Source organism: Synchiropus splendidus, chromosome 3, assembly GCF_027744825.2.
Source record: "Synchiropus splendidus isolate RoL2022-P1 chromosome 3, RoL_Sspl_1.0, whole genome shotgun sequence".
Classification (NCBI taxonomy): domain Eukaryota; kingdom Metazoa; phylum Chordata; class Actinopteri; order Syngnathiformes; family Callionymidae; genus Synchiropus; species Synchiropus splendidus.
Window position 1 is genome coordinate 27,634,088 of NC_071336.1, and position 144,179 is coordinate 27,778,266.

General features: G+C 41.8%; 2 protein-coding genes across 8 annotated transcripts; one reads left to right on the plus strand and one right to left on the minus strand.

The window, feature by feature from the left end:
- Positions 1 to 21,804: 21,804 nt before the first annotated feature.
- col11a1a (collagen, type XI, alpha 1a) lies at positions 21,805 to 88,946 on the minus strand. 5 transcript variants are annotated; one of them, XM_053859978.1, is made up of 67 exons: positions 88,634 to 88,946; positions 83,027 to 83,188; positions 82,577 to 82,790; positions 79,187 to 79,349; positions 72,897 to 73,022; positions 71,603 to 71,695; positions 70,306 to 70,401; positions 67,502 to 67,771; positions 66,128 to 66,193; positions 65,997 to 66,038; positions 65,851 to 65,913; positions 65,079 to 65,153; positions 64,918 to 65,001; positions 64,375 to 64,431; positions 63,306 to 63,359; positions 63,145 to 63,198; positions 62,689 to 62,742; positions 62,564 to 62,617; positions 61,497 to 61,550; positions 61,082 to 61,126; positions 60,942 to 60,995; positions 60,819 to 60,863; positions 60,249 to 60,302; positions 59,471 to 59,515; positions 58,700 to 58,753; positions 57,908 to 57,952; positions 57,020 to 57,073; positions 56,884 to 56,928; positions 55,675 to 55,728; positions 55,494 to 55,601; positions 54,805 to 54,858; positions 53,678 to 53,731; positions 52,953 to 52,997; positions 52,803 to 52,856; positions 52,626 to 52,670; positions 50,403 to 50,456; positions 50,012 to 50,065; positions 47,827 to 47,880; positions 47,487 to 47,594; positions 44,973 to 45,062; positions 43,604 to 43,657; positions 42,385 to 42,492; positions 42,192 to 42,299; positions 41,721 to 41,774; positions 41,390 to 41,443; positions 41,168 to 41,275; positions 39,105 to 39,158; positions 38,969 to 39,022; positions 38,838 to 38,891; positions 38,119 to 38,172; positions 36,762 to 36,869; positions 36,440 to 36,493; positions 36,256 to 36,309; positions 35,482 to 35,535; positions 31,505 to 31,558; positions 29,680 to 29,787; positions 29,213 to 29,266; positions 29,062 to 29,115; positions 28,276 to 28,383; positions 27,103 to 27,156; positions 26,969 to 27,004; positions 26,832 to 26,885; positions 26,510 to 26,750; positions 24,927 to 25,039; positions 24,770 to 24,838; positions 24,015 to 24,248; positions 21,805 to 23,054 (listed from the first exon to the last, which is right to left on the minus strand). In XM_053859978.1, the coding sequence occupies exons 1-67, from the start codon at positions 88,746 to 88,748 to the stop codon at positions 22,908 to 22,910; spliced, it is 5,409 nt and encodes a 1,802-aa protein (XP_053715953.1). In that variant the 5' UTR covers positions 88,749 to 88,946; the 3' UTR covers positions 21,805 to 22,907. The 5 variants fall into 5 exon arrangements, with proteins under 5 accessions (XP_053715953.1, XP_053715952.1, XP_053715955.1 ...); XM_053859977.1 differs by having other exon boundaries at positions 83,027 to 83,191; XM_053859980.1 differs by lacking the exons at positions 67,502 to 67,771; positions 70,306 to 70,401 and adding an exon at positions 70,615 to 70,800.
- A 12,030-nt stretch (positions 88,947 to 100,976) lies between these two features.
- Positions 100,977 to 108,056, plus strand: rnpc3 (RNA-binding region (RNP1, RRM) containing 3). 3 transcript variants are annotated; one of them, XM_053859904.1, is made up of 16 exons: positions 100,977 to 101,060; positions 101,533 to 101,695; positions 101,763 to 101,810; positions 101,875 to 101,984; positions 102,091 to 102,180; positions 102,288 to 102,399; positions 102,719 to 102,787; positions 103,170 to 103,312; positions 103,485 to 103,610; positions 103,918 to 104,066; positions 106,132 to 106,305; positions 106,447 to 106,541; positions 106,622 to 106,680; positions 107,421 to 107,553; positions 107,650 to 107,714; positions 107,816 to 108,055. In XM_053859904.1, the coding sequence occupies exons 2-16, from the start codon at positions 101,537 to 101,539 to the stop codon at positions 107,844 to 107,846; spliced, it is 1,563 nt and encodes a 520-aa protein (XP_053715879.1). In that variant the 5' UTR covers positions 100,977 to 101,060; positions 101,533 to 101,536; the 3' UTR covers positions 107,847 to 108,055. The 3 variants fall into 3 exon arrangements, with proteins under 3 accessions (XP_053715879.1, XP_053715877.1, XP_053715878.1); XM_053859902.1 differs by having other exon boundaries at positions 100,986 to 101,050; positions 107,816 to 108,056; XM_053859903.1 differs by having other exon boundaries at positions 100,986 to 101,050; positions 107,981 to 108,052.
- The last annotated feature ends 36,123 nt before the right edge of the window (positions 108,057 to 144,179 follow it).

Sequence of the window (144,179 nt, forward strand, 5' to 3'; positions counted from 1 at the left end):
TCAGGCTGTGAGAGAAGTGTGTATTTGAGCGATTTAGTGGTGCGTGATGCAGATGAAAATAAACATGATGATGAGTGGGGAGAGCTACAGCAGTACCGTTACAAGCCCTTGATCAGCGAAAACCTTACCGACTCTAAAATGTGTGTCTACGAAATGGTGATTGTTTGGTAACTGGGAAATCCAAATGTTGCGATCTAACGCAATTTCAACCAATCCCTGCGAGGCGCTGCAATTTTATCCAGTCACTGCGACTTTCCCGCAAATTCCACCGATCACTTTAGTCTCGCCCATCGATCTACTTGGCATGTGCATCCTCATATTCACTGCCACCTGGTTGAGATGAAGGTGTGCGACGCCAACCGCTCCCATTTGCCCACATATATGCAAATATTGCTTTGTTACTGGGAGAGTTTGGGGCTTTATTCTGGAGTGCAGCTGCTTTCTCGCCCATATTTAAGCTTTATTTATTTCATTTACTTAGGCCAGGGTTGCGTTGCATGCCGAGCACAGATCTAGTAGCAAGTCACACTATATCTTTATTCATATTTTAGGCCTGGTTTTCTTATGACACTACGACCATTTAATTCTTGACGCAAGGGTCATTACGTAAAATACAAAAGCAAACTGAACATGAACCCTGGCAGTTTAAGTCTGCAGAGCTGGGGCGGCTGGTTCTTTAGTTTAAATGTCCCACTGGGTAAAGCCATCAAATGCCAGGCAATGAGAACATTCCAAGCAAGTGTGAGCTCTCAAACAGGATCCATTTACGTCCCGCAACTTAAAGAAAATTGTATTCCGTAATTGCAAAGAAGGTCGATTCATTTTACGATATCATTTATAGATGACTATTTCATGTAGAATTCAATTAGCCTCCAAAAACATGGTTTTCGACTGGATTTGAAAAGGGAATAATTCAAATTAAACTAGTGGAAACTAATGACCTCATTTCCAAATTCTTTCAGAAGGCTGTGTATATGAACACTTCTGTTTGCCTTGTGTATCGCAGTTATCTACACAGGGTCCTTCCATTATTTAGACCTCTATTACAGAGCATTAAATGGTCCTATTTGTGACTCTAATTAAAATTTTCTGCCTAATAACTGCGATCTGTTGTTGTGATGATCATGAGTGAAAGCAAAATTAGTCCTCCCAAACTCCAGCAGTGATATTTTTATTAAATATGTTTTTAATTTCCTCAGTGAGGTCAAATTGGGTAATGAAATATTTCCCATTTTCCCTATTGGTGTCACTTTTAGGATTGAGTGAGTTATTATCAGAGAGAGAGCCGTGGCAACATGTGGTCAACTGTGAGTCATTTTTTAGTCAAGTTTTTGTTTGTGTCCATCTTTCTGAATCATGGACGTTGATTTATTCATTTCATGTGGAGGAGGGGAGGTATGCTCTCGCTCAGTGCTTTCCTCATTTTCTTCAATGATGTTTCTTTTGTGAATTTTTAATGTCTTCAGGATCAAAAGTGAATTTAATTTGGCTTAAGCTTCCAAAGATTCCAAAGTATTTTCCTCGTTTGAAAAAGCGGAAAGTGAATTTGTCAGTGCTCACTTGTCCTGGTAAACAAGGGATGCTGAGATAGCAGTTGTTTATGGTTCATTCAAATAACTGAAATTTAACAACACGGGCTTCCAATGAAATAGAATTCTAGAGTCATCTAGAGTCAACAGTCAATTCTATTTATTCGAATAATTAATAATGATTTGAATAATGAGCTATTTAAGTATAAGAACCCAGTCCTGTGCATGTGGTCCACATCGAGATGGTTATGGTTTGTCATCAGTTCAGTTTTATTTTACATGCATTGCTCTAAAAAAAATGTTTACATTAATAAAAAAAATCCCAAATATTTATTTTCTTTTCCCACATTAGTATTATTATTATGATTATTAGTATTAGTAATATTAATAATAATAATATAATAGGTACAGGTCCTTTAATATTTCCCCCAATATATTAAATTTTATACTTAACCTAGTTATACAAAACTCTTCAGAATATTTTATTTTGAAACAACAATTTCTCTGTCACATTTCTTAATCTTCAATGTTAAATATTAAACACATAGAATGAAAAAAAAATGCATTGCTGAATTATATAATTTTATATTATTCTTTTTTTAATATTATTTATTTGTTTATTTTTCCACCATAAAACCTCAGGAATTGACTCACAGTCTCAGTGCAGGAGCTACAAGGAAGTGAAATGTCATTTGTTTTTTCACATTCCTCTTGGTGGAGTTGAGCTGACTCCAGTTGCCTTTAGTTCTCATGCTGTGGAGGCGCCGGACAGAACGTCAATGGCCGACAGGAATCAAGTGACATATACCCAGAAGGTGTGTTTTTGACAGTGGAATAGAATCAACTTCTAGACAGAGAAGACGAGGGCCGCCACAGGTTCACTCCGAATGGTTGTTGCCCCAAGCACAAGACAAAACAGGTGAATTTGAGATGCTTTATTTAAGATTGTACTTTATAATAATTCCTCCCAAATGATCCTTTTAATCTTTCCTGCTACTGTGATGATCTCATCTGCAGGATTAATTTGTTTGTTTGGTAGCACAGATGAGGAGGGATCGTCCGAGAAAAGAGGATTTAAATAAATGAAACTAACTGAAACAAAACACAATAACAAAGCATCTGGTTTGTTAACAAGCAACACATGTCACATCAACCCTGTGCTGCTGAGCCAAGTGCATTTGCCAGACACAGACAAAAGACAGATCAGTCTGTGGATTGTCAACAAATGCAGAAAGGAATTTATCCATCGAAGCTTCACAACTTCACGTTTTTGAGCGTCAGCTATTCCCCCCCAACAAACACTACTCATTTTTGTTGTGGATTATTTTGGTTTCAACTGCAGACTTTATATGATAAAGTGAGCGACAAAAATGAGCTGTCTTTTGGATGTATGAATTCTAATTTGAAATGGAAAATTCCCTTGTTTTAGACGGCACAGACCAGTGTAGCAGCTATTCCTCTGTCCTCCAGGCCTTTCCTATACAGCGGCTTTCACCTGATCTGTGTAGCTCCCACCTCCATTTGATCCACATTCATTTTGTGCCTGAATTTTCAGAGTCTCTGTTTTGATGGTACCCCGCGGCTAGCAGGATCTTCAAAGTTTTCTCAAATTATGTTTTTCTCCCGTTTGCTACAGATCAATGAAACTTGTATCCATCTTAACATTGCTGCATTGATGAAATGTTCTCTGTTTACACATTCACTGACCAGTTGCCAATTACCCTAGCCAGTGGTCCAGCGTGGGTCTCTCCAGTTGTTTCAAGGCATTGTTTATATATTTATATTTAGATATTTAGAACAATAATTTTGAAACATGAGTCTTCCTAATAAGGCAAAATACGTTTCATGAGTTTCATCATGTGGTATGTGGTTTATATTGGGGAAAAGCTTGGAGTTGGCTTGGTTGTTGCAACACATCCTCGCTCTCATGGTGATACGTATTGACGTTTTTTACTCGTCTATGCATCAACATGCAGCGGCGAAGGCTGCCCTTGCTGCCATGCCAGGATGCGTTGGTATTTGACACAGCATCCTGGCTTATTAATTTCTTTTTTTGTGTATAGTCTGTCCATGGTTTTCCCTCGTGAATATAGTCATAAGATCAGTAGATCAATGAATACGTTATTGATCTCCGAGGGACTGCATTAGTAACCCTCTCTGTTAATAAACAAATGTGTGCGTTACATTTCAACTCTTTCACATGTGATAAATAGCAAAACTATTTATTTTACTCTTTCCTTCAGGCATTTGGATGTAGAATTGCTTGCCGATCTGTTATTTGCTTCATCTGAAAAGCTGTGTGCCTCTGTAAAATCTTTCCTGTGCCTTGCTCACTGCTGTGTGAGATTTTCATGTTTTCTTGTTGCTCTTTTTCTGGTACTTGTTGCTCAGCAACATCAAGATGTACATGGGGCAACGGTGTGAAATAGATGGTAAGATCCAGCGAGATCGATGACAGAGGTCTTTTGTTATTCCAGCTGGCCCAAGGGTCAAAAAGCACATTTGTATCTTACAGTGGAAGCTGGTGATCAGATGAATAGTTACATTATTCATAATAATATTTGCAGAACAATGTGTCTTGCAGGCTTTTAGCTGGGACGTTCAAACCCCTGAACCCAGCCCATTCCCCTCCCGACATGCTAGGTCATCAACTGACAGGTTGCTTTGTAAAAAAAGAAACTGCAAATGTAATGATTCTTTCCCTTACAACAACAAGCTTAGTCTCTCTCTCTCTCTCTCTCTCTCTCTCTCTCTCTCTCTCTCTCTCTCTCTCTCTCTCTCTCTCTCTCTCTCTCTATATATATATATATATATATATATATACATATATATCAGACATCCCATCCATCACATCATGCTTCAATGCACGGTTTGCGGCGACTTGCGAGATGTGGATAACCGCGAGATTACGGCAGTAAACAAATATGCCAACCATTATAGCCAAACTACGGCAGCAAATTTCTCTCATATTTTGCGAAATTACCAGGTGGAAACACACTATGAGAAGGGCATAATACAGGCACTAATAATTGGACATTCCATTTTTTCACATTTGCAGACGCCCCCTAGCTTAAAGCCTGGTGTCTTGTCTTACTGTAGCTACTTTCCTTGTATCTCCCATTGACTAGACAGAAAGATTCTGAGCTCCTCTCACTGGGTGAAGCATGAGAATGAATACTGGAAGAACAGAATATCCAAAAACACATTGAGAGTTTAAACTGCTCCACACTTTTTTATTCTCTGTGTGCCAGTCACCTGCTATTTTAATTAAGTGCCATGAGGTTATTGGCCTTTTGAGCATGACTCCAGGCGATTATTATACATCATAATGAAATATGGCTCTGCTAAGTAGTTCCTGTTGGAAGTGATGTTGGTCTTGTGAAATGTCTCAAGGAAAAAGACGTGTCCTGCCTTTGTGTCTGGCACTTAGAAGATTATGCTAATAGAGACAAAGGAAACCATAGCAATTAAGTGAAAACCTAACCTTTTTTTCGTCTTCTGAGAGCAACATTTTAAATATATGTATAAGTTCACAAGGTCTCCTTTCACCTTGCGTTATTTAAAAAAATGGCAGATGGTTGTTTTAGCTAAAATAACACAAGTTAAATATGTATATACGATTTGATAGAATGATGTAGGTCTTGACCGTAAACACCAGATAGGATAAAAAAATAAATAAAAGTGTGATTAAACCTGAATGTCTTGGGATCCCTTTGTGACTTGAGGAATGTGATGTGTTCCCATTCAGATTGTAACTAAACGGGTGGAGTTTGCAGTGGCTCATTGGTGTTACAGCCTCTTTGAAGCATGCAGACCGCAGATTGCTGACAAAGGTCACCCACTGCGCTCTGTGCATAATGTAATGCAGCTTGAAGGCAAGATATCTGTTGAGTCAAAGCTATATTGTTCTGTGGAACACTTTGGAAAAGTGTGATGTTCAAGAGTTAAAGTTTGTTATTAGTTCGATTTTGTTTTCAGCTGTCTAAATTGGCTTCAATCCAGGTTTCCGCGACTTGTAAATGGGTGTTTTGTACCGCCACTGCTTAAATGAGAAAGTATCAAATGTATTAAAATGAAGTGGAAACAAGCGGATACCCATAACTTATTATGGAAATAGACGTGTTTACGGCGGCTTTTGGCCAGTTTTTAATCTCAAATGAAACCCTGTAATAATAAACCCGAAAGAACGTATCAGCCGAATAAAAGTCGCGCGGCTGGTCGGATGTATGAAGAGATGGACCGGGTGAGGACGGCTATTGACTGGAGAGAGATTTACTTCTCATGCTTAAAAACAAGGGTTTTTATTGTCAGCAATTCAGTAAACTGAATAGCTTCCTCTGGTTGGCAGGGTTAATGCTGGGGCCTGGTGGAAGCACTTTAGACACTACTTCACACATTATTAGTTATAGAGTTATTTTGGCTGTTAAGTTCCCAGATTTCCTCTGCTCACGATCAAGTTGATTTTGAACAATAACAATCTGAAGTATGCCCAGCCCCTCCCAACACCAGTGCTTGACTGGCACACTAATCTTCACTCCTCCCATGAGCCGATTCAGTGGGACGACTTGCTCTGATGCCACAGTGCCATTAGTTCTCACTGTTCAAAGGTTGACTGGTAATTTTGGCGGATGTTTTTGGAAAAGGCTTTTCACACGTACCATAGCAGAATCGACTTTCTTGCCTGACTGAGGTTACTCTGGGAAATGTCAGCTCGCCCATGCTGAACCGCTTTTCTTAATCGAGGGTACACGGTGTGTCTACAGTCGGTGTTTATAATCAAGCTTCTGTGAGCAGTCATTGTGTGAGGACACACTCAAAGGAAGCAGTTGAAACTATCGAGTCATTGAAGGGTCGCACACACGGTGTTAACCCATGCTTTCACCCTTCAGCCTGCATGTAAGCATGTGGGGTCCAAATGAAGACAATGAAAAGTGTTCTGTTAGTAAGACTACCTGGAAAAAGAAACAATCTATTTTGACCTTTGCAGCTGATGTTATCCTACCGTCTCATGGACAAATTGCTGTAAATAATAGAATCAGAATCAGAATCAGAATCAGAATCAAATTTATTGCCATGGTCAGTGGGGAGCCCACTGACTAGGAAAGTGCCTTGGAATAAAGTGCAACAAAAAACAAATAAAATAAAATAAATAAAATAACATTACAACAAGGCTGTTCATGAATTTAACAGTCTGACGGCCGAGGGAAAGAAGCTGTTCCTGTGACGGGAGGTTCTGGTCTGGATGGACCGTAGCCTCCTGCCAGAGGGAAGAGGAACAAACAGTCTATGTCCAGGGTGAGAAGGGTCGGCTCTGATCCGACCTGCACGTCTCTGGGTCCTAGAGGCATACAGGTCATGAAGAGGTGGCAGGCTGCAACCGATCACCTTCTCAGCAGAACGTACGATGCGCTGCAGTCGGCTCTTGTCCCTAGAGGTCAACCGATACAGACGTGTTTAGGGCCAATACAGGTTGATTAGAACTAACCATGGAGACCGATAACTGATATTCGGTGATGATACTTGTCTGCTTTATTCATGTAAATCTTGGAGGCAAAAGAAATCCGTTTTGTTTGCACTGTTCTTCTGCCTAAGTCTGCAAATGGACGTTGGACACTGGTATGTTTGCTGAACTGTGTGTGTGTGTCAGGAGCATCTCTTTCGTAGCACAGATTAGTGAGAGCAGACTGGAGCAGAGACCGACAGCTGCATCAAGGTCACAAGAACTTTGATCCATTATATCGGCATTTGGACTCTTTAGAATGCTGATTCTGATTATTATCAAATTACAAACTTCAGTAATGAGTAATGATCGGTTGGCCCCCGGTAATTCAGGACTTGTACCTCAAATATGTCTTGTTTTAAGAGTCGTTTCAGCCAAGCAAAGAAAAGAAATGTCAAAAATGATATCATATATATCATATAGCCGCACCTTTGTTTTTCAAAGTACACTCCAAGGTACCAAACAAGATTGTCCAAAACAGTCAGTGCTGCTGAAAGTGGTCTGTAAAATCAACACATTAACTAGATTCCATTTATTTAGTTTTGCCATTTTTGGTGGGAAAAGAAAGGTGAGTGAGACTGAAGATGGCAATATGCCCACAAAAAAAAAAAAAGTTCTCCTCCCCACAACTTGACTGAGGAGGATGCGCCAGGACAACAGGAAGAAACAGAATAACAGTCTCTGCGATGAGAGAGAAAACAGATTGCCGGAATCAAGCCAAGGCAAGAGCAGGTTATTGAAATGGCTGATATGACTATGTGAGGAAATGTCAGAGTAAAACACTCATTCAAAAGCAGCGAGGGAGGGGTCACCTACAGTACCTTTCCAATGATATTCACTGTGTCTGTGTGCGTCCATAAACGGGTTATTTCTTTGATCATCAAAAATTCATGACATTGTTTTCGGAGTAAGAACAAAATGTGGTGCTTTGCCTCGTGCTCAGAATATTAGTCAAGCAGCACTGAATAGTAAACTCCAGCGACTCCAACTATCCAGTGTAATGTCACTACAAACCCCTGAAACGACTTCACTTGTAATAGAGATGTGTTCCTTTGATCTAACACTCATGTACTGCTGAAGACCACATCATTTGCATGATGGCGGAGAAAACTTGAGCTCACTTATACAGCTGGTCATGGACTGCTTGGCTGTAAAAGCCATTGATTTAGTGATCTAACTTTTACAATATATTTAGTCAGATCTTGTACGTAACCTTATGTTTTTATTCTCTTCTCTTCTGCTGCTATCTTGGATTTCTGCGCCACTCTTCAATAACTCAATTATGTTTAAAATATCAATAAACTGTTATACTGAAATATACATTTAGCTGCCTTTACGAATACATGTTTTTACCAAGGCAAAGGTCAGTTCACTCAAAGTGTAAATTGAAATTGATCCTTCAGCATTCTTGGATCTTGTCACAAAAGGTGGGTGAAAATAAAGGCTATCCAACGGTTGTGCAGTTAAAAATATTCCACTGTGTTGGATTTGAAATATTGTCTTGGCAGTGCACCAATGACCATGTAAGGCCATATACTCCCATAAAAATAAAACAATTGGAGTTTATGAAAAGTCCTGATCATCATCATCAGTGTTCACAAGATACAAGGACACTGATCTCTCCTGTCCTTTGAAGCTTTAATTCTGATGACAATATCTGCTCTAACTCACTGTAGACTAAAGTGAGTTTCAGGTGGATGGGTGTGAGACAAGACGCGTTTACCTTCTCTTCTCTCCATCCCTTCAGATATTTGCTCAAAGGAAAACAAAAAAAGGCAAATTCTGTTTTGAAAAAAGAAAATCTCTCAACGATTCAAGTATGTTTTTTGTATTTTCATGAAAAAAAAAACCCATCAAGGTGAGTCAGAATTGCATTTGAATAGTGCTGCAAAAGAGAATTCAATAAAAGCCTCACAACTCAATTGTGCTTTGTTTGTGCGGTGAGGTTCCACCGGCTCCTTCTGCTGAGTGAAAATGGTGCCCTTCAACAAAGCTAAGGACAGGAGATCTGACTCATGCTTTTCTGCAAAACGGTCCCAAGTCTGCTTTGTTATCTCTATTTTTATCCTCAAATTTGGAGTGAGAAAGTGTGTGGATGCTCACCTTCTCTCCTCTGCAGTGGAGTCGACGGGCCGGGAGGAGCGAAGCTTGTTGACATAGAGGAGTGGGAGGAGTGCTTGGGGAGATGCAGAGACCAGGAGACAGGTTTGACAACTGGGTTGGCTTTGAAGGTTTTCACTTGTGCTGCAGCCAACAGACATGATGGTGGAGTGCAAGCGAGTGTAGAACTCTGGAGAGGCGACTAACATGGGATGCCAAACTCAGTCATGCAAGAGGAGCATATTTTAAATGCTACTCAAGTCACAATGGGTTTATAACAGACAATATTAGTCTCATGAGTCTCTCAGGCCTCACTGTGGTTACTAACTTCCTGTCAGTTTTTCCGATTCGTTGTTTAGTGATGCTGTCCTCTGACTAGAAAACAAAACATGTGGCAGTAATCTTCTACCTTCATCACTTGGTGCACTTTAAATTGGCATTGAATTTCATTTCGAGCTGTCTGTGTTTGAGCTCCTATAGGCAACATTTTTAGATTTAGTCTCCAGGACTTGACTTTGAACTGACTAGAACGTATCAACATGGTATGTAATATTTCTTCAGTGGGTCAAAGCTGGCTGTTTCGAATGTCAAAGTTGAGAGACTGCCAGATTTTTTTGTGCATGGACGTGGTGACTTGCGATTTCTGATCAACTGTTTCCTTACAAGGAACTGTATTTTCAACACTGAACAGTTTCCAGATTCCAATTAGGATATGCAGATGTACACCGATGAAAAAATAAAGAAAAAAAAACAAAACAGTCATCTAAGCTCCCACGGCTTTTGGAGGTGCAGAAAACTAAACGGTGGATAAAAGTCTATTAAATGCAAAAGACTTTTGGGATTGTAGAGGATTTAAGTGGATTTGCAATTTTGACAGCAAATCTGATCAGAAAGTTTAACTCCCTGGTTGGAAGAGACAGATGGAATTCTGAAAATAATGCACCAACTTTTGCTCTTTAAGCCCCAAAGTTTGAACCGCTAGACAACACCTGTGCATGATTAGCATTTTTTTGTTAATAGATCCAGTGCTTGATCTTTGTTAATGATTTATTGAGCCATAAATCACTGGCATGCTAGTACGTACATACATCTTGTATCCTGCTTTGTCGTGAGGGCGGGGGACACCCTGGACAAGTTGCCAGTACATCACACGGCAACACACATGATAAGCAACCATTCACTCACACCTGTGGGTGAGCATGTTTTTGGTCTGTGGGAGTAAACCGGAGACTCCATGTAGAAATGTGGCTGCAAGTGGTCAGCAATGACAGTTATATAATAGTACGGTTGGTTTGTAGTGTTCATCGACTACAGTGTGCTGTGCCTTTGTTACAGTACTGGACGCCTCCAACTTCATTCACATGATGCTCAAGAGTGTCATGTGGTGGCGCTCCTCAAGGTTTACGTTCATGTCTCTTGGTGTGTATTGCTCCTCAGAGGGTTATAATCTTCTTGAGCCCGATGCCACATAACTGCACTGCATTTAGAAAGTGACATCAAAAGTGAAGTCGACATGGGTAGGGTACAGGGTGAGAATCTGTCGCCTCAAAACTTCAAAGATAATCCTAAAATATCTTCCTGTAAATGATTCAGAACACAAAAATGTGCTGCTGCGTAACCTCTGAGCCTGCAGTGAGCACACACTTGCGTTTTGTGCTGGCTTTTTTTCCCCCATTCCTCAGGTGGACGCTCAGGACTATTTTAAAAGCAGAGATAGGGGAGCGGAGCAGGTGATCAGAGACACAAACCAAGTGATTGTGAACGAGCCCTCAGGCTCATGCCAAGGCTCCCCTTGTTAAAAAACCTGCAAGACTGTCAACAGCTGATCCCCCGAGACGGACAGCAGCGCTCAAACCATCCAGCACTTCAAAGAAACGCTCTCATGTAGATGAGCCTCGTTCGGCTCTCAACCATCCCGAGCGCGGCAATGAATTCCAAAGAGGACAACAAGCTCTGACCTTTCTGCCGATAAATTCTCCCGCATCTCCTGAGAGTTAGTGAGCCGCTGCGCTCTTAAATAGCAGGTAAGGGACAAGCATGGAGATTGTGTTTACCAGCCAAGGACAAGGAAGGCAAATCTCACAGGAAGAGGAAGACGTCGCAGAATAGATCTTGGCAACATCCTCTGAAACATTCAACAGCAATTCTTTTCTGAAGCCTCTCTGAAACGTGCTAGCCCTCCCGTTTTATGACCCGAGGCAGTGTGATGAAGGACAGTGCTGCTGTCATCGGTCATGTAAAAGTACAGAGAAAATGTACATCCATACATTCAACACAACATTGTCAAATAAGAACCTGCAGTATCCCTTGTTAAAGTCGCTGTTGTGCAAGACATATGATTACTGTTTTTGTTATGAGTGGCATGGCTCACAGTGGACAAGAAAGACGATTATTTTTCATACTTCAAATTATAGGTTATAGAAATAGGACAGCTAAGAAGAAGACAACTACACTCTGTGAAAAAGAGTTTGGGTTTTGAATCTCAACTCATGAAAGTTGTGTTTGCTATGATGTTTTGTTGAGGGAGCCTAATTTCAAACTATAAAATGTTGCAGTTCTATTATATTTTGTTCCAATAACTTAACTGATTTATTTATTGTTTGATGTCTTTATTGTCTTTACTGTCTTTGCTGTTGCTGCCTTTACACATGGAATTTCCCCACTGTAGGACAGACAATACAGGAATCTGATCTCATCTAAAACGTGCTGGATTTGAACCAGCAACCTGAGAGGTCTTTAGCTGACAGTCAGACTGAGGCAGATGACCCTCCTGATGCCAGTAATATAAACAAACCCCACATCCTTCCTCCGTGATGGTCAAAGAATCAGTGAGTCTAAATTGAAAATGTCCTTCATCTACAACATGCTACACAACACGTGTCAGAATAAACTCCCCGCATGGTTTTAATTCAACTAAATCCTAGTTAACACTCCATCTTGAGGCTTACACCAACTTAAAAGACTTCTTTGTTGTGCTAATTCACATTGTTGACTGAAATGTGTTTACCAACTTCAAAACAATGTTTGAGGCCAACAAAAACAAATTTCAGTCTGCAATTTGTCAGTAAAAACAACTTCAATTATTTATGTGGGACAGTCAATTTATTTTCTTTGGTAAATGTTGGGGATATTTTTCTGTGAAGTCAACACTGTTATGAAGGCCAGCAATTTCAAGATTTTAGCAGTGAGATGCTTCATAGTTTTCCCCTAGGTACGAAGTGTAGTGGCAGGGAGGACGACAGACAGAGCTGGATGTTCTCCTGCTATAGCATGCATGCCGTACTGTATTCAGCCCTCAGAGGTAGTCACAGTATATCGACGGTAAAAACGGATAAGCTGAAGTTCATGGTGCCCTGGTGGGACAGGTTCTTTCTGTGTCGGTTTCTCTGTGTTCCACACATAAAGTCCAAACTCAATGATGACTAAAGTGTGGAGTGAGGCCCCAAATAGTCCTCTGAACCCCAATAATAAATAGAGAGAGCAGCAGAAAGTAATGAATGATTTTCTCCGATGGACATCAGATGTCATTTCAAGTAGCAGAGTCGTGATCAACACCCTGCCAGAGTGACTCAGTTCCATCAAAGACATCAGCACTTGGATTCCTCTTTCATGCAGCGTCTCTCATTTTAGCTATGACCCTCAGACTGATGAGGGTTTTAAATGGAATATTCAATGTATAAAAGTGCAAATGATAAATATGTAAAAGGATCATGTTGCCAATGTTGTCGGTAATTCCTTACGTCGGACAAGACAATGACTTTTCCAAGATATTTTGACTAACCATTTAGGTAGTTGCTCATTGTCTTGGCTTCCATGTCCCTGTCTCTCAGATTTCTTCTCACTTCTGTTCAATATTACGGCTTCTTTATTCATTCTTTCTGTCACACTTCTCCCATTAATGACTTCTTTCCGTTTCTCCATTTGGCTTTGGCAGGTTTGAAGTGTTAACCCACGTTTTCTGTACGACACTAGTAACACACGGAGATTGACACTTCCATTTAAAAATTAATGACTCCCTACAAAAGTGCTGACGTCATTATAAGCGCACACATATAATGTGCAGTGAAAACTATTAGCATTTTGCACCCAGGGCTCTTCCTTACTCTCTCTCTCACTCTTTTCTAACATTCTCCTGTCAGCAAAAAAGGAGGTGATCTTCCATGAATCTGCATTTGAACGACAATTTTAACGTCTCATTTTACCATGTCATTTTGCTTCCAACATTTTGAAAAATTCTTGGTGGACAACATGCCATTTTTGTTCACATAAACAATTGGAAGTGTTATTTCTAATGTATCTCTAATGTATTACTTGGAATGACCAGTCAATTTGGCTGGTTTACCGCAGGAACTTCCTCTGTTCCTTGTCATTTTTGGTCCGCAGTCTTTGGTTTTGTGGCCCCGAGCTATTGGGATTTCATAGTTGCTGCTGAAATACACTCTGCAACAGATTTCCCAATCTGCCCACAATACTGCTGACTAAGCACTTACGTTTAACAATCGATGAGTCATACCAGGGGTAATAAAACGTGTGACCTGGCTTGAATTTGAGCTGCAGTTAACTACGTCTTCACTTATTTCTGTAATTTGGGGCTGTTCGTCTTGTTTGGAAAAGATAATACGTTTTTAGGCTTAGTATTTTCAGCCACAACCGTGCCATTTCTGTGGTTAAAGTTGGACAGTCAGTTGGAGATCGCCTTGTTTTTAAGCTATTTCAGAGGCACAAACAAAGGCTAAGATCAGAAACACTGTGGTTTTCAGATCCCCACCAAGGGCACTCACTCACCTGGCTTGATGGTTTTGGGTCATATGTCTTTGATTAGAACCTCCCACCCTTGGGTATGATAAGGCACTAGCTCAGATTCAAGATAGATACAAAAGCTCATTAATAACCTGTTTTTTTCAATGAAATATTCCAGTTTGATGTCACCATTTTGAAAGGCTGTAGCTTGAAAACAGTTTTGGCTTTGACTGATCTACTGGTGACACTCTTCCGCAACTCTCAAGCAACAATGTTGAGGACTGGGCATCATCACTTTACAGCGGCACTTTAAACACTACAGCCTCCACCGCTGTTCTTACAGTATTTTCTCATCCACCATTTCCATTTTTTGTATTTTTGTCAAAGTCTCACTACCTCCGTCAGAGTGTTTTGACTGTGGCTCCACCATGTCCCCGGACATCGGCTCCGGTTGTGGACTGTCACAGCGGAGGTTTAGCCTACTCTTCTATCACTTTGTCTCTCTGTATGATCCTCGAAAGAGTGTGAATATTCCTCTTCAAAGTCCGAGTCAGTAGAATTTGCTGTTTTACTGCTCAACTACAGTATAACCTCCCTTGTCTCCTTGACTGTCCTTGACAATCCATTCACAGCAAAACTTTGACAAAGTCAGAAGTTACTGTTGTCCACTGTCTGCTTGGATAAAGTAATAAAGCTTGGATAAAGTAATCGGGCTTCATATTTACACCTTGATTTGTTTAAATGCTGCCATGTTGCAGAGACGGTGGCACCTAAACGGTTAAGCATGTTGAGCGTATGACTGGTTTGTTCTGCAGTGCTGACTAAACATCACTAAACGCTGGTGTTTCTGACAGTTTTCAAGCTGATTCTCAAGAAAGCCCAAACCAACTGAATTGGAATGTCACTAATTGTTACTAGTTGGGGCAAAAAAACATTGACATCGTAGGTTAAAAACAATCTGTTGGAAAATGATGCAATATTTCACCTCTTGCACGCTAGGGGTCACTGCAGTGTGAGATTGTTTTTTTTTGCTTTTTGAAGTTGCTTGAAATACAGTATAACATTACATTTTGACTATTTACAACTTGTGGCCGTAAAAAACAAACAAAACAATCACGAATCAGAGAAAACAATTTGATAGCCAACGTTGTGAAATGAAATGTGAAAATTCATTCATGCAGAAACTGCACACACAAGTGCGGCAGTTGTAATACGTGCGTAGTCTGATGATGACTCGGTTGCAGATATTGCTCAGAACCAATTAAAACGCTCGCCAGACTCAAGCGGAGCAATTAAAAAGTCTTCCTGTTTGAAAATATATTGCTTTTATTTGTAAAACACCATTAATCCATTGCACAACAGCTTCAATTAATTTTCCCACGTACGCTTGCGTCGCGACGCAGCAAGCTTTCATGCCTCAACATTAAACACGACTGGCCTGCCGCTGATATGTTTCAGCGTTTTGTTCACAGCTTTATCTCCCTTTTTGCAAATGAGTGTGAAAAAATGAGTTAAATAAGTGACATTAGGGAAAGTAACATCACAGGGGTTGCTCCATAGGTGGCGAACGGCGGATGTAATGAAGTTTCATGAGGTTTTTCATTTGTGAGGTGGTTGCTTTTATGGAGAGACCGTTTCACTCGGACTTGGTAACACAATATCACAGTGGCGGAGAAGGCTATGATTTTGGAACAAAGTGAGCATTTGACGTTCGGTGCTGTTCAGATGTGTGTGTTACATCAAACAGACATGAAGGACAGGAGAGTCACACAACTCTGAACAACAACCATTACAACATAAAACACAACACTTAATGAAATCAACAAAACAACTTCCATGTCACCAATGTTCCCTCTAATTTCTCATGTGTCTGAGCAAACACACAAACTCTCTGAACGGTCACCTGGACCACTGTGAGCGACCAGTCGTTGTCGGCTGTGGTGACTGCTGTAGTAGTTTATAATAGTGTTTAAAAAATATTTTTTAAATTATTTACAATTTGTGTAATTCACATTAAGGAATAGAACTTGTGTGGAATTTCAAATAAAAAAATAAAACCTTTAAATTGTCTTTGAATTGTATGTTACATATTTGTTCAACTGAATCATAATGTAATAAATTCACAATATGCAAACATATCAAGAATCTTCCTGTACAATAAGTAATCTAACTCTAGTCATTGAAGTCACATTACACTAACTTTTACAAACATTTAACCTTTCTCAAATAGATTGATAAGGATCATGAATCCATGTGTTGTGAGACTGAATTTTGTCCACTTGAGGCTACCGTATTCTCTGACCGCTCCTCATGGAGCAGTGACCCTGTGTGGATCAGGCTAAAATGAAGAATGAATGTCTACACTATGAATTTCCTCACCTGACTAGCGTGTAGTCTCTGTGTATTGTAGTCTGAAACCTGTGCTGCAACGATTCTCTCTCCTGTGCGTAACTCAGCCTCCCCAATTGGCTCAATGCATGCGCACATTTTGACCAACCACGAGTGACTTTAAAAAAATCAGTTCTTAAACATCAGCCAGCTCCAATAGTTAACTTTGAATAGCAGCTCTTCTAGTTGCTGGTCGTTCCATTGTGTATGTAGCGGTGTCACACGGTCTTAAGCGCCACTGCACCGGTGGACCTGTGGAAAGTGCCGGTTAAGGAAACACACAGTTGAACTGCGCTGTGAGCGCTTCATTTTATTGGTCTAATGCCATAAGCTTTATGTCTTGAAGAAGTCCTGTAGTCCAGAAATTGCGGTCATTTATATAAAATTCAGGATTAATTTTTGTGGCGCACCATAGTATTGTGGCGGTGAGATCGTATCAGCTGTGTGCAATTGCGCACGCACGCAGCTTAGAGGGAACACATGTCACTCAACATAGGTCAATGAAGGCTTGTCAAGTTGGGAACTGTCATGATCCACCCTTTATGTCACGGATCACATGCTTCCAAGTGTTCTTTGTGTTGGACGGAGGAGCTCAGAGACAAACAATTATAACAACAGAAAACTCAATAACCAACATGGCGACTGTGGAAGAAGTATTGATCATGTACCTCTTGCACAAAAGACGTAAACGGACGCAGGATTGCAGGAGGCAGTGGTTGGTGAGGCCATTAAATGTATAGAGACTGGCGCACGCGGGAATTCCGCCATTGTTATGTCTTCTTTGTGTCTCATTAGAGCTAAGTATCGGGTAATAACAGCAACACTGCCCCCCATGGTTTCAGGTGGTAGTGCTCCTTTGCTCTGTATCTGTAAGATTTGTGGAAACATTCAGACATATGGACAAAATGAACGCAGAGCACGGACAGAAGGCTCAGTTTGTGTATGTATCTGTTCCGTATCCTGAGCATAAATAGGCCTTAGAATCTCAGTAGACACTAACAACAATGCACTTAAAATACAATACAATTACTCTTCAGGCTGTGTCCGTCAGTTTGCAATGTTGCTAACCAGCACAATGATTTAATCACTCTGTTGTGTGGATATTTTATGTTGGTTTATTTTGAAGCTCCTTTAGTTCTACTGTGGAAGCACTGTATATGAAACAATAAAGATAACATGGATGGGTTGATTTAGACAGAGAGTTGGAAGTTTGGAGATAAGTAGGTTGGGATGCAAACGTTTGAGCGCAGTCTGTCATCCCGCCACTAGTTGTCACTGCTGATTCCAGACTCCTTCAGAAAGTTATCCCGACCAAAGTGAGATTGCTCTCCGGCCTGTTTTCAACCATGGCATTTAGCAGCTCAAGGTGACACAAGGTAATTTGGATTGTGTCTTAACGGGTCCAAATACAGGATTGCTGCTCTCTTGTCTCAGATAAGTCTCTCGGCTTCACCATAAGCCCTCTGAAACGGCAAGATCCTTGATCCCCAAGATTTAGCAGGATTGAGGCTGAGTTTGGGCCGCGACAGATTGCTTTTCTCTTTGTATTGGCGTGAGTATTTCAGAAACTTTGGGCAGCGATGGCTATTACAGCCGTGCTGGGAATTCGGATCTCTGTCAGCATGATATGAGCGTCACATCAGGTGCTTATGAATCACATATAGTTGTGTGTTTGTGATGAATCCCCTCTGTAAACACAATTGCGTTGAATTAACTGAAAGCAACTCTGCTGTTGCAGTGCATTATGGGACTTGGTGTGTTAGTAGGGTTACTGCTATCAGGAGGCCACACATTGGGTTTGAAAGGCCTGTGATAAACCAACATTGACTCGATAGATGATCCGATCATACGACAACTTTGTAGATTTAGGAGGACTGTGGGAGGAAAGCAGAGTTCTGGGAGGGCACCCACACAACCCCGGGGAGGTCATGCAAACTCCACACAGAAAGGATCCAGGTTCAAACATACCCACAAATAACCAACACATGAGAAAGTTGGACACACACTCTGACGGCTTTGATTTAAGTCTTTGGTTAGTTTCTGTGACAAATGAAGAATAAGAGCCTGCTGAAGCAACACTTGACAGACAGTGGTTCGAACATGTCGTCTCTCTCTTGGATGTGCTGTTCCACATGAGTATTCCGTTTCGTCGCCTCTATCCTCCTCCCCTCCCCTCTTCTCTGAGAAAGAAAGATAAAAAGAAGTCAATTTCTTCTGCGCCTTCGATCACCCTTGTCACTTCTTATTATCTCTATTTGCTTTGCACACTTTGAGGAGAAAATAAAAACGGTTCAGAGGTGGTCAGGCCTTTGAAGTAACGGAGAACATCACCAGCACGTCTCAAGGAGGATGAAGAACACATTTAATTGGGCTTTCACAGTGCTGGATGATGGTTTTTTTTTAAGTTTAAGGTAGACAAAAATTGCTCTGGACACATATAAGGTGGACTACGGTCCGAAGTCGGTTCATCCTCAGTGAGAGCTGAGTCAGCCCGCTATCCTGCCAGAGGAAATCCCATCCATTACACACGTGCAGTACACAAATATTGAGTGAATCTGAGCCTCTATTTCCGAACTGTTCTTAGGCTGTACAATAGTTGAGGGGAGAGTTGGTGGCTATTCCAGACCCAGCGAAGGACAGTTTCAATTCTATTTGAAATTATAATGTGTTTTCTTTCGAGTCAAGTCGCAGAATTATGTTGTCAGGTAATCTGATATTTTGAGACAAGCAGTGGTCTTGGGAGACATATAAAGTTGTTGGTAGTGTTGTAGGCGTGACTACCTCACCCGAGATCCAGTCAAGACCAAGACAGAAGAGGGGCGAGACCCAGTCCGTGACCGAAACCAAGCTGAAACGGTGAACTGGTTTGCACTGCTGCTCTGAGAGCCTGTCATTCAGTTGGAATCTCTATCGATGAAAAGCAAAGTGGATCTGCGAAACAAGTAAAACATTATATACTGACTTTGAATGACATTTTACTCTGAAGCAGCAGCATGACGGTGGAGCTAGCACCAAGCCGTCAAGCGACAGACCAGCTGACTTGATACTTGACACTACAGACGATGAGGAAATGACCATGGCATGTACAAGCAAAGGGAATGCAGGGATGAGTGTATTTGTGTATTTGTTTTTATTGTCGCCACAGACTGGTCGGGGCTGGAAACAACAAACAAGTGAATCAGATTTGAACAGCACATATATTGTGTGTTCAATGACTGTGATTCATTGCGTCTCTTTCCATGCACAATAAGAAAACTTAACACTTCAAACAATCCTTTTTTTGTGAGACAAAAGCTTCCTCCAACTTTTGTTGTGGTCAGAGAGATAAAGCCTCTCTAACTGCAGACAAACTCCCTGGTTCACAAAGAGAAGCCAGCGCTCTCCACGCCAGCAGCTTCCATATGCAGCAAACACCTGGAGACTGCTCGCAGCTGCTTTATTACCTGTGCAGGTAATTCTTTTTACAATAAGCCTGGGAGCAATCTGGAGCCGGAGGGAGTTGAGGAAGAACAAAGAGTCACAGAGAAGCAGGCCATATGCTGTTAAACAATCGGTAAACACCATAAGTGCACCATTTAGAGAGCTGAACTTCAGTCCTGCCCTCAGCGTGATGCGTGTCTGACTGTTTCGTCAGAGGCGGACTGTCAAGGACTCTTCTTTGGAACAATAATGGACCAGTCTGGGTTTGTGTTTTTGTCTTTTGAAAGCAAATAAAAAGTCTTCTTCCCTGGTGAATGATATGGTTTTTACAAGCCATTTGCTTACTTTGGATTGCTAAATTATAGTTTTCAGCGTTCCACTTTCAGCAATAAATGGATTTACGCTCTATATAACTGCCTTTTATGGGTCCAGTCAGTGTATCTGGCTGTGGATTTGCTGTTGGTTTGATACCTGTTATCAACATTAGGGCTTAATCTTCATAACAGGTAAGTCTTTAAGGTGGTGGACGAGGCTATGACATGTATGGGATGTCGAACACTCCAACATGTGGGATTGTAGTGTTGTGCGTAGTAATTAAAAAGTATGTAAACTGTTGTGAAAAGTTGGGCTAAATGTTGAATTTAGTTGCCCTAAAGGTGGTTTGAAAGATTATGATGGCAAATCATTTAAGTCTCAGATGTGTCCATTGTGAAATGCTATTTCGACATTGGGTTTCGAATTGTGCGGAGACACATGTAGAACAGTGAGTGCTGACGTCACGACTTGTTGACGACTAATAATATAGTGGACTAGGTCGACTAGTCGTTTCAGCCCACATTTGCTGTGCATAATTGTGGCCTGCGCTGCAGCAACGTAGTGCACAGCATCACAAGCTCTAGTCCTGGTAGATAGGTTCGAGGGCAACTCTGGGTTTGCTTCCTCTCTTGACAACACCAAGTGGTTAATAGATGCCTCTGTTTGGTTTGCAAGTGTGTGAATGGTTGTGTTTCTGTATGTGCCACCCAATGGATGGTTACATGTTGAGGGTGTCCTCCAGCATCTGAACCTCAGCTGTGTTCTTGTCATGAAAAGATATAGGTTTACACCTTGTTTGGATTATGGTTTTGAAACTATGACTTTCACTGATCTAAACTGTTCGTACCGAGCCATGTTTATATGAAGGGATTTTTAGAACAAATTCAATATTTGTTGTCCAGTTCGAACAGGCAGCGTTCAGCGTAGCATGTTGGGCTTTCAGCTGAAGAACATGCTCCGTCTTCCACAGCACATCCTGATGCCGTGGGCAGCGCAACAGAGGTTGGGGTGGAGTAAGCCATGAGATGGCGCTCCTTTAGTTCTACATGAACACTTGAATAGGAATTGACTCAGAGTCAATTACTATCTGAAGCCCGTCAAACGGCTGTGTGTTTTAGTCATGGTGACTTTCCCGCTTGCACCATCAGTGCCTCCAAACATCTCCTCCACGCCTTCCTTAGTGCATGTTGCTTCTCGCACTCCCACGACCCACAGCTGTAACACCGGGACTCTACTCCATTGAAACAACGTCAATATATTACGCCACATGAGTGAAGAAGGGTTGCTGCATTGGGTTTGCTTTACAAGTCAGGTCGTAATGTGGGAAATTATTCTGTCTGTTAAAGTCTGGAGTGTATGGGACACTGGTACAGTAGCATTTTACAACATTAGTCTGTGGTTGTGAATCACAGTTTTCAACAGTATTTGAAGCTTGTGCTCTCCCCCCCACACTAAAATAATATTCCCCACTGGTTCAGTACCCCAGTTTTATCGGTGACCCCTCTTCTTGCTCTTCTAGTGACATCGCTCTGTGAAACGGATCCCATCCAAATGGTGCTTGGTTGATGAAGATGAGAATATCTGTAGTTGCCTTTGTAAAGTTCACTCATGAGTCTGACCATTGTGCACCAAATACTGCAGAAACCTTGAGCGGGACCACACTGTTTCTCTACTTGGAAAGTCTTCAGCATGTCATGGAATGACCCGTAGAGATGTAGTAAGTTCTCTTTATTGATTTGAATGGAGAATAAAATTGCACGAACCCAGATGAACATCCAGCCACCTTACATGAACCATCCAGACATTCACTTCTGTTTGGAATCCAGTTTTAATATTTAATTGAACTATAAAAAGCACATTAAAACATCTTAGTTACAAAAATGGGTCACCTACAGGGCTTCTCAATGCATTCACAGAGGGATCTGAACAGTGGATGTCTAGCAGTTTCTCTCTTTAAAAAATCCCCACCCAAAATATATAAACTGAATTGTTTAACCAAGGTATATACAGGGCATTACATCCTTGCATCTTTAAAGGTTACCAAGAAAATCTGAGGTATACAACCAAAATAAAAAGCCTGTCAACAACAACAACAAATAGAATTAAATTAAGAAATGAACGCCGTGATTGCTTCCTACGAGCACTGGATCACAACATTAGTGGGAGATGTTGCTGGTGCGACACTGCAGATGGTTCACCTACGTGCACGCGGGAAAACAGCAAAGCTTTGGAGTGTCGATATATATATACAAAAGCCGACGTCTGAATGTGGCAATGGAGGATCGTTTCAATGCTCACTTTATTTGCTTCATGACAGGAACACAGTCGTCGTGGGAAATTTATTGGTTTTGAAATCATTCCGTGAACTTACACTGTGAATCTTTGAACCAACGTTGAGATTAAAGAGCCAGGATCTAATTCGATACACATGCAAGTTTTGAAAGCGGATTCAGAAATAACAGTATTGTACAAAATAATTACAGTTTATTCTTTTAATATTATTAATATCAAAATACACCTTCTTGTCTTAGCACCTCTATATACTTGGAGTTCTGAACAAGCACCATTGAAGTTGTTTTTTTTTTTTTTTTTTTTCGTTCAGCACCAGGAGGCTCCGGAGAGGTCGCCTCTCCGGGTGTCCTCGGATTCACCCTCCTCTGCCACGCGTTCAAATGTCCTTCTCTGTTCGCTCCGAGATGTGGTTAGGTCATGTGGTTCGAGCCCTACAAGGGCAACAAATATTCTCCTGGGTTGACATACATGGAAAGACCATCTCTTATTCAAAACTTGCATGTGGCACAGAAAAGGGTGGTGGGGGGGCTTGAAATAGGGGGGTGGTGGTACCCAAAAACGTCTCAACTTGACTCTCTTTGCTGACCCCATCAAGTCCTTTCTCTTTCTTTGACATATTTAATTTAACCAAGGAAGCAGACGGGGCCAACTTCGAACCCAAACTTCTGGCTGGGATCCCCAAAGTCAGTCAACATGACGTCGATGATCGGAACCTGATCAATTTTGGGAGTGTTAAGCTCCATCACAGTCTTTCCGTTGCCCTTCCTCGTCTGTAAGAAGCGGGACAGAGCAGGTGATTAGACACTTTCAAACCGTCGAGAATGCTCTTAGTCCTATATGAACACACACTTCCCTCCATATTGTTTGACCCTCCCAACTCTCCCAAATAAGTTTCACGCCATCTATTGGTTTAATATTTTTTTTCCAAAAATGAAGATCATGAACAAGTAGTGAATGTATTTTTGTAGTAAATATGTTTTAGTCTTCCACTGTGGTTCATTGCATCTTCATTGATCAGGAGACAAAGCAAACTCAAGTTCCATTTAATCTTTTCATTCATTCGGCGAACATATGACTTGTTACTGGCTGAATGGTCTTTATAGTCTGCTTCTATTGAGGGTACATGAAGGGGACACATTACTCACTGATCCGACAACTGTCACCTATCAGCGCAGACCAATGGTCTTCAGTCATCAAAACCAATGTAGAATGTTAGTCTGCGAGCTCAACATGGATTCCAATATACAGTAATTTCCGACTATAAGGTGTGACTTTTTTCTTGCACTCTGAAACCTATACATGAATGCGGCTGATGTATGTATTTTTAAAGGCTTAAGAGCCAGAAGCAGCAGCTTATATCGGCTGCAGTATCGGAACTTTGGACATGCGGGCGAAAACAGCGTATTTTGAGCGCTTTGATGTCAATAAAAGATGTGATCAGTCCATGTTTCAAGTTCAGAACATTGCCCTGTTTGTTTCATGAGTCAGACTCCATGATGGACCAAAACCAGTTTAGAAGTGATCCTCATTCATTTTTAAGCCATGTGCACCACTGACCTTTCTTAGCTGTTCACCCTCTTAAGTTTAGTGTGTGCACCTAAAACCTTTCGTTGCACTCTATAGTCCGGCATTTACGGTATTCATTTTTGTTATACCACCTACTGCTTTTTCTTCTCAGCCTTCAGCAGCATGTTCAGTAATGACCCCAGAATGGTTAGCATGTCTCTTACCGCGCAGCCGTCGGAGAGGGCCTTGATGTACGGGTTGTTATCGTACGACATCTCCTCGTCATTGGCGCCCAGGAAGCGCAGCGCCTTGTCATAATTGTCGTTGGCGGCGTCGTGCCAGGCCACAGACTGGTGGCAGGTGTAGGTGAAGTTTTGCCGAGCCGAGGCGGTCAGTAGTCTGAGGAAGGTCATCTGCACCATGTTTATCGAGTTGCCATCTGAGTCCACGTAGGCGAGCTGAAGGACAGGAGCGTCGTCGTTACACAACACTGGATATTCAGGAATAGTTCAGGCCAAATCTGCAACTTTTGAGTTCAGAAGCAGTTCAAGTAGTTCATGTGGAACTTTTGCTTTGTTCGTTACATTCAAAGATGGACTTTGCCATCATTCGAAGTCACAGAAGTAGTCGTCTAAATTGATGAAATTGAAAGCTGAAACGAAATCCTCTTGTTAGACATAGAAAAAAAAGAGAATTCATATGTCAAACTTCTAAAAGTTGATTGACAGCGCATCGATTCACAATTTCCAAGAGGGAAATGACTGTCACTATCTTTTCATTTTCTTCCGCTTATGAATCCGAAACTAATGTTACATTATGAGCCTTATTGACATAGTGTTCGTCGAGCATTTGTTATATCTGTGAGCTCAACATTTCTGCGCTTGTCGGGCTGCAGCAGGAACTGAAACACATTCTTGTGTTGAAGTGAGTGTGCAGCGAGGCGGAGAGAGCAAAAGAAAGAAAGAGCCGGAAGACTTACCATTTTACCGCGCTTAAATTCACTAAACCACGACCCCGGGATCTCCTTTGGCCACGAGGACAGTTTGACCTGCAGATTACAGCATAAGAATGAATCCACGTCCGCATCTTTCCAAGGTGACTGCCACATGCAAGTAAAAAAGTCGCATGCCACTTACTCCGTTGGACTTCTTATCGGGGTAGATGCAGGTCTCCCCCCCAGCGGTGAAGTTACAGTAGACTTTGAAGGAATCCCCAGAGCAGCCTTGGTTTGGGTCGATCCAGTATTCGCCTGAGGAGAAGCAGATCCGGTTTTACACATCTGTGACTGTCAAAAGCCTGTTTTTACACTTCACTCATGGAACTGGGGCTCATCGTATGTTGCTTTGGGCAAAATCTCCTGTGAACAGTAAATTCACCAGTTCTTAGAATGGTAAATATCACTGCCAAAAGTTGCACCAGTCAACATTCACCATTATCCATCTTAATCTGGATTGTGTGGGATAGCATCTGTTGTTAGCATGTGATGCCCTGGAATTGTAGCCATGCTTGTTTGCATTGAGAAACTGTGATGACGGAAGTGGCTTCATGAAACAATGTCCTCATCCTCAGAGCTCAATATATGCCACTCTCTGCTTTAAAATATTTGGATTTAAACTATGGATGCTCCGATCAGGATTTTTGCCGCCGATCATCGATACCGATCAGCCAGAGTGCCGATCACCACTGATCACTGATACCGATCACATAGAATAACATTGAATTTGTAATCAGAATGATGCGACCTTCTGTGTACATGATGTGAAAAAAATGAACTTTAAATCATTTTAATTCAGACACGTTTTTATATACCTCTTCATGGAGGTAAAAAATAGAAACACCTTGCAGAATGCAGCAACTATTAATGTTTACATACTGGCCGCTTGTAGCGGGACTGAGAGCACTGCATTTATGAAAGTTTCCACGCCATACGTTTCAGATTCAGGTGGCTAACAACGCATCCGGTTGTTTCTGTCTACGCGTGAATGACACCTGAAAAAGGCGGTGAAATGAATGATTATTTCTAGGGCTATTTGTTTAATGTTCCGAATGTCACGCTCGGGCTGGCGGGTGTTGCTAAGTTTTATCTGCACGAACAGCTGCTGAGGAACCAGAGGTCTCACTTTCATGATCCCAGAAAACTCTCTGTGCTCTGTGAAGTGCTTACGCTTTCAAGGGCGTATTTCATTTTATTTATTATTTTCCCTGCGCAGCATTTTCCCGTGCATGTGCTGCATGATGCAAACTTTACATGACAGATTGAAAGAACGTCCACAGCAGACATGCCACTGCTTAGTGAGCAGCGAGTAAGGAGTCACAACCAGCGGGGCTTCATCAGAGCGCCGGGTGTCACACGTGATCCGTTGTTGTGATCGGCAGTGACAGGTAGTTATCGACATACACGCTGAAATCAGCCGATCACGACATCATATTATTTTATCACCCAAGAGCGCCACCTAGTGTGCCCTGACAATGAGGACACTGTTTCATGAAGGCTCATCACTACAGAGAGGCATGGCCTTCTTTCATCACCATCCATTGCTTTTATGAACTCATGTTACACAGTGAATATTTGATGCCAGAAAATATGTAGATCCAAGGGTGTAACTTGCTGAGTTTGTCTTGGATTTTAGCTACATAATCAGACAAAAAAGGACGTTTGAAAAGAGCACGTTTGACTCCCGTTATTAGGGAGATTTGCGACTTTAATAACAGGACTCACCGTCTGGGAACTCTGGATGGCAGAGCTGCAGATCTTTGCACGTTCTGGCCGGGTTGTTCTGTGTGCCCATGGGATATTTCATTCTCTCGATGTCCTGCTTGAGGTTGTTGAGCGAGCCAAAGATGTCCTCCATGCCTTCGCCATAATCCATCATGGTTCCGTCCGACTGCATGTCGACGGAGCGCTTAGTCTTCTTGGGAGAGCGGACAGGCAGAGGCTGGATCACCTCGCCTGGTGGACCCTAGACAGACAGCAGCAAAAACTCTCCCATTTGCTGCTGTTTTTATCTTAATGGCTCAGGTTAATGGTCTTCATTACTCACAGGTGGACCAGGGGGACCGACCACACCAGTGTCTCCCTTAGAACCTGCTGGACCCTAGAGAGCAAAAACATTTTTATTCAGCCGGCATCTAATAAGCCTTTATGGCAAAGGTGTATCTAAGAAGCACATTTACTTACAGCTGAGCCCTTGGCTCCCTTGGGACCTTGAGGACCCTGTAAGGAACGAGGCGAATAAGCAGAGCAATTTTGTAACGTCCTCCTATCTGCAGTGCAGAATCTAAATGAATGATTGAATCAGTAAAGAGACTTACGGGGAGACCAGGAGGCCCGGGGGGACCAAGAGGACCTGAAGCTCCACTGATACCCTGTGATGAGATGAGATAACCGCGCCAGTCAGACGTATTAAACAAACATTGAAAAAGTTTCTCAGGGAATATTGAGGGAGTGAAAAGTATGGCATGAATACCGACAGTCTGAGGTTTGGAAAAGATAAACACTGTAGACTGAGGAAGAAAGGTTTGGATTAAGGTTCTTAAAGCGTTAATAATGTCATGCCATTAAGGACATATAGTACGTAATACGTACAACTTCAACTCACAACACTACTTACAATCATAACTACAAGTATTAAAAGGTACATCCATTGCATATTTTACTTCATCTTGTGCAAGTACAATTCCTTCATCTAGTACTGCACAGACAGTACAGTTACGGTAACACTTTCTTAACAGGTCTCATCCATAATGCATTATTAGTACATTTTAGAACATGCTTTACAGAAGGTGTTATGAGTGTTCATAATCATGAATAGTAACCTATGACAATGTTTATGAAATGTTCTACAAGGCCCTTAACCATAACCCTAACCATAACTCCGTAACCACTGTAGTATTATTTGAAATAAGACAAACTAGCATTCATAAAGTCTTCAATAAATGCATTATGATTTCTTACGCAGTAGTAATATATATATAATATAGGTGAGACCTTTAAAGTGTAACCATACTATTGAGTGCATTACAGAAACTTTTACTCAAGCTTCCAGTGTTAATGCTAGTTTAGACCACACCGTAACTACTTCAATACCTGGTTGTGCCACCATTAGCTACTAACTATTGCGTCTAAAATACAGTAATAATATTGCCAACAGTAATACTACCACAGCTCCTCTATTTACTTAGTAGGTCATTACCTTAAATGCTCATCAATTTACGTTCATGCCTTTCATGTTTCCTTTTATGTTTTGACACGTATTAGTAATTTCTACTACTTATTTTCTGCACGACTGCTTATAATTTCGTAAAATTCAGTCAAAACATTTTTCCGTGAGACCTGTGTTTTATCTTATGATGATATGTTAAACCTTACATACTTTTTTTGTGTTTATTTCTCCACAAGAAAGTCTCTCTCGCTGGAGAAAATGGTTCAGTTGTGGGTGGCAGGACGAGCATGAAAGCGCTGGAATGGACTCATCCATCACTTACACTATCGCCCTTGCCGCCAGGTGAACCCTGAGGACCAGGCAACCCTCTGTCTCCTTTCTCTCCTTGTTCTCCGGGGGGCCCGATCAGACCAATCAAACCTGGGTGACCCTGCGGGATGAAATAAATGTGCAATCAGAGTGAAATACAAAAGGGTATAATCCCCCTCTTTAAAAGGATGGGGGCGACGGTGCACAGGTGTGACAGGGCCAGAGCAAAGACTGCTGTCTCCCGCAGGAAGCCCCAAAACACGACAGGCTGTGAAGGGTGACGTTTCATTACAAGTCAAATCTCCGCCGTTGTAATTGAAATGTCTCTATAAATGCAAACAGGAATCCAGGCCAATTCCCAGCGCGGGGATGACAACTTTGAAATAGGACAGCCTTAACCAGGCCCGATGATTTGACAACATTAAAAACACTCGGCGCCTCAATTGTGTGCTTTTAAACCGCTCGATCTCAGGATGTGGGAGGCAATTTAGAGGGAGCAATGTGTGCTGTCTGAATATCCCTGGCAGTTATGTTTCACCTACAATTTGACAGTTGCAAAGACGACAAGAGCAAGATTAGACAGATTAGACTGATCCATCACAGCCAGCTCCAGATGTTAAAAGGGTCTTTCTCACGAGAACTTTGGTGAAAACTCCTTGTGGAATAAAAAGATGCATTGACAAGGAAGTTTTCTAAATCTGTGTTTGAAAGTGTAGTCAAGAGTCAGAGGAGGTAACTATACTCTGTTCTGACTTGAGGTTAATAATCGATTCTAGGGAAATCAAAATGCCACGCTTACCTTTTCACCCTTAGAGCCAGGATCACCTTTCAGACCAGGGAGACCAGGAGGACCCTGAAAAAAAGAAAAAAAAAAACACTTAAGTTCTGAACAAAGGTAGTCTGTTATCAGGAAATGAATTTTCTGATATGGAAGAAATGAGATTATTTACCATGGGACCAGGTGGGCCGTCTTGTCCTGGAGCACCGGGCAGACCTTGTTCACCCTGCGAAGAGCCATTGAATCAGCATCAGTGCCTGCTGTACTTTCTCTGGATGCCATCGATTTTGTTTTGTGCACAGCACGATGATTAATAGCTCGAAGAAGTGTGTTGGAATAAACATCCAAACTTAAGAAACCATCGCCTGGGAGTATTGATGATCCCATCATTGTTCCTTATCAGTAGTTTTTCTAGTCTACAATGTGGGCGTGTGGCTTTTTTTTTTTAATCAATGAAAGAGTTTGAAGAGTAGTTCCATTCACAAGTGCCCACCACTCAACTGTCCTCAGCACATCTGACCAAAACAACCAGCGTGTTATGGATGACATGATGGGACTTGCTTCACCGCTTTACTGCGACCGGAATAAAAGCACCAGTGAAGCTACAACTACAACGTCCCTGTGAGGTTTTCCACTTACAACAGGGCCAGGGATTCCTCTAAGCCCCTCCGGTCCGGGTTTTCCAGAGGGTCCCTGAGGCCCAACTGGTCCTGTTTTGCCTGCTGGACCTTCAGAACCAGCTTCACCCTGCAAGACAACAGAAGAAATATTTAATACACATGTAGCTTCAATCTTCAATATACTGATCCCACTGATGCACAAGACACGTGGCAGCTAGGATGATAACAACAACAACAAACATGGAGGAATCCCTGAACAAAAGCAAACGAAAGTAATCTGTTTGCTTTTGTTCAGAGATGTTTTTCGCTACACAATGTCCTGGGTTTCCACTACTCTGATTGTATTTTAAATTCTTATAAAATTGAAATTCTTATACAAATATTTTCAAGACATGAAAAGAGCTTTAGTTTAAATAAGGTGATATAAAAACTTGAATATAGTGACCATCGTGATTTATTGTACTCTTGTCAAACTGTTCCGAACTTTCTAGCATGTTCTGTCGACTGTGACATCATGTATCCAAATGAGGTCTGTCTTTTTTTTTTTTTTTTTTAATAACCAGGCTCACATTTTCATGTAGACCCTCCGCCGTTACTCTCCGGTTATTATGTCAGTCATTCTTCTGGAGTGGCCGCCACAGTGGGAATTCCCGTATATCTTAGAAATAAATCTGCTGGCTCATATTGTGTCCACCGTAGAAATGTAGGGAACATGTTGAGTAGCAATTAAAATGCATGCCAGACAGCGTCTTGCTATTCACTCGTCTCCATCATGCAGCCTTCTCTTCTCCAGGGTGAACTGCCAGATCAGTGACTCAACCCAACTTTAGGAGAATTATTTCAACTCCCTACAGTTGTTGACATCTACCTTGTATTAACAGTAGACATTTTCCCCTGAAAATGAAACAGATTAAAAAAAAAAAAAACCTGGCATCAAGGTTCTCACTTTTTGAACGATATGGATTCCCGGAATAATAAACCTGCAGCACGTAAACAACACTAATCATGCTGTCAGGTGGTCTTCTGAGGATTCCTGCTATCTCAGAGTACTTTTTATCAGAATTTAGCTCTGGGCTGTGTTTACCTTAACAAGATGGCAGGTGGAATACAGAGTGAAGATTGGGTAAACAAGAGTTATCTGGTGAGCCAAAGTGCTCCTGCCAACTCTAGATTACCTGACAGATGCCACAAGCTGACACCAATTCCTCAGAGGCAGTGGCTGAATGAGATTAGAACCTGGGACCTTCACACTGTTACAAACACTTGCCGCTGCACCAGCGTATATCAAAGCATTTACAGGCGTGTTTCTTTGTTTCTTTATGGAATTTATGATACATTTTGAGTCAAATAAAAAATGAGCTTAAATTTTAACAGACAGTTTAACAGACAAAATGAGTGAATATTCAGGGAAATTCAGGCCATGAAACCAGCACTTTACCACATGAAAAGACCCCGATTACATTGTTGATGACTCAAAGAAAAGAAGGTAAAACAACTGTGGGAAGTCAGCGATTTCACCAGACACTGATTCAACATTAAAAAGGCAAACATAATAAGTGTGGACGCCTGAGGGGAAGACATGAAAAGCTTCGCCTCCTTTTGTCAGTCATGAAATTAAGTCATGGGACAATACAAGCAGCAAGTGATTCTTAGTTTTACTCAAATAGGCTGCGTACATAAATTTCCATCTAATCTTCTGTGGAATTAAATTACTTCTGCATCTCTGTGCTTTTAATTTGAGACGGGGAACAATGCAGACGCCGTGAGGAGGGGACGACAGCAGAGAGAGAGTTGCTGAGATTGCTCTACTGAGCAAAAAAAAAAAAGAAGCATTGATTGGTTACCTTTGCTCCCTTCTCTCCTTGCCTGCCTTCTGCACCAGCGGCACCCGGAGGTCCCTGAGGAGGAGGGATGGACAGTTCTTTAGCATTGTAAAAGAACAACAGCACACAATTTGAAACGCTCCGTTGGCGCTCAACTTATCACTGGTGAAACGTACAGTACATCACAAGTGGAGCTGTGCATCCAGGTTGTGTCTGCACTGTCATAGTGACAATTGAGATAATAACCAAGACATTTTCAACCCGACGCTAAACACAAGGCTTAGAAAACGGATTCATATGCGTGTTTTAACCGTTTGGCGAACACATACGTGGCAACTTTACTATCGATCCCCATGCATAGGTGTGAGCTACGTAGACTTTTGTGTGGCAGAAGCAAGGTTCAAATCAGTGTGTTTCCTGGTTTCCATCAGTTTGAGAGGCACAAACACATGAAGCCACATCACTGGACTGTGATCACAGTAATAATAAATTACAGAATTTGAAGCTTAAAATAGACACAAATAAAAGTGTTTGACTAAAGTCGCATATAACTCAACAGGGTGGGAGTTGGTGCCTTATTTGTTTATTTGGATCGAAAATTATATATGTACTTCATCAAAAAAAAAAGTTTAAAAAATGCCTGACTACGGTGCTAATCTATTAAAAAGTCCTTCAAAATAAATAATTTATGTTCTTTATAGTTTTCTTTTGGTGTATTAGGTTGAACTTACTAAAACTTTCACGCCAGCCAAATTGTTTTTGCTTGTTAATTTGTTTTATTCAACAGGCACCGAAGACGTTGTCTGAGGTTCACTCCTCCATGAAAAAAAAAGATCATTGGAGGATAAATTATTTCTGCCTCAAGATAAAAGACCACTCATGGCCACATCGTCTCTGTGGCCTCTTGACATTGCCGTTAGATTTGATATTGAAGGATTGTCTTCTCGGATGAACATTCAATGTTGGGCGCCTTTGAACACAAAGGATAATCCAATGCCCTTGAATCTGCTTCTTCAGTTGTGTCAAGATCTATTTGTGTAATGTGGACATGCCTTTGTCTCCATACAATCACGCAGTCACATACACTCAGACAAACACTTGTCAGTCATCTTGTCTTTTCTCCACGGTCGGGATCTCTCAGGACTTATTATTTCTTTCAACTCCACCTCTAGATGATGCTTCCTTAGAACAGCTCTCCATCCAAATTCCCCCCGGCTGTGACGGACTGTTGCCTGAGTGCTGTTGAGTGTGAGCCCGTAATGTGAGGTTTCGCCCGATCCGGGCGCTTTCATCTTTCGCTCCAGGGTGACTCTTACCGGCGGTGAAGAGGCCGACTCTTGGTCAGAGCTGTTTAAACTAGTGCAACATATTCCGAGCACGATTTGCAATGTATGATCCGGAGAATGGAAATTACAGGCGTATAAAGATAGCATAATGGTGGATCACCGAAATGACATTTAAAAATAGGCTTAAAGTACGATAGAAATCAAATAAAGAGAATAAAGTACATTGGACATAGAAAACCTTCAAGAACTTCTTGGTCATGGAGATGCGGGTTGACATGTCAGTCGTATTATTACAGTAACTTCATGACATGCAACAGAACTTGAGTGTGAAATACCCTAAAATTCCCAAAATTGAATTTGCCTTTTTAAATGGTACAACTACAGAAGTACAAAAGCCCTTTTTAAGGCTCTTAAGCCATGTAACACAGATGGTGCTTTTAATGGAATGTCAGGGTTTTCTACTATCTATTTCATTTATGTAAAGAACCAAAACTCCGGTCTGAAGTCCAGAAGTTCTACTGCTGAACGGGGAACATGAATACTAATTGATTGGGGTCTCTGTCAGATTTAAATTTTCAATTAATCTGCGCGAAATGTGTCTGAAATGTAAAAAAGAAAAATGCTGACACACGCAGCAATCCATATTTTTAGCTACTGTAGCTTTCGGTATTCAAAGCAGCAACCTGCCACAGAGCAGCAGGGATCATTCTAGCGCCGCCATCTCCTCCCCTTCTGAGCGATTAAGGACTCTGCGATAAAACAGTCCTCCTCCGAAACTCTAATCCCGGGGGCAGTTAGGTGTGGCGTATTCCGATCGGCCGTTAAATGCGAGGAATGTAAATTTTACCTGACGCATTAGAAAAAAAGCAATCACGCTCACTTAAAAATGCATGCCGTGTTTTTCGCCCTGATAGAAGTGGGACGTGGAGGCCATCTTAAAAAATGGCTCCGGTTATTTAAGATCTGGAGGGTTCAGGAGAACTGTGGCTTTCTTTCGCTGGACTTCACAGAAACTGAGAGGAGCATTATCATATTTCCAATGTGCACGGAATATGAAGAGCAGCTTTGTGGTTGTTTGCGATAGTATCTGGTCCGGATGCAGCCAATGAAGGGAATTTATTTGCCGGAATGTAAGTGAATGGACTTGTCTTTGCAAATCACTTTTGCCAAAAAGCAAATTCTGTCATATTCTGTCATGATGGACTCAACCAAATGTCGCCAGTGTACAGTGGCGTCTACCATCAGAAGTGAATATCGACTTCAGAGATTGACCTTGATGTGTATCTCGCAGGATCGTGGTGCCATGAATCCTCGTGGTTCTCATCCAAATACATCCTGGCTTTAAAGTTGTTTTGTTTTTGAACTCCTGTCCATCAGTCAGGCAGCGACAAATCAATAATGTGTCAGACTTGCTTTGTCTTTCTTGCTTTCTTCCTGCTGCCCGTAACAACCTAAATGAGTTTGGAACCCATCTGCTGCCGTCTGAGCTATTTTTCGAAGCCGTTTCAAGCTCTCTCTTAGAAAAAAAAAAGATGGATATCTGAGAGCTTCTCATTCTGGCTGAGGAGCGGCTCCTCAAAGAAGACTGTACAATAACATCACCCATCTCATACATCCCACTTTACTGTTATTGAAAATGAATCACTTGCTGTGAGAAGCAGAAGTGAAACCGACGTCCCAGTCAGCTTTTTAACAAAAGAGTGACTTGAAATTAATAAACGTAAAAGTTACTGTGATTTCCTGGACTATAGAGCGCACCGGAATATTAGCTGCAGCCAATAAATAAGGAAAATAGATGGTGCTGCCTGCGCTATAGAAAGGTCAGTGGTGCACCCCGCTTAAAAATGCATGAGGATCACTTCTAAACTAGTTTTGAAAACGGGTCCCAGCATGGAGAGTGACTCATGAGACAAACTGGGCAATGCTCTGAACTTGAATTATGAACTCCTCACATCTCTTATTGACATTAAAGCGCTCAGAATACACTGTTTTTGGCCATGTGTCCAAAGTTCCGACACCACAGCTGGTCTCTGCTGCTGCTTCTTGTCTCTAGTCCTCAAGGACATCAGCTATGTTGGCACGCGGGTGAAAATGCTGCATTTGGAGCGCTTTAAAGTGAATAAAATGCCTGTGATTTCGTCAGTATGATATGACAAGGCGCAATATTTCTGCCTGTAAAAATGCAAACATTAGCCGTGTCATTGTATATGATCACGAGAAAGAAGTGGCGGCTTATTGTCTAGAATGTATGGTAAATAACTGTTCTCTTTCTGGGTGAGTGGATGGAATATTATGCAATGATTTTGTCACCATACAGTATACAACATTTAAAATTCTACAGTATTTTTGTTGTGTGATTCTGCAGAATGGTGTGTCTCAGGGCCTGAACTCAAGCATCACACAGATGAGGCAGAGCTGAATGTGAATCCATCACTTTGCCAATGCTTAAAAAGGTCAGACAATACAGAAAAGTAATCCAACGGCATGCAGAAATACGTATGAGAATCTTGGCAAACTAAATATCACAAATGTCATGTTGATTGTGGAGCACTCCCTCATGTGACTCCTGAAACGCTAGCATTCGGATCATGTCTGAATATCACCTCTGCGGTGAGTGTCCAGTGAGACCATCGTCTGTCCCACTACGCTACGCTATTCAGTAGCTATAAAACGATTGTCTTCTTCAGTGGTGGTGTGTTTGTTTTTACTTACTCTCTTGCCTGGAGGTCCAGGTTGTCCAGCTTCTCCTGATGGACCTGGAGGACCCTGAAAAAAAAAAGGGATACATGGTAAATACGGGTGCTGCAGAGAGCGAAAACAAAACAGACTTGTCACCACAGTCAAAAGCCCAATAGTCAAACGAGTCGATTAACATTCCACGAGTATCGTTCAGCAAGCGCAGTTTAGCCAAACGCAGAGTGATACCTGCTGAGCTCTGTGTGAAGGCTACATCTCATTATCTCAGAAATAATTACAGCGAATCAAGTCATTTCATATCATTTGGGAAGACGCTCAGCACTTCATTATCACTCGACATCTAAAGTTTCATGCGTTAAAACTGTCAGGCACCGAGCGCCAACTTTCATGAGGACGACAACAACAACAACAACCAGGATCAGATTTACATTAGCCAATGCTAATTAGAGCTGCTTTGTTTTTCCCAGCACCGTTGGGCCTTTATTTATCGCCACAGCTCACCAATCTCTGAAGTCAATTTACTCCACACCAAAGAGCCTGAAGTCAATACCATGAATAAAGTATGTGGCATGTAAATAATTAACGCCAGATATAATTACATCTTTTACTAATGACAAACGTCATTAATATAAAGTCGACGCGGGAAATACATAACGTAGTGATGGAGCTATACATTATCACAAAGGGGGCGATGAAAAGATGACTAATGCGATGCTCCATCTGAGAGAGGCTTTTTTCTCGTGAGCTATAAACAGGGCGCAGTGTTAGGTAGACTCTCCAACAACTCACCGGCTGGCCAGCTTCTCCGTCATCTCCTTTCTCTCCTGCTTCTCCATCCGTGCCCTGTGGTGCGACAACATGTTAAATATGTATCCCCACACACTACATTACCTAGAGATGTTCGCCAACACCACATTGTCTGTTCCCTCCTCTCATCTGTTTAAGTCCACATTTATGGGAAATGTCTACTCACAGCAACACCTGGCTCTCCAGGAGGGCCTGCGTCTCCGGGGAATCCAACGGGACCCTGTGACAGACAGAGGAAATGCATTAGATTTGCAGAGTAGCCTGAGGCGGCGTGGCAGAATTATATCCAGGCATTCAAGACACGGTTCCTCATTTAGATTTACCACCGGTGCAAATCCTTATGGCCGATGAAAGCAGTTTGGTTAGCTTGATGATGATGCAAATCCATGCCCAGGCGTGAAATATAATCTTACGTGGCAAAAACTTTCTTGCCATCAAAAATGCAGTTGAGATTTTTTTCAAAATAGGTGAGATGTTTCTGAACTCACGGGGTTGCCCTTGGGACCGTCATCTCCAGGGGGTCCTTTAGCACCAGCAGGTCCAGCAGCTCCTGGGGGTCCCGCCTCTCCTTTCTCACCCCTCTCACCTTTAGGTCCCTGTGGTGGTTAAGTGACAGGCAGCAGTGGTTACATGAACATCTGCAGCAGCAGCGTAGTTCAACTGAATATAAGCAGATATCTTAAATGAATAGTGGGGGAACTATTGTTAAACCTGGCGAAGCAAAGGGGGATTTTCAAAATGGAATTTGAGCCTCTGTCTTTTATACCTTCATGAAATGTTTCAAGTTGAAAGATAGATTGTTTAAAATGTCTAAAAACTGCTAAACTTTTTCCATCATATCATTATGGCAAATAAAATAAGCATTGAGCAACAGTGACACATATTATGATGTCATTTCATAATGGAATGAAGATAGAGCAAAGGCTTTCAAACCTAGTCACCTAGCTGCCGAGTGATCTTGCTGATCTTCCCAATTTATTGCAACATATTTTCCCAAAAGTAACTTTAAAAACACTGCCATTTAATTTTGCTATTGACTTTAAACTTGACTTATTATACATTTCAACTGTAATAAGAGCACAACTGCACTTCATTTAGTGCTATTCATTAAAAAAAAGAAAAAAAAAATGTGATTTCAATTGCGTTTTTGGTGGATTTAATAATATTCCTTTTTGAAAAAAAAACCCCAAAAACAAAGGTCTGCTTATCCGTGATACCAGCCCTCCGCTATCCTGATCCAAAACTGTCAAAGCACACTGCATCTGAAATATTTATCCGGCTTCCATCCGACATGTTGTAGCGATGAATGTTTTTTTTGATCGAAGATTAAACCCGATAGTTTGAAGCCACTGATCTCCCCTCTCGTTGGTAGTGCGGGTAGGATTTCAGGAGCATGACTGCAAGGCACATGCCGGCTCTATTTGTGCTGCACACTGACTTTGCAAATGTCAATGATAGCAGCAGCGGTTTGATGAGGAACTAGCGGGAGACATTATGATAATCTGACACTCCCACTGGAGAGAAGGTTTTTTCAATCTGCTGCTGTACCTCAGCTATGATTAATGAGGGCACAGAGCTAACAGAGTCATCAGAGTTTGGTGAAACTTTGGAAAAAAAACAAAAAAAAAAACACTTGCCGACTCAATTGCCATGAACTCCTGTCAATCACTGAGCTAAAATATGCAAATGAATACATGATATCAACAGGAGCTGTCACTGCATGCTGATGTTAACTTCAAGAAAACCTGCGTTCCTCCTTTGTTGCAATATCTTACCAAATGTCCGACACACTTTTTTATGAACAGATGAAATGACACACTGCAAAACGGAAAGAAAAGAACTCACTCCGGTTCCAGATTCTCCTGGTGGTCCTGGGTTTCCGGCTTCACCTTGCTCGCCCTGTAATTGTTAAAACATACGTAGTCATGTTTTCTCTCCAGGTGTATCTTGGAGTCTTGTTCCAGAGTGAGGCCACAACGGAGTTCTGAGACTGGTTGCTTTGGTGAAGAAAGAGCTCAGTCAAAAGGCAGCGCTTGTTCCTGCTCTATCCTACAAGCTTTCATAGTGGTTGTAGATGGGTCTTCTCCATAAGGTGGCTTAACTTTTGTCCGAAAATGAGGTGAAAACTCACTCATCTGGGAGAGACTCCAAATGTGCTCCCTCCACATCACATAATTCGCTTACTTGAAACTTAAATTGGGCTATTAGAAAAGGACTTTATAGACTTTATTTCAGGTTGTTTTTAAATGCGTCTTAAACCCCGGGGTTGGTTATTTCAGCTGGACATCAAAAACTCAAAATGTCTCCAAAGGGACATGTTTTCTTTCATGTTTCATCCTTAAAGAGCCATTGAAACAGTTGAGCCCCAACATTAAGTATTTATACAGCAAAGCTTTTGCCAGCTGGCACTAAAGTACATGAGTTTCACTGTACTGGTGGTGAAGTAGACATTAACAGTGGAGCAGAATCAGGACGGATTACAGACCAGGCTGGTCAGCAGAACTACATCGTGAAAACGGAAGCAGAGTGACGTTTACATTTCACCGACAAAGTGTCTTACTTACCTTCTCCCCCACCGATCCCATTGGACCGACACCACCTGGAGGACCTTGTGGACCCTGCAGCAATAAACATAAACTAGTGAGGGGAAAAAAAATGCATAAAACTATAGTTTTAAAAAACAAACCACACTTACATCAGCACCACTAGGACCTTGAGGACCTCTGGGGCCCGGAGGACCAGGAGGACCCTGCAAGAGGGAGATTTTACTTCATTAAAATGTTATAGACTATTTAAAGATGAGGAAAACAGGAAGCTATTGTGTCCCTCACCATGGGGCCGACGTCGCCGTTCTCTCCCTTCTCACCAGGGGGTCCTGGAAGTCCCTGAGGAGAAGAAAAATGAGTAACATCAAACAGTTTTATTGAATAAATATGGAATAATTGGTTGGCGATGTGGAGGTTTAGTGTGGTACGACTGAAGAAATACACTGTGGTTTTATGTAGAAATAGAAAGTGGATTATTTTCAGTAAACAAAAAGTTAAGCTTGTTTTTTGCGTTTATGGTAGTTCAAGGAGATAGAAATCTATACATTTTAACATGGCTCATTACTACTGAATTATCATGCCATTATTTACCAATACTGCCACATTTTGTTGATGAAATTTGCATAGATTTCTTTGAATTTTATTGTAGCTGCCGCAGAACTCTTGTTGACTTTCCTGCTGCTTGTGTTCAAGCAGTTTCATGTCACTACAAAATGGCGCAGGTTGTGTCCCTAAATGTGCTTCATAGGTTAAGTAAAAAAAAAAAAAAGAAGTATCATAGTGCTGAAAGGCAAAAACTCAGTGTCCTTGACACAGCAGGTTAAAGGACAGGGAAAAAGAATATTCTCATTTACTCCACTTCACTGATGCAGCCAAATGCATGGTTCTACAGTGACAGGGGAAAAGTACTTATATTGCCCTTTATTTTCATTTAACTACAACATAACTCCACAATTATGATGAAAGGTAAAATCTCAAGTCGACAGCGTCGACGGATCATATGGGACATGATGACAACACAAACACACAATTGGCTGACGCTGATTTTTCTCACTTGCCTGATCTCTAATGCGACACGAGCAGCATCAATGAAACCTTGAATTTGCATTTGATCCCAGGTTTTTCCTCTCTGAGTACAGCACTGATGAAATTGCCCCAGCATGCGTTGCTTGGTGGTTTTGCACTCACGGGACCTTGTCATCACTGACTGCTTGATGCCGATGGACACGTGCTCTGGCGTGTGTTCACTCTGACACCGGGGCCAGAGCGACACCTTGACTGCTTCATGTTGGAGGCGGTTTATTGCTGCACATGTGTTGACGCTCCTGTGTGGTGTGGGTGTTACCAAGTGTGCGCTGCATACTGATTCCTCTCTGGGAGAAATCTCATCTGTTTAAAGGTCTCTCCTCGTCTGAGATCATTAGCAGAGCGACTAATTATCCAAAATGCTAAATATGCTCGATGAGGAACTGGCTAGTGGAGCGGGTCAGTCCATGCAATTCATCGAATCACGATAGGATGTGAATTACTCCCAATTAAAAGTTCATTGAATGCAATCCGGCAGAGATAGCATGAGAGCGGGGAGCGACGAGCGGCGGTCGATGGGATCCCATCAACAAACAAACTCTCTCTGCGGCAGCCTCAACATTATGTGGCATTAATGCAAGAAAATCTTTCCGGTGAAACAGATGACCGGCAGCAGCACATTACACTGCCTGAAAATATCCCTGACCGTTGCGTTGATCCCTTTATGTTCACATTAAGGAGGGTTTGGTTTGAATGAACTCCAGTGAGTTTGTAATTGTTCTGCCATCAAGCCTTATTTCAATATTTTCGTTCCTACCTCGGGGCCAGTAATGACTGTGGTGAAGAGCATTATGGACTTGAATCCAAGTGAGTTAGCCAGTGCTGTAGGCAAAGTGCTGAGCACCGTTTTTCAGTCAAGCTCAGCTGCATGACGTGTTATGGACTTCATTTAATCGTCTACTGAAGTCATAAACATGAGCAAACAGCAAGAGGACGGACAGACGGATGGGTGTGATTGAGACAACGAATATTGACTGGCAGGCTACAGAATCCTTTTGGATAGCCGTAACAACTCGCAACTTCCTGTTGCCATAGCAACCACGATCACAGCAATTTTTCTTATTGAAGTGCAAAATGACCAACAGCAGTTTGGTATTTTATGTTTTTTTGCTGCTCCTAAATAATTCAGAACACAGAAATATGTGGCACAACTTTTGCCAAAACCAATTCCAGTTTAGGTTCATTCAAGTGGAAATTAAACACTTTACTCCAACTAAATGACTCAGGACATGGTTTGAGAATGTCCCTGTCAAAATGCTAACCTGGAGACCAATAGGGCCGGGAGGTCCGGGGAAGCCTCTGGAACCTTCATCTCCTTTCTGTCCAAACATTCCCTGCTGACCCCTGGGACCAGGCTCTCCGTCGGCTCCCTGAGAATCAATACACAAAGTGCTTAGTTAGCGACATTCAAGTTGACCGTTTTGGTCCTTCTAAATAATACAAATTCCTGAATGAAATGTTGCAATTCAAGAAAGCTTTCTTACCGCTGGACCAGGGGCACCGATTGGACCTTGAAGACCAGCTGGTCCGGGAGGACCCTAAAATAGATTTTGGTTAATTCAGATGTAACACAGACAATGAAAGTAACTCATATAGTATGTGGAAAAAATGCCAAGGTATTTTTAACTGTAATACATATGTCATATTTCTATCTGACTATAATGTGATTGGAATTGATCTTTATTTCATTTTGTTCACTGACTGATGAAAAGTTATGAAATAGTCCTGTTTAAATGTTCCAGAACAAGGGCTCCCTCTGACCAAGCCACTGTTGAGTATCTGATATTGCCAAGTTCTGAATGACTGTCAACACACCTGCTCTCCTTTGTCAGCTTTGCTTCCCTTTTGGCCAGGCTCTCCCACCTCTCCCTGGAAGACAGACACAAACACATCCATAATCATCTGTTCCCTTCAATACGCGTCAGAGGCTTAAAGAATATATCCAAAGTGCGCAGGGCAACAAAAGCAATCAGTATTAGTTCAGTCTTGGCGCCGGGCGAAGTCATGAAAAACCAACAAAGAAGTCGGCTGCTCAATCAGCCTCCAGATTGCTACAGCAACAGTATTTCTCCTTTATATCACCTCTCTGCTTCAGTGTTTTGGGTTATGAAGATGGATGGGCAGCAGTGGGGAAGAAAGAGAGACATATTTTCTACGCAGATGGTTCCAGCATGAGCATGGAGATGAAGATTGATTGGCAATTTGGGTCAGTTCTACATCGTATCTCAATGGAGGACAGAGTTGTTACTGAACTGGAGAAATGCTTGCTGGAAGGGGTTGACTGACCTTATCACCGTCCTCTCCGGGTGGACCTTGTGGTCCGGCAGGCCCAGGCAGACCTACGGGACCTTGGACACCGTCACGACCAGCTGGGCCTTGTGGTCCTTTTTCTCCCTAAACATAGCAGACATTCACTTTAGTATTGACAAAATGTGTAAATAAAAAAACCAAAACATTTGTGTTAGTTTTGAAAACATACAGGTGCTCCCTTCTCCCCAGCGGGACCTGGAGGCCCCTGAGGGCCAGGTCTACCAGAAAGACCAATTGGACCCGCTGTACCTGCAGGCCCTCGCTCACCAGGGGAACCCTTTAAAAACAGAGATAAAAAGTTAGCAACGTTCCACGGAATTAAAGGCCAAAGAAAGTTGTTTATAATGATGTATGGATTTGTTGTGCTGCCTTCAGATAAAAGCCTTCTGAACAAAGCCCACCGCAAAGAAAAAAAAAAACCCTATAAAGTGTGCCGCCTAATGGATCACCACCTACATACACAAAGCTTCCGTCAAAGAAATCTCTGTAGCAGGGAGCTTTTAGTAGAGAACACTACTACACCTTCAAATCCGCAGGCATCGTCTGTTCTGTCACACTTGCTATTGTGGTCGTGCTTTTGAAAAGGCTGTTTGGTGTCTCTTCTTAAATGGTGTAGAGTGTTCATAGAAACACCAAGGAAGCGGTGATGGATTCGACTCGTCGGATTTCTCTTCACTGAGGCAATATCGAACAGTAAAACCGCGAAATTCATTTGTTTTGGTCGGGCCGCACAATTTCTTCCATGAATAAGCGTACCTGTTAAAACTAATACAACTCATATATAAGTTATCTTGCTGTTCCATAAAACATGCAGCGTCTCTCAGAGTCTGATGAGAACAGATGTAAAGAGCTTTGATTCAACCTCTGGGATGAGCCATGCAGTCGCTCGCCATATGGGATCTTTCCTGTCTGTGAAGTTTGGTCTTGTTTGTCTTGCTTATTGGTTTGTTTGCGGGTCTGCGTGCCAAAAAGCAACGGAGCTGATAGCACTTCAGCGCATCATCGCTTCAATGACAAAGGGAAAAGCGCTAATGCTTTTATTGGAAAACTACGTTACATTAGTATGCAGTACAGCCAATTACACAGGCATGTGCTTAGCGGAACAACTTCTATAATTTCATGGCTGTAAGCCATGGCTGTGAGATGAAATGAAAACGCTGTACTTGAGCAAAGCAATCTCTGCTGCAGCTTCACTGGAAGAGCAGCAGGATATCGGCTTCCAGACGTAAGCTCCTGATGAAAACAAATACAAGGGAGGGAACTATTTCTTTTAAGTTAGAAATGTAAACTGGTTGAATGGAGACATAAAAAAATCACCTAGATGTCATGTATTGTAGGTATTCTGTGCATCGATTTTTTTTGGGGGGGGGGGCAACTTGGTTACTTACGACAGGTCCAGGTGGACCTTGAGGTCCCTCTCCTCCCTTCAGACCTGCAGGGCCCTACATGAAAGAGATAAAAATGCAAAACAAGAATCAGAAAAAGACAAAATATATACGTGCAGGAATCCACTAAAAATAGATATTAAATGAAACACAAAATGACATGGAAGAATTTTTCATACAGCTCAAGCTGATGTACTATATTGTTAAATAAATTGTTATGAAATTGCACATTACATGGCTTATTCAGTGAAAACCATGAAGATTGCACAGTACAAATATATAATAAAAGCTCTGTACATTTTATTTTGGCGGTGTTCTTTAGTTAGGAATCATGAACCTTCTCAAATTTCCCAGCAGGTCATGTGACCGGCTCCTATTCAACATTAACAAAAGCGACAAGTCACTGTAACAAATAAACTTCCATGTGACTGAAGTCTGAAAACATGGATTTACCAAAGTTTCATTTCCCTTTTTTGTGTCTCCTGTGTGTGTGTTTGTAGGTTCTTTGTGACCCTGCTGCCACCTGCTGTCCATGTGAGTTCACTGAGAGGTTTGGCAGAGGTATGTGCTGTCCCAGTGCCTTTCTCAAGTAGTTTGAAATGTCATTCTTTGTCATAACATTGCAACTGCTATCTACTTTTGATTCTTCATATATGAACACTCATTGACACCTTTGCCCAAGTACTGACATCAGTGGAATTCAAAGCTTTTGACTGCCTCGCTGTGTTTGAAAAATCCGCTTTGTGTGGACTCCACAATGTGTTTGCGTGTGATTGTGAAGCTCCCTGGTGTGTCACAAAGGAGCGTGTGGCAGGATGGGTAATGAGTCCCTGCAGGTTCTGGCTGTGCACTGGAGTAAATTACAATGGTAGGAAACAATCAGAGGTGGTGTTGGACCGACCTTGGAAATCCAGCCAGCGCAGTACGTCCTCTCCCTATAGTACATCCAATCTCAGCCACTGCAATCTAATTGTCAAAGTTTCCAGTTTAATATTTTATCAGGTAAATAATAGAAGGGCAACACTTAGTTGCTTCTTTTAAAATGTCCCAAATATGTACGAAAATGTCAACGGAAATACGAGGATCAAAGCAGGTGCTTGTGTGGCTGTGGACCGTGATGCATTGCTGCAGTTAAAACAGTAGTCAGAGCGGCGGTGGAGCAGTGCACCGGCACGCGTCTTCATTTGTAAGACGTCTCTTTGGATTTCCCGTGCGTTAGATTGATTGCTGCGAGCGATTTCGGGGCTGTTGTCTCTAATGAAGTGAATAGCTCTGAAAGACGTCGGTTCATTTGTTATGGAGCCATGTTCTGTCAAGTTCTACAAGCAAACACGTGTAAAAGGAACAGTGATGAATTGGCGCTGGAGCTCACCGTAGCGCCCGGAAGACCTCTCTCTCCAGGAAAGCCACGCAGACCGGGGGGACCGTCTTTGCCGGGGGACCCCTGTGGTCCTGGGTCTCCCTGTGACACAAACCACAAACATGCTGAAGAGCATATACAAGCACACGGTAAAGTTAAGATGGCGACCCTTGAGACTGTTGAGTCGGCTCTCTATATTAACACTCCAGGCAAACATTCTGATCACGACTCTTCGGTATGAAAATAAATACCAACTGCTTGACAGGTTTCCTTTTGTTGCAGTCTGGCATCGACGACTGCCTCCCTTCTTCAAGAGTTCAAGTAAATACATTTGTGTAAAATGCTCGGTTCGCTGTGCAGTTTTGTGGCACACAGTTGTTGCCATGGCACCACCTGATTGCACACTGTACTTTACAATTCTGCCGCCATCGAGTGCATTGCTTTGCACCACCTCCATAATCAATGTGAAAAACGCATTTCCTTACGAAATAAGAAAAATAACAAACAAGCCAATGCATGGGAGATGCCACTTTTTTTCCTTAAATTACAATCAACTGACCGTAATACATTTTTATTTTGTTTTTTCGTTCTTCTTTTTCCCATTTGTTACAGCATTGAGACAAACACCGTATCGCATTTCTTTTCTTACCTTACTACCATCTCTACAGACCTGAGAGCTTCAAGCTGAGAGACATTACCTTCCTCACTTACTGGTGAAGAGAATTCTGCATCCAATCCTCAGATGCTGTTTCTTCCTTTCTATCCTTCCACAGTACAAAACATGACTTCACTAGACTTCAGGATTCATTTCACAACATGGGGGAGGAAAAATATATACATTGAGCTGAATGTATGTTGTTTTTATTTGTTTACATTGTCTTCAATTTCTCATCTGATAAACTGTTGAAGTGAATTATGACTTATAATAAATGTATAGGAATTTGAGGTGCAAGAATTCAGAATGTTTTATGAGAAAAAAAAAGCAAAAATGGCTGAACAGAACTTGAAAATGATATTGTCAGCTTTGGACTGAGGCCTGGTTATTTTGCTCTAGAAGAGCTGTGCTGTGCATTAAAGAAGAAGGCAGCATGTTGCTCTAAAGACATTTTTATATCTCTATATTCTGCACAATAAGTGTGATATTCTGTGATGGCTGAAATTCTTCCCCCAAATATTTGTTGTGTGAACAATTAGCTGTCCATATACAAGTTTGCATTATTGATCTTCGCAGTAGCGTTCACCACAGAGTTAACAAAGGGTCCTTTTGGCTGTAAACAAGACAGCTGTCGTCCCTCAGACAGTCTGTGTCTTTTGTGAAACACACTGACTGACTCACCAAAGCCATCTGCTGAATGTTTTTATTCTGGCGTCACTGAGCGCGCCTTAAAACAAGGAATAGCAGAGCTTATGACAAGCGGATATTGTGTGTACTAATGGCGTGATGCATCCCAGCAGGATCAGGCATATGCTCGTTTGGTTTCGGCGATCCGTCTTAATGGGCCATTAGCTGCAGTTAGTTTGGAGCTTGTGTGGTTTGTGGTAGATTCATTTTCACCGTCAACACATCATCCATACAGAGGCTCCTGTCACAGTCCCGGCTAGTCAAGTTTTAAACATAATTTGAGGGCTCCATAGTTGAGCGTCTGACTGGCACCATTGCATTGCCAATTGAAGATTCCTGATAAAGTGCAGCCACTCCTTTCCCTTTATTTTACGCTGTAGTCGACAGCCCATCTCCAAAAACAGACCCTTTCTGAACAAAAAAAAAAAATTGTGTCTCGCTTCTTTTTTTCTTTTCATACGGGTCTACTTTATCTGCAAGCAGGGTGGCACAGAAGAGTGGGCTCGAGTGGTATAAGAGGATTTCGCCTTGGCTGCCAAGACCTCCACAAAGTGTTTCTGGCATACAGATGCACAGGCCTGAGTGAAGTGGGGAAGAAAAGGGGACGTCAGTGGTGAGGGCTTGGAGGTAGCCAACTGACTTGATTAAACTGCCTGCTTAGGGGAGACGGGAGCAAAATGAAGGCAGAAGATGTGTGGAGGTTTGGGGGCGAGTGAAGCCCATTTTATTTTACAAACTGGCTGTTGTCTTCTTCAAATGGGTGCTCGATTGCTGGCTTGATAGCGGGCGATAAAGGGATTCACACCCACAATATATGTGTCCAGCAGCCCTTTTTTACTCAGGTACAAGGTTTCTAATCTAAGCTTTCTGTGAATCCAACACATGCCAGTAGATAAACTCAGCCAACTCCTTACGGCTATTTACATATGTATTCAAAACTTTAATGTATTGCGTACATGCATCACAATAATCTTTTATTTTCAATTTCAACTCTTTATACTAACGTAACTATGGCCAAAGGCCTGAACTTCTTTTCAGACATTTGTCATATGCGGGGACTAATATAAAACTCACATGTAAATGTGGATCAAATGTTTAATATTTCATTTGGATTATTTAATTTTAAAGAATTACACAGAATTACTTGGACTGATGTGACCATTAAAAATGCATGTATTACTCACCTTAGCGCCTTCTTTACCAGCAGCTCCTGGAAGACCTTGTTCTCCAGGTGGGCCAGGAGGTCCAGGGTGCCCTCTTTCACCAACGGGTCCGGTCTCACCGGTGGGTCCCTAAAATTCACCCATTGTGAATATTAGTATTGTTACTTTTCTCGCGATACAACCATTATAGTTTTCAGTCAGCAGTATGCACAGTTTTAGTAATTTACCTAATTCATATTTGTCATGTTTCTTTGAGAATATAAGGCCAATGAATTTAGATTTTTCTTTTTTTATTTAAAATATGAAACAATTTGGAAAAAATCTGATAAATTATTTTCAAATTTTGGAACATTTTTCTAACCTGAGGTCCGACGACGCCTCCTGGGCCTGGTGGTCCAGTTTTTCCTTGGAAACCCTGTAAAAATCAAACAGCATTATTGAAACAGCACCTACATTTTCCAAACAATGAATTATACTTTACATACATTCATTTTTAATAAAACGGCTCAGTCAAGGCTTAATCCGTCAGGTCTAAGCATAAATCACTGAGTCATTGGGGGAAAAGTGTACTGTATTATGAAGCTTGAACACAACTGGTTGAATCTGTAACTCGATTTCCAAGTGAGGGCTTGGCTTGAAACTAACCCCACAGTTCATTTCCATCTTGTTGTCAATGACTGCGCTTCAACTGATTACACATGTGACCCAGGAAAACATTACAATTTCCCAACAACATCACAACAATATTGCTAATAATCCTGAAGCACTCAGGCTCGAATGAAGAATTTAGAGAAATGCATTTAAATATATTTAACAGATCATAACCAAACATAATTTTGTGTACTAGAAAGTCAATGTGTTTACACAGAGGTCTATGAAGTTGAATGCTCCTCAAGTTAATATATTCTTCTCTGGGACTTGCTCCTTGAGGGGAGCCACTATAAACAGCATTTGCATATCTCTGGAGGTGAAGAATCATATATAACGTTATCAAAGACTGGTCTAGTTTCCAAAACAGAGGAACCGATTCTGAACTTTAACTGTGTCTAATGTCGAACCTCACTCAGTCGAACAGCACTCCGACGATCAAAAGCTTTTGAGAAAACATCTTCCAGAGGTTGTTTCCTAGCTCCCGCTGAAGTCCTCTCCTGACTAACTTATCCATCCTGCTGTATTGATCACTCAATTCTCTGGTTTACAGAGATACAGAGGAAACTCCAGGCAAAACCGTAACAGCAACAACTCTTTATCAAACATCGGAGGATGTGGAAAGTCCGGATTTTGCACATCTTCCAATGCAGACTCTGTTGCTCAAAACGGGAAGCCCGGAAGCACAGTCATGACCGTGATCAATTCCGGAATTGGAGCCTTGAACAGAATCTTCATCGGTGCATAAATCTCAGCCATAACCGCCTTAATGACGGAGGTATCTTTGTCGCTTGACTTGGAGCCGAGGACGGAGAGCAAAAGTGTACGGAGCATTACGTTATCTATAGGAGAAGGGCTAGAGGAGAGAGGGGCCTTAATGACAGCGGCGATGATGTGTCAAGCTTTTAGTGGAATTTATTACGCAGTGAGCCTGGTCACGCCAACACGCACTGATGCATACTAAGTACAGCAAAGTCCAAGTTGAGTTCAGGTCAACATTAAGGCTCCAATAACAGGCCTTTGTTGAAAGAACCATGTTGTTATAAATGCAGGTCAGTGTCCACAGTCTGACCCTGCAGTCATTTCCAGGCACCTATAGTCATAATAGAAAAGCAAAATATTATTTCCATTTTTCCACACTGCTGCAACATTGGAGCCCAGAAAACATTACGCAACAACTTGGCAGATAATAAAGTGAATTGTATGTATGCGATTAGGAATTGACATTGCCAAGCAGTGAATCAACAACAATCTTTGACCTTGTGGGGAAAAAAAACAAGGCCTCACCATGCTAAAATTCTAGTCGTTTTCCAGCATCTGCGATCATTGCCATCTTAGCCTTCTCTATCATAGAAATAATCTTGGTTATGACTCTTTAAATTTTAATTTGGAAGATTTCTAAATAGCTGCTACACTGTGTGGAGACTATCACAGGGTTTTACCTGGCTATTGGAATCTTGTATTATTAAAAAGCTCCCACATATTTATTGATCTAATTGAGCTTCAGTTTTGCATTTTTATGAGTCACTAAGCCGCGTAAATAATTTATAGCACATAGGGCACGATATTGTCGAACACAGCACATTATTTTTATAGATGCTGAACAATTAAATGATAAATATTTTTGACGCAATAGACAAGTGAATTGCATGGAAGTAAAAGATGAAGATTTAAATAGACTCAAACTAAAATGACATTGGCTACACACTGAAACTTCTTCTAAAGGATCTTGTGCAGTGTTTTATGAGGAAAAAGTCCACTTAAGTATTTCTTAAACAGTGCTGTAGGTCCCCGACTGGCATGTAACTGACACTGACAGCAAATAAGGGGTAAAGACGGCAGCATCACTGACTTATGAAGCAATTACAGACAAGAACGACTTGAATTTTCAGACTCACTGTCTCGCCACGCTGACCAGGGTGTCCAGGCAGTCCGTCCTTCCCTGGGGGGCCCTGATGGGAGAATAAATCAGCATTCCTCATATCTTTAATACAGGCCCCTAAGTGTATCGCCGAGGAAAATCAGATATTAACTGCTCCGAGTGCTTACAGCCACTGCAGCATTTATTTTACTGCTCAACACGCATAAAACTGTGAGCAAATAATCATTAAACTGGATAAATTCAAACTTTTTTTTTTTGCAGCTGCAAAACATCTTTACTACTGAGGGCTCAGGGCCAAATACGAATCTGACATAAATCAATAAGTGGAAATGAATAGTCGTACTAGTTCCAAAGGCTATGGGATTTATCCGCATGCTCCGGAGACGTGAAGTGAGGCAGGTACTTACAGGTGGTCCTTTGGGTCCTGGGAAACCAACTGCACCCTGGGGGCCTTGAGGTCCCTGGAGTGGAGAAACAAAGCATCAGCCTTTTCTGCTTGAACTCCAGTCCTTCGGTTGAACTTGTTTATGAGCTCCGAAATAACAATAATCCTAAATTTTGATCCCTTTCCCACACATAATTTTTTTTACTTTTTTTGGTGAATACAAGTATATTTTTACTTAAAAAAAACTTAAAGGCTCAAATACATTCATTCAAAACAGTCAAAAGTTCATACAGTATCCTCCAAGATTGTGCTACCTGATGTGAAACCTCAGTTGAGGGCAGAAAGATAGAAAGAACAACAATCAATCACTGAGACAAGCAAATGAAAAGCGAGTTCTCCCAAACTACAAAGAGAGGCAAGAATGGAATTAAAAATATATATAGATATTCCTATATCTATATATATATATATCTGTATATCTATCTATAGATGTTTTTTGTGTTACAGAGTGACGAGAGTTTCTGGACCATAATTTGGAATCAGGATATGTGTTCTGTCATGTACAAAAGTTTGGAGATGAAGTCAGGCAGTCAGACAGATCAGTTTGATAAGAGGCTTGGACACGTGGCGAGGGAGCGATGGGGAACATGTTGGTTGAACATCTACTGTATGTGAGCACGGAGGACGCACAAGGTTCGGGGGAGGAGCCTGACTTGGCAAGGGAACCCAAAAGGGAAATTAGAAGACTCTCTGAAATGCTGCTGTTGCATTTATTATCAAAAGACTATATTTCTAAAGCCTTTTTTTAAGCGATTGAAAAAAATCCTGAGGCACACCACCAAACGAACTTCAGCCAACACGCAATTGTGCTTGGTTGAAAGTCCTGTAGAAAATCCCTTTCGATTTGTTAAAAAATGTGGCTACTGACACTCTACTGACACACTATTTTGGCATGTATTTGAAGAAACAAATTGCATAAAATCAATTTGTTTAAAACGTCTCCAGAAAGGAGTGGGCAAGATGGCAAAAATGTCATGATTTATGTATTTATTTACTTTCAATAACTGTTTTGATCTTATCACAATGTTTTGCACATGATTTTTAATAAGTTTTATAGTTTCCAAACAAATCTTGAACATTATTTGTCTCAACTTGCTTCATAACAACAATAGTTCTTTCTCTCCTTCACATTTTGGAGCACATTCATTTTGTTCGGCATTTAGTTTTCACCCTACTTTTAAAGAACGAGACAAACTTTGGTGGTCTACCACGAGTGTTTTTGAAGTGAGAGGTCATGTTGCTATGTTCGCTCTGGTGTACAGACAATCTTTGCCGTCGCGGGAACAAGGAACAACCCTTCATTCTGTCTGGTTCTGAGGGTTCAGGCTCAAAAACAACGGGAAGATACACATTTGACCGGCTTCTTTGCTGTGAGTGCGCAGCAAGAGGAGCATAGCTTATCATTAGCAGCACTGCTGAGACTGACAGACGAATTACCGCGTCAGCATAGATCTGTAGAAAGAATGAGACTGAATCCATTTAATCTCAGTTTACTAGTTTGAGAGATGACTTCATGCTGCTGCGGAAGGAGTTATTTAACTCTTAGTCAATACTTAAATAATAAAAAAATATAATTAATAAAGTGATCCACGCTACAGTATTCAATGTGGTGGAGAAACTTGCATTACTATTCAAAACTTTGAAGAGAAAGCCTTTGTAAAAATAAAAATCTATTGCTTATTCCATCATATCCGCAATGCAAAACCTGCCTTTGTACACCATGAAAATCACAGATCTCTATATGCATGGGTGTTTGAATGTATCGTTGGGCACCACATTTGTGTTTACAATTTCAGTGTTCATTAAAACTCTCCTCCAAAAATAGCCCGGATAAATATTCATGACGTGAAATGATAAGCTGAGAGCGGCGGAAAGTGAGGCAGATGGAGAAGAGAGTTGTGCACCATCATCAGCAAACAATGAATTAGCAAAAACAGTGAAGTAAAACAGTGTGACAGGAAGTGACACACAAGGTCAACGCTTTTTTTCGCTACATAGGTTTCAAGTTTAATTAAATATTTTCAAGCAGATTTTTGTGAAAAGTTAAATCTAAGTTGCTGATCAATGTTTTTGCCGTCATAGCTAAGTGAGCAAAGACATAATCGTATCATTTTCAAAAACTAAGTGACTGCAGTTTAAATGACCAATAAAATCTCGCAGTTTTTACCATAAGAAAATGACTTACTCTCTCTCCTGGTGGGCCTGGTGGACCATCGTTTCCAGATGTTCCCTGCAAAATACAGCCATAGTTACTATTGGATAATGTCACTTCTAGTTCCGCTACATCACTTTATAACCGTGATCAGGTTTAAAGTTTGAAATAAAGGAGACTCTGGAGCTGTGAGGTACTGAGATTCCATACCTTTGGACCTGGTTTTCCTGTTGGACCCCTTGCTCCTCGAGCGCCGCGAGGACCCTAAAGACAAGAATTAGATCGGAGTTTAGGTAAAACACTGATCGCACACAATTGGCCTTTGTTTATTGTGGTCTGATGGAGAAGTCGAGGGCTCACCGTGGGACCTCTTTGACCTCTTGGTCCAGCTTTGCCTGCAACACCCTAGTGGAGGACACAGCTTATGATGACTTCAAAGATGTCATACACCAGAGCAGCACGACAGAAAACACACACAACTGTAATCGATCTGCTTGTATTTCTGCATCTCAACATCTCAATTTCAAAATCCTCAATATTCATCTAGGGAATTGTGACATTGTCCAATGAAGAGGATCGATCTGGCTAGGGAGGATGATCGAGACAGTTTAGGAGGAGGAGGCTGAAAAAATGAACAATAAAGGTCATTGAACTATAACCTTCATGTGGCACAGTAAAGCAGGTTAAAAGGAGCACAATGATGTGTCTAAAAACATTCCAATGGTGCAAGATTAGTCTTTTTTTGTTCAAATTTTCGGAGAGATATGAGCAATATTCAAATGACAGCAGGCGTTGACATATTTTTTTGGTTCATGTTATTTTTATTAATTTTAAAATAACATGAAACGTGATCTACTTACCTACATATTATTGTGACACTACTACTGTGCACAAGAATACCAACAAAAGTGAATAAAATTTTCAAGGCCTTTTTCATTCACTCACTTTTCATGTTTTGTTTGTCATATTAAATGCAAAAAAAACCGAATCAATTTGCTTTTTGTGCCGCCAAATAATGCTGTCATGATTACACAAAACCAAGAAAACAATTGCATGCATTTGTTGTTTGCTGTTTTCTTATTTACCCTGGCTCCTTTTTCTCCGTTGGCTCCTGGGAATCCAGGGAAACCACTCGAGCCCTGTCAGGAACAGAGGGAGAGATGATGCAGGGAAATGAGACAAACATGAGAGCGGCTGAGACTACAGAGCTTGCATGACAATGAAGACTCATTCTTTATTTATCCATCTTATTTTTGGGATGTCGTCTGTATCCCGTTTCACATAATAAACAGCAGGAGCCTCTGGAGACATTATTTGGAGACGTCACTGCCATGTTATAGCAGCACAGTGTCTCTTCCTCAGTCGAGATTTTTTCCCTCATATAATAAAAACTTGAGCTGTGTAGCTGAACTTTTGAGTGAGGCTAGAGTCCACCAGGATCCCACATGTCCTAGAGGTATGGAATTGATCAAAAGTATGTGAAAATTAAAACATGAAGGAAAAAAAGTAATAAAAATGAGAGATAAAAATATTTAAATCTCAAGACATTTTCATTCAGCTGCAAAACAACAGCACTAGAAAAGCACTCAGAAGACGCACACCTCCACCGATAGCTATGAGCTCAATCGGACAGCAGGTGGCAGTAGCGTGCCGACCTCATTCTCATAAACTGCTATCACTTTTTTGTCCGCCAACAAGCAGACAGCTGATAGGAGATGATCACATCAACTCCTGGTTGTAGAAAACAGACAAAGCGAACTTCAAACACAACATGAAGAGCGGTATCTTACCCTGAGTGTTGTGCGCCACCACAGTATGCATTTAAACAAAGAAGTATATGATCAGCAACAATGTTCCAACATGCAATTTACTTTATAGCCGCCTCGATCGGTGGGCACGTTTGAAATGCTCCATTAAGCGTAAGCACCTACATTCATGCTAAAGATAATGAAGATCTTGTCGATGCTGTAAACTCAGAGGAACAGTGGCTAAGCCTGCTTTCTATCTTGCCTTCCTTTCCCTTCTCATCTTCCCTCCTTTAAACGCCTTCGCTCAAACCCATTTTTTCCTCATAATTTTCATCCAAAACATCTCAACTCTGACACGGCTGTTTTTGTGATGAAGTTATTTCCTCCGAACAAAGACTGCTCCATGTTACACAACACATCCACCAAACACGCAACGTGACAGTCCATTTCAGGTATCAGCTTACCTTTGGTCCTTGTCTTCCTGGGTAGCCGGGCAATCCTGGGACTCCAAGTTTACCCTGAAGCACATTGTCAATTGGCACATGTCATGCAATCGTAAGTTTAATTTTTTTCATCATATTCAATAAAATATTTATATTAATATCCATTCAACTGCGAGTGTATTTTTAATATCACTGTATTAGGCCAGTGGCTGAATAAAAAAAAAATATCATGATCTTTTATCAAGTCCTTGAAGTTGTTTCATTCTCATTCTTTGGTTAATCTTCTGGATCTACTCCTTCATCCATCGGGGGTCGACACATGTCAACATTGTAGGCCCCCTGTCTAATGTAAAACATAATTTAATAATGACATAACCTTCATAAATAATAGGTTGTTTTCATGGAATTAATCCAGTGGCCATATCTGGATAAGTAATATCACCCGCCTTTTTATGAACAGAAACTGGAAGAATGTGATGAAACAAGATGAGACAGGTGAAGTAATAAATATTGACATTGTTGGGCTAAAAAGCTTTGGATGAAATAAGCACCAAATTGTCACTTTAGTCTTAGACTAAAATGTAGTACTTTGGAAGACTTAAATGAAGCACAATATTAAGCATATGACCATTCCTACTCAGGGATATCTATTTAAGATGTCATCTTGTTGACATGTGCACAAAAATCGAAGATGGGTATGGATTCATCACCTTCTCTCCAGCGGGACCAGCAGGACCTGACTCTCCATTGGGTCCTGCCCGACCTTTCGGACCCTCAGGACCGTCCTCTCCACGAGGGCCCAGCGTGCCGACCTCACCCTACAACAAAGGCAGGAACTTTTTAAGGAGAGACAATGGAAGACCTACTTAAAAAAAAACCTTGAATTCTTACCCGGTCTCCTTTAATTCCCATGTCCCCCTTGAAACCTGGGAAACCGTCCTCCCCCTGCAAACAAACATGAAGTCAATCAGAAACGACTTAGGATGTAGCAGTAGTAGACTCCTGATGAATATTTTTAATTCCTTTCTTTCTGACAGTTCTGCAGTCATTGCTCCGTGCGAACTACAGTGGAACACGGGCAGAGGTTGCTGCCATCTGCTGGTTGAACTATAAAATTGCATGTTTCACTGCTGCATCTAGAAAGCTTAATGGGTATATTCTCTCTTTGGCTGGGATTTTTTTTGGCCAAATGCACCAGAACAACTCTCTTTTTTTTCTTGAATTTCAAATCAACTAAACTTGGAGTTACTCTTCCGCGTCTATACTTAAACTGAAGGCTCCTTAATGCTGCGGTTCAGACGAAAGCTTTGAAGAGTGTAAAGAAAGTGACACTTCTTCTTCATAGTCTGTCACCTTTCAATGTTTTCTTCCTGTTTGATGCATAATTCAGCAGTGAGCCTGGCTGGTGCCTGCAACTCTCATCGCAAGGCCAGACACACACACACACACACACACACACTGGATGTAAGATACATCCTTTATTCATGTCCCTGTTCTCCTCAAGGTTTTATTTCTAAATATTCCGCGATAAATTATTTAGCAAAAACCAATATGGAGCTATTGATGGAAAAAAACAAAGCCCAGTGGTCAGAGTTCATTAGGCTGGGTAATTAGATATAATATAAACGCAATATACAGGACACGCACCGTATTGAACAGACAAGTTTAACTTAAATTCAAGATTTTTTGTGTTCATCATGCTCACAAAATATGTATATATCCCACTTGATAGTTGACAGTCGAGAGTCGATTTTGTTTTGAACTTAGTTCAGTGGGAGGCTCAAATTATCATTTAAAAAAACGATCATTTTCTGATGACATATACAAATGTAATCTGACATGTGATACAAGAAAATAAATTTAAAAATGTGTAAAAATATTGAGTTTATGATCATTTAGACAAAACTACTTTGCCAAATCGCACTAGTTCCACTGGATGCTTATGATGAGTAATGCTAGCATGGCTGCTTCAAAGTTCATCAATTTACAGCAATATTCTGTATCTAATATTATTAAACCAATCAATATTTAGTCAAAATAATAATAATAATAATAATCTTCAGTCAATAAACACAGACATAACAGAACTGAAGCTCGTACCTTCTCTCCCTTGGAGCCCTTCAGTCCACGAACTCCATCAGCACCCTAGAGGACAGGAAGTGCATGAGCAAGACAAATGGCATACGTTCAATCCGGATTTATTTATCAATATTTCTGATGTAAATGAAGCACATACCTTGACACCACGAGGGCCAGGATAACCGATGGGACCCTGCGGACCCACAGGACCCTGGAGAGAGAGAGAAAAAAAAGGAAAGAGTTGTAAGGGTTATTTGAAGATGCAAAATTATGATTGAACATAATAACAATTCAGAAGTGTTCAAGGTTTTAGGTCCCAATTCACTCATCAACAACCACAAAAACACATATGACATGTTCATTACATTAAAATAAAATACAGAATATTTTAAATACCTGATTATTTATTTCATAACATTTATTTATTTATTTATGTGATTAAAGATGATCCAATGACAACTGCAGCAAAAACAAAAAACAAAAACAAAGAGGGAGGATAACTCATTTCACCCTGGAACACCACTGTGATGTCCATTCCATTCCTGACATCTCTACAGGTGACTACGTAGTGCATGGATTTCATTTGACAGGAGTGACACTGACACATCACTCTTCAAGAGTAACAGCATTCTGTCATATTTATTGCGCCGTGTCATCCTCAGCGCACCAACAAATGATTAGGCATCATTTGACATGACAGTCACGAACAATTGCTGCGATCTGGAGCCTTTTTATTGGCTGTGTTAGTTCGTGAATGTGACATTCAGGTCATCGGGTTAGTTGTTTTTTTATCACATCTCATGAGAAGTTCATCTTCGTATCAAGGTGTCAGCTTCCTTTCTACACATTGATGGTGTCTTTTTCTGAATTACAACCAGTTTGTCTCTGTGAAACTGATATACTGGTGAAGTACGGATGACTGAGTGCAACAACAGCCTGACAAATTCGAAAGTTTTCTTCAAATAAACACAGTTTTCTGTGATCAGGATCAGTATATGAGTTGTTGAAAAGTATTAGAAAACTAAATCTCAGCAAATCCACGTACTTGAGATCCCTTCTCTCCAGGTGGCCCCTCTTTGCCAGGATGACCCTGCGAAGCAAACAAGAAAAACATCAACATGTCAAGCATTTCCAGTGAAAGTCAGTGCAGGCAGATGAAGGGAGGAAATTAGGGCTTGAAGAAACTATCGCCTCAGAGTTAACATTCCTGGCATGATGGACGCTAAACACTGACTAGAGGGTAATGTATTTTCAGTCCACACTTCATGGGACCTTGAAGATTGATGCGTGCTCTTCAGAGCACCACTTGTTAGGTGCAAATGGAGGGTTTGACGAATGAGACGCAACAGGTTATCATACATGTGGAAACACTGATTTGCAAAGACCTCGCAGGCTGAAGCTGAGGTGTGAGCTGGAGGCAGAGGCCTGCAAATCTGGCGTCTCACAAGCCCTGGGGCAGGGGGAGCTCAAAGAGCTCTGAGGGCGAGAGCTGAGAGGACGGATGACCTGAGTCACCAGTGGAATCACAACACTTCACTGATGATTTCATTCCGGCCAAATAAATCTTGATTTTTATGAATGAAGACTGTGTTGCACACAATGACAGCGCTATATTCTTATTCCAACATTTATACCAAATTTATTCATTTATCCGACAATTGTGTTGACTGGATTTACACATCTAAAACACATAATTTTTCTTTGTCAAAATAAATTAGAGACATATATTTATACATCTTTTTGTTGTAAGATACATTTTAAGCATTTTTTTTTTCAATCAGAAAGAGCCCAATGAAGGTCTGTGTGTGCTGTGACAGAGCGTGATCACTGAACGTACCGGGGGTCCATCAGCTCCAGGTAACCCAGGCAAGCCAGATCTGCCTTGAGGTCCCTGGAAAAAAAGGTGAAAACAAGCAAATGAACCTCTATCACAGAACTGGTACCCATGAGTCAATCACACCGTTGTTGGTGTTTCATCTTACATGACGAAAATGTACAAAAAAATCAAAAATACAACACAATGCATATCCATATATACAGTACATTTTATTTATTCATTTACTTTTAAGTCTATCTCTCATAAGGCTATTGAGTTTTATTTGGTGTATTATTGAATTCCACAGTTTTTTTTCCGCCCGTAATGACATTCTGGATACTTTTTTGTGATGTGTTGATTTATCTTTTACATGAAAATTCTTTCTTTGAATGTGACATTTTGGGGAACAAATAAATGTTCATAACCAAATAACTTGCTCATTTACAGTTAATACTATGTAGTTATTGTGTTGTTTACAGTGACCTTAATTTGACAATTCCAGGGTAAAATCTAGTCAGTCATAACAAAACTTTATCATTATGATATGATATATGCTATGCTACAAATAAGACACATAAATAAGTTGTTTATTTAGAGTAATAAATGAGTAAACAAAAACTTCTCATGATCACAACACAAGTGTTATTGGTCCATATTGTGTAGTATTGACATGCTCTGCGAAACAACGAGCTTTAAGAATGCTGTTAACTATGACTGCTATGACATCTCACTTTAGGTTGTGCTTATTTTATTTTATTATTGTTTTAAAATAGACAAATATGATTCACATACCTTTTCACCAGGTGGTCCTATCGGACCTTGGGGACCAGGAAGACCCTGAAGGGAGAAACGACATATTAAAAATGACAAGCAAACACGACCTATCCAAACACCGAAACTAACCATGAATAGTTTGTAATAATTTAATAAATAAATTCAAATTAATTGTAAAAATATGAACGTGAGAGCAAGACACTCATGTTTTAGCACTGAAATGTGACTGTTACTGTATAGTTACTGCAGCAAATGCATGAGGGTGTGTACATTTCTCTCCTTAATTCAGCGAGTGAGCGTGTTTATATGAATGTGGCTATAAGTGCGTGTGCGCTGTCGGGTAATTTGAGGCACTTGAAGCTTGTTCCAACAGGTGTGGCAGCTCCGCAGGAATTCCACCAACATGAATAAGGTGCTTTCAAATGGATCAACCTCGACCCCCTCCCCTCCTCCCAAAGATAAACCCGGCTAAAATATTTGGGGAAAAAAAGGGGAAGTGTGTGTTTAGGTTTTCCGTGCCCAGGAAGCGAGGTGGGGTGGGGGGGTGGGGGGGCACGTGCAGAGAGGGGAGGTATGTCGAGGCAAATTAGGACATCAGTCCTAATGATCTTCTGTATTGACAGTTGTTTTGGGCGATTTGCTTCCGCAGATGTTCAACTGTCTATGTGATGACTCTGAAGTCGTGGCTGAACTTTGAATCTGGTGCCAGAGAGCGAGGTGGAGTTGTCGAAACAGATTTCCGATCTAATGGCTTGTGCTCTACTGAAGGGAGGACAGAGAGAGAGGTTCCACTCACCTGTGTTCCAGGGATTCCCTGCTGACCAGGTGGGCCTGGTTCTCCTTGTGGTCCCTTAAATGGAAATAAAAATGGTCAAACATTTCGGAATCGTGCAAATATGTATACTCAGTTAAATACAAGTCTTTACTGCGATGATTTGCAAAGCAACTACGAAGGCTTTGTATTTGTCGACAGCGGAAACGTCGTGCAGTTGTATTGATCACGGCATTAATATTGAGGATGTGACAATTCGAATGCGCTGACTCAGCAGGCAGATATGATCACGCCGCTTGTAAAGATTTTATTGTTCTGACAAGCGTGTTGAGATTTGGGTGGATCAGCAAAACAGCGGACTGACTGACTGTTCCTGTCAGGGACTCTATATATATGTTTGTATATAAGGCTCTGACACCAGCTTTGACCTGTGAATTCTAGAAGAATTTTAAAAGCCCATACACAGCACCAGGAAGCTTTATCAACTGTCAAACACAATTCGGGAGGACTCCTCTCACACTCTGGTCTTTGAAAAATATTTTGCCTGAGGAGAAGAGAGCTCTCAATTTTGCACAAGAAAGAGCTTTTTCGTACCATGTTTCCTTTAGGACCGGGAGGACCATCCACTCCTGCCACACCCTGCGATGGACGAATGGATAAGAATCATGAGTTAAACATGTCTGTTATATGAAAGATTCTAGAGATCATTGAACATACTGGAGATCCTGGAGGTCCTGGGGGACCCCGAGGTCCGAGCAAACCTCTCGGCCCCTGTTAAGAATGAAGCAGAAATGAAGGTCTACCCCTATTAAACGCCTGAGTCTGTGTCAGGTGCTGAGGAACATTTGAGGCCTTACACTCTCGCCAGCCAGTCCTCGGGGCCCGATCTCTCCATCCTCCCCCTGCGGGAAGACAAAATCCCTGAATCAATATCAATTCAAACTCTAACAGCAGCAACAAACCAAACCTCATTACATAGAAAAACAATGTATGGAAATTGATATCGGCTGGCAAAACACAAAATGAATCTCTTTCATCTGGCTTTAAATCAACATTAATGGCTGCGGCGTTCTTCAAACTGGGAGAGTTGGGACTGGTTTATTTGACCAGGGTTAAAGGTTAAGTACAAACCCTCCTCCCCACTTCTTCATAGCTCCCACCTTGCTGCCACGGCCTTTGGGCAAGCTGGAGGGCTGCAGCTGAGCCGACTGAGCGCTGCTTCACCTAGTTGTCCCTGGTTGTTAGAAATACGTTTGAAAATGAATGACTCACTCTCTGACCGTCCTCTCCTGGAGCACCCACGGGTCCCATCGGACCTGGCTCCCCCTGGACAAGACATGAAGAATATATGAAGCATGAAGAGATGAGCTTGTCAATATGAATGAAGAAAAGAAAATCATTTTCGGATAAAAGTATGAAAAAATGCCGGAATAATTTGATGCAAGTGCTAAAACATGTAATGCATAAGAAGACACCACAGTGAATGCATTAAATTCCAGACACACAATATGACATTTACAAGACAAAAAGCAAGTACTGCAGTGAATCTCATTGAATGGGTTGGTACTTAGTAGCTTTCACTAAAAGATGCTAGAAAAAAGCATGTTATGGCGGAATTTACACAACAGTTTGTGCTTATTTGTGCTTAGCAGTTCTTCAAGTTCTTGATTGTGATCATCTTGTAGCTAGAAGCCTAGCAAATAACTGTCGAAGTGGCAGGAAGCATGTCACAAACCCAAACTAACAGAACCAGCAGCAGAATAAAATACAGACTTTACACTTGTAGTGAGATTATTCCAAACCACAACACAATTTTGGGATTATGGGCCACTTTCCCGGACTTCAGAAAAGAAAAATGTTTTTTCAAACACACTTATTATTATCTGGCTTTTGCAAATCTGCTGTTGTAGGCTGATTGTTGACATTGCAGCTAATTATAACTTGTCAGAAATCACTTTCCAACGATTTATTAAATCAAAAATGACAGCGCCTGCTTTGGGATTTACTGAGTGAGAGCAAGTGTTTGTTGAAAAACACATCAGGGTCAAGACTTGGAGTAACTGAAGTATTACACTGTTGCTCTGCAGATTTTTCATTGATTTATTATTATTATTATTATTATTTTTAAATCCAATCTCAATTTTAGTCAAAGAGTATTGTGAATTGATAACTGCTGTAAACATTTTGAAGTTGTATGTGAGACAGTGAACAGAAACTAAAATCTCAATTTTCACTTTAGTTTAAGAGAGTTGTTCTCATGCTCTGCTCAGACAGTTCATAAAAGTGAAGCGCAAAGACACTCCAGTTCATTCTTTTCTTTTCATCCTCTTCATACTCACCCTGTGTCCTTTTTCACCAGGCAGTCCAGGAAGTCCATCAAAGCCTCGGTCACCCTGATCAAAATCAGACCTCATGTTACTAAAGATAAAGACACTACTCTTCAGTGACTTGTGCGATGATGCACCTTGGTTCCGGGCTCGCCAGGCATCCCTCTGGCGCCATCGGCTCCAGCACGACCCTGAAAACCAACACATGAGAAAAGGACATTTACTTGTATGATGTGATCATTGATATGATTTATTTAGTGTGTATAAGGTGAAGGGAATTGACTGTGTTTCATCGGGGAATCCAACTGTGCTCCGCCGACACTCAGTGTGAAACCTTTTAGCAACTATCTCGGTCACCCTCCTGACTTCATCACATGAAGTGTGCCACATCGATCGTCATTTTTCCTCCCTTGGCATTTTCAGACAGATTAACCCGCCGTCCATTGAAAGCAGAGCAGGCTTTTAAGTACATATCAAGCAAATATTTGTGGGACTGAAAGTAAGCTGCTAAGCAATTCAAGCAGTGGGCACAAACACACAAAACAACAAGCAGCAAATCAGAGAGGATATCCCAGGTCAGTGAGTTCACTCACCCTCTTGCCAGCTTTTCCAGGCTGTCCTGCAGGTCCCTGAACGCCACGTGGACCCTGCGGAGAGACAAGAGGACCCTTTCAGCAGTGACCCCTGGACCCACGACTGAGGGATTTAGGTTTTGACAAGGGGGATAGTTCCTTTATCACTGAGTGGATCTCACCTGAGGACCGTGGTCGCCGCTGTCACCTTTCAGTCCGGAGGCACCAGGAAGACCCTGCAGAGAGAGAGAGAGCGTGAACGACAAGGGGCCCTTTCTCCACCTGAGGCAGATCGCAAAGGTAAGCAGCAGATGGCGATGTCGAGCCTTGGACACGCATGCTATTCACGCATACCTAAGTTTTCTGTAAGTTCCTCACATTCCTGATCGCTCAGCCACACCACATGTTTATGTCTCTTTTAAAACCAGCTAAAGCACTTTCATACGTCGCAATACTTTATTATGAAGGCTGCATACACTGCGATCCAAGCTTTGGATTTGGTAATAACACATGCATACGCCCAAAAGTGGCGAAACAATTGGGGCAGAAAATAAAATATTAAGTCCATGTCCTCTGTTCAAGCTAATTGTGTTTGGCCTTAAGCAGGAGAACTGAAGAGAGGCTAATTCTTAGTGACATTTTCCCCGGATAAATGGTGGATCGTGTATCAACAGGCCCAGAAGTAACAGAAGAGGAGGTGGGGTGTGGAGGGGCGGGGGTGTGGACCCACAGCAGACTGAAATCTGTTCTGGCAGCTGGCAGCACTGACGTCGCACAGACAACCTGTACATCCAACAGACAGCAGGTGCTGACACAGCATTTCAGAATTGACTTGAACGTGTCTAAAAGCAACATTATTCAATAAATCTCACGTTAAACGGCTTTTCCGATCTAATCCGCAAACACTTGGAACCCCAAACTTCTGGGTTACGGATTATGTGGATAAGTTCTTCAAACCACGTTCTATTTGAGACACTGCAATACTACTGACTTGATAAGAGTCAAACGGCAAAAATCTTCACTCACTTTAAACACTCATACTTTGAAATTATCACATACAGGGGCTGCACAAAATAATGGAAACACCTTAAAGATAAAAAAGCTTTAAGGTGTTTCCATTATTTTGTCCAACCCCTGTGTTACAACTTCAGGTACAGTATGATGCCATTATTTATTTTATTTTATTTTATTTGATATCATAATACTTAATGTCGGTCAACTGGAACTGAGAACAGGATCAAAAATACCCACCACAGGTCCTGATCTTCCGGTCAATCCCATTGGCCCCGGTGGCCCCCTCATGGCAAGCTGCAAGGATAAAGAAACGGTCACTACTCAAATTGAGTGTAAATCTATGGATTATTAAGTGAGTTAAGTACATGTTATCGCAACAAACATTCCTTTCCCCCTTGTTTGTTTGAGGATAAAACAACATTAAGCAACATATTTCCTTTTTTTAGTGATAAGTAAGAACATTAATATGCAGGGTGAAAAAGTTCCCTACACCTGTTCGCCACCCGCAAGTCATGAGTCCCAAGAGTATTTTTAAAACCCTCAGTCTCCGTCCATCTGTTCAAAGTGTCCTTTTTTATGTTGTTGCTCCTCAGCCTGCTCGGCATGTCTCCTTTTAGTCCTGCAAGGCCAACGGAACCTGGTGCAGCTCCCTCCCCTCCTCACCAAAATACTGTCTCCTCCATCCCCTGTGGCGTGAAGCTGGCAGGGTGGGGGTCGGGGTTTGTCTAGCAGCTTTATTTTCTTTTCTCCTGTCAGTGTCTAATGTTCTGGTCCACTCACTCTGGCCTGGGAGAGGATTGCCTGAGCTTGGGCTTCTTGGGCGGACACCACCGGACCCTTCTCACCATCACCCCCGAAGCGGAACTGTTGAACACAGGGAAAGAGTTGTTGAAGTTGGTAACACGTTGTGTCACTTGTGAGTCAAGTTGGCCTGTACTTACTGGCAGCATCAGCATGGTACCTGGTGGGCCTGGTACACCATCAGCACCAGGAAGTCCGGGACGACCTGGGGGACCCTTGAAGTGCACAGGTGATGCAGGTCAATTTCAGATTGAATTTTCACATTAAAAAGATAATAAAATTGCAAGCAAGTAGATCTAAAATAATCATCGACGCTAAACAAAACTACAATCTTTAATTATAACACCTTGACCCAATGCCAGCGCACACACGTTGCTATATATAGAATTTTAAAGGAGCAGTGAGAGCAGGAGGAGTGTTGCTAGTCAGTTTCATTAACATGTGCTCCTCCTCCACCAGCACACACAGACGGCCCCTGTCCATCTGTAAGCCATGCCACTGTCTTCAGTCCAAAACAAACATCCCTGTCCATGGACACAGACGTGCGTGTCAGTGTGTTTTCACTACTGAAGTTGAGGAAGGCACTGGAAATTAGTTATAAAACAAAACACCAATCATGAAGGATTTAAAAACATGTGTGTGAGAGATTGGCTGCATAGTAGCATCATACGTTGCGATGCAGTTGTAGTAAAATATTTATTTAATAAATTGAGAGCACAGCTGATCCTTGGCCCCACAAAATGTCTGAGCCTATCACACATACTCTTTTTTTTTTTTTTTAAACAAAGTGAAGTTTCAATATTGGTACGACTGAAAGCTGGTGGTGACAAACTCAGACTAAAATTACTATGTTTGTTTGGGAATGGATGATGAATGTGATGTACTTGTTTAGAGACAAGAAATTCAACTCACTCTTTCACCAGGATCTCCAGCAGTGCCTGGAGGCCCCTGAAGTCCAGAAGGTCCAGGAAGACCCTGCAGAGATGAAGCCCAGTTAGTGCAAATCCAGCCATAAATCATTCAAATCAGGGGCCAAACTTAGTTGACTTGACACTCACAGCGGGGCCAGGGGGTCCGGGTGGTCCTTCTATCAGCATTCCCTTGAACACAACATACATCAAATATCATGTCAAAGAAATGGTGCAGATCAACAGCATCGCTAATGTGGAAACGGTTTCGTCGCTCTTACAGGTTCGATCACGGCCGGTTCGCCCTTTTCACCCTTCTGACCGAGTGCTCCAGCAGCTCCAGCAACCTGTGTTCAAAAACCAGCACAAAAACACATCTAATGACTTGAGCACCGATGACGTCCGTGGCCATTTGTGTTGTGAGGATAAAGAGCTTACGTTCTAGAGAGGAAAATGTTAATCGCAAAGTCAATCATGCGACGAAAGAAACACTAATAACTGAAGAGGTGCGCTAATGAAGGAGATGCGTCCAGCGGAAAAGTGACATCAGTTGATGTGGATTAATTTATGGACTATTTTTCAACGCTGTGGATGTCAATACTGATCAGTTTCCCTGTTCGTCTGCTACCATGTAAGAAAAAATGTGCAATCTTCTTTCACTTTGTTACTTCTCTTAACTGTCCACGTACACTAGTCATCCATGGATAGACAGGCGACCACCTACGCCAGACCTGGGCAAAATGCGGCCCGAGGGCCAAATCCTCCCCTTTGACTGTATTTATGTGGCCCTCCAGGAGTCAGAGTAAAACTATAAAACTGACATTTTTTGTTCATTATGATGCATCTGAAACATAACTTTCACGTTTGGTTATTTTTCTCAGTTGTTCGTCTTTTCCGTTGACTATTTTAGGAGAATCCTTAAAATACATCAGAATTGAAAGTAGATTTTGAAATGTATGAGAAACATCGAGAATATTTCAACTTTAAACTAGCAATAATCTATAGATATCAATTACGCATCTATATATCTGGCCCATGGCTGGTTATTGGAGTTCCCAGAGGAAACATGCTGCATGGAAGGGCTCACAAACGCCACTTCAGAGCTTGCTGCAAAGTTAACAAGTACACATCCATGCTTTAAGGATTGATTTACCAGTTACGTTCAAACATAACTCCCCGTTAACATCAGCAAAAGCTATGCAACTCATTTTCCTCCACTTAGCTGCTCTTGTGCCATTACACACACTATATATTAAGTGGTATTGGACAGTAAAATATTTTTTTCTCCTAAGCTAAAGGCCATTGAGACGCAGTAATATTTAGTAGGAGATTTCCATCCGTGTAAATTGGTAAAATATTGTAACTGTCTTGACAATATTGAGTGAAGCTGAAGAAAGATAAATGAGAAAATGATGTGTAACTGATACAGAGAATACAGAGGCAGTGACTGGTTCTAGTTGAGGTGAAGAGAATCCACATCGAGTTTTTCATGCAGTAACCACCAACAACCCGGTACAAATACAATCTTCGAGATCATTAAACATGCTTGAGACTCATTTTTCTGACGACAAGTCACAGACTGAAGCGAAGAATGAGTCGACAGCCTACCCATGCACACACCCCCAGCAGGCGCCAGGTCTGGGTGTGATACTTACGGTGCTCTCGGATACGTCGGTCTCAGCTGCGACCCCAGGCCCCACCTCATCGTCAGTGGGTTTTTGGTCGGCTTTACCATACTCGTCATAAGTCCCATAATCATACAACCTGTTGTCAATCGCCCCCAAGTCATATTCCTTAAGATCATATTCCTTAAAGTCATATGAATCTGCACCAGTGCTGTCCACTGTTTCTGGGAAAACGGTGGGCTCCAGAGCAATGGGAGTGGCATCGGTGTAATAATCTCCGACAACATCCTCCTCCACAGCCTTTGGTTCATAGACAAGCAAAGAAGGAGAAAGCAATGCAAGCAAATAAGAAAACACATTAGCTTAACCAATTATAGCAAACAGTCTATGTTATTTCAGCTACCAAAAATCATAAAAAGCGAAATGGTGACACGTTATTTTGCTAATAAATTAAGCAAGGCAATAAAATATATGATCAATAAAGTGCCACCATTTTAGCAAAAAAAGAGGGCATGAAGTTTAGCATTCATTGGCAACGTTTGTTCATCAGACATGTTTTTCCTTTTCTGTTGCTTTTCTTTGGCAGAAAGAACAAGCAAGAGGAACAATATGAACAATGTCTGCTGAAACCCATAAAAGCATTTAAAGCATGAAAAGCACATTAATGAATGTGATTGCAAATATACAAAGTGAAACAGAATTTTTTTTAAGCGGTCAGAATGGTACACATCTGTATAGAGCAATCAAAAGCATGTGCTTGGCACTACTTTCTCATACCAACCTGGAGTCATCCCTTTGCTGACTCAGCCTCGCAGGAGATAATGATGTGACCAGCGTTGCCATACAGCCTGTCTGCTCACATCTATTATCTTCAGATAGGTTCGAACCTGACCAGCTATTACGATCATAGTTCTTCAGGAGGAAATGACTGAGAACTAGTAATCATAACGTAACAAAATAGATCCTGATAAGCAGATAGAGTTCCATCGAGTGGTGCAATGGCAGAGGAATGTTGTCATATTAAACAAGTTTTGACCTTGTTCAAGGCAGAAATCCGCTTCCTGAAGTGCTTCTAATAGTGGAACCAAGAGTAGTTTACTCACATCACAAGTCCTAAGACATTTTGAGGAAACCTCTGTGGTAGGCAACACTGCAGTTTCCCTTGATTCAGTCTTGGACTATTGGTATTCGATTAGCATTGTGCTAACTACGACTGAAATGTCTTTATTTGAGTGTCACTATTTGGACAGGATTAGCTTTACCAAAGGTGGTGGGGTCATATAATTTCACGCCGGGACGTCTGTGATATTAATGCATGACACTGGGAGAGGTTAATCGACTCGCCAATGTGTCACCGCGCACCATCGGGTGAGTACTATATAGTTTTCTATGTTACGCTACTTCCTGATTATGCTGCTTAGGGTGGGTTCCAGTTGTGCTTGGAACTGGGATACTCCCAGTCACTACCCCTCAAGGATCACCACCGCAAATACTCAACCCACGATGGCTACCCTGAAATGTTCAATGAAAACATTTATCTGGCCGGTTTTCTAGTTGTAAACAAAGCTCATATTTATCAAGAAGTTGCTTCTATCTGAACAAGACAAGTACACTTTTGTCGATGTCACTATCTTGTTTTGTGAGGTTGATAACTGGTCTGTACTAAACTCGGCATTTCAAGCTCCAACTTCCCACTTCTGAGGTAACTGGATCGCAGCATAATAAAGAGTAGAAGTTGGACTGGGGTGAAAGCTTGTTTTCAATGTCAGTTTGGAGGAACATCGGTTGCATCAACATTTGAATGCCAAGCCACAAAATTAAATGTACACTCTACACAATGGGTCTCAGACAGATGAGCTGCACTGGTTGCAGGTTTTTGTTCCGATGAATCGTAGGTCACCTTTTCACTAGCCAGATGCCCTAAGACTGTATTCAGTGTGGTGCAGCTTGTTTCAGCTGACACTGGATTGGTTGTTTGGTTGGAACAAAAGCCTGCAACTACTGTGGCCCTTTTAGGACTAGTGTGAGACCCCTGCATGATAGACTACTGGTCCATAGGTACTGGACTAGTGTCACCTGGGGTGATCTTCCTGGACCCTTTCACCAAAGTTGCTAGTGCTGGCTATTTTCAGAAACAAAGAAATATCCCTTTTCTTGCAGCCTTTGTTTATACGCAAACAGAGAATCACCTCTGGAAACAATGCTTTTCAAAAACTTCGGCCGGAGTGGAGATCTTGACTGGGTTACAGTTGTTGCTATTTTCGAGATCCTGATTGGCTAACTTGGCTTCAGCTTCTCATTACACTGCCACCTACAGTTTTGGAGTGTCCTGGCTGCAGACATACGCGAGTTGGTGTGAACGCAATGTTTTCTGTAAATGGATATGTGAAAATTGAGAGGCTGAAAATAGCTAGGAACGTCCAAACGAGGACCTAGTACTGAAATCTCACGTTAAAGATTGCGAACAAGGCGCATTCAGGAGGGATGAAAATCTCTGGCCATTTCTGCTTTGCCCCATGTCCCGAGGTAAAGCTAATCCTGTCAAGACTGATGCAGTAAAATACATATCACCTCTTTAAATGATGTCTGTGTTGGGTAGCATTATTATATATGCTATCAACATTTCCAAATCCTTTTTGCGACTTTTTCTTTTTTCTAACACTGGGCAATTGTCTATCCCTAAAAGTGCTCAGGCGTGTGTTCTGGAGCTCAGTACATCATCTATCAGTAGTTGGGTCTTTATCATTTTCCTACCCATCACCTCGTTGGTCAAAAACGTCCTGGAAAACAATGTCTGAACAACAAAGTGATAACAATAGAAGATGAAAATTTACCTCATATGGTCCGTTCGTGCCAAAGGGGGACTGACTTTGAGTATCATCTACAGTTCCGTAGTCAATGTCTGTATTGTAATCTCCTACATTGTTTAGCTGAGTCATGGTGAAAAAAGGAAAAGAAGAATAAAGCAAGGGTTAGCACACAGCTTTCAAATAGAGGTTATTTACTAGAGGATGTCTCAAGCTGGCTACGTCTACTGGTAGAGGTTAGGGAGCTCTCGGCCTGCCATCACAGATCTTCCTTTCAAACCTTGCCACGGGAAGATCTTGATGGGACTTGTTCTTTTGCTACATGTGAATGTTTACCCTAAAACTGCCTCTGGGTCGGGCCGGCGCTGTGGCCTGGTAGCCATGCATCGGTCGCTTCTTCTTAGCAGCAAACTTTTTAGCTGGGGATTTTTTGGCAGCCAAGAACCTTAAGGGCTTGGCCTTAGTTTTGCTAACGGACTTTGTGGTCCTCTTCTTTTTCATGGAGACACTACGTTTCGTTCTCTGGAAAAGGTCGCGACCAAAGAAAATAAAAACACCAAGACAAACATGGAACATTTAAAGGTTGAAATGACTTAAAGGCACAGACAAACACTGCTGCATATCATTATTTCTAGCTAGCTAATAGGACAAGCTGTGGAAAGGGTGAAATGCAACAATTTTTGGACCGCATTTGTTTCATTTTGGGGTAGATCTGCACAATACAGTTCCAATTAATAACAGACAAGTACGAACTATGCTCTCTAGTTAAACAACCAACAGCTAGAGATGAGTCGAGTGAAATCCAATTCTATTATAGAAATGGTGCTGCTGTTGACTAAGTTACAGCTAGAAGTCATTTAGCAATTGACACCACCCTTTCCTGAGCCCTGGCATAAACAACCTGTGACTATAAAATAAAGCACAAATATGCTCTTCAGCAGCCTCTTTAAAACATGACATGTAACACCCATTTTTGTGGAGATGTTTTATCGCTATAAAAGAATTTGCATTAGCGTAAAATGTTTTAAAAAGATGCTGAATTGCAAAGAAATGCTTCAAGCAGAATGCATTCTCCGAGGCAGCAGCCTTGACATCAGGTTATGTTTATTTGCACAAGCCATATTCAGACTATCGACTATTCCAATGTCACTTTGATGTTCCACTTTAAATCCCAAATAGGACCTCTGCAATGATATTTGAAACCAATCTTTCAACAGTGTTGTGCATGTAAACATAACAGTGAGACACAGACAACACAACAGATACAGCAGACACACAAAGACATGAAGGCAAACACATTTATCTCGTCCTTTTTTCCATTTACCTGCGGTTCAGAATACTCATCGGTCGGAGCGGTGTCTGTCGCTCCCTCAGAGTAATCATAGAACGGAGAGTAATCTAAGTCGTCAGTAGTGTACTGGAGAGGTTGGAAGACAGAAGAGAGGGGTGAGGAGAGGTTGAAGCATGAGCATCAGATCATTAACTTCAGCAAAACGATGATGCGAGTTATGCATCATCCTGCGCATGGTCAAACCAAATAATCCTGGCACATTATTTGTATTCAGAACAAAGGTAAATACTCCTGTGAATCGGTTTATTCCTTTCATCTCAGATGAGAATGAGGGAAAGGTCATTATTCCATAACAAAAATAACGTGGGGCACAGTCAACAGAAATCTGGGAATAAACAAGTCAATGCCATCCGCATTGGTGTCGACCATCAATGTGTGCGCTCACAACACGAGTCAGACAGTAAAGCCTTCTGTATAGTTCCAGTCAGTTTGCCGCTTTTACACTTGACAAGTTCTCTGTTGCAAGTGATACTTGTTTTTAATGTCCAAACTCACAGCAGTAATCCAACTAGTATCTCTGATCCTCTGAATAATAAAAAATAAATAAATAAGTAATTTCACGTCACCTATACATTTAAATCTATTTAACATTTCGATTATTTTATTTTATTATTTGGGTTTTTTTTTAATAAACTCAAGTTTATCAATTCAAGAATTGAAGCTTCAAACATTTAAATGAAATATTATACTCCGTTATTATCAATGACTTATGACTTATATTTCTCCAAACAATTCTGTTCCTGTTTCCTTTTCTTTAACTGAATGTGTTGTCTCATTGCCTGCATTTTGTTACTGTTATCATCCACCTTTCATACAGACTACACCATACATACACTTCCAACATCCCACTCTGCGTCTTTCGCTCCCTGGAGCCACTGTCAGTCCATGTCTTGTGACCAGCACTTGTCTTTAGTTTATCAGAGTATCCAGCTTCTTTAGTTTTTTGGTGCATAAATATCTACAAGGTTTTTTGGACTTCCTCCAAATTCATTATTCGCATAGTCCCATAATAATATAAAGAGTTGATAATTTTAGATTGCTTTCCTTGGACTCCAACATTATATTAGAAAGATGAAGAAGCAAACTTTTAGCATTTGTTTTTTCAATATCAGCCAGTAAAATGATAGATGTTCAACCAATGACACCAGAGATGGAACCCAGTCAGTGACACAACACATGTAGAGCCACAATTTTGCTCCTTTTAACAGATCAAAAACCTCTTTAGTTGTGACACTAAAGCGCCTCTGACTGCCTGCAGTTTCCTTACCTCATCCTCTGCCTGCTGAGCCTGCAGGGATTCACCGTGGGGGGTGTCACAATCCGGGCTGTAATGTTCACAGTAGTCATACGCTGCCGTGGGATCAGCCACGATCAGAAGTTGCTGGATGTCACCCTGGGAGGAAAATAAAGCGAGGAAACACCTTGAGAAGAAGCACACTAAAATTGTGATGACACACAACACGACACCTTGACGCTTGGCAGCGTGTATCACAATAAAATTACAGCTGATGTATCGCTTGATCGTCGGGCCCTTATGCACAGTCTGTCTGGAGTAAAATCCCCTCTTGTGTGATTTAACACCTCGACAAACAAACAAGCCAGTAAGCCCACACGTGTGTGGTGCTGCACTGGGGAAGAAGTTCAGACAGAGTGGAAATGATTATCATTGCCAGTGATGGGGTTTAACCCGGGGATATCAAATACACATTTATTTTCCAGACACACAAACACCTGGTGTTAGCGCTTGTTCCGCAGCAGTGGTGCTTTCCATTGACGACAAATTGGATACACCAGTGCAAGCATGCGAGTTGCCGTTTATGCATTCAAAAGCTGACATTTTCTATTATTCCTTTAGATCAAAAATATGATTTGACCAGTAGAAACTTCCATCTGACAGCAGGACAGTTGTGGGTGACCGAAAGTGAGAGTGCAACTTGTGTGAAACGACAGAGCTAAAATTAAAAACAACAATACACAATGGCCTAAATTCTTGAAACTATAAAACAGGAAAGAGCAGAGACTTAAAAATCCCAGATGCGGTCAAGCAAAAATCCTTTAAAACCACAATGGTCGCCATGTTTAGGACACCACACGGCTTGATAAGATGCCAGCACTGTCTTTGGCTTGTTATTGCTCCGACAGCCAAAGAACACAGCTCACTGCATGGGAGCGACCACATTGTCTCTGGGTTTTATTTGGTGAGTTATAGCCGCCCGAACCCTCTTCTTTGGGGGGCAGGAACATTTTAAACACCATGCAAAAAGAAAAGAAAAAGGAAAGGACAGAGTACGTGACTTTAATCCAGATAAATAATTGAGTCAGGACTGTGTGCATATGGATTAAATAGACAATTGGCAGAGAAACAAGGGAAAATGAACGAGCTGCAACATGTTAGGAGTATGTTTCCTCTCTCCCTGGAACCATGACTATGTGCCTTACTTTAAACATCCATGTGCTACAGCTTGCCCCATGTGATCTATGCATAGCCATCGATCAACATCTCACAGTCCAGAGAGCTTTCCTGTGTCCCTCATACATGAGAGGAATGCAACAAAGGCAAAGTTGTAGGAATGTTTATGAATTTGCTTCACTCTTTTGATGTAAATCTAAAGTAAAATATCAGTCAGCATCTTTTACTTGCTACTTACTCCAAGAATTTGTAGTGTTGTAGATCAGCCTGTCTATAAGTATAAGTGAAATTATTTTCCTTTTTTTTTTTCCTTGATTTTGTAAATTTTCCTTTGGGTATACGTTCTCCTTAATGTCTCTATTATACTGAAATGAAGAACAAAAATGCATTGAAACTATACCATTATTTGATTAACTCTATTTCTCATCAGTTCTTTCGTAAGTAATGTTTTGCTTATAGCAGTGCAACTGACCTCCATGATAGTGATCTCTTCCTGAGCGGTAAATGTATGCCACTGTCTAGTGCATGAGTATAACCTACAAGCTAACAACGCTAACATGTCAATGTTTACAAAGACCACAAAAGTTAGCAACAATTAACTTAGAGTTCAGATGCTTTTGTTTTGACATGCAGTCAACAGTAAATAACAAAATACAGGTACAAGAAGAGGTACTCAGTAGCCCTAATGTTTAGCTGACATGCTAACTAGTAGCCAGCAACATGTTTGCTAAGCACACCATTCAACTAAATATGATGTATCACATCAAGCTATCAAAATAGGCAAAAAAGAGCATTTTCCTGTTGCATTTTCTCAAGGATTTGTACTTTTAACTGGAGTTAAGTAATTCCTCTGATATGGATATATAAAAATTCAACACCTGTTTCTGCCTCTCACACAACAACTTTTGATTACTCTTAAAACAAAACGGTCACGACTATGCCATGAATCAGGTTGACATACATTACCTGAGGTGGCACTATAGGAGCAACAGCGACTGCTTGAACACAGCATATACTGTAGGTAGCTTTAATCACTTCAGACTGAGAGCCAGCCGTCTGCACTGGAATCGGAAGGGAGTCGGCCCGGAGATCACTGGATCATCACACCAGCTGACAGTTTGGACCATAACACAGAAGAGTCTAACCAAAATGCATACTACAGACTCCAAAAGCAGAGTTTATATGAGGTTTAAATGCAACTAAATATGAAGCTCAAAGACTAAGCATGGTGTGAACAGTTCTTAACTGCCAACTGAGCGGGATTCAAGTTACAGACCAGCCTGGATTAAGAGAGAGCAGCTGGGATGGTAAAAGATGTTTAGTGGAGGGAAACACCTGGGGAGCGTTACGCTACGGCCCCATGTCTGTCTTCCATTGTGAGCCGCTGAGATAAAAGCCCGAGGAAGCCTGGAGCCAAGCCAGTGCTCCGAAATGTGGAGCCCTCGGCTACAGCACACTGAGGCAGGACAGAGAGGCTGCGTGTTAATGACCGCCGGGTCACAGGTCAACGAGAAAAGAGAGGCTGAAAAAGAGAAGTGGGGTCAAGATCAACAGCTGAGAGCTTGTAAAAAAGCTCTCGAATTTACGGAGCCTTGATGACGACTTGAGGTCAAGTGCTTCAAATGATCATTTGGATTTATATGGAATGTTTTATTTGGAATATTGAGCTGCTGAAAATGTGTCTTACCATTACATTCATAATGTCAATTTAATGTACCTATTAGAATCAGCGTACAGTTGGAATATATATATATATATTTTACTTTTTCATGACGGATTGTAGCCGCAAATGTAAGACATACACACATCAAGCATAGGGAAATGAATTATTTACTGGTCATTATTAGTCATACATCTTCATTTAAAACAATATTTTCTATCCTTAAAATCCATCTATGTATTTCATAGAAAGTTACAAATTGTATTGTTATTGTTTCAGTTTGCCATGTAAAGGCAAAAATATTCAACTGTTTCTATTTACATTCAAATGTACATGTCAGAGGACAGTCAAACTTGGTGAGACCAGAAGCTGAAATTTAATCTTTGAAAGTTTGGTCACTAAATAGATTGATGATAAATGGAGTAGGAAATAATCCCAGCCTGGAGTTGCACGTATAGGACATTTCTCCAGCCATTTTCGGAGCGTTATGGCACGGTAGGGGCGGGAGCTTATATGGATGAGTACGGTCGAGGAAGCCACAGAGCGGTCACTAGTCAACCACGGCACATAGGCTCAGACAACCACTGGACAGTCAACATGTTTTTGAATGTGTGGTTCCATGGTCCCCTCATGCTGCCCTGTATTGTGCACACCGTAGTGTGAAATCACTTCCACCTATATACCAGCAATGGTGACTCCCAAAATGGTGATTAACCATGTCAATAAATCGCCTATATGTAAGCGCATGTCACCTTTTTTGCACAACACATACACCCAGAACACACACTCTTAGTTGGCTATCCTCATTCGGCTGGCGCAGTAAAAATGACTACAGCACGGAATTAATGTCACGTCCATGAAATCCCAACATCTTGTAATTATACTGATAGTAAACATCACTGAGTCAAATCAAAACACACAAAGTGGCTGTCAGTGTGGGTCCTTTGACGTACCTCTGCCCAGGGCAACAAACCTTTAGTTCTGCCCCTGCTGGCTGTAATTAGACATCCCAATACAGCAATTAGCTCCGCCACTTCAAAGTCTAGATGGTCACATTTGCTGTAAGAGCAGAGAGCAGAGCCAGGAAGACTCGAGCGACACCAACCGACTCAGGCGACAGCCATTGATCGCTCCCCTGGTGCAGATATACTTGTCGAAATAACAAACGGATTCACTGTCACATTGCTAGAAAAGCATGAGACTGATATTTAAATCATCCATGTGAATATCTGGTCAATGCAGATTCAGTGTCTCTGTAACGTCCGTTGCCCCCCTCAGCGCTGATACAGTAGCCTCAAGGCGAGGAGGGCGAGGAGGGAGGAGAAGGCTCGTGAGCAAGGGAGAATGTGCAGGGTGGGGAGGAGACAAGGAAATGAGCTCGGCTGAGCAGGGCAATGAAAGACTCCCATTCATCTAAACCAGATCCCTATGCGACGGTGGTCAACTCCAACCTGGGTCAGGTATGGCATGAATAGACGTCTCTGAAAAATGCAGCTCAGTTGAGCAAATAAATCGTATAAAGCAGAGCAAATGGATACAACCGGTTCTCCGTTCCTAAATAAAACTGAAAATCATAATTTTAGCATCAAACACGCCTGTCTTTTCGGTTGACAATCCGATCATCACATGATATGCTATTTATTTTTAAACTCAAGCCCAAGTTTAAAAGGCAGACGGAGGTATTTCCTTTCACTTGATATCCCATCATGCCACAGGGCCTAGGGATCTCCACGGAGAGCAGGGACAGAGAACAGACAGGAAGGCTGTTCCAAAAACCACACAGCAAAGACCCTGTTAGTTGACTTATGACTCTGATTTTCAGCCCTTCCCCTGGCCAACTGTCTGACTGGACACAGTGTTTCACTCGAATGGTGAATTCAAGGACCTCCTTGGATTATATCAACAGACATGAAAGCTGATAAAAATTACTTTTTCTTAAGACTTAACATATTAGGATGAGCCTATTGTAACACACGGAGGGTGGTGATTGGTTACAAATTCACGCATTTGAGACACATTTAGTTGAAAAAATGATGGTAAAAAATAATTTAAAGGGTTGAGATGTTATGTTTCTGCACTTGAAAATGAAACATATTTCGAAAACTACTTTTTGTTTTACATCCTTGTGTAGTATGGTGTTGTAATCCATTACTGTGTTGCTGTCATTCTTCAAATGGCTTTCAGGGGAAAGTAGGTCATGGATGTACTATCTCATCAATTTAAAAATAAATAAATCACCAAATATCTTTACATTGTTTGTTTTTAAGAATGCCTCCTCGTGGCTTTGCAAACAGGGCAGTGATTCAAACATGGCATCTGTGTAGTGACTGTTCTTTGCCAGTGAGGTCATAAACAAACCAACGCTTTTCACAAGCAAACAACCGACTAATAACCTTGCAGTGACCCTTCACTTCCCACAGACCTGCTCCTAACTCTACTATTAGCAATCTTCACTTTGAATTACTACATGACATCTCAAACAAGATCTACCTGAGTACTGCATTTTGAGTGATTCCATTTGAGATCGGTTATTTTCAAAGCTGAAAACAAGATGTGAATTGATCAAACTGTCTTTAAGCTCACAGCATAAAAAAAGACATTGAAATAGGCACAAACACATGTCATACATGACACCCTGGAAGTGCAAACCACCAAACACAAAAATGCTGTGGTTGGTATTCACTGAAAAAGAAATATGCACAGACCCTGTAAGAAAGGATAAAGGTCTGGAATTGCTCAACGGCAAATACGTTTTATACACAGGTGTTTCTCTTTACGGCAACAACAAAAAAGGACAGTAAAAACAGATCTGGTGGTGCTATTTGTCTCCTTTGTGAACCAAATAACAATGGTTTTGTGGGAGGGTTCTGGTAAGGCTTGATAGAACAAGGTACATTTGGTTGAAATAATAAACATACACATCATCAGTTAAGTAGAGGTTGATCACTTGTGGCTGAGGTTGGTAAATAATAACAAAAAAGAAAACAGAATAAATTGATATCCATATAAATCACAGTTGCATCCATTTACTCTCCTTCCACAGCCCGGATTCAGACTCACTCCACCAGCTCATCCACACAAGGGACACAATTCAACTCACTAGCCAGAAGTGAATGAACATCCACAAATGTTTTGATCCAGGAATACAATTAAAAAGAAATTGCTCTCACAGCGTTTGCTGTAATACATGCTTCAACTGTGGCATTCCATTATGGGACCTGCATAAGTGATGTTACTCGTGTTGTATACAGTATGTAGACAGGTACAGAAAACCTTTCCATGAAAAACATGCCATTAGAAACCAAAGGAGGAAACTGTTTTTACTACAATTGCAATTGAAAAACACTGTAATACTATTGAATGGGGCAGTGAACTATGAGTAGCTATACACATCAACACATCTATGAATTACATGTTTCCTAATGAAGTGTAGGACAAAAAAACAAAGCAACATTTCCGCATGTAGCCACCACACAGCGACTCTTACCTGGAAATACTCCTCATCAAGAAGCCTGGTACCAAACCTAGTGATGCCGTTGGTGCTGATGGAGCTCTGCTCACTCCTCGGGAGGGGATTGGATAGTTTCTTCTTGCAATCCACAATGAAAGTGACCGTCTGGTTCTCCACGCTGATGGCTACACGGTGCCACCTGGCCAAAGAGAGCAACACAATTATTAGCTTGGCCTCATCTATAGATGGCAAAGGAAAGAATATCACAGTTTCAAAAAAAGTGAAGAAAAGAGACTTCAAAAACCCACTCTAATATGATGAATCTTATCTTGCCGTTCTGGCACAGTTTTTGCTTCACATTATCTTCCTTGTTCAAAACGAGTTTCAAATTTCGATTTAAAACTCATATTCACCGACTTTATCTGAGGTAAAAATCACCATGAGTGAACTTTAAAAGGGCTGAAGCTGCTTTTAAACCCATGCAAAAGCACAACACATGAACGTATACTGAATGTTGTGGTGGCCATCACGCCTAAACGCAAAGGGTTAACCAAGGTCACACGTGAGTCTCACACCTCTTTCCTCTCTGGACCGTTTGCAACTGCATTTTAAGGCTATTGCATAGCAGGCAGCAGTGGAGCGCATTCTTGGCCTCACACTTTGGCCCTGTTTAACACGGGATTACACTCATTAAACTCCAAACTTAATCCCCCTTCTGGGTTACTCGGCATGACAGACATGGTGAACATTGTAGAAAGTGTGTGTCGGTATCCAGGAAGGCCTGCCTCGCCAGAGCAGGAGACACACAGTCAAAACATTGTTCCGAGGTGGACGATGGGACGTGGCACAACTCGAGTTATCAGCAAGGACAAATGTATATTTGATATTAATACTCATTCAACACATCGGCTCGCAAAAAAACTTTGTGAAAAGGATCAGTGACACATGAAAACATATCATGACCGCTGGTGGTCATTCCAGAAGTGTCAGCAGAAAGCATTCGTCCATGGATAACTGAGACGCTGGTGCTTCCTCAATACACAAACATGTGCGTCATGTGACAATTTACGAGCCAGTCAAATAGTACTAATGAGGCAACTGACAGGAAATTACTGGTCACATGATCACAACAGAAGTATATCAGACTGGTAGGTGAGTCATTTTGTGGAATCAGGAGAAAAGAGGGCAGTAAAACCATTTAAGGAGAGCAAAAGATATTTAAAAAAAGGATGAAAGGAATGACAGACACATGAGGGAAAGACAGCAGGAGGTATGAACCAGAGGAAGGTGATGGAGGAGAAAAGGCATCTTGAAAAGAAGGATGAAGGATGGAGCCACAAGACAAGGCAATGAAATGAAAGAACTAGATGGAAATAAAATGGTCAAGTTCAGAAGGTTAGGATAGAGAATTTATCTCTATTTTTAAATAAGGGTCACCAAGACCATTCATCTAGAGTGAACCCAATATAAATAATAATAGTTGTTTTGTGGCATGAAACTAAAATGGTTCATAAGGAGCTTAAATTGTGTCAAGAATTCCAACTGTAATCCAAAGTGGGTTAAATAAAAGCGATAATTCTCTTGTGCGCCTCATCAATATTATCATTGTACCCGTCTATTGAAGCCTGACACACTAGTCTTGGTAACAATGCACAAATCCACCAGGACTGTGTTCGGTTTAGACCTCAGCTGCCGTCACTACAGATTTAGACAAGAAGCAGGGGCTGGAACTCATCCAAACTGAGATGTGTTCAAAATCCTGTGCCGGGTGTTTGCCCTGAGACAACAGGTCAGACTGCAGCACTCAGGACCGAAGACGTACAGTAGAGCACAAAGTAGAGGGTGACCACTGCACACGCCAGGTCCGCACCGTCCAGCAGTCATGGCCGTTGTTGCCTTCAAATACTAAGAATATTATGCTAGCTCTGTTTTTTGTGACTCTTTCTGTAGAGATTATGTGTGGTTATTTGTGGGTCACACACACACAAAAAAAACATTTTGCTTCCTGTATTAGCTCGTTCTCAAAGTTAGAATTTAAATTCTGACGGTGCGATAAAAGAGCTGAGAACAAGTCAGACCATGGGAGACCCTCCAAAATTCATTTGATTCGCATCTCTTCTCAAGCCTATTTCGACCAAATAAGATGCGGCTTCCTTTAAGCGACCTAGCAAACAAACAAGGAGATCCTCCGTGGCAAATTTGTTATTTATTAATGGTGAGAGATTCTCACATGGATGTCTTAGAAAGTAGCGTTTCCTGTTGAGTGAGGTAATCCTGAGGGCGAGAGGAAGTGTATGACTCCTCAACTCCCCCCCAGCCTCTTTAAAATAACAGAGGCAGTGAGTTCATGGATGAGGTTAGGTTACCCACAGCAGTCCCTGCTGTGCCCCGATAATCCATTGTCTCCTCGTCTTTGACCTGTCTCTGTGCCCACAGACCCCTAATGAGATGGATAATCCTGTATGATGGCGCAGCAATACAGAAACCTCACTTGTTTTCTGAGTTTAGCAGAGGAGAGTGGACAGCCAGGACTGGATTTCATGTGTAAATAAAAGGGATTTTTCAAAAATGATGCCTGAAGTCTCATGGCTGATCCATGACATAAACACTACATGAGCACAATACTGACAAGTATATTATCATAATAATGTTAACTTACTGACATCAGTACATTGACATTTACAGTGAAATGAAAGGAAAAACTATGGAACAGCAGTTTGGTTCGTGACAATGTAGGTCAATGGAGGATTAGTTTGAACAGCTGAGTAGGTAATAAAGACATGTGCAAATAGATAGACGTAGTTTCCTCACTCGCCTGCTTTGTATGCATCAATCCTTCTGTACCACAATCTGGAGGGTTATTCAAGATGAGGCAAGTATGACGGTGCTTCCAAGTTACTCTGAAACATCACAGAGTGTCATCTCGACGCTCTGTTGCGGCTGCTCACTCGCTATTGAGCAAACCCTCTTCATGTTTGATAACAATAGTTTAGTTTTAGCTGGCCTTTCTTGATGATAAAGTATCATTCATGTCCTCCCACAACACTTCCACAACAATGTTGGAGGTTTTGCTCTTTAAAATTGTCAAAATAAAATAGACATCTACCCGAAGAACTATCAGAGAAAAACAATGTTCTCCATTTCACTTTCATTTGTTGAAAAGAGAGATTTGTTTTGCATTATTTTAACTGCTGGAGTTGAGTTGGCGAGAAGTGAGTATTTCAGAAAATACCATGTTAGTTACCATAAACTATCCTAAAGGCAATTATTCTGTAAAGTTGCAGTAAATTAAGAAGATGAAAAGTAGAACACAAACTTCAGAAGCCTGATGTAAGAAGGTTAACGGAAAAAAAAAAACATTTTAATGTCACGCATGTAGAAAAGAAGATGTCCGATTAACAAAGTGAGTGAATGAGCAGCACGTACTTTCCGTCAGCGAGGTTGAGTGTTGGGAACAGTGGGTACTCCTCGGGCGCTGGTCTGCCGGTCTGGTCCTCGTACAGGAAGACAGGTGAGCGTCCCAGTTCCACGCCCAGCTGCTGGACATCCTGCTCATTGTAAATGGACAGTAGGAAAGACTGGAGGCCGGACTTGGGGCGCACTGTGGTCAAGATGGAGAAGTCCTCGGGGAAAACACCTCCTGCAACGTGGACAGAATATGAGGGATTTAGTGTATAGTATGACGCCTGAAGATGGTTTCTCACTATCAGTATCAGCATAGGACATGGTAAAATCAGTAGCTCTTGTCTTCCAGACACATTATGACAGTCTCTAAAAGTGTTTTTGAGCCAGTCAAACCTGTGTAATTTTTGTGGGTGACACAAACCTTTCACACACTTGCGCAGCAAGCGTACATGGGTGACATGACTGACTTACCAGGGAACAGTTGCGAGGTGGGCGCGCTGATCTGGACCTTCTTGGAGACTCTGTATGCTGTGTCTGGCTTCGATGCTCTTCGGTTCATGCAAAATCCTGATGCTTTTGTCACTCCTTCTGGGGTACTTTGAAAATCTAATACTTTAAGCACATCCACCGGATCTGCTGTTGAAGGGCACACAAGACAAAGCAGTTAGAGCGGCTTCTTTTTCAGCTGCATTGCAACAGAGCTGTTTACGTTTTAGGACACAGAAAGCTCTAGTTTTTACTTCCCAGACTAGATATAAAGGATCAGTTGAATCTAACCCATCACTGTGACGATGATATCCTGAAAGTTTTCTAGGCATTTAGCGATTAAATCCACTAAAACCACATTGCATTAAGATAAACTCAGGTCATTATTTGGGCATCATCTGGGTTGCCAGACTGAATGAGTTTAAATGCTTCTTTCTTTTCATTTTAAATATGCGTTATTCATGAAAAAAAAACAAAAAAAAGTCACATAAATGGCCGCTGAGTGGAAGACTGAGAGGTGAGTTCAGATGTCAATGTCACCGGTCAATCACAATACACGGCTGAGCCCTCATTGAAAATCAAGTGCATCTAATGTGGGTAAAGTCGGCTAAATGTGAGCGAAGCTTTCTTTAATAGAAGCATTGATTTTGCAATTAATGGAAAAGATTAACCTAATTCTTGACGGAAAACAATGTTTCCTTTATGCCAGTCGGCCCAAAGCAACACCACAAATGGCTCCTGATAATTCGGAAAGCACACACAATACGATAACAAAACAATACAAAACTATCTTACATAATCCAAACCTGTTCTCTGATCCACTTCATTCAAATGGAACAGTTGTGAAGAGAGAGGTTTCTAAGAGATGGAAGTATCTGTTTCCTTTACTACAACAACTGGATCCCGGTATCGTTGATAAAGGGCTGGATTTCCAATCTGACATAAAGGAACCTGTGTGTTACAACAGCTACTAAATATGGGAAAGCTTGTAGCTTTCCTTTCAGTCCCAAACAGCTTCCAACAGGTCACTGCGATTCAAGAATCTCTATCATGAACGGAAGTAAACCAACCCGGCAGATTATTTTTATCTCCCCCAAAGTCATGACTGTCTTGGCAGATTATTAAATTTAACAATCTGTTTTTGCAGGGTGAATTGCCAAGGTGTCCGAAAGCATCAGCGAGACTCAACTGACACCTCAAAAGCCACTGTTTTGGTTGACATGCAGAGGTCAAACCCTTCACAAAGTTGACTTAACTTTTGGTACAAGGGGATCTTAAAAATTGTCTTATGTCATTCTCAACATAATCTCCGGTCAACATTCCAGCTGTGACAGGGAAGAGCAAATGAAGAGCTTGTTTCATTCTGTGGGGAAAAGCATGCAGCCAGGTTACAAGTCTCTGTTCCAACATGAATCTGTTCCTACAGAATGTTATGATGCCGCGAGCAGCGTTGCTATATGGGAGCTGCATGTGAGCGTGAGGGCAGACTGTCACTTAAAAAGTAGAAGAAAGTGATTTACTGGTGACTTATTTAGATGCATTAGGGAATACACACCTGTGATTAACAGTGTGGTCCATTTGCAGTTGTTTAATGATAATAATAAAAAAAATTTACATTTGAAAGTAAAAAATTAAGTCAAGCAAGAGGATGAAGAAAAATGCTCTGACAGTGGTGAATGACTGCTAGTTATAAATAAGAAAAATACAGATAAAAGCATCAATATCACAAGTAGAGGTTTTGTCTGTGAATAAATATTTTGGTATTTTAATGAAGTAAAGATGAAGAATGATGAAAATAGGGATGAACACTTTAATTTGAACAAAAAATAAACAAAAACACACAAATAATAAATATTGGGGCAATGTTAATTCAGTGGTCAGTCACTGTTTTTAGTGGAGAGATTTGTCTGAATCTGAATTGATTTTTTTTTTTATTATTATTGAGGAACAAGATGAAAGACACCAGCAGTAAAAACAGGTTGCTTTTTGCCTTCTGTGATTTCCTGTCTGGTAAACCTAGTATCCTGTGGCGATGTCACCTGACTCCACTCTAGCTTCGGAATGTTTCAGTCCTCACTGCAATTTGAATATGACGCCTGGCAATGACTTACAAAAATCTTGCACCTGTTATGTGAAAACAGCAACATGATAACAATTACATTGCAAAAAGAAAAAAGGCTGAATTAGGTATTGATGTGAAGTTCATGCTGGGTTTCAGAAGGATGTGCAACAAAGTTAACAGCACAGCGTGGGCAGTAGAACTCAAGCCTGTATTTTAACTTGAAAATAAAAGCCTCACTTTAAACAGACTCCAATAAAGATCCATTTAAATTGGAACTTTCAGGAGAAAGTCTAGCGCACAACTGTGAAGACTGTCTCTGCTGGACGTCCGACTGAGAAGCAAGCTCTGACAGAGACGCTCTCCAGGACTCATATGGCGCAGATGTGGACCGTAGCCGTACGACGACCCTCACACAGAGGTGCTGAGAAAACGGCAATGCTTGCCTAATTAATTAAGGGAGGCAAATGAGTGTGCTCAGGTTTTCAGAGAGCACATCTGATGGGCTGGTGTGAGTTTGCCTTGAAGGCAAGGCAAACACTCCATAGAGGGGTGTGAGGATGGAACCATAAGGGAGAGGAAGGCGCCGCAATCCAACCTTGAAATACAGATTGACACAAATCACATAGCTCCGGGTGGGAGGGGCCCAATGAGTCAAAACCGTGAAATACATATCGACAAATACATCATCTTGGACATGGATCTTAATGGTTTTAACACTTGGCTCCAAAAGATGCCAACAATTATCTGTTGGAACGAAGCCAGACAAAAGACTGCCGACCAGAACATGACAGTTCAGCAAAACTTCAACCCGCTCTTTCATTCTCAGCCTTCACATTCTTGCAAAAAGGTGAAATTGACTAGTAAAAAGAGGAGGACCTTTTCACCTGCAGCTCCCTGTGACTCTAATAATATCTCACAGAATGTGTCTCTGTCTGTACACCCCCACCCCTCCTGCCTTCACCTTCCACCATGCTCCTGGCTGAAACAAGACAGCTTTATACTGGTGTCATACCAGGGGAACCTCCGTAGACCTGCCTCAAACCACTTTCCAGCTTTCGCAATCCTTTTCCAACACTCTTCATTTGGATTTTACTTTTCACTAAACCTCCATTTCACATCAACATTGAGTCGTGAGTTGTCAAGAAATTGTAAATAAATAGGGTATTGTCGAGACAAATATTCTAACTTGAACACCTTAAATACAGATCGACATCATTACATTTTCTGACGTTTATGTCTCCCGATTTTTGTACATTTTACTCCCCATATGAAGTGCAAAATTAAAACTTTCTTCTGAATGAGTTTGACAACAATATATTAATATATTTCTGATGTTTATAGAGAAAATGAAAAAGAAAGAACAGGAAAAGGTCATTCAAGCTGATATGTAATATATCGAGTTTTTTGTCATAAATTTGTGCCACTTCGAAAATGTAGTATTTATTGCAGAATATCTCTTAGATTCCTTTTCAAAAAGTGGACAGGTTTAATGACAAACTATTGCAGATATTCAATATTCCATGCTGATCTCGTCTGACTAATAATCCGGAACTATGCTCTATATTCAAGAGTCTTTCAATGAGGACCAGCTCAAGCATCTTTTTAAGCCTAATGTATAAGATGACGAAAAGAGTTATGGCAGACTGACAATGCTGTGGTTTGGTGTTGGTCATGGTTTGCCATAAGAATGTCACTATTGAAGTGTTTTACGAGCAAATAAAGATGAAGCACTCCCTGCTGGAAATATTTAGGATGCGATGCATTACTGGCACGGCCTCGGAGAAAACAATAAAACGTCATCTTGTTTTACAGAAGCACTGTTTGATCACTGAAGTGTTTACAAAGGTTGCACACAAGCTAGCGATGGTTAGTCAGAACCTCACCGTAGATTCTATGTCAACCTGCTAAAATGAGAGCTACAGTATGAAGAGGAATATATAGTGTATCGCAATACTGCTGAAAATTACTTAATTCAGGAGCTTCCTAAGCAGTTACAGACAAGAACTGAATTGATGCCATCTTTGTTGTGTCGCAGGAGCAGGTTTATAGCCATTAATGTGCCCTCTAGTGACACCATCAGGCACCAAACTTTGTTGGTCATCAAGAAGCTGCTATCACGAGTTAAACAGATCGAAAATTAAATAGGACTAGTTTGTAAATTCAAACCTATAAAGAGGTTTGTATAAAATAAATACATAATGTCACACAACATTTTTGGCCTGAAAATAGTTCCTACGATCAAAAGCTTACTATCTCTGAGCTGATGTTTCCCCGGTTGAGCACATTTGGCTGAGGACTCTCAAAATGCTAGCTTTGTCTTGTGGAATGCACATCTGAGCTTGCGCCCCGGGGGCTGAGAAAACGTGTCAGTACACTGCTACATGAAGAGGGCACCCTCCAGAAACAGCTTCCAGGGCCATAAAGAGCAAAGAAGACAGTGACGGATACGTAACACCACCTGCATAATCCCGTTTGGATTGATAATTCCGAGCCGTTATAATTGCAAACGCATGACGTGTGGATGTTGCAGGGCTTTCATATGAGTTACCTGAGGTCATTCCTTTGATGTCGCGGACTGAAACTAAACCCATATTGAAGCTAGACGGTCCTTTAATGTAGAGAAATACCAACGGATGAGTACAGCTGAAAAAATCTGTGCATTTGATAAACTCGAGTTTTAATTCCGAACCCTGTGACTTGTGACCATTACGGCTGCGGGCTAGGCCCATGTGCATTGCTGCCCTTTGAAGGCACTGAAATCATAGGGAGCTGCAACAAGGACCATCATCAAATAACTGCTCACTACTTAGAGGGGAAGCATTCCCACCGGTCACACAACACTGCCTTGTCCTGCAGCCGACCAAACATCTAAGTGCAAAGTTGAGGGGAAGCACTGGGCACCTAGGGAGGGGAAGGGGTGGCCAGGGAGGGGGGTGGGTGCACAAGTCAGAATTTGGCCTTCAGTGTGGACCAGGGCAGTATGGAGATAGGGTGACGGCCACTGAGCCCCCCTGTAGGCTTGACAGCGGTGACAGTTAGGGTCTTGCTGAACATCAAAATTGGTCTACTCTTCATTTCAAGTGACTCAATTCAACTCCTGCTTTGGTTTAAACTATAATCCCCATGTGTTTACTTTTTGCCAAAATATGATAAGTTTGTATCCACAAAGATGTCTCAACCAAATTTGCCATCAAACTTTCTGGAGCTGACGTGAACATTTGCCAGTCTCCTGGAGCCACCCAGACTCATACCCGGATGAATTTCGTTTAACAGAAGGAGCTCTCCATTCATGCGTAATAACAGCCCGGGGCTAAATTGTGTAATGGAGTTTGCGTTTTGGCCAACCAAACATCTTGCACCTCGAGGAATTTGCCTGACACCTCCATCCCAAAAAAAGACATGCAGAATTAACTTTTGTCCCGTAAATGCCTGGCGCAGTTTTGCTGAGGACCTGGCGTGCGCGTCCACGCTTGATCTGATAAGACAATCTCCATCACCAGTTCTTCCTGATAACGTCGCACCGATCTTACCTGCCCGGACACTGGTCGCTTGTAGAACCAGAGTTAAAGTGATGACTGCGGTCACAGTGGAGTCCATAAGCCACCGTTTCGTTTTCCACCTTGTGGAGCACCTTTGCATCTCCATAGTCGGGCGCCCACAAGTCAACAGATCTACCGGGCGACTTCTGATGACTTGTTTTTTTTTTTAATGATCCACGCTGCCGAGTGATGATGGAAATGAAATGGTCCTAGAAAAGAGCCATAAGTAAAGAGTCGCGCCTCGTCTCTCAGCCACCGCGGGGCCCCGGGTCCTCCTGCACCAGTGCCCAGCCTTCACAGTGAAGGGAGTCGGGCTTTAACCAATGCGCACCCAGAGCAGTCGCTACACTTGGTGCGTTCACGGACAGGAGGGCTGGGCGAGCTCCGCAAACCACAGCCACGATTACAGGGGAATGACAAGGGAACCAGCCCCCGATTAGCAAATCACGGGGCTGGAAATTCTCCTGCGGGTCCACCCATCGGCTTTGTAATGCGCCCCCACCCCGGGACCCTGCGGAGAGCGCGTCTCAGGAAAAGACTGGACCAAGTGAGCGCAGGGCTGGGAGTCATAATAAGCCTCCAATACGAACAGGTTCCTGGAGAGATGTTTTGGGAAGAATAAGCGCTAAGATGTGCTTTAAAAACTACAAACACTTGTTTTATGACGCATGGATTCATAGTCTAATCTCCAGACCTGATGGACAATAAAAGAAAAGTAACTTCTCAGCGATTAGTTTATGGATTCATAGTCTATTCTCCACACCTGATGGAGAGTTTAAAAAAGGGTTTCTAGCAAAGAGTTGTGAATTAAAGATCTGTACACAAGATTGTTTTTTACTTGAGTCCATCCAAGTCATATCATCCAAGATTTTCTTAGTTGTGTCGCAGAGACCTGGTGTAGAGCCTCTGTATGAACACAGAATTCTTTTTTATAACTTTTTTGTGAACTTGGTGCATAAATTTCAACGTATTAAGAAATAATGTACCAATCTAAGAAGGACTGAAAAGGACATCTGCATTCAAATCTCATTGCTGGTGTTTGGGGTCAAATGATTTCCAAATTACACAATGGTTGTGTGAGATGGTGTGGTTCAGTGGCTTCTAAAACTTCTATTCCAACTTATTCTTAATTTAATATAGACCTTAATCTTGAGAAACTTGATAAAAAGATATGTTGGCTCTCAACCTAATGAAGGATAACCAAAAATCTCGCGAAGAGCAGTCGGCCAATTTCACCATTTATTTTTCTCCCTTTGATTGTTTCTCAAATTTGGCAATAGAAAAAGAGATGAGCTTCATCATTCAGATATGCAAGAAGAAGAAGTGGCACTCTTGGTTGAAGTCTCTAAATTTTGCAGCCATGACACCGTGGATTGAAAGTAATGAAACATCTGGCTCAGGAGTCTCTTGGGGACCCTTTAAAAATGAGTTGAATTAGTCTGACAAGTGATTCTGTTGAACACAAATGATACATGTGTTTTAAAGGTCTCTAAAAATGGTGGGAAAATGCCAGGAAATCACAAGGGGAGCTCTGCTTGGATCAGGAGACTTAAAAAAGCTGCAAGACTTAAAAGAAATGTTAACTCAACCTTTTTGTTGCTCATGACTTAGGCATTTAGTACCAAGGTAATTATGCTAATCCAGCGCAGGTTTGGCAAAAACTTAAGACTGAAGTCCTTTCCATGATGTATTGTTGGAACTCTGTCGTTCAAAACGAACAATGTGCCAACATAAAATGAAGCTCGAGCTGCTAACTCAGTCGAGCAGCTTTTCATTTTGTTGGGGCTTATGGTGTGTTTACAAAGAGGTCTACGCTCGTAACGGCCAGAAAGTTGAGTTGAGTGTAAACCATGTGGTTGAAGATCACAACTCTTCTTATGAATTTATGGCTGCATATCTGACATTCAACATCATCACAAATGACAGATGATATGAGCAAACTCCTCAGTCAACTCCTGTTTCAAGCCACGCATGAGAACTAGATTGTTAGCTGTAATTTCCCGCCAAGGGAGGTTTTTCCCGAAAAGATTGGACCGAAAAAAGTGGAATAAAATGGCTGAATGAAGGGCGTCTAAGTATTACGATTCCCAGCAAGCATTCTGTAATCACGATACGGGAATATCTTTTGACATCACTTTAAATAGCCTGAGAGCAATTTTGGACAACCCTATGGGGAGAATGTCATGGCTTAAGGACCCCAAGGTTCCTCGGTTGATAGCCTTTTGAAAACAGAGTTCAGCATGAAAGACAGTCAGCTCCTTGTCTCTCCTGGTTCATTCAGCGAAGGAATGGCACTAGCTGACAGGCAGAGCTCAGCCTGCAGCCAAACCGTATCAGGTGCTTGTCCTGGAGGCTCGGTGCCAGAAGGTAGATGATGTGATGGGTCGATCAATGTCCGAGTGTAAAAAGGGCCCTCAGTTTCTTTGTGTTTTCAGTCGCTTGTACTTATGTCCAGTACTGTCTTTTGTATGAGTCATGTGTAGTCGAGCCAACATTGTTCGTGTAAATACAATTTAAATCCCGAGCTAAAGAACTAAGGTCTTGTTTCCACCATGACTGACATACCTGTGCCGAGGAGGTTATGTTGGTGAAATATCCTTGAATATCCTTGAACAGGCATCACTAAAATGTAGCAGAAATGTTACTAATAGGTGAAGCAACAGAAATTTGGTGGCACTCCAGATTGGAATCTGGATGCTGTAGACCTCACACTGCATCGCATGCTTGTCCAACTTTCTTGCACGGATTCCACAGGGTTGTGCAAGCAATGTTCCTGTAGGCTACTGCCACCTGCTGTCCCAATAAGCTCATTTGATATCAATGATATTTCAAACACTTAAAAAAGCATTTTATTATATTGCTAAAATAAATGTCACTCATAATATGGAGGTGCAAATGGCAATGCATTCAGAAATCATTTTTAGATGACCATTGAGAATCACTATCAATGAGTGTTCAAGGACGATAACAATATAAAAATATTTTACGATATTTTCACTGGGAACTAACCTGTCTGCTGAGTACCATGGTCTCCCTTTGAAGTATACCATTTCTCTCTACATTAGGACATGAACCAAATCAGGGTGGAAGAATAAATCTGAACAAAGCATGGATTTTACTATTATTTCCAGTCTCCTTTTACATAGTGAGAAGTGTTCACCATGACAAGTGGAGCCTTCAGCATTTTGGGACCACTCTCATAAATACCTCGCTCTCTGCAGCAGGTTCTAGCGACCTCTGTCTGGGTAACTGCCGTTGAATCTACTTCATCTTCCAGCCTGAAGATTTCACAAATACATATTTGGCTTTGAATGGAGACTGATATTCGAACGTCCTGCTCTTTGAAATGTTCTCCATTGCATTCAAACAACAAGATGGATCTTACGTGGAGCTACATCACCTGCGGGTCAACACACGTGTCAGAAACATGCAGTGAACTTCACATGACTTGAGGTACAGGGCGTTGAAAATCTGGATTTATGTTTCACCCCATCCCCTTGAATAACTCTGAGCAGAAGTTTACTTGGCTCTGATTGGTCTAAAATGTTTTGACAAATTTTTCTCACAGGTTTGTAATTTATGCTGAGGGTTAAACCCAGAAAATATCTGAGGGAGTTGTTTGTCAAAACTGCTTCGGCACTCGGTATTTTGCCAGTACTTTCTATCACACGTCGACAAATAAGTATCATGTTCCAAATTGTTACAATGAGAGTAATGTAAATGTATTTAATGGAATTGTTGCAGTTTATTAAGACCTTTATCAAATGGGTAAATTTAGTTGTGTTTTTTTTCTTTTTTTTTTACAAATTTGACCTCATGTAGTGTTAGTGAACACACAAGTACTTTTCACAGTTACTCTCGAGCAAACCTCCGTCCACTGTCTGCCAGTGTTTGCACTCTGGGTAGAGCATAAAGAGCTCTTTCTCTGACCTTACGCCGATGCTAAACCAGCCATGAAAACCTCCTCTATCTATATTGTATGGTACTTGGGTTGACCATGTTGGATTTGGAGATATCTGGCATCACATGATGTGATCCTCGTGACCGGCCAAAAACCTCGCTCACTGCACTATTTTTTATTCACTTATTTTTAACCAGTGAATCTGCCATACTTATTTTAATGTGGGACATTTTCCAACAGTAGAATCCATTTCTCTGTACTTGTTTCCATTCACAGTCGTGTCACACCGGCTTCTATAGTGGCGCTATTTACTTTTTGCAGTTTAAATAAACTATGCTTTGACTACTATAGTCTGAGCAGAATTATGTTGCGAAGGTAACACTTGACTTTAAGAGCTCATCTACAATACATTATTATTCCATTCATGAGCCATCAAGTACAATATATTAAATTCACCTATTTATAAAGACACAAGAGCCCATAACCCCCAACTCTTTACCTAAACACACCTTACAAATAAGACCATTCTCTCTAATTTTGCGCCTTATACCGAGTAAATGTTCATTATACCACCTGTGAAGTCTTTTAAATGCATTATGATGTCTTGTGAAGATATGTGAATCATGTTTAACCATGAAGTGAATGCAGGAATTCTTATTTAAATTTCCTCAAATAAACTGTAAATGTGTTGACATGTTATGTGACATTTGTACTTGTATATAGCATCACATGGCTTCTTAATTGTTATATTGCAAGCGATTCAGTCAATATTTCTTCTCATATTATCCGAGGATTGAAAAGCAGCAGAGTGAAGAATAGTTCTTATCATTTCTGGCCATGATCCCACAGCAGTGTGAGGTCCTTTTTGTGCTCTGTGTTATTGTCAGTCATTTTATTTTTGTCTTACTGTTAGTCAGTTTTGTGTTACTTGTAGTTGGTAGTGTGTTACTGTCAGTCTTTTCTGTTTGCCTTTTTCTCTGATCGTTTGTGTGTTATGTTCATTTTTGTGTTTATGTATTTGATTTTTTTGAGTGTGTGTTTCTAACTTTCAGTTACTTTGAATCTTTGCAGTATCCACAGTAATCTAGCACTTTCTGAGTCAGATACATTTTCTCGAAAACGCTCATGTTGTTTATGTTTTTCAGTTGCTTTGTCAGTGAGTGCCACATTTGCACTCCCACTATTGCAGTGTACATTTGTCTTAGTGTGGTTCTAGCATATGGTTGGGAGAAGTTCCCTCTTCTTCTCTGTTCCTCCTCATCACAGTAGTTGTTGATGATCCGGTAGCAGTTCATTTCTGGCCCAAAACCTGACTCACAGTGTTTTTCTACTGGCTCGCCGGCTGCCCAAGATGATTTGACAAGTCAGACTTGGGCTCCAGGCTTCGAGTTTGACATGTGGATTAGATAATGCACTTTCAGGTATTAGCACATCTGTAATTTTGACTCCTGTATACTTGTGTTTTTACATTAGGAAAAAAAAAACCTTACTACGTTATTAAAAAATAAAAAAGTATTAAAATAAAACATTAACAATTGTGCAGACATCACAATATACTGTACATTATACTTCTTCCTGTTCTGTTGTAGTCAATGAACGGTTTCATAACTCTTCAATATTATCAATCTTGTTCTGTGAATTGTGAAATTCTGTGAATAAATCACTTGAAATGTTGATTTGATATGTAAAAGGATATGTAAAAGGATGGAGTTTATACTTTCATGTTCATGGATTTTATTCTATTAAACTATGACTTCTACTCTAATTTTATTTATTTTATAATTTATGTCTAAAGTTGATTTTCTTGTTTAGTTTTTGTGGCCTGTCACAAGTCTAATCTACACCATGACAAAGAAGCTGTTATAGAAGATATTTAACATAAAAGTTGACTGCTTTGATCAAAGATTCTCTGCTGAAGATAATGGCTGAATATAACAGCAGTATTCCAACTCTGTAGCGAATAACAGAGAGGAAACACATGCGTTAAAACTTTTATCCATCCCAGAAGTGCAGGAATGCTCCTTGGTCTCTGAAGTATGGAAGCTGAGAGGAATCGTAAGCGATGATGGCCTCTCCTGTTCTCCCCTTGCTTTCTTCCTCTTTATTCCTCTCATACTTGTACTTCATTGTACAGCATTTAAAAATTTTAAAAACTCATGCCAACAGATGACAATACTGAGCCCTTTAAGGTAGCTCAACAGAAGAACTAGGAAGAGGGGGAACGTTTGTGAGCAGCTCTCCTTGACAGAAGTGAAGTTGTAGGTTCACGCCACCTGGTCTGGGCGGATCTCCGCGGAGCCCTCAGGACGAAAATGTGTGTGCCCTTGGTATTTGACTCATGTGGTTGTTAAAAACTGACACCAGACATATTATTCAGCAAATACTGTCACTTTCTGTCGACTTTTTCCTCTTCCGAGATTGGAAGTTCAAAGTAGGTCAGTGGTCTGGTGCCTCTCCACCTGAACCTAGTTCACAGCATTCTAGTTATTGGTGGCTTGGGTGAGTGGGAATCGCTGGAGTTGAGTGTGGGATAGAGGGGCATCAGTGAAGAGGAAGTGGGTGGCCTCAGTGAGGCCAAGCTTTGTGTGCAACGCTGTGGTGGTCTTGAGCAGTTTTAAAGTTGCAAACCATTTGAGTCAGTTAAGATGTCTCTTATTATGACATGACCTCCTGGAGATTTATGATCCCACCAGACACTCCGGTTCATCTTTCACATCCGCTGCACATAACCACTGGAATGACGGCTACCCACAATGTTACGCATGTATAGTTACATACCTCCACCCTCACCTGCCCTCTGACTTACCACGTAATACACAGGATGAGGGAGTTATTGAATTATATTGAATTATATAAATCCTGAACGACTTTATTTGAGGAACAAAGTTAGAATATTGTTAGTCACATTGTGTGATTTATGAAACTAAAATAGCTAAAAATTGTTAAATCTGAGATCTTTAAAATTTCTTTTTTATATTTGAAATTTAGAGTGAAATATAGCTCCAAAAAAATAAAGACGAGAAATCATTGTTGTTTAAGTTGCACCCTGAAAAGAAATTTCTCTTGCATATTCAGACGAAGCAGTTCAGTCTATTTTACATGAATTTCAAAAGTAATTGTTTGGTTTTATTGGCTGATATTTAGCTGTGGTCAATTAGACAAAGAAAAAACACCAATCCATTAATGCACCTTCATGATCGTCTTTATCATCTCCAGCTGACCTTCCATTGTTTTGGTATGGTCACCTCTGAAAGAAAGTCATTGATGTGATACATTAAGAAGCAGCATCTAAACACTAGCAGAGTTGAAGGCATCACATATTGTACAGAATACTCTGGGCAAAGTGGACAAAACTAAAAAAAGCACACACAAAAAGACACTCAGACTTTGTCCTGCTGGGATGCTAAAAATAAGGAGAATATCTGGTGCAGTGTTGCTGACTAAAAATATGGTTACTGAGAGGAACAGGTATTATCTGGAGGCAACAGAGTGGTTTCTCCACTTTCACAAAATACAATGAGCTGCTTCTTTTTGTGCAATTCCTTTGTCACGACAAAAGTCTGTCAGTGGTCTTCTTTAGGAAGCGCAGAGTGACTCAAAACCAATACGAGCGCCACACGTGTTACCAATATAGAGAAAAGGTTTCAACCACTGGGCTAAAATATTCTTTCTCACATTCCCTGGTTTACTCTGCGGCTAGTTCCAAACTGGAGTCTCATTCACAGAGCCTCTTTTTATAAATCCTTCCTTCTTCCTCCAACCTCGAGCGTGAACAGACACTCTGTGACCTTGATAATGAGCTGTGACATCTGTGATATTCACAGATTGTCTTTTTCATGGTTTAAAATCACAGTATTTTCAGTTGGATTAGATTATGTACTGTAGGACTGTATGTAATAGTTGCCTTTTATGTCTACTGGAGCGTGAGATGACTCCTATACCTGGCAATACATGGTTAGTTTTTGCTTTGTTTTGATGTTGTCATCATCCAATGCTCAGGTTTTGTCTTGGAGATGAACCAGAGCAGACTGGTGGACATGATTTTTTTTCCTTTGGTAATAGGGCTGAGGCAATGGTAGTCGGTTGGAAAAGGATATTAGGGAGTTGTTATTGGCATTTTTCGGAGCAGTAATCCACAGATGCATCTCTTATTCATCAGTAAAAGCAAGTACAATGATACTGAGGTGAGCATAACTATCCACGGAGTTTGGGTTTTGGGAAGGCGGTCACCAACATCACTTCTCATTCATGCAATGATCTCATTTCTCACATGGCGTTCCTGTAATTCCACTTGAAAATCATAGTGTGAAAATCAATTGTAAGCCAAAAAGGAAATTGTCCTGGATCTGTTTGTAAAAATGTTAATCCCTTTTGGATGTGCTGCCTGTGATTCAGCGGGTATGATGTGGTGCCCAGGACTTCAGACACATGCAGGGTTCCACCATGGCTTTAATACTATTCTGAACCATCTGTTTTGGATGTAGATGCAGCCTAAATGTTCCAGGCTGGGGATTGAATTGTATCATCGCAATGTATTTGCATCACTGGCCAAATTGTTCTGTGTTAAAAAAAAAAAACCCTATTAGAGATGTAAATACTGGTCCAAGATGACTACAACGCAATAAAACTATTTTGCAGGGCTAAATAAGCAATCGCTTTCCATCATGCAGTACGGCTTCATTAAATTCACAACTCTTCAGTTTTCTTTCAGTGTTCTCTAGAAGGCTTTTTATTGATGCAAGTAGTGAGCATCTACTGAACTGGCATCACAGTTCATGAATCCGGGTCTTGTAATGTTCAACTAATCACATTTGACACCTGGAAGAGGCAGACAGTCAAACCAAGGCATCAGTTTATGTCTTATTATACAGTCGCACATTTGACTGAGACGCAGGTTGAAGCTTCCTTTACTTAATCCATATGTTGAACTACAGTCCAGGCTTAGCTTTTCGTCTTCAGTCGTGAACGGTGTACAGCCACGCTCCTCTTTGACGGGACTCGTGAAGCAAAATGGAGAGGAAATATCACCAGTAGCTCTGCTTTTGTCGTGACTCCAACAAGCCAAGCACTGTGAGTCGCAGCACCTCATTTGGATCAGATTTACTGTCGGTCTATGACTCTGCAGGATCATTCATCCTAGGACTTTGACCCTAAGCCATTCATTCTGCCAGTGCACAGATGCTATCGCTCTGCCGGTGCGACTTGTTAGTGGGAGGATCTGCATTCCTCACTTTGTAGCATGGCTCAGCTCACACCCTTGTTTGGTCGGCTTTCAAAGAACATACAATAACAACATTGAGACCAACCTGATGCCAACAGTTGGACATCACTGTCACAAATAAACTGTCAAAGACAGTGCTGGCTTCTTGTAATAGCGTTTTATTCCGTTAGCTGTTCACACTGAGGGCTAAACCAAAAATGCATGTCACATGCATCAACAAATGAATACAGAAGTTTACTCACTGACACAGAGTAACTGTATTTCCTTGCGATTGTGAGTTATGATCTGCTTCAGTTTACATCACCAAGCAGCCTAGTTCTGTTTCTTCACCTCTAACTATAACCTTGGATGGAAATAATAAGCAGAAACTAAGCAAATGTATATCATTTTGACCCTGCCTGGTTCTTATCTCCCACCGTGACGCCCTCGAATTAATGCTTATATCAGACCATGTGATCCTTGATTATTATCAGCGTCTCGCTCGCCTTCCAGTCGACGCCACACCCTCAGTTTGAGCGCTGTGTGTCAGACATATGAGAGGTACAGTATGGCTCATTTAAGAGGTTCACGGAGGGAGTTATTGAGCAACGCGCTACAGAAAGGCTGATCGCCACAACATCTGTTGAATAAAATATGACAAGTGTGTTGTCATTGCAAATGTTCCACATCTGTCGGCCACATGTCTGTCAGCTGGATGTTCTGTTGCCATCCCAGTTCAAATCAGTCCAGCATGCGGCGTCTGAGCAGTCAAACAAGAATCACGTGCACAATAATAAGCGCCAGGCCTGTCTTCTTTGTCTTCACTGTAGTAATAGAACACAGTCAGGCTTTTAGTTTTCGCTTTGACTCCTTCATATTGGCATGCTAATGATGACAAGACTCAAAAGACATCCTGCGTATGTTAAGTTTCCCACCATGTTTCATTTAAAACCCTAAAAATAAACTCTCTTTTCAATTTTCGCAAGATCATTTGGATCGTGGACACAAAACAAACTCAATGATGCCACCTGTGACCTTATGGAGAGCTCAGCTTTTCCACTTCATGGCCGTCCGTATCACTTATAAGGAGTGATATGGATGGATGCAGATGGAGTGGGAGCCTTTTCTGGTTGAATTCCATACAACTTGAACAGCATTTATTTGCGTCAAAGCGTCAGTTTCATGTAAATAATTCCATATATTATACTCAAACCACGAATGTCCTGCACACGTTTACTAGACATTTTAAGCAATTGTGAGTTTATTAAAATGACATCACAAAGACCGCAGAGAATTCTCCTCCATATCAGTTTAGTCGGTGGTGAGCTTACACGAGACTTGAAGTAGACTTGAAAAGCGAAGTTAGCGCACTGCTATTCGCATTCCACACCAATCTGAGACTTAGACTTGGTCAAACACACACAAACCCGCACACATACACACCGAAACAGGGGAAATAGACTCTTGAGGAAAGGGCTCCGAAGGCGAGCTGCATTAAATTGTACTTGTATGTACTTGTGTATATATATATATATATATAACTAAATAATAATATAAAAGAGAAGATGTGAAATCCAGGTCAACCCAACCCTGCTCCTTGGGTAAATAACACAAGCTCCTCTGTAAGGTATTTGTAGATGCACAATAGGGCCATGATGTGTTCAGGAGCAGAGCACTTCAATACGGGTTTCATCAAGGCTGCTGGAAATACCCACCGCAGCCCCTGCCCTGGTCATGAATGAGTCCATTTAAAACCTGGGAGGCTGGACATGACCTGAGTTTACTGTCTGTAAATGGCTGCCCTCACTGCCAAGTCATGGAGGTGACTACAGTTAATATGTTTTCTAGATGTCCAAACGTTTAGTGGAACTTTTTTCTTACGTTGCTTTGTGGCTACAGTGGCAGCATATAAAATGAAGGGACAACAATTACCTGAGTGGGATATTTTATCAGCTATACCTGAGTTAGAAGGTGATATTTTGGTATTTAAAGACTAAAGATGCAATTTCTGAATAGTCAATATATCAGCCAGACAGGGAGATTCCATTTCAACTTGCTTTGAGGTGACTCTGGGTCAAACCTGAGGACCAGTCCAGCCTTTCCCCTCCCCATCGGATAGAAAACTGTATCCATTGATGGCATCCCCGGAGTGTAACTTGGCAACAATTGAGTTGAACTGAGATAAGTCAAGACACTGAAGATACTAAAGCTGGAGAAGGTCCCTCAAACAAGTGTGTATTCAACTGAAGGTTATTAAAACCGTCTGCTCATTTTCACTACTTTTTTTCTGTTATAGTTTTCTGAATTACAAATTCATACAATTTAATGTTACAGCTTTTAATATTGCAATGATCAGATTGACAGAATGGAAACTTTATGGTGGAGTGTATTTCACTCCTGCCATCAGGGCAGGCAAACACCCTCTCCTCCTGAAAGTGTTCCTCTCTCTTGCCACATTCCCGATGAGCATCTCACCCTCCGTCAGCCTCCACCTCCTTCCTCGCTCTGATGTGTTACGTCGGAGGGAAGAGGGAGGATCGGGTGTCCATCGTTCCTCCCATCACCTGTGAAATTTCAGAGCCAGGCCACGGTGAAAGGGGGTATTGTGTCCCCATGATGAGGAATGCCCTTGCCCCGCTCCTCAAAGAAAAGGTTTCATTTGGTCAGGAATTTGGAGGCATCACGAGAAGTGTAAGGGAGATTTCTTTGCGGGGGGAGGAGGAGAACTTAAGGCCTTCGTAAGACTCCGCTCAACCTGTCATCATACATTTATATTTGGACAGATTTATACAGAGTACAGTGAAATTTAACTGGATATTTACGTTTTATTTTGCATTTATATCCACGAATAATTTCATGAAGTCGGCTCTTCTCCAAGACCCTGTTCTGGTGTTTGACCTCGAAGGTCAGTCTTCTTTTAATGGGAAAAGGTTGACATCTGGTGGTCGGGATCACACGTGCGATTTGTGAAACAGCTAAGAGAAACACTATGTTTTAGTTCAAGGATGGATTTATGCGTTTTTGATCGAAGACAACTTTTTTTTTTGCTCTTGTAATATTGATATAGGATCACGATTAATATGGGTGTTGTGTGAACGAAGCTGATAAATCATATATAAATAAAGGTGGATGTATGCAATATTATGACCAGCAATATATTGGTATAATTTCAGACACAGTAATCGGAATTATTTTTGAATGAGCCGACATTGCAATTTCACTCCCGTACAGTAGAGGGCGACAACGGGCGTCAGCTCAGACATTAGATGCGAGTGAGAGTTCAGCGGAAGACGTTGTGTTTACTAAAGTAAGCAGAGGTAGGCAAACTTATCCTCTTCAAAGCTTCCAAGCTCGTTAGTCATGTATAAATATGCTCCTAGTTGGTATTTATGTAATACTACTTGACTTTTTTAGCCCGTTTGCACAAAAATATTCAATGTATTTTAATTCCAAATCACGTTTACGTGCTACTCATAGCGAAGTGCTAACTGTAGCTTAGTTATTTCATTGTTGGACAAACAAATGACACAATGTGCTCGTTATTTTTAATACCCTCTCTGCTTTGTTTTGCTAGTTTAAAGAGAGGAATACACCGCAAATGGCCTCAACTGAAGAACCTCGAGCGTTTGCCCGCACATTTCTCAGTACTGACAAAAGAATGAAATACATTTAATCCATGCGAGCCACTAAATATCTAAACGACTATGAACGACAACAAGACACGAATGTCTGATCGTTTAATTATTGTCGTTTGCACATTAAATTCATTTTTTTCCTTTTTTGTTGCAGGATAATGGACCATCCTGATGATGACGATCATGCTGGGAAAAACGAAATTAAAACGCTTTTAGTGCGGCATTTACCTGCTGAGCTTTCTCCTGCCGATAAAGAGGATTTGCTAAAATATTTCGGAGCGGAATCTGTGAAGGTCCTCTCCAATCATGGCCCGCTTGTAGGTTTGCTGAAGTCTTGTTGTGTTTGTTAAAGTTTGTGTTCATAACAGACTTTCTTCTCCACAGAAACATACAGCTTTTGCAACATTTAGAAGCAACAACGCTGCAACAAAGGTGAGTATTCCAACATGTTCGCAGGTCATGCTCTGTCCCTCCTCTCACTGATGTTATGTTGCAGGCACTTGGTAGGCTCCATCAGCTGAAGATCCTTGACCATACACTGGTTGTGACATTTGCCAAAAAAGAAGATAATTTTACTATATTAAAGGACCCCCCTTTATCAGACAAGTATGTCATTTGTTTTTCTGCTACACGATACAGTAGTTCATAGGACGGTAATATGCAGCATCTTCTGTCACAGTTCTCTTAGTTGACAGCCTCTGTCTTCCACCAGACTGAAACCTATCAAAAAAGAACAGAAGAAACATGCAATGCAGAAACCAAAAGTTCCAGTGCTTGACAATGGTATTGCACCTGCCCTTGGGTAAGTTTCTTAGTGAAAGCGACCAGTTATATATACATAAAATTGTTTTCCCCTGTGTTCTGTTTTTAACGTGTCCCATTTGCTCTCCCTGTATTTCTCGCTTCCAGTTTAAATTATCAACCAAATCCAACTTTGAAGTATTTATACCCGCCACTCTCACCTGCCATTCTGACCAATATCTCTCACGTTCTTATGACTGTGCCAAAGTTTTATGTTCAAGTGAGTACACTGTTCTTCCTCTTCCTCTAACTGACTCTTCCTACCATTCAAATGAAAATTTGTTGTGTAATGTCTCTTTAACTGTTTGCTTTTTGACATGTATTTACATTATGGATTGGGATTTCACTAGCTATTCTTTATCCTATGATTTTAAGAAACTGCTATATCCATTTTGGTCAGTTGGGGGTGCTGGTGTGACGCTGAGAAACTCGGCCTCAGTGGATGACTCCATGAATTTCAGTTGTACTCGCTGTGTCTTCAGACGTGTTTGATGCTGTAGAAAGCTTTGCGGGTTTTATCTAACGCGTGTATTTTGCAGGTTCTTCATCTCATGAACAAGATGAACTTGCCTTGTCCGTTTGGGCAGGTCACCCCGAGGCCTCCCCTGGTGAGTCCATTGACGTATAAGACAAAAACCAGCATGAAAATGTCTCCAAAGTTTTGCAAGTAGTTCCTGTTTTTCTTTTATGGAGGACAAATGTCTTTGACTCCAAGCATCAATCACACAAAACCATTGAACTGAATGCCCTGCCTCTTATTAGTCCCTTGTTGCATGCCCTTTATTTTCCTTGAGAATTTCTCTATGTTCTTATTAAATGACCTCTCCTGTGAAGGGATGACACAATGGTGAGATATTATTTTGGGGAATCATATGGAACAATTCCGGTGATAACAATAATAGCCATTTCTCTGAGTTTGATAGTCAGGTGGATGTTGCCTTTTTTAGAGAAACCTTCCTTTCTGTGATCCATGGTTATATTCCACTCCAGTTTGAGTGCCTGCCTCATGCACCACCCATGCCAGCTCCTCCCCCGTTCCCTCCTGACTATCCACCGTTACCCGAGCGTGACGTCGATCCAGCCAGTGAGGAGGAATCAGAATATGAGAGTGAAGATGATGAAGATAAGGAAAGGTGACCACTCACCATTAATATTTAGTGTTGTGAACGCTCTTATTACATGTAAAGGTACCTTTGCCAGCTGTGTTGCATGTTTTATAAAGGTAAATTCTTTAACTGACATAGGAATGTTGATGACGCGCTAAAGCTTGTCTTTCCTTCTCTTCTCTGCGCTTGCTTGTATCAGGATCGCTCGTCTGATGGGCCTGGTCAACCAAGCGTGCAAGAGACCCTTGAGACTAAAAACATCTTCGAAAAGAAAGAAGCCTAAGATCAAGGATCTCCTGTATGCACCCAAACTTGACTCTCAGAGGTAAACAGAAGCACTCATGCACGTCACTGCACCAGACATATTCAGCTGCAGTCTGAAAAAGGACGAAAGCCCTCTGACAATATGTTTCTCTATGTGAAACATGCAACCATGGGATGAGTTAAAGTACCACACACAATTCAGTTTAAACCGACGAACCTTTAACAGCGTCTCAAACAGTGAGGTTCGCGCTGCTGTTCGCCACAGTATCCATCATATCAATGGTCCTTAAAACACTCAAGCGATGGGTTGTCAGCAGTTGTTAAATCTTTCAGCCAAAGAAAGTGAGGTTTGTTGCTCTTCTCCACAGCGCTCCGGCGATGCAGCCGTCGGATGTGTTCGAGCAGCCCAACGCGGCAGCACCGAAGAAAATTGAGTTCCACATCGGAGTTCAAGAGGTGGCAGCTATAGTGGAAGGAAGTGAGCCGGGTCAAGTGTCGCAGCATCATGAGAGCTCAGGTAGGTGTTCGCCACTTGATCCATTACTTCAAGTGCACCGGGATGAAGAGACATCTTCACATGCTTCACAGTTTGATTTGAACAAATCAGAGTTCTTTTCATTTGAGATAATGACGACAGTCATGTGGCTGTGGATGCTATTGAAGAATTACAAACCTAATATTTTCTATTGTTGCAACGCATTCAGAAGGTTTCAGAGGATTCAGAATATGAATATTGAAGTGCGTAGAACAATATTTTTTTTTGTTTCATACTTTTTTTAAATGTAGCTTTTCCATATTTTTTATGACATCACATTGTATTATGTGGGGAAGCTGAAATCGTGCTCTGAAAAAGTGTTATTTTTCATCTTCATGCTTAGATTCATCAATGAAGTGAAACACACAATGCGCATATTGGACTCAATAAAATGAATGTCAAGAGTCTTAAAAAAGTTGGATCACTGTTGCAGTATTGGGTAGCACTGTTGTATTGACTGTTTTAAAATTAGCCTTGGTAGTAAAAAGAAAGTTCTTAAAATCAAAAGAACACCAGCAGATATATATTTTAATTTTAACGTGAATAACACCAGGCGGTCGGAGGCCCCTGGTGTCACCTCAGTGTGATTTCATTCTGTGATGTTTTATTCTAGACTGCTTCTAGGTCCTTTAAATGATTTTACTTTCCAGACTGGCAAACTGTAATTTAATATTGATGTAATGAGAAATGTCCTGCTAATATTACACAGTTATTTTCTTTAAATTATCCAACACATTTACATGTTAGACATTTCACATGTACTTTTAATAATGTTTGTCATACAGAGGAAATATATTCTCAGCAAACTTTTCACTGTCACTCATAAAAGGTTCATCTTCTGGTGTCTTTTTATTTATTTATTTTTTACACCTGAGTCAAGCAAATGCAGATTTACACCAGTGTTATAAGTTAACTGTGTTGTCGGCAGGGAAGGCAGTGTGAGACTTTCATTATTACCATAGATCATGTTTATTATCATAGTGAAGCAGGGAATGTTTTGATACTTTTGTTGATCAAGTTGGAGCCCATGTGTGAAGTTGGTACACAGTCTAACACAACAATCCATCACAGGAAGAACTTGGGGGATGGGGGGGAAGGTTTTACTATTATCTGGGTGAGCAAATGTCGTTGGGGGCTGTGTCTGTGTTACCCGTCAACTGTGCACTTCCCTCTTATCTGCCGCCTTTCTGGCTACAACTTCACTCCCCTGCAAGCCCCTGAAACGTAAAATAGATCTCAAAGTCGAACACAAAAGATTTCCTAAAGGCAGGGGAAGATAAACTATGACAAGTGGCTTTTTGGATTAGACTTGTTTGGATGGGGTGGTGGTGGGGGAGTCGCCCAGGAGCTACATTGGGATCTGATAAACAAGAAAGTATTTGAATTGAAAAGGGGGAGGGCTGGGGGCAGATAAGGTGAGGGATAATTTTGAAAGGAGCGATCTGGTCCGGAGTGTATCAGAAAAGCTCTCCTGAAAATTTCCTGCTCTGATGCTCACGACACACGCGCGTTATCTCTTCTGTGGGTGTGTGGTGACTCGCTGCGGCATGTGTGGGGACACGTGGCAATGTCAGTCGTCACTTCAAATGTATTTTTTATACAAAAATACTGTATAATTTGCAGCATTTAGTTTGACTCTCATTTTGCGGTGCAACTCATTTAATAGTTTGTTTTGCTTTCAGTCCCCACATTTAACAGAAGTTTTGAAAGTTTTGCTTTGGGAAATGGAAATATCTGTGAAACATTAATGAATATTGGGAGGGAGGAAATTTTTTTTAAATTTATTTTGTATTAATCAAGATGTTAGGACGATGATCAGCTTTCACAGTGTGTTTAATTTCCTGTGGATAAATATTGTCATAGTGATTTTTTTCCAGCGTATGTTCTTTGTTGACGCTCTCCATCTGTCTGCGCTTGAAGAGAAATGCCTTCCAGTTTATGTAAATTTAAACTGTAGGCACATGATGGAAGTGAAGAGCAGCTTCCCCAAGTTTGAGCTCGGAGATTCATTTTAACGAAGACATCTTTTTCTCTGTCGTGTTTGCAGTGGAGCAGGAGATGGATGATGACAGCTGTAAGGAAGCACCAGACGGTTTTGGGAAGCTCTATCCCAGCACGAAGGCGTCAGGACTCCAGGAAGAAGGCAGCGACGAAGAGGCCGACCTTCCCTCGGACGTCATCTCCAGAAAGGAGCTGGAGAAAGGACGGCTGTCGAAAGATGGTAAAGTGTTGAATTCAGCCCCTGTTCATGTACAATTTACTACGGGATATTTTAAAACTGGCCTGTTTTTTAAGTGTATTTTCATTTCTAACTTCTACAATATATGAATGACACCATGCTGCTTTGTTTCCTTTAAAACAGAAATGAAAAGAATGTCTGTGTATAAAAACTACGAAGCTGGTGAACCAACGTGTCGGCTTTACGTGAAGAACATCGCAAAGCAAGTGGAGGAGAAGGTGAGTGGACCCCAAAGCTGATCTGAAGTCTGTTCATTTAGCTGACGAAGTCGCCATCTTTTTCATTATCTGTGTTGCAGGACTTGAAGTACATCTACGGCAGATACATTGATCTTTCATCCGAGGCTGAGAGGAACATGTAGGGCTTCTTCTTTTTTTCTATCTATCTATCTTCCTGTTAATTATTGGCATCATTAGTGTCTTATTTCACCTCCTGTGCTCTTCCCCAGCTATTTTTAACTGCCACAATTTGTCACTTTCTCCAGAGTGTTTAGTAATTCATGCTGACTGCCGGTTATGCTATTAATAAGAATCCGACGTGATGCCGAGATCACGGGGGACGCTGGATTTACGTGGCTCAGCACTACCCGAAATACAGGTTTCACCTGAGTCATGAAGAGAGGAGAACTAGTCTCGACACAGATTTAGAATATTACAAGGAGTTGGCAAGACACGAATGAAATCCATCAGAGGGAGCTCTTCTTCAGCCTCACGGAGCAGCACAGGCATAGACAATAGATGGGTCGGTGAAGTGTGGCTCTGAATTTGCTATGATCACAAGGTCAAAAAAGCCGGGTGTTTTGAGAATATGAAGTTAAAAACACGCTCTCTAAGAGTGGGAACATGCTGTGTTAAACAAGAAGCACTACTCACATGCGGCCAGTTAAATGTAGTCCCTTCACCTGAAGCAGCCTTTAAGTGAAGCAGAAATAATGAAGTGCAGTAAAGCTACATAGCTGATTCTAGTCATCTGTATCTGGGCAAATGTTGGTAAAACAGCAAAATCGTATTAGCAGCGATCTGATGTCAGACGGCGGTGCCATGTTGACTGTGCGGCCGGTTCAGAGTGATAATGATGCGGCTCTGCTGTCCCCTCAGGTTTGACATTGTGTTAATGAAGGAGGGTCGCATGAAAGGCCAGGCCTTCGTCGGGCTGCCCAGCGAGCGCAGCGCCGAGAAGGCTCTGCGGGACACCAACGGCTTTGTTCTCTACGACCGACCCCTCGTGGTCGTATCCTTTTCCTCAAGCTTTGTTTTTTTAAACACAGCTGTGCTTCTATTTTAATTCGCATTTGTGCCGTTGTAACCTTAACTTGTGAATCTCCAGCAATTTGCCAGGTCAGCCCGACCCAAGCCAGACAGCGCCGATGCCAAGAAAGGGCCGAAAAAGAAGTGAGTACGATTCCGGAACCCGCGACTCCATTAAGTTCCCTTAATTTACTTCCTGTATTTGCTAGTGTTTTATTATGATTTTGTGTCTATACTTATTCAAGATGCCAAGGTTTGATATTGTGGCCCTGCTGAGACCATTTGTATCCTTAAGTTGGGAATATCCTTTGGAGCTTAATATGACGTTAAATGGTTTTACCTCAGAGCAGAACAGAGGCTTTTATTTCAGCTACAATATTTCTCGACATGATTGGAATGGTTTCTTGCAGGTGACCTCCATCCAATGACCGTCCTCATCTTTTATTTCCAAATAAAGGCGTTTTGATAAAAACAAAAAAAAACCCAACGTGCTCTCTTTCTGTTTTGTCAACATATGCCTGACTGGTAGGAACACTTAAGTAGAACTTGGATAATTATCTTCGGTCCTGAAACTTGAAGGGGAAGTAAACAGAGTGGAAGTGATAGGCGCTGTAGATTGGCTCAGCAGCAGATGGTCGCCTGTCAACACCGTGCGGGGAAAAAGCCACTATCCAGAGAAGACGGCAAACAAACCAAACAAAGTGCTGCCTGTGAGAAATTGCTTGGACTGGTTTAGCTTACCTTCGCAATCCTGGCTGGCCCCATCTGTGATGAGAGCGAGCAAACCTGGCAGGGCGAACCCGGGATCCATCATATCTGAAGATTTGGGGAATCCAATTGTCTTTTTCTTTGCCATATCTGTGCCGTGTACCGGCGCCCCATGTCAGTCAAATGGCAGCGCATGTTTGCGATATATCTTGAAAATGAAAAGAGCACCGTCATATTGCTCGGGGACTTGTTTCGCCCAGTTTAGCGCCCTGTGATTGGTTTACGGCGTTATTGCTTATTTAGAAGAGCCCGGGCGCCGTCATGGATGAGGCCGGAGCTCAGCCAAAACTGAGGCGCAGACAAGCTGCCGCTGCTGCTGCTGCTGCCGCCGCCGTGTGGTTTTGTGGTTTGAGCTTCTACATCTGAAGAGGTTTCTCGTTTGACCTAACATGACATCAACACACCGCAGCTCAGTAATTAAATATACAGCACTGGTTTCAGTGGACGTAACGTGTGGTGGGATTCAACTCACAACAGGTGCCTGCTTCTTTCCATTTTTTAACTTTTTCTTTTTCATCTTTTTACCTTCTTTAGTTTTTCTTTCTTTTCTTCAATTTTACTTTTTTCTTTGTTTTTCGTTTTCTTCCCTTTTTTCATTATTATTTTTCTTATTTATTCCTCATCCTTCTTCCTATTCTCTCGAAACAATGCCCTTGTTTCGAGAGAATAGGAAGAAGGATGCATCCATGTCTTAGGATTTGGCTTCTTAAATTGTATTGCTAGATCAGAGGGACACAATCATCTTCCAACTTGCTGATCCGGTCTGTAGTCTTGAGTCTGGTATTCACTTTCCTGTCCGTCATGCTAGAGACCTTGGTGATGGTGGATCAATCCCCAGTCTCTCATTCGTGGTTGTACTTGCTGACTGCGGATGAATGTGCTACGTGCGGATGAATATGCTACATATGTGCTCAAATACATTGGTATGTCTGCAGTGTTTGACCTTCCTCACTGTAGTGTCCTCAAAATAAATATTGAACTATTGTTGTCGTGTATCATGGCAAACTATACAGCAGTGAGTGAACAGTGCATAAAACGTGTTTTCAGCCAAAGAAAAGGTGGTTTACAGGCCAACAAAAATAAAAATGTTAGCTTGTTGGCCTGGCACGACCAAGTAATGCCTCTAAAAAGCTGAATAGAGCAAAAATAATTTGGGGAACTGCAACTAGTGATGGGCTTTGGGAACCATGTCAATGAAACCTACAGCGCCACCTACTGAAAATGAGGAAACTCTTTCATGAAGCCTCTTAGGCCCATCTCTAGTGTGACAGCAACCCTTTGGATTCAGTCACTGCAGAACAAATACATTCAATTTTGCTGTTTTAAAACAGTCCTTGTAAGTGAAGTTCCACCCTGCTTTGAGGAAACATGGTCTTCTCTGAGTGAGCTCGGATCATTGGTGACTGAGTAGAGCCTTGGTTGTGGTGTAGGGATGCTCCCATCAGGATTTTTGCTGCCGATCACATGGATTGACAATGAATACGAAATGAAAATGATGAGACCTTCTGTGTACACGAGGTGAAAAAGAGAACTTTAAATCATTTTAACTCAGACACGTTTTTATATACCTCTTCAATGTGGAAATAATAGAAAAACCTTGCTGAATCCAGCAATTGTTCTGTCAAAAGGACAACTGAAAAACATTTAATTCGTTGTAAGACGTCACAGGTGAATCACTACAGACTGTGCTATGTCTGTGAAATATTTACATACTTTAGCGGGACTCAGAGACAGAGAGCACAGCATTCACTCCGGATGTTTTCAAAAGTTTCAGATTTAGGTGGCTGACGAACGTTGCACCTGACTCCAAAACGGCGACACATCCGGTCGTTTCTGCGTCACCGACACCTGGGAAAGGCTGGTCATCTGGCTCGGTGAAATTAATAAATATTTCTTATCATTTCGAATGTCATGCTTGGACCGGCGGGCGTTGCTAAGCGTCAGCTGCGCTAACATCTGCTGCCCAGAAAACTCCATCAAGTGCTGGCGCTTTAAATGCCGTGTTTCATTTGAAGGTGCTTCCCTTCCTAGCATTTTCCCGTGCATGTGCTGCAGGATGCAAACTTTACACGACAGATTGAAAGAACCTCCACAGCAGACATACTGCTGCCCAGTGAGCAGCGAGTAAGGAGGAGCGGACGCATCGCAACCAGCGGGGCTTCATCAGAGCGCTGTCTGTCTCATGTGATCAGTTGTTGTGATCGGCAGTGACGGGTAGCGATCTGCATTCACCGATCACGCTGAAATCGGCCGATCACGATCGGTGACCGATCGATCGGAGCAGCCCTAGCTGTTTGTTCAAAGTCTGGCTCCTCTGGAGTTGATGGTGCTGTTCACAACTTCCCTATAATCACGTCGTCCACCAAACCGCACTTCATAAAAGTGGCGACAAGTACAAAGACTAATAGCCAGTGGTCTGCAACCTTCCTGATTTTCAACTTCACTCTGCAGCTGATGAGTCTCTGTGGTTAAGGAGCAGACGCACGGTTATCAATCACTTTGGCTCGTCTGGGTCGGCCTCCAGCTCGTACGTCAACGCCAGAGTCGGGGTGGTGTTCCCATCTGTGCCCGACTCTACCCGCCGCCTCAATGATGACAAATGTGCCACCTGTGGGGGAAATATTGAGAGTCACCGGGACATTTATCAAGGAGCATTTGAACAATATGAAAGATAACCTTTTGTAAGTGGACACAGATAGAGATGTATGTTCTTCCTTTCCTCTGCGCAGCTCTGTCTGTTGAAGACTGCAGCTGCGATTATTCCAGCATCACAGAGGCGTGTTTGTGTTGCGCCTTCAGGTGCGACCGGAAATTTCAAAACTCAAAATGGTTTGGCGAAATGGCTGGCAATTAACCACGAGACCAGCCAATTTAATATCATTTCAGCAGCTTCAATAACACAAGGAAAAGAAGCTGTTAATTGAGGATTGACTTAAATGAAGCAAGCGACTCGAGGCAATAAATGACTGACATAAATGGCCACAGTGTGGATAAGTGCCCGAAGGTTTGTGACACATTTCAGCCTCTAATGGATCAAGACGTCAGGAAGACGCGTCGCTGGCTCTCGGTGTTATCAGAAAAAAGCCCTTACGTGAACGTGAAAACACCAGAAGATTAACATTTCTGTAACCTCCTGTCGCCTCAAACCTTCAGTATCATCTCTTCGTTCGGGTACATCTGCCAACTTCTCTCCGAATCTCGCATTTCGCCGCAATGGGTGTAATGATGCTGAATTTGCCATCTGCTTTCTCCACCCACAGCCATGAATCCTGCTGCTCCTGCGTTCAACTGTAATAAATATGTTACGATTTTTTTTTTCAATATTTTAGATGATATTGTGTTTTGATATAATCCCCATTTGAATCTGTTCAGTCAATGTTCCTTTTGCTTGTTCGCTGGTGGCAGAAGGTGATTTGGTTATGTTTCAATATTGGTAATAATTCATGCTGAACTGAACAACTTGAAACCAAACTGGCTGTGCTCCAGAGGAAACGTCGTCAAAAGCATTTAGTTTATGATGCAGGACAATAAAGACTTATTATCTATTTGTGGTTTTATTTTCTTGTTCAAAAATATTTTCAAAATAACAAAAACTTTGAATTTTTTTTTACAGTTTATTTGGCTGCATGTAAAGTTATTTATATTTGAAGGTTAAAAAAAATGTCCCTTATGTTATTGTGATATTTGGTGACAGAAATTATTTGTATTTTTTGTTTATAATATTATGGATTTTTAAAAATTGAGAAATAATTTATTTGCGCATGTGTGTGTGTATATATATATATATATATATATATATATATATATATATATATATATATATATATATATATATATATATATATATATATTTGCTATACACTATCAACGTTTAAGTATACTTATAACTATAGAATAAAATAATGCAAATTTATGTTCTTCTGTTTTGATTAATTATTTTGATCCATTCATTTTTTTCTTCCCTTTTCCTTCCTTTTTTTTGGGGGGGGGGGGTCATATCAATAATATTCTATATTTAATTTTTCAAATATTCTGACAAGAGTGCCAGTATATAATGTGCTGGTTTCATACAACCATTGTCTCAGCCGCTGTTTACCATCTCAGAATGAATGATGTTTTTCACCCATACCACCCAAAAACAAACAAAAACCCATAAAGGCACTGGGATCGAGCACTCATTCCATCTATATTGTAATTTTTTTAAAGCATAATTTATGGCTATGCACAGATTTCATCAACATAATTCATGGTCAAAATATTCAGAATGCCATTAGCGCACTTGGACAGCAGGTGGCAGTAGCGCCACGGATCTTCTTAAACAGACACCCAGGAGACATGAAGAAGAGGCTTCAGGAACTGAATAACAGAACCTGAAAAACTGTAAGTCGATCCATGTTCTATTAATCTAAAGTTTACTTTAAGGGGTTTGATTTTATGCCGCGTTTGAATGTCATTATGTTTTCAAACCCAAATGAAGATACAGGTCCCTAAAATCTAATCACTGGAGTGTGCAGTTTTCTAAGCAGCCCTGAATGTGTTTTTGAAACATGGCAGTTTTAGAGTTACCATGTTTACAAACAAGCAGTGTCCAGATACATAATCCTGGTGGGGTTTCAATGAAGAAAAGGTCCTTTGACAGCACTGGTTCTACTTGTGTCACTGTTACGCCTCCGATAGTAGTGACAGTTATTCATTCTGTGCATTGGCTTCATGTCCAGAGACATTAGTGACTTAAGTCATACAGATCAGGCAGCGGCCAGGACGGATTTGGTCATCGTAAATACACCAGTTCTTTCGTGAACAATCCCTTCGTACCAGCTGACCCACTCGTGAACCGAAAGCAACATCAACAATTGATGTCCCTCACTGACTTTTCTTCCTGCCAGTACCAGCTCAAGTGTGAGCTTTTTGCTGACGTTGAAGGAGAAAATGGCGAGAGAGGCACAATGCTTAGTCAACTCTCGAGTGTCTGTCCAGTCCGACAAGTCGCTCATGGAGCAAACGTGTCAATTCTGAGGTAAGCTTATTCATTATGAAGGGACTGATGGCTTCCGCATGCATTTTTCATGCCCTTGGACCTTGCAACTTTCATGAAGTTGTCTGAATGAGTAGCATTTAAGATGGAAGCAAAGTAATGTGCTTGAATAATTAAAACAAAATGTCTTTGGCAAGAATTAGTTGCAAAGTTATTAAGTTTATTAAACAGACTCCTGTGGTCAAAATCTGCTTTGGATTTGGAAAATTCCTAAACTAGGTGATCTGTTCAGCTCATTATAATGCTGAGTCAGCAGATTCACGTCTCATGTCCATGGGGTGTTGCTGATGCTGCTTGACTTGGATGAGATCGGAAGGAGTGATTTGGGTCGGGGGTTAGGGTTGTGAATCACTTCAGTAGAATTTTATAATGAATTAAAAAGAAAAGTTTAAGATCCAAATGTCAAAGCACCTGGAGTTATAGGCCTTTAATTCAAGCAGGTCAAGCTCAGTCACAGAAAGGACCGAAACTTCAAAGTCAGATGGAATCATCCGAATCTTCCTCTCCACCTTCTGCCTGGCAGTTCCAACCTCAACATCTTCTTCTTCTCCTTCTTCTTCTCCTCCTCCTTCTTCTTGGCCACAGTGGATCATCCTCCTCCATCTCACCCTGTCCTCTGCTTCCTCTTCTCTCAAACCTACAAACCTCATGTCCTCCTTCACCACCTCCATCAATCTCCTCTTTGACCTTCCTCTCCACCTTCTGCCTGGCAGTTCCAACCTCAACATCTTCTTTTTCTCCTTCTTCTTCTCCTCCTCCTCCTCCTTCTTCTTCTCCTCCTTCTTCTTGGCCACAGTGGATCATCTTCCTCCATCTCACCCTGGCCTCTGCTTCCTCTTCTCTCAAACCTACAAACCTCATGTCCTCCTTCACCACCTCCCTAAATCTCCTCTGTGGCCTTCCTCTCCACCTTCTGCCTGGCAGCTCCAACCTCAACATCTTCCTACCAATGTACTGGCTATCGCTCCTCTGCACATGTCCAAACCATCTCAGTCTAGCCTCTCTTCACTGCTTCAATCTGCATCACTTTGGGGAGGTTTTTCCACATTCATTCTTGTCGTTTATAATCTCCACTTGAACGCTGATCTTGTGATCGACATACTTTGTTGCAGACTATTTATCAGTGCACTTTAAATTCGTCTTGGATTTGATTTCAGCTTTTATAGGCCGCATAAAATCATTTGCTGAGCCAGATTTGGCCCCCGGGCCTTGAGTTGTAGACTCATGGTTACATAAGCAATATAAAGAGGGACACGTTCAGTTGGCAGTGGCAGAACAGTGGACCAGTGTTTGAACAGGTCACCTTCTGCAGTGCAACAGCGTCTGTTGGTCTGTGATCTACATGGACTTGTGTTAGATGGAAAAGATCCATAAACTGGTGACCTGGGGGTGTTGTCTAACTCACGAAGTTTATCAGTGTGTGAACAACAGACAACAGAATTAGAGACTCCATTTTGCATCTCCAGTCCATCCATCCCCCACGGGGTTCATCATGAACCAGTCAGCTTCTTTAAGTGACAGCATCCCGTCGACACCTCTTCACAAAGTGTTCAAGGACATGACTTGAAGATGTATAAGAATGGCAGCGCAATAAACGCTATATTTGTATGCAAAACCTGTTGTAAAGTGTTTATCCCTAACGCCTGCCCCACCCCTTCCTCATTATTCCCACCCTGCCCCCCGTCATTGCTCCTCCATTTGCTGTCTGACTTGCCAACTAAATCTCAGCGTCATCTAGTCCACCGTAACCTTGTTTATTCCCAGCAGTGGCATTAGCAAAGCTGTAAAGCTATTTATGGGGGTACAAATGTGGGCCAGCCAATCTAAGGTAAATCTATAAATCCTGCAGGTTGATTTCTCAGGGCCGCGCGCTGCCGGAGCGTGATCAGCGCAGGTAGAAAGTATTCCCCCAGTGACTCCATGTGACGAACGTGCACAATCCCAGCTGCATGCCAAACAGCGCCGCGCGGCCGGTGTTGTGCTTTTCATGTGGCCGCGCTGGCCTTCGGCTCCTAAGTGAGGCGCAGCTCAGCCATCCATCCAGCGTAAGCCGGTATCATTAGCTAGCGCCCAACTGGGAGCTGACTCAACAATTGTTGTGTTGGCATGTGTGTCATGTTAACTCTGTTCCTGGAGAGTTTTGAAGGAGGGTTGTACAGCAAGCAGTCATGAAGACGTTCGCAGTCGCAGCCGGCAATTGTCAGTGCTGGTGCCATCCACAAAAAAAAGATCAAAATCATCCCTTTTTTTAAAACTGCCTTCCCCACTCTCTATCGTCTCCTGTTTACACTCAAAGTTGGAAATATGTGGAGCAATCTTTAAGCTGTTACAAGGAATCAACACGAGTGGGTGCCTTTTGTTGTCGTAATCTAGCGCCCCCTATCCTGCATGGAAAACCGTGGCGAGGTCAAGCGACTCAACACGGTGACACACCCTGCTAAAAACGCACCCCAGGTGATCGACATTTTAAGGGGCTGGTGCTCCAAAGAGGACAAGCATTTCTGTTCTCACAGAAATAATCCACTATACCGTGTGTATTTTGAGAAAAATTCTCCATGTGGAATATTCAGAGCTCATTTGCATTCGACTGGTGGCGAAAGCGCAAGGTGCGTCGACTGTTAGTTTAAATAAATATATAAAAAATGTGTTCAAAAAGAGGCACTTTTCGCATGCAGAGAATACGAGGGAAATAGGGTTGGAGCTCAAGCACCACTGGGGGAGTATCTACACGCGTCAGTGGAACGGCTTTCAACACTAGGGGGCACGTTATTACGTTTCTGTACTTGCTGAATCAGCATAGAAGCCATGGTTAAACCACACAGATTATTGCTGATATATGCATTTTCAGGGCACTTTAATCGAGTCACCCGTAACTGAGTCACATGCCGTTCGTGACATTCGTGACCAAATTTGAAGACAGTGCGAGTAAATCTCAGACCTACTCTCACATGTCCAGCGTAGGCTGCCCTTTCATGAGAAATAAATCACCTTAGCTACTGTGGCTAGACACTATTCGCCATATGCTAAGATAATTCACAGGCTAAATGTTCACATGAAGGTTACCACCAAGTTGCACTTTGTGATTCTACTCAGCAATATCACATTCCGCTAAATCTGTCTAAATTCTTGTGTATATTTTATTGGATTTTTGCTTTGAATGAATTATTATTCTTCATTAAAATTGTGCAATTGTGACTGTAATCGAATCGCACAGTGAACATGATCATGCACTCAATCTTCAAATTCTCAAATCTCTACTCCGGAAACAGTAACGTCACCCCAGTAGATGACACTGTTTCCTTCATAATTTTGGACTCAAGATTGTTTTCATTACGATGGAACACAATTTTTAGATGCATTCTTCCATCTGTTTGGCTCAAGAAGCAACAGGTAAACATTTTGTGTTTTTATGTTCACATCACTTTCATAGCTTTGGCTGCTTGGAATTCAAGGGGCATCTAGATTTAAAAACAAATAATTAGAAACAAGGATTCTTTTTTTGTTCATACAGCGGTGAGTGTCATGTAATGTCTGTCGATGGGATCAGACCCAGTTGCTGAATTGTTGCAGGCTGACAGAAGACTCGGGAGAGCGAGGGTGGATTTAACAAGGTTTATGAACAATGTCACAAGAACTCAAAAGGCGCACAGGAACGGAGAACCAAGGACGCCGCAACCAGAACACGGACCGAGAAATACACTGAAGGACAGGGGAAAACCTGGCGAATTATAAATCACAGCTAACTAACTGGGAGAACACAAATGCACTCGGAAATTAACTCACGAGACCAAATAAACTGAAAGTGCTCTGTGGTGGAAAACACACACACAATGGGGTGAGTTATCCAAAGAACTTACACACAATCAAATAGCGAGAAGCGAGAAAACTGAGCGAGGAGAACAAGCTTAGAAGGCGGCAGAAAGAAGATCAAGCACACATGGAACTTAGAAATATACAACAGGTGCACGAGAGAATGGAGGGTCGACGGAGTGCTTACCATGAGTATGCAAAGCAACCATCTGGCAGCGCTGACTGGAATCCAGGTGTAGAAGTCAGTGGAGTCTGATCAGTGGAATGGGATCCAGCTGCGCTGCTGTGAAGCTGAAGAAAGAGAAGGAAACGACACAGGAACACAGGAAATAACAAAATAAAAGCACAAGAGAAACTAAACATGACAGTAAGAACCTAAATGTTTTTCATTTTAAAATACATGTGTCACAATGCTTTTAACTGAGCTTGAACTGTACCGCAGGAGGAAAGTGTCAATCAAAAATGACGCACTTGTCAAGTACTCCAACGCAGTTAGCGCATCAAGTCTTGAGGTATACTAGTTCAAATAACCGTTTAAAACACACGCTTCAGCAACAATATATGAGTTCTAAGTCATTCACAGATCACGAAACCGATTTATGAAACGCATTCAGAACTTTCCGTGCTGGCATTTATTCTGAGTCGGAACAATGTCCTTCCAATGCTTTGCTTTCCTCCATATCATGGATGGAAGCGCCTTCTATCAACTCCCATCTCTAATAAGATTTACAGAGAGCCCCACCGAGGGAGCCCGCTGGAACGTCGTGGGAGCCCTTGCCTCAATATCGCCGGAGAAATCAATGCGGTGTGTAAACTTCCCTGCGCTATCTGCTCTCACCTGCTAGGCCAAAAGCAATCATGAAAGTGAAATAATCCTGAATGGCTTCCCCTGCTGTAGCAAAGTTAATAACAAAAGAGTCAACCCACATTCCGCCTTGAATTAGAAATGAATCCTTGTATCAAGAATGATTACGACGTGGCGGGGTCAGAGAGGCTGAGCACGCTGACTGGCTCAGTGACTCTTCGGCGAGAGGAACCTCGTCTTCAACAACTTGTTTACACCGATCACATCTCGATTTCAGCTGCTTCCCTCGGCAGCTATTTGTCATTCAACTCTTTCCCGGACTTGACTGACACACAGTCATTTGTTTTGAAAATTAGCCGTCTGGCGCAGTGGACGCTTTCCCTCAACGCTTATCGATGGGAGTCAAACGGCGTCAAATGACTTGAGCTTTCACCCAAATTCTGATTCATTGCTGTTTGATGTTTGGTGGCAACAGTTTAGAAGAATGGCATCTTACAGGTACATCCTGAGCCGCTTTCAAACCAAACCAAAAAAACAAATTTCAAAGTTGCGTCCTTGAGTCCATTTATCTGCTGGTGACACAGACTGCTTGAGTTTCGGAGCTTCAGTCGGCGCTCTGTTCCACCGCTCTTGTGGAGGAAGGTACCACAACCTTCTACACAGAGACATGTGGAGGCCCTCCAGCCTGCTCCACGGCGCTCTCTGAGGTCAATCCCAGTGTGATGCGCAATAATCACCTGTCAGAAACGCACGCTTCTGAAAACAGGACTACTCCACTGAGGCTCTCCCAGTGAATTAATTCCAACCACAGCCAATCCAGCCGCCTCCCCCCGAGACCCTCGAGCAGCAAAATAATACTGATTCCAGAAAGCAGATTGATTTAAATAGAACATTCCCTGGTCCTCGTGATTTAATTAGATCTTAAATTACAATTATGCCTTGTTTATTTAATGTGAAATCCGCGCTCCACGCTGCAGCTGCAGTCAAGCTGTGCCAGAGACGCTGCTTTGAAGCAGTGTAGGAGAGACGGTTGACTCCTGCTGATGGTGACATGAACTCAACAATGTGTTTAATAGAGAGTCATTTTTGTCATGAAACACTCCAGGATTCACCTCAGTCTCTGGTTATTCCAGTCGCACTTGAGACCACAAAGCAGAAATGTGCAGCCATCGAAGAATTCTGGTTGTCTGACTTGGTGGGGAACGTGCTGAGCCCAAGATGATGGATTTGGATTTGATGTAAGATGGTTTGATGAAAGACCAGTTCACATTGATCCGACACCTTTACAGCACCTGGCTTTTGCTCCTCATGCAACAATGTTGCCATTTAAAGTCACAAACAAACCTCTGTAGAAGGGAACCCAAAGATCAGACAAAAAAGATTCAGACAGACAAAAGCAAACAGATAAGGCGTTGATGTCAGTGCGACAACATTTTCATATTGGCATGGGACGTCATCGACCTATGTAGTCTTATCTCACACGTTACAAATGGACATGGAGTAGATACATATCGGATTTATTTATAAACAACTGTTTATGTTTTATATATGACACTTTTTAGAGCTATCGCCTGCAGATCTAACTTCCTTGTCCCCCTTCTCCTCATTGATCGGTTTCCAACCCCTAATCTTTGAGTGACCCTTCCATACATGGCACATGTGTCAAACTCAGGGCCGGGGGGCCAAATCTGGATCACCGAGCAGTTTTATACAGAACGCAAGAGTTGAACTCAAAAAGTTGAAGTTCACTATATATTCGATTAACAAAGCAGTTTGTCGTCATGACCTACGAATATTACTGTTCAAATGTGGCTTCCAAAAAAATGATGCAGATGAAAGGGAATTTTTTGAAAGATCGGAAAGCGGGTGAAGGTTTGTGCTTCAAGACGAAAACCAAACTTAGCCCTGTGGTGTGAGTCGGTGGTGGAAGTGGGCAGTTTGTGTTTCTTGAACTGTGACAGGCTTGTGAGGCTTCGTGGAACAGTGTCCTCATTTTTAAGGCTCAAAAAGATGAGAGGTTTCATTGAAATGGTTTATCAAATCCTCATATTTTAGGGCAGAGAGTGCCATCTAGTGGGCTCTGAAAATAAAACTGAAGCCCACCACTCATTTTGAAGCTAATCAATGTGTTTGTAATGAAAATATCAGTTTTCATAAGACATCAAAGTTAAACACATTTGTTATGTAGTAATAAAGGTGATAATAGTAGTGACAATCACTAATTTAATTTAATTTAATTTAATTTAATTTAATTTAAAAGCATATTCATATGAACTGGAAAGAGAGTCTTAGTGAGACTTAAAAGTAAACTCACGTCACTGGAGAACTATACACCATTTATCCATGACATGATGTTTAACATGTTCACATTTTAGTGGTTTTAACAATTTCAATCCTTCCTTAGCTAATAGATGTTTTTGACTTGGTGCTACTTGGCACTTTTTCGCTCAATTGCAGCCAGAGACTATAATGTAACCACTTCACTGCTATCGTCAAAGAGATTTGGCTGTCAGGCTTGTCGAAGGTCTGCTCAGGGCTAAGTGCCAAAATGTGTATAATCCTTTACCTTTGTCATGTTATCAACATGGCTGCCAGAGAGCAAACCTTCACTGTCAGCCTTCAATTAGGAGAGGAGTTTGATCCGCGGCTGTCGCGGCGCGTCAGCCGGGATAATACAGCCGTCACCTCTGAAGATGAGAAGCATCATGGCTGCGGACCCTCCGTCGGCAGGATTGACAGCCTCGGCGCAACAGGCAGAAGTGAGTTAAGGTTTCCGCACACATCCACACTGACGCTCGTCCTCCTTCCATCCCCAGAGAAGGTATTTTTCAAGGTTTCAAGCTGCTGCCAATGACAAGCCGCTGACACCTCCTGCTTTCTGTGACACCTTTGTGAGTCCAGAGGAAGTTTCGGCACAATGCTTCTTCTGACAGGCATCCTTAAGAGAAAACACAGGCACATGCTCAGACGTGATTGACTGGCACCATCAAACTTCCAGACGGAGTGACGGAACACGGACGCATTTATATTTCAACATTTTTGGTGTAATCCGGATCCAAACTGAAGTTAAAGTTGGAGACTTTTTGCTCTTAAAGCAAAGGCTTTTTCAGGGTTTCAAGGTTGTAGCACCACTAATAAACTAATGTTTTCTGGAAGCAACCAATGAGGTTGGAGAATCCAACAGAGGAGGATGTGAAGAAGATGAAGCACATGTGACTCTGACGGACCATCAGGATAGGCTAAGGCAGTGTATTTAACCCTGGAGTGGCATCAGTGGCGGTATTTCATTCACCTCTTCAAAAGCAACGTGCCAATTCAAAGCTGAGTCTGTCAACTTTCACTGTATGCAGACGATGTACCGTGGTGGGAAAAAAACCTTCCGGACACCCTTAAGATTTGATAATCTTAAATATCATCATCTAGCAATATGTCAGTTTTCAGCATTGTCACTATAAATAAAACAATACATTATTAAAACATTTTATTCAAGTTAATTTTTTTAGTAATCCTGGCATTAGCATGCAGTGGAATGCATGTTTCTCCACCTATGTGTCATGCTTGTTACACTTTTCTGGCATATATTTCTATACATATAACTATATTTGGAGTGATATCAGCTGAGTAAAATCCATCCCGCCTCCTTGCTTCCAACGGTGACCCACCGAATTATCGCCCAAAGCTGTTTCTTGCACTGGGATTTATTGCATAGATTGGTAGTGTTAGTCGGGGGAGATCAAGTCTGGTCACTTCCTGTTCCGCCCACTAATTTGCTTCTGGGCCATAAAGTTGAATCATGGTGGTGGAGATGAACATTAAGGTTTTCAGTGTCGTGAAAAGTCTTGAGATTAAAAACTCACTCAGTTTCATATTACCCATTGTTTTCAAGATAATGTTCTTTCTGAGAAATAAATACACCGTGCTGTGAAATGTCATCATCGCCTGTTGTCAATTTCCCATATCTGCTTAAAATGATATTGAATGTCAATATTCAGAATAATGTTAGAACAGTCTCCACACGTGAGAATTTATTTAATTTTAAGAACCAAAATCGTCTGGTTCTCTCTCATCTCTATAAAGAGGGTTTGGGTTGGACAAACTGACAACATTTCAAATCACAAGTAAAGTAAAGTTGAGGTATGATTGTGACTTGTCGAGGCTTGCACACGCAGCTCACACTCAAGCGACTTCCACGTGCCTCTGGAGCCGCCTTAAAAAAGTAGGTCAATCTGCTGGGGGCGGGGGATGAAGAGGGTTTTGTTGTATGAACTCATGTCTACAAACTATAAAAAATATCCGAAACAGAAACAGAGGTCAGTTTTCTTCGTTTGGTTTCACTGGTGTGCAGTGGTGTTTGAACTAGTGATGGCCTAGTGAGGCTTCATGAAACAGTGTCTTCATTTTCAGAGCCCACTAGATGGCACTCTCTGCTCTAAAATATTTAGTCATGAACAACCATATCAATGAAATCTGACATCATTTTAAAATGTAGAGCGCCACCTGCTGAACTCCAAAAATGAGCACACTGTTTCATGAAGTTTCACAAGCCCATCACCAGTTTGTCCATGTTTAAGTAAACAAAAAAAGGAAGAGCATTTCACAAGTAACTGTGTCTCGGGAGGCTAAGACTTGTCTGTGTGGACAAGTACGGCAGTTTAACTTTTTGAAATGTAATTAAGTGTGAATGTTCTTCTTTGCTTCTTGGTAAACACATACTAAGTGATAGAAAGACCATAAAGAAGAAACAAAAAAAAGTAAATCGTCTGCTCAAATCTCATTTTCTTTGCCTGCAGCTTCACACCAGCCTGTTGTTATTTATGTCAGAGGTCAGTGATTCGCCTTCACACAAAGGACACGTCGGTTTCAGCTGACTGCAACTTTGGCACTCGCCATGTGTTTGAGGAAGCAAACCGCTACCTGCTTTCAGTCTCTATCTCTCTCTCTCTCTGAACCTCTCAAACTGTTCTTACAAGGTCACAATTACATTTTCCAAAACTCACCCCATCACCTGTGCGCACGGATCATTTTCTCTAACAGGCCAGTGAGGGGAGTTCGTGAACTATGAGACGTTGAAGTGAAACTGAAATGAAGATGAACATGGTTGCATTGGCGACACAAAAGATACGATTTTTTTGAGCCTTTTGTGTGAGTGCCCTTTCCCCAAAGTTACATTTTGATGACTTTCAGTGAAGAAAAGGACACTGCAGACACCGCCATCCCCCAACGGTTCCACCTGTTCAATAATTTAGCTGCTTGTCTGATGTTCGGCCCTGAGCTGAGGTGAAAGCTGTACCTGCCGATTAGTCGCCACTCGTCTCCAGTGCTGACTGTATATCTCTGTCTTCAGGCTCCACAAGAAACTTAAGATGCCTTCAGGCACATCATCTTCAGCCAATGTCATCATCCAGTGGCTTTGTTGTTGACTCCATGAACAAGAATTTAAACTTTGCACTGAAACACTTGCAGGTAGCTTAAAAAAAAACAACAACATTTTCTCGGAATGCAGCTGTTTAAATTTTGAAAAACAACGCTCTCTCTTATAAAAAATAATTTGAGTGATCAATCCCAGTGTTATTCATGCTATTCATGTGACTCACCGAGCCGGACCTGTTTTCTGAAGAGTCCTGTCCCATTCCAGTGGTGGCACGTCCCCTCGTGGCCCCACATACCCCTGTTGTTCCCACAGATCAAAGGCAACATGGGTGATGCAGACGGCATCCAACACAGCGTGATATGCAGCGCCAGGATTTAGTCGAGATTTACTTGAAAGAACTGCAATCTCTGGAAAGATCACTGAGCATCAACCTGGTGGGAAAGTATCTTGAGATAAATAACATTTTCTTTCATAACTATTGTGCCTGACTGCTACAAATGCGTTTAAATTTGACATAATTATTTATCTCAATAATGTTGATGCTTCACATAAAAATGCACTTTAGTGGACGTCAGCATAGCTCCCACTGGGGGGCACTGTTGAAGCAATTACAAATCTCTGCTGTTTAATCAGCCTGAACAGCCCATGAACCATTTCGACCTCAGTGGTTGAAGCCAGGGTGGCGAGGACTTGACTGAAATCCTCGTGTGCGGTAACATCCCGCTGCAAGCTCTTTGCCTCGTCCTCTTACACGTCTTCAGCAAAGGTGCTGGAGCAGCTGTGTTTTATTTTCACCAATTTGACTGTTCACTTTCTATTGAGACCAAGTGACAAACCCTTTTTTCCCCCCTTTACAGCCAAGTTTTCCTGTGTTAAGTTCAGAAAAACAAATCAGTTGATCAGTGATCAGAGAGGAAAAGGGATGGAATATCAACAGAGTGATAGTTCTCCCCGGGGAACTGGATTCCTGGAGCACCAATCACGCATCCCTGTTGGAGCTAATCCTGGAGAAAATCCACTCCTTGGGAGTCATTCATACACGAATGGGATGCGTCACCTATGATGTCTTTTCTACATCTTGACTCCTAGCTACCTGCCTGCCTACGAACAAACCACGACAATATGACCTTCCCTTCCTTCCTTTTTGGTTATGAGTTCACACCTCCCCTTGTTAAAAAGATTGCAACCCTCCGAGCCAAAACCACACTGTATAACTTAATTCCAATGGATGGCATGAAGGATTTACCTTACCTTAAATTCAAGGTAAATTCAAGCAAACCCACTAGCTAGCGTTTTTACTCAAGGCTCTGCTGTTAGTTTTACATTTCTGGTTACCATACCTTTTGTGCCAGGGGACAATGGAAGTCTAACACAATTTGATTTTCATCTTTCTACATAGGAGCAACAACCACTCACACTCTGCCAACCTGCATCCCAACCTCCCAAATCTTTGGTCAGTGAGGTTGCTAAATACATCGCGAGGACGGAGAATTTCCACCATTGTTATGTCTTCTTCGCGTCTCATTAGAGCTACATATCACGTCGTAACAACAACACTGCCCCCCCATGGTTTCCGGTGGTACTGCTGGTTTGGTCCGTATCCATAAGCTTTGTGGAAATGTGCAGATATATGGAGAAAATATGTATGTATGTAGCTTTGAGCATAAATGGGTCTCGAAGTTTCCAGTGTTCATTTTGTTGTGTTTTGTTGTCTGGACTGAAAAAGTACTGATCTGGACAGATGTTTGTTTGACAAAATAACACAACAGTACGACTTCTGGGTCCTTGCTCAGAGGGGTCTCAAACTTGCAGCTCGTGTTCCATTTGTGGCCCACAGTTTTGCACCGTGGCCCTGGGTGCCCAATGGTTCCAGAGGACACCCACTCTTTGTCCAAAGTGAGATGGATTGAAAAGACTGTAGCAGTTAATTCCAATGGATGGCATTGAGGCTTTAACTTGGAATGCTGTCCTTAAATTCAAGGTAACCCACAAATATACTTGCTTTGTTGCAAGTAGCATTTTTACTTATGGTTCTGATGTTAGTTTTACATTTATGGTTACCATACCTTTTGTGCCAGGGGACAATGGAAATCGAGCACAATCTAATTTTCATCTTTCTACATAGGGGCGCCTAACACTCTGCCAACCTGCATCTCAGCCCCTCAAATCTCTGGTGACCCCCACCAGTCATTCCAGTTTGGGACCACACATCTCTTCATTGTGCTGATACAGTTGTCATTGTCTCAACACCTCCTCAGAATAACAGTGCGCTGCTGGGAGCTAAGATGCCGTGGCAGATGTCTGCACTCTCTGGGTGCTTTTCTAGTTCCTGTGGACATTTATCTCTTATTATTTTAACAGAAGGATACGATGATTAAATAGCCACGTGGCTCGATGAAAAACATTCCTCTTGTTTCATACTAGTGTGGACCATTTTTGGACAGTGAAGATGATTCTGAGGAGCATCTGGGTGGATGTGTGTGTTGCTAAGCATGAACACTCCAGCTCTCAGCCTCTGTTGCCACTTGTCCCTAATCTTGCCGTGGGACTGTACAGATTGGAGAAAGATCTGCAATTGATCTGAGGAAAGCTACCTGCAGTGATTCCTTCCCGCCATGGTGGACAATTATTGGCAGGTTTTTGGGCTTAGGCCTCGGAGGCTGAACAAATGCATTTCTGCAGATGACTGCGAGGCAGAGAGAGATTGAATTCTCACTCCGCGCCGTCCGTCCCAGTGTGTGTGTGCGCTGAAGGAAATGGGTGAGTGTGGTAGAAATAGGCAGTGATAGATGAGCTACATGGAAGAAGACAGCTCACCCTGCTCTCCAGCCCGGCTGAATCAGGAAACTGTCTGCCAACTAAACGCTTCTCCCGCCCCTCTCCAGCTTGCTCTCATTATCATTTCCTCCCTTTCCTCTCTCCCTCCCTCGCTCTCTGCTTAAGAATCAATCGTTTTGTTAGTGCTTACCACACAAGACATCTTTAGTCATTATGAGATTGTGCTTTATATCAGCGCTTAATGAGCGCTACAGCCTTCGCAAGCATTCCAGGCAGCTGCTAATGATGAAAACGGCCACGCTGTCTTCCAGCGGCTTTGTTCGTCTGCCACCATGGTCACCAGGAAAATAACTTCCTTACAATCTGGACAGCAGATTCTGTAGATCACATGAAATCTGCAAATGGATGGTCCTCATCGATCGTTCAGGTGGCACAGCATGAAGGAATTCCATCCGACATGAATGTTAAAGCCCCTTTTGTTGTATTTATGCAGCAAAAATATCTACTTCCCGAAGACACCCATGGCAATTAGCAGGGTTGACACACACAAACACCATTTGCAGAATAGTTATTTCTGCTTGCACTTCACTGACTCCAACTGAGCTTAGTTTTCTTTTTACATTTACTGTAATAAAGTTTGATTATTGTTTTTGTTTAATTTACGTTTTTTTATATCTTGGATTTCAAATATTTTTGCTGACTTTTTAGACAATATATTTTCAGAAAATGTATTAAAAGTGTGTGTTTACCAGATAGTGACCCACATATTCATTTTAATTAAACGTTTCACTCACAATTCGATTCATTTTTTCAATGTATTCCCAAATAAAGTCAGGTTGGGACGAGAAGTGGGAGACAGACCGGACATTCAAACAGCTATTCATGCTCGCCAAATTCATATTTGGCCATAACTGAGACACATATTATTCGTCTGACATGCATTTTACTGTTAAAAGTTTACTGTTAAAAGGAATGTCCTAGTTCAGCCAATTAAGAATACTAACTTTGTTGAAAAGATTGTTGTTGTCTTTTTTACAGTGTACACACACTCTGGTCCCCCTATCGAATAGAATAGAATAGAATGTATTGCCATGGTCAGTGGGGGTTCCACCAACTAGGAAAGTGCTTTGAAATAAAGTGCTGTTAAATAAAATAAAATAAAATAAAATACACACATAAAACACACAAACAACAAAGGCGGATCACAAATTTAAAAGTCTGACAGCCGAGGGGAAGAAGCTGTTCCTGTGGCGCGAGGTTCTGGTCTGGATGGACTGTAGCCTCCTGCCAGAGGGAAGAGGAACAAACAGTCCATGTCCAGGATGGACGATGAGGGAAATCTACTTTCTAGCAGGCGAGACCTTTTGATCTGTCACGCACCAACACCCACTTCTAAACAGGCGTGTCAACGATATATGTCAGACTCTAGATTTGTAGCGCGTGAGGTTAAAGGCCTGCGAACACAAGAGTGACCCATAAAAACACGGGTGTCTCTGCTATTGATCTTTGACCTTTAAAAGGAAGGTTTCCTTTGAGACTCCCTCTTAATCCTTTGACTTGTGGTTTTGTCCCGGCCTCGTGTATTTCAGCCCTTTTGGTGCCGCTGACTGTTTGGATGAATGTACATGACCCGGGAAAATGGCAGCATCTGTCCCTAGGGAAACACCTGAGTGATGTGACATTCCAACCTGAAGTGACTTTTAAAGAATGGCTCCGTGATGGACAGCAGGAATTGACAGATGGGCAAAATGTAGTGTAAACGGATCAGTGTGGCAGATATAAATGAGTATTGTGATATATTCTAATGCCCTGTTTTTCAATCTTAACCTCCGCCTGAGTGCTTCACCAACTCCTTCTTTCTACGTCGAGCAATTAACTGTTCGAGATCTTCGCCTTTTAAACCCCACTTGACTGAAGGACCAACATTTCCATGTGAAAACCGTTTTCTTTAGCTGCTGTCAATAACGCACTTCAGAGGTGGATATTATTTATGAATCACGCATCGACTTCACTGTATTTAATTTTCACACCAGCAGCACTGCCAACATCAATTAGGCACCAATTGCTGAGTCAATAGGGAGCTTCCGTTAAATATTGATAACTGTCTAAAAGGCCCGACACTGCTGGAGGGGAAAGTGAGGCGGTGACTGAGGAGCTCGCGACGTTCCTCCGACTGCAGCCGCGTCACCACAGAAAATGGCCGCATGTTTCAGCTTGAATTTCCCGTCACGTGTCTTTAGAGAGTAAATGATAAAGACATTCTCTGCACGCAGCAGTCGATGGCAGTGGCCGGACGGAGCCCAGCGAGCGAGATGAGCAAGGGCTTTTCTTTAATTATCATGGCTGCTAAAGGTGCTGTGTCGGTTAAAATGTGTCTCAAACTGGCTGCTTGTAGCAGCTTCTTTCTGACACTGCCAATCGGGTTGATTGATTGGACGTGTAGCCACTCCCTAACAGTGATCGGCAGCTTAATGAAGCACAGAGAGAGAGAGGGAGAGGGAGAAAATAATGACCAGAGGGAAAGGAGGTCTCAGGAATTCATCTGTTGTTCTATGAAAAGGACCTCAGAGAAACATCATCACTCATGATGATCAGCGTGGGTCGCTTTGGTTAACCTTCCCAAACTGTCGCATATATAAAGATTATGTTGACGGCTGGAGCCTCGGCGTTTTCTCAAGAGCATCTGTCTTCGTCTGTTGGTGACTGGCCAAGCAATTCAGGCGGCCCTTCTCTTAACATGGATCCAGTTCTCTCTGAGCTCCTGGGAGAGAGTCCTCCAATCCTTCTGCGTGACTCGGTGTTGGTAGCATTATTTGAGTGTGTGACGTTTGTCATAGCTGAGATGCTGGAGGGGCCAAAATTCTTATCTGTAGGGCCGGGGCCCATGGTTGGGCCGCGAGCGCCCCCTAGAGGGCTGCTAGAAGTTTTATGTTTTACACCGCTGTGCTGCGAGGTCCGCAAGACGCTCAGTTTTAATACACTTGCCACGTATGGTGGCGCTAGTGAGTCTTTGAATTGACTTGACAGCTACAAGGAGAAGTTCCTGAAAATGATAAAGAAAGTGATGGCGCCCCCAACAGTAAAAACTGTTCACCTGCTAGAGCGGTTTTAAAGATAAATTAGTACGTTTTATGGCGATACTTTCATTTGCACTTATCTTCTTTAGAGTTTATTTATGATAAATAAAATATTTTATGATATTTAGACATTGCTTTATGATATTTATTTCATTCAGAATTGTATTCATGACGTACAGTTTTTTTTTTCCAACTTCTCAACAGAACATGACTTGCATCTGCTTCTGCTGCTGGTTGGACTTTTCGATAACAAATATCGGTTTTGGTTTGTTTACATCAATCAGAATCAGAATCAGAAAACGTTATTAATCCCAAGGGAAATTATGTTCGTAACATGATCTGTACACTACAAAAGAAATAATATTATAAAATGCAAAAAGTAATACAAAAGATTTTAGAAACAATGTGCAAGAAAATGCAGATTCAAGGACAGAGTGAACAGAAAAAAATGTGCCAAAGAATCTTTCACTGTAGTTTTTTCAGGGATGAATTGTACAGTTTTATTGCCACAGGAAGAAAGGACCTCCTGTGGCGCTCAGTCTTTGAGATGCGTAGTCTCAATCTGTTGGTCCATGTGCTACTGTATTGGTCCAGGAGCTGATGAAGGGGGTGGGTGATGTTGTCCAGGATGCTCCTTAGTTTCAGGAGCATCCTTCTCTCCATAACCGTCTCCCAGGAGTCCAGTTTCACTCCCACCACTTCACCAGCTTTGCAGAAGAGTCTGTTGAGTCTGTATGGTACGTACTACCATACATAACATACATAACATAACATACATAGTTACATGTATGGTTATTGAACACACATGAAATCAGTCATTCTGAAATCGCAGTAATGAATCAGCTCTATTCCTTGAAACCGCCTCTGGACCCATTTGTTCTGGAACAAGTGGGCCCCAAGATCAAAAAGGTTAAGAACCCCTGTTCTAATGTACACATTGTGTTGGCTGCTCTCCACATGTGGTTGGTTCAATGTTTATTTCATTTCACCGGTGAGTTGCAGACATGTTAACTGTGAGGATACATGGCAAATAAGTTGGCTTTGATGTCACAGATACAAAGGCAACTTCAGGCGTTTAAGGTGGTGGTGAGAATTAGGATAATATGTGCCCCTGGATTACAAGAGCAGTGTGGGTGGTCTCATCTGGGACTCATCGTGTGGCGCATTTTCTTTCTTTGAACCTAAATATGAATATGAGAATTCATCATCACACTTACTGGTAAATTGGTGAAGAGGAAGATTCTTGTTGTTTTTTTTTTTTTGCTTAACACTTCTTCAGTTCGAGTGAGACTTTACGAAGTGAGAAGGCTATTGGTTTCATAATGTTTTTATTGAAGTGCCCCTAAATATCCGTTCCCTGTGCTGGCAGTCTGGGAACAGCGCAGTTGTTAGTGGGCCTTTTTTGTGAGGTGTGAAACTATAGGAGCTCAAGTGAATTGGTCAAGTGAGGCTGCCGGCTCAGCAACTCCACATCCACGCTAATAAATATTAATAAACACAGCAATAGAATGATAACTCTTGTGGGCTGCAAATAGGTTTTTCCATCACTGTTGGTAGGATTTAATGTCCCAGTCTTAATTGAAAAAATAAAGCAGTTATGGCTGATAAAGTAAAAAAAAAAAAAAAAAAGCAAAGTAATTTAAAGGTTTTGACGCTAATGGTTTCTCTGAAGCAGGTTCCGATATCTGAGGGTGATACATGGACTTAAGCATTCCACCCCTCTTCTTCAGAATTCGGCTTTCGTACTTATTGTAGCCACACAATTGTTGAGGTTGAACGTTTAAGCTAGTTCATTGGCCGCCAACAGCACTATGGTGCTGGGGCCTGTGGGTCTGGGGTTATCGGGAGGAACCATTTGAACTGTAATTTAACATTAAAAAACTGCTATGTGAATTTTACAAGACGCAACAAAGCTGATCTATAATAAGAACCAGCTTTCACCCTATTCTTTTGTATTTTGTTTGTGCCTTTTGTTGGTGCCTTTCATGATGACAGGCACTAAAAGAGGTTGGGGTTAGTGATTTAGTGAAGAGAGCTTCCATACGTCCCCCCGTCTCTCGCACTCCCCACATGATCCACGCCTCCGCCTGGAACGCTATATGGAAGTAAAACAAGTTTTGTTTTTTTTCTCCCTGAGCTGAGTACTCTCCCCAGCGCGTGCTTACTTGTGCACCTGTGTGCAACCCACGATCCACAACTCCCACATGTTCTTTTCGTCCACTGAAAATTCAATGTGTCAACATGCGATATTGAAGGCTGCCTTTGTCATCTTTCCCAATGTCAATACATGACACCATTAGAGTGAGGATGGACCGGATAGAACACATTCTGGGTGGTAAACATATTCTTTTGCATTTTCTCCTCCTAGAACAAACTATTTAAATTAAATCAGATGTTTGGTAAATGAACAGCCTGAATTCAAGATGACATGAGTGTATTTCGTCTTTTTTAGTGACTCCATCAGAGATGAAAATGAGAATGCACTCCCATGTTTTGGAAGGGTGGTAGTCAAAGAGTGACAAGAGTGCGGGAGAGAGGTTGTTTTATTGCAAAAGCCACTCCAGCTGTTGCCCACCAGGTGAACCACAATGTGTCTTCTGTTGACACGGCACGTCTTCACACCTCACCTGTTATTTATGTGCATTCAGTTTCACAGAAGAGACTGAAAACAGAGAGGTGTGTCGCTCTCAGAGTGGAGCATTCAGGGATCATGCAGTACAAGTCCTTTCGCTAAGCCTTCTTCTTTCTCTTTGGGCTTCTCCCTTCATGGGTCGCCACAACGGATCAGCCTCCTCCATCTCACCCTGTCCACTGCTTCCTCTTCTCTCAAACCTACAAACCTCATGTCCTCCTTCACCACCTCCATAAATCTCCTCTTTGACCTTCCTCTCCACCTTCTAGAAGCCTGGCAGTTCCAACCTCAACACCTTCCTACCAATGTACTGGCTCTCTCTCGCCTCTGTACATGTCCAAACCATCTCCATCTAGCCTCTCTGACTTTGTCTTCTAACACCTGACACGTGCCGACCCTCTGATCTAGTGCTTCCTGATGCTATCCATCTATCTATTTATTAGCATTGAAATTGTCGCTGACTGCATTGAGCTCTTTGCGAAAGCAGGTGGCAGCAGCATTCAATTACATGTTCATAAAAGCCATGCATTTGGAGAGAAGAAGAAAGGGAGCTCATCACCAGAGAGCGTGAGAAATCCTTCAAAAGATCCACAATGTGACCCAGAACACCACCAACATTTAAAAAAAACATGCCACTTGTCACATTCTAAAAATTTTGTGGCATTCAACTGCGTTCTGGTTTTTAGTTATTTTGCTGACAGAGGAGCTACAGCTCTGTTCGCAGTAGACAGAGGAGCTGAATAACATTTAGATTTGACAGTGATAATTTTAGATTTTATGCCTTTGAGGGTTCAATTGTTAAATGTAAGCTAGTAGTTATCATAATTATGAAAATATAAAATGCATAAAAATAATTTAAGTTTTTTTTTTAGAATCAACCAAATGTAGTGAGAACACTATTTGTTGTTATGATATTTTATTAAGTATTAGAGTCCTGTCGCGTATTGTTGACAGTTTCTTGGCGGTAAATTAAGCAATGAGCCCAAACAACAGTACAAATGAAACTCTGAATTTATCTTGACATTCAAATGAAACCCAGGAGGAAAAAAGGCATGCAAACACACAGAAGGAAACCATTGATGTGTCATGAATATTTATATTTGCAAGCGTTCTGAATCTAATGATCTCATTCAGCGGAGAATGCGCTTGACTGACAGTCAGAAGGCAAAGGAGGACGGATCAGTCAGCCGCTTGAATAAGTTGTATTCCCAATACCATATGCTGCAGGAGTATAGGACAGCGCGCGGCTTCGCCGAGTCTGCTTTGTTTTTACATTTATTTCATTTAAATAACTAACGAGAAATACCAAGTGCATCTTGTCGAGCGGTGGAATATTCAGTGGAAATGTTAATGAATTTTCATGGAAATTAGGCAACAAGCCAAGATGCAATAGCTTTCTCAACACCTGTGGTTTCACAAATGGAGTGCAAAAAGCTGCTCTTCGCACAAAGTACTCCCTTTTTTTAATAGAATCAGAATTGATTTTGGAGTTCAACTATGCGTTGGAAGTCTCCAGTGTTAATGATGTGTTCTATTAAGGGATGGATGGAGATCATTCATCCCCTAAGCAGAGAATAGCATATAAAATATTCAAAAAGCTGTTTTCCCTGAGATAGTCATGCATCATCTATATATAGACCCATTTTTACCACTCTTCCTGGATCATAGATGATTCCAGCTGGGTGTTTTTCTTTTTTTTTTGCTCTCCTGGACTTAAATGATGAGAGGCAAGTTGGATGAATAAAATATTTCTCAGCCTAGTAAGTCATTGAAAAGGGCTAGAGAGTGAGTGAGGGAGTGGGAGGCGGCGGTGGTTGGCTAGTTCTGACTGTTTGAACAACAGCTAAACATAGTTTAGACAGACAGTACTCGCCAAATAGTGAGTAAGATGGAGGCAGATGGAGTGGTTGAAACACTGAGATGGAATTATTTTTTGGATCGAATAAAAACCTACATTAAACACAGCTGAGAAATCTGCACAAGAAAATCTGAAATCTTTCATGATTTATTGTACCATTTTATCTACATAATTCGATACCTTTTCAGTATTTGAAATGTCATCGACTGAGCTGAATGAAACAGGTGGCAACTACAGCACACAAAGTTGGCAAAAGCAAGCGCTGCACAGCAGAGCAGATTCAGGAAAATGTGTTTCTAAAGATCATCGAAGAGAGGAAGAGACACAGAAATATTAAGTGTATTATTATTATTCATCATATTAATATCAATAGAGGTAGTTATAGTGGTAGTAGTCGTAGTAAATACATTTTATAAAAACATCACTTCCTCAGTTTTGCGCCATTTGTCAACAAACAAAAGTTTTTTTTCTCTATTTTTCTACCATTCTTAAAGAACTTCCTGTCGCCCCGACTACCTCTGTCAAGACTTTTAACCTGCTGAGATCATTCTGGTAATTTGTCAATGACTGACGGCCCATTTATGCTCCCCTTATGTACGAAAATATACCCGCCCTTTTCAAGCGATGTTACAATGTTCACTGACCACGCCCTTCGATGCGTTCTTTACGTTGCTGTTCCCCAATATATCCACTGGGGGCGCAGCCCAGATTGAAAGGTTTATGTAAAGTATTGATGTTCCGAAAATGGAGGCGGTGGTGGTGAGGCCGTGAAATATATTGTGACTAGAGGGCGGAAAATTTCCGCCATTGTCTTCTTTGTGTTTCATTACCGCTACGTATTGGGTCGTAACAGCAACACTGGCTGTTTTGTCCGTGTCTGTAAGCTTTGTGGAAACATGCAGAAATACAGATGAAATGAACGGACAGTATGGACAGAAGGATCGGTGCATATCTGAATTTGTATATAATTGTTGAGCATCAATGGGCCAAGTGTTTCAATGTTTACATGTAACATCATGAAGGAGAAGCTTTAACACTTGCCCAGCCTGCACCACTCTTTTTTCGGGAGCCTTCACTTATTTCTGTGAGATAAGAACGGCTTTGTCAGAGGCAGATAACCTTGAACATTCTGTTAACACACTGGCTTTTATATTTTATCATGTAAAGAAGAGGGAATATATTAGCATTGAACACTCACAATGAGAATTCACTCAACAATGTTAATCCACCTTTACAAGGGATAAATGCAGTTCATTGACTATATGGAGAGTTAGGTTGTACAAAATGTGTTTCACCTACTGTCGCCGTATATGTACTCTATAAGGAAAATACATTTCCTGGGCAAAACTGATGTCTGTCACCTAGTGGTGCGTTATTTTATGATGTCCTGCGAGAGGTCTATGGGAAGCCAAATAGATTTGATTTTGGCCATTATTTATAGTTGCCAATACAAAGCAGCGAACTTCTGCCTCAGAAACAAATTGGAAGAAATTGAGTCTGAACAGACGTTTGAGTACAGATGATAGGAACAGCAGGGTTCTTCCTGCGCAGTCGGGGGCAGAGATGACCAAAGCAAACGCCCGCGTCTCTTCTTTGGCACTTGGACTCAGGAGATATGTTGGAGTTTAAATGAACACATTTTACTGTGGTCTTGTCAGCCCATCTTTTTGAGCCTTGTCGGTCACTGCAGTTACCTACACTGTACAGCCATCATGGTGTACACTAGTTAAGGTATCGTTTTAGAAGTCAAGCAGTTTGATGACGAATAAAGAGGCTTTGAGAGACAATTTCTTGGCAGTCGTTCATCATACAGATGGATAAGACCTGTGCCACATTGGAGACAAGTGAGAATAGCGCTTCAAAACGAGACTGAGAAACCCACAAATATGCTCAATGCTGCCCTCCAGAACTCATTGTGACTTGGAAATGGCAAGCAGGAAGGTGACAAGTCTGATAAACTTAAACTTTACAATACAAGTAACATCCAACTTACGACCGGGATCGGTTCGGATCAACCGGTTGTAAGTCAGATTGGACGTAAGTCGAATGCCATTCAGAATAGTTGACACGAGGGTTATAGGTTCTACTGTAGTGGTAGATCACTGTGTGAGAGTGAGATGCTGGGATACTGTGCTGCCGTAACTGTCGTAGGCTTTGCCAGGCTGCTACGTGCTGAGGTGCCAGACATTGAATAACAAAAAAAAAAAAAAAAAGAGCATCTGCGCGCCGTGGTCGTAAGTACAGGAGGACGTAAGTCGAGCAGTCGGATGTCACTTATAAAGTTCCTGTGCCATCCTTGTGGTATGATGAATTGCCATAGAATGTGACGCGCTTGTGGTGGGCAACATGAGTCGCATAATTTGAAATAAATAAATAAAAATAGAGTTCCAAGCACACACGCACACTTCATTTGTGGTAGTATAAACACAGGCCCAGATCTGCTGCATGTGTGACTGAGATGTGTGATATGGCTCATGAAATATGTACAGTGCAGCGCTCTCCCGACCAGTGACTGGGGCCCAAACAGAGAGGAGCTTCTCAAAATCTAAACTCATTAAAAACATACCTGAGGTCGACAGCGTGACAGGAATGGGTCACTGGCCTTGCTGTCATCAGCATCAACATTTCCATTGGGCAGCACATTTCTCTTGCCAATTTAGTTAAGTTACATCAGGAAAAGTCCCTTTATTCTGCTGTGTTGCATTTCAGAATGTTTTTCCTGTTTGTGGTGAAATAAAATGTGAACGTAACATGTCACACACGCACACTACTCATCACACTTCAAGCTAACTGGAAGTTAGCAGCGTCATCCTGATCCACCAGTCGGCTCCTGTTGATGGTGTTGAGAATGCAGTCAGAGTTGAGTCCCTCACAGATGACAGCGTGGCAGCAACATGCTGAGGTCATCCAGAGAGCAGGGTGGTCTCACCGCTTCGTCCTGAAGGTCACAGCTGACTTCCACTCAGGGTCAGTGAAGGAGCTTCTGTCTTCAGTGTCGAGTTCTCCTCTGAATGTTTGCCACTCGATGTGCTGCTCAAGAGCAACTCCATTCTCCTGTGTGATCAGAAGAATATGGGAGATCAGAGTTTGTTCCTCGATGTCGGACCGACAGTGAAGCTGACTTGTGACGGCGTAGGACCAAACCAGAGTGTTCAGTGGGCCTATGAGAATTACAGAACAGATGGATCAGCTATTATCGCCGATGAAACAACTTCAGTTTACGGACACCAGCTGGTGAAGAACAAACCTCCTCTTCTGCTCACTGTTGACAGACCTTCTGTTCTCGTCTCCTTCTTCTGCCTGGAGAAGAAGCAGCACAGGTGCGACCAACACTGTGGGCTCTATGTTTACAGTATATTCCACCAGAGTTTATCCTGCGCTTGCTGGGAGAGAGTATGGAGCTGAACTGTTTTGGACGGCAGCACAAAGCAAGGGCACGTCTGGAGGATGGATATTTCACTGCGGTTCGATGTGCGGCGCCACATCTATACACGCTGATCGAGGACTGTACAACGCGTTTCTTTCTGACACGCGCCTGATCTGGTGTCTGTCTGAGGGACTGTGCAGAGTTCTTGTGTATGGTGATGAAAGAAGGTCTGTGTGTTCGGGTCTGAGATCCTGGTGATGCTCAGAGAACCGGCGGTTGATCACCATCTGATGAGGTCTGGTGCGGCCCAGTGTTGTGATGGAGATGATGCTGTGTGTTGTCATGGCAATGTTGGTGTGAGACAGCAGCAGCTCCCAGCACAGTCATACTTTTAAGAAGGCCATGATGCATATATACAGTATGTACTATATACTATATATCCAGACAGAAGTGTGCCACATTTTTCAGGGCTGTTCTGTCGCAGTCAGTAGCTCTCGCTGAAGGATTTGGGTCAAAGCTGATCAAGACTCACTGGCGCAGTTTTACTGCTGCAGAAGCAGCAGAGGACGTTTTACTGACTGGACTGTAATACTGGAACACCTCATTGTTCCACGTGGTTCATAAGACACTTGCTTACCTAAACAAACTGGCACCACAAAATAAATAATGAAATAAAGATGTCCATGGATGAAGTTCACCCGCTAATTTCCCCACTGACTGTTCAAACTAGCTAACACTGCTCTCCTGCTTAATTGGGCTTCGCCGCGAAAGAGTCAGGTCCACAGACGCGGAGGCGATGGCCTTGATTTGCATTTAACTGGCCCCGCCACTGCACAATTCTCCAGACAGGACATTATTGCACTTTAATTGAATTTGTAGCGCAAAGGTAGCGCTGATGCTAGTGTGTAACTCACAAGAGAGAGGCGGAGTAAACACTGTCTACTGTGTAGTTCATTGTTTTATTATTTTAAACAACCAGTCTGTCGGGATCTAGCGTTTAAAAGAAAGAAAATATATGGATTAAAGTATTCGCATGAGATTACTGGACAGTGGTGTGTCATGCAGAATAGCTATTGGAAGCCGCCTCGCTGTACAGACTCAAGTTTGCTGCAAGTGGCCTCAAGGAATTAAACCTCTGACCTTCTTACCAATTGGCCACTTTTTGCTGCCTGCTGCCTAACCATGTTACGTACATGATTTCCTAAATTATACACATTTTTTAATCAAATAATTCATGAGAACTGATCTATTATTTAGCATTTCAAACGTCAAACTACTACGATGTGACAAGAAATAAAGAACAGTAAATGAATGGACAACTGCTAAAGAAGCAAACAGTACCTATGTTTCATCAGAAAACTGTTTAACAAGAAAATATATTTTACACAGAATACTTACTCATCACTCAACGTCGGATTTCCCAGTCGGACAGCGGGAGAGTTTGTAATCCAAGATGGCTGCTCTGCGTGTCAACAGCAAGGAGCCCTCCTATATTATTGTATTTTATTCAACTTCTATCGATCGTTTCTTTCTCTAAATCAGTCAAATACATATCATGGTTTGATGCATATATATATATATATATAGAAATATTTGTGCAGTGTAATTTTCAATGTCTGTGCATTATATGCAAACTCCAATGTGGTCCATGCTAAGAACGGCTTTTTAGCCCTGTCGATACCTGCGATACTGTTTACAGGGAGTTTAAGTCTCTGCCTCTTCTCTCTGCCTCTCTTGGTTCACATGAGGCGGAAGTAGATGGGCTGGACTTCGGCTCCCAATGGGTTGTCTCCCTTCGGTCCCTGGAACGTGTTGAACTTGGTTGTGACGTCACTCCCTAGCTGAGATTTTTTTCACATCTTTTTTGTTGGATTTATTCGTGTGCTTTGTAGTCGGTTAACCTCAGCTGGTGTTGGTGGTGTATTCGCCTGCTCATGTTCTTCTTCAGCGAAGCACAAACTGGGCTTTGCCATATCGTGTGTTTACAACAGATTCAGGGCATTTTTCACTTTCAATGTGTAGGATGTGATTTCCTTTTGGACCGAGTCATCACACCAGTGATTTATTATTATTATTATTATTTTATCTCTAATGGTTTTTTTTTAGTATCAACTTGCACTGCTTGTCCTTTTTTGTCTTTAACAGGCCCAGCAAATAAACTCAAGGGACGAATTAACGTCCGACAAATTATCTCCTCAAGTGGCGCCGCGTGCGGCGTCAACAATCAATCGACTTCTTACACCCGGTGGACTCTTTTTTTGGGGAGGCTCAGCCTGCGAGTGCCATTTACAAGCTCAGTCATTACCGGCAATGATTAAGGAAATGTTCACGGTGGGCTTTTTCAATACGTGAAGTTGTAACTGGTAAATGCTCTTCAGGGATCATTGAAATCTCAGGCTTCAAGGCATCCCTGGATTTTACCTTTGATGGAACGAAAATGGAAACTTTTTCAACAGTTTATTACATAACAGTTACAGCTATTGATGGGAACTCAGTTTGCCTCACTTGGATCTTTTTTTTTCATTTTCTTTTATCAGGGTTTGCTGCTTCAACTCCAACTACATGTACAAGTAACGTCCGACTTACAACACAACAAACTTGAGCTCAATTCCCAGAAGACAGTGGAGATGGTCATAGACTTCAGGAGAGTAACAGTTTCTCTGTCCCCTCTCATGTTGGCTGGTTTACCCATTCCCATTGTGGACTCCTTCTGCTTCCTGGGAACCACCATTACTGAGGACCTCAAATGGGAGCCAACCATCAAGTCCCTCGTCAGGAGGAAGAGCAGAGAATGTTCTTCTTGAGGCCGCTACAAAAACTACGACTGCCGACAAAGTTGCTGGTGGAGTTCTACACGGCCATCATCTGGACTGGATGATGGCCATGTAGAACTCTATCACTGTCTGGTACAACAGCGCCACCTCCAGGGACAAGAGCAGAGTGCAGCGCATCGTACGTTCTGCTGAGAAGGTGATCGGTTGCAGCCTGCCACCTCTTCAGGACCTGTATGTCTCCAGGACCCAAAGATGTGCAGGTCGGATCAGAGCCGACCCTTCTCACCCTGGACATGGACTGTTTGTCCCTCTTCCCTCTGGCAGGAGGCTACGGTCCATCCAGACCAGAACGTCCCCTCACCTTCTTCCCCTCGGCCGTTATTTTATTTTATTCCGAAGCACTTTCTATGTTGGTGGGATCCCCACTGACCATGGCAATTCATTTGATTTTGATTCTTGACGACCGGGATGAGTTCCGACCAACCAGTCGTAAGTCAGATTGGACGTAAGTGGAATGCATTTCAAAATGGCCGACACTAGGGTTATAGGTACGACTGTAGTGGTAGATGGCTGTGTGAGAGTAAGATGCTGGGATACAATGCTGCCGTAATTGTCGTACGTGTTGCCGGGCTGCTACGTGCTGCGGTGCCAGACATTGAATAAAAAAAAAAAAAAAGCATGTGCTGGCTGTGGTTGTAAGTGCGGGTGGACTTAAGTCAAGCAGGTCATAAGTCGGGTGTTAGTCGTAGTTAAAGCCTCCCCAACATTGCAGTAGTTGTGGTTTCTATTTGCTTAACTACATTCCACTAATAGTTTGAAATTTCAATGAAGTCAGGCCCTTATCGTCTGAGCGAAGAGCCTTTCATATCAGGCAGCTACATGGATGAGTTGTGCTTTTCCATCTATACGCAGCGCTCAGCTTTTCCACTCGACTCCCAGAATAATTGAGATTGAACAACAGCTGCAACCGGTCCCCTGCGTCCATCTGGATGAGCCATTGTCGGGTGTGTTTCCTCGCAGAGACAAAGCTTGCAGCAGTGAGAAGACGGACTTGGAGCAGTAATCCTCATTTTCGTGTTCATTAGCTCAGCGTAACCTTAGAAACCTAACCAGGTATTGCGTCCTTACAGCTCTCCTCGGTGCTTTTAATTAGCAGGGAATGCTGGCTATGTCAGGTGGACAGCCGCGACGACTTTTGTTCAAGTCGCACTAATTAGAATTCTCACAGAGGTAAAACCTTCTAATAAGGGAGCGTAGCATTAAGATGCTGTCTCCTTGGTAGTGATCGCCTTCCAACCTCTAAGTGGAATTGACAGTCGTCCTAAGCCTCCATGTGAAACGCAACACTCCCAGTCACACAAGTGCAACCCTGACGGAGAAAGTCTTAATTAAAGCCCCCATTAGACGGAGAGGCACGGGTGACTGACTTGTGTGGGAATGTAGAGGCATGTAAAAGCCTCCTACATCTTTGAACGTCTGCCAGGGTTTCAAAGGGAAATCTTGAAAGAATAGCATTCAGTCTTTCATTGGAGTTCTGCTAGGTTCAAAGACAGATGGCTCGACAGACATTAGCCAACCTTGACTTATCCGGATAAATATCCTGCGACGTGCATTATGAGCCTCATCTTATAGAGGGTTGAGTGACTTCCAACATGCTGAACCAAAAGTCTCAAGTTGTTCTCCTCCTCCTTTTCACTCCTTTAAGTAGCTTCAGATGAATCTAAGTCAACCACCATATCTTTATATCAATGTCCGCACGCCCACATGTACAGACCAGGAAGTGAGCGAGAGCTGTGAGTGAATGTTGGTGCCATGAGAAATGGGATCTGCACTGACTCACTTTAGTTTTTCCCACCTCTGTTTCTGTTACGCAGCATGTCTCACCTCTCTCTCCCTTGCAAAATAAATAACATAAAAATATCACCACCTGCATTCACCTCAGCTAAAAGCCGCCTCTTGGTTCAGAAACATCGCCCGTTGAACAGATTCCCTCAAATACACTGATCTGACCTGGTTAGTCCATCTTTGGCTCTGATGGCTGGTGTCTCAACTAGAGTCCAGACCTTAAACCCCTTTAGGATGTGTTGGGAAGGGTTTGCTCACCGGTGTTCATCTCCCACCATCAACACAGGATCTTTTTAAGAAATAAATATGTTCATATTATGGATGTTACAGAAGCTTTTGGAAAACAATGCTGTAAAATATGGTGTCGTCAAAGCTGAGTTATAGTAAGAGTTATATTATTTATATTTAGATTTATTTGTCCAGAATGTTTTTACTTTCCTGCCTGGTAATTGTACACTGTAAATAATAGTATAATAAATCCATTTACATCCAAACTCATTGACTAAAATGTAACTTTTAAAAGTATTTGACTTGAGCCAATTGCGCTGGTTTACTTTCCTCATTTACTTATTCACTTATTGACAGTATATTTCTTATTTCAAGTGGGAAATATTTGAATATACTTGTCACATCTGCTATCCGAATTCGAATTAAGGCAGTAACTATCCATTTTAAGTTGAACATTTGATTTATTATTATAATTTTTTTAACTACAATGTTATCGAAGCATCCTCAAACATATTCAGCATAGCCTGAGTGATATTTGCGCGTAACTGTGATGTGCGTCTAGTGGGCACCGCCCCTGCTGGCTCACGTTGAGGATGCACTCTGTCTGTTTGAAAGGTTCAGTTGTGAGCAATGGTTTTCCACCTCACTCCTCATGATTCTGGATCTGGTTCTGGCAGGAACATGGTGGTGTTTACTGTTATTGGTGCTCCAGTCCTCCCACTGTGTTTCTGCCAACAATCTAGCATTTATCTAGACCATCTAATTTGTCGATCTAACCAGTAAAACCACTTCCACAATGCAAGAGTCGCTCACGGCAGAGAGGTGTTTCTGTATGAGGCGCTGACCTCTGCTGGAGGTCCTTACTGATGCACAGTGACATGGAAACCTTGAGCCCTAGCAATTAAAGTAGTCGTGAGTGTTTCATAAAACTCCATTGTTCTGTGAATGCTGTGAGGCGTCCTGTGCTTCCCACTTTTTTTTTTTGGTAGAAAATAGGATTGCTGCTGACTCAAAGTGTCTATACAATGGGCCGCATCACTGGACCAAACGGCCCCCAGCGGTCCTCCCTGCATGCCAGTTACTAATAATGTCACAAAGATTGTAGCTCTGCAGGGCTGAACCCACAGTGTAGCTGCAGGCCATCTACTGTTCCAGCGCTTCCTGTCAGAGCTTTTACTGCACACGACGAGGCGCGGGCCTTATTAAACAAGAGAACCAAGTCTGACAACAAACATTTCGCTGCATGTAAAACAGGGTTTTAATGTGGGTACCACGCGGCGTTTAAACACGAAAACATCCGCACACAGGAACCTACTTCATTATAACTTGACACTGTTTTCCGCCACCTCGTAAGGCTTCTGTGAGGTTTTTGTTGACTTTTTAAATATGAAAACTTTCTCTTGCATAGTTTTAGGAGCCCGTCAAGTGGAGCTTCACAACTCACCCACTCACCTACTTGTCATTCCCTCATTAGCTCTCTAGTTTCACATTTGGCTCATGCTCCCCTCCTCACTTCCGTACCTCCTCTGCCAAATTAAAGTTATCTTTGTCAGTACTTCTTTTTCCAGTTCACTTAAGCTCTCTGATCGTTGTTGGATTCTATGGTTGAAATAGTTTTCAGTCATTGGCTCATCAATGACTGGAAGGTCCTATTGTGAGGACGATATGGATTTATATAACCATTAAGATGCTAAATATTACACAGAATACTGTTTATTACCCTGTGGTTTGTATTTACTTCACAGTTTATTTTATATTTATATAAATGTTTTATAATAATAATATTTATATTATTTTCTATATTATGTATATACTGTATACAGTGGTGCCTCGGTTTTCGAACGTCTTGGAATTAGAACAAAATTTACGAGATTTTTTTGCTTCGGATTTCAAACGAAAATCCAGAACTCAAACGCCCCTGAAAAAAGCCGGAAAAAAACAAAACGTGCGCGGACCGATCAGCTGACCCCACAGACGTGTCCCGTAAGCTACATTTACTGACTGTTTTTTCTTCATATTGAGGTGTAAAACCTTTCCTGTCTCCGCACTGGACCGTGGTAGAGTGTCACAAGGGAGGTGCTCCTCGACTTGGTTTATGACTTAGTCACAGCCAAACTGCACAGAAGCGCACATTCAGAGCTGGACACGCACCGGGCACCTCTTCCCTTCTGGAGAGACGTCACTCACTCGCCAACCCCTCCCACATGCAGCGGCCACACACATAGAGGAACAGCGCACCTGCAGCACACACTCTACATTCA

Coding starts and splice junctions, on each gene's coding strand:
- col11a1a (XM_053859977.1), bottom strand. CDS start 88,748: ATGGAGATGCAAAGGTGCTCCACAAGGTGGAAAACGAAACGGTGGCTT. Junction 47,881..50,011: donor CTGGTCAGCGTGGCGAGACA/GTGAGTCTGAAA, acceptor TGATTTTTACAG/GGTTTCCAAGGAAAAACTGG. Junction 42,300..42,384: donor CTGGGGAGAAGGGAGCACCT/GTATGTTTTCAA, acceptor TGCTATGTTTAG/GGAGAAAAAGGACCACAAGG.
- rnpc3 (XM_053859902.1), top strand. CDS start 101,010: ATGCGAGTGAGAGTTCAGCGGAAGACGTTGTGTTTACTAAA. Junction 103,313..103,484: donor GATGATGAAGATAAGGAAAG/GTGACCACTCAC, acceptor TGCTTGTATCAG/GATCGCTCGTCTGATGGGCC. Junction 107,715..107,815: donor AAGAAAGGGCCGAAAAAGAA/GTGAGTACGATT, acceptor TACTTATTCAAG/ATGCCAAGGTTTGATATTGT.